This window comes from Pinus tabuliformis, chromosome Q (genome assembly GCF_031772625.1).
Source record: "Pinus tabuliformis cultivar Carrire ecotype Pingquan chromosome Q, CPIR1, whole genome shotgun sequence".
NCBI classification, from domain to species: domain Eukaryota; kingdom Viridiplantae; phylum Streptophyta; class Pinopsida; order Pinales; family Pinaceae; genus Pinus; species Pinus tabuliformis.
Genome location: NC_142296.1, coordinates 860,429,694 through 860,573,872, shown reverse-complemented (window position 1 = coordinate 860,573,872; position 144,179 = coordinate 860,429,694). Strand labels below are relative to the sequence as shown.

Genomic DNA, 144,179 nt, shown 5'->3' with positions numbered 1-144,179 from the left:
TAGTTGAATGGTTTATAAAGTCATTGTTACCCTCTATTACAGAGGATGTGGCTAAGGGAGGAGTTATCACTAAAGAGCAAGTCATTGCTCGTGCACAATATTTAGACTTGATCTATACTCATTCTGGCACGCTCTACGAAAAAATTCCTGACGCTCCTAGAGCAGAATTTTCCGTTCCTCCCCCTCCTAAATCAAACAAAGACTCTCATGTCGGCAATGGCGTGATAGGTACGACAAGCAAAAAAACCACAAAGGCTACATCTAAAAAATCTCATACGGTTTCTAGTCAAAAACCAAATGAAGAACCTCTCACCTCAGAGGTTAATGTTGTGTCAACCGACAAAGGCAAAAATCCTAAGCAACCAGGGGGCAAGAAGAAAGGGACAAACAAAAAGAAAAAACAGGAAGATTCGACTCCTGAGAAATCTTCTGGAAACCCTGATGGGCAAAAGAAACCTTTTTATCCATGTTACATATACGACGACGAGCATTTCATGAAATATTGTCCACATAAAGTTGAGGTTATGAAATTTTTAAAAACTTCAAATACCCCAGCAGTGTTGAATAATCTGTTTCCGAGCCCAGAAACAAACCTGGTTGCTATCGATCATGCTTCCCCATCCCAAGTGCTTATGCTATGCATCTCAAAACAGCAAAATGATGCTTTGATATCAACAAGGAATAAAGATTATGGGAATCCAGAGTCGTCGAATAGCAAGCCTACAGATCAACCCACTAGTTCGACAACAACTTTGCCAGAAGTTGTTCCACCCATCATTCCTGAATTAACTATAAAACCGCCAAAGGGAGTAGTACATAAATTGACATTTAATCCTCGTGCCCGAGCAGCACAGAATTATAATATAGTGGAGGATTTGGCGCAATCGCCATCGGCTATGTCAACACTTGAAGTACTGCAGAATTACCCCTCGTAGAAGCAGGCTTTTTTATCAACGATAGGTGGGATTGATCCAGTGGATTCTAATTTGGTGGCATTTAATCATAAAGGATACGAACCTCAGTTATCGTCCAGCTCGCTTTCCTCATACAGGTAAAATCCCTCAACAAAACTATCCATTGAACAATCATTGATGAGGGGGCATATACCCATATTATGTCAATGAGTTGCTGGAAAACTTTAGGCTCACCACCCTTGTCACGATCATCAACGACATTAAAATCATTCGATGGAAGAAAATACACGCCATATGGGATATTAAGTAACTTGCAAGTTGAACTGGGGGCAAGACAATAGGAATTGAAGTTGACGTCATTGATGGTAACCTTGACTACAACATCTTGCTAGGAAGGCCCTGGATTTATGCTATGGCTGTCATTGTGTCAACATATTTTAGAAAGATTTCATTTCCCTTCCAAGGTGGAATTACAATTGTTTACCAACTAACCTTTTTCCCCAATAGTTCACAAGCTACTGGAAGAATTCCATTGATCCATGGAAGTTCTCAATTGCTTCAACATGTCGGAGTAGGTCTCCTAAAAGATTCATCCTTAATGGGTACTTTTTCCCTCCCGCCTCCAAGTAATCTAGCAGAAGTGGCCACAGTGGAAACATGTCTTATGATATCTTCTACATCATCAAAGATTAATAAGGACTCTGGCCATTTTGATAGTGTCGATCATAGCGAGGTTTTCATAGTTGAAAATCCGACTGACATGACTCAATTAAGTGATGTTGTACAATATGTACTGGCGGCATTGGAACCAGATCTTTCCTTCATGACCCCTTATGAGTTGTGATCAAAGGTCGCTAGAGGATAGTTCGTTGACTGGTGTCAAACCCATTAAAAAATGAAACCAAGGATCTGAGCGGAATTCCTTGTCTTGTGTCAAGCTCATTAAAAAATGACACAAGGCTGAGTAAAGTTCCAAGTCGACTCTTTCACTTGATCTCGTAAAGGAACCTTCATTCCATCCACCTATACCACGAGTGGTCTGGTGAATGTAACGAAGCTTAAGGGGGCATGCACCCTTGTCTATTTTGCGGACAAACCCAGCTGTAGAGATAAGTTTCCCTGTAAGTTATGTGATCGGTCCAAGTGACCTTTCACCTTTGTCTGTTACACAAACAAAGTGCAGGAAGTGTTTTTTCTAAGTATTGACAGAAAATCAGCCTAGCAACCATAGTAAGTTTCCATATGGTTATTGAAGGCTTTTTTTTGCTAGGGGCATGCAAACCTTTTTATACAAGCAAAAACAACCAATTTCATTTTTTGGCTTTTTAGCATTTTTAGCTTTTTAGCCTTATAGTTTGGTCATTCCTAGCTTACATAAAAAGGAAAATGAGCAATGTTTCTACAAGGTTCAAGCTCGTTAAAAAATCAACTTGCACTGAGCATAGTTTCTCTTGATTCAAGCTCATTAAAAAATGAAACCACCTTTGGTAAATAACCTTTGTGATCACTTTGCTATCAGCCCTTTTGAAACTTGGTTGTGTTCCTACCTTCACCTCCATTGATTTGGCCGACCATATGCTTCCAATTGATTATTTACCCTTTTGAGGAACACCTGCGATGAGTGTTTCTGATTGCCACCCTCTTCACACTGCCATGTTTTGAGAAGTTCCAAACTTACCTGGAACCAGCTGCTACCCAAAAATACCACTTGTTCCTCAAAAACAAGTCTCTTTTAAACTCTTTTTAGACTCATTAAATATATAAAGATTGTCGAGCTATTGACCTTTCCAGCTCGTTAAAGTAAGGGGAACGCCATCCCTCTCATATATTTTAATATTTTTGGACTTGAGGGATTACTAAAAAAAAAGATCGAGCGCTTGCCTTTGTCGACTCGTTAAAATTATCGAAAAGTCATCCCTTTCATATTATTTTACACTTTTTCAAACTTAAGGGTTTATGCCACGAAAAAGGATTGTTGGAGTCTCCTTTTTGTCCCTTTCAAACTCTGTAAACATCAAAAGGACTGAGTTATCTTTGTCGTTAAACTAGTTAAAACAATAGCGACAAACTTGTCCACCCAAACAAGAACGAGTCTCACTGACGCTAGGCTTGCTAAACACAAAGCAACAGGTTTTCCTGAAGGGAAAATTATAGAACAAACATATGTTATCCTCCTCAAGCTTGTCAAAAATAAAGAGGTACTGGTTAGCAATGACTGGGGAAAAATGGGAAGAAAACTTGAAGAACTTTATTGGTAGTAGATCGCTCTTGAACATGACACTTTCACTCCATCACCGTGATTGAGTTGGGTTTGGTTTTTCCGTTCACTGTCACCATTGATCTGTCGTGCCATCCATGGGGTTAATGCTACTATTCCATATCAGTGTCGCCAATATGTTCAAGAGAATTCATTCAAAGAATTCACCATCCAGCAAATGCCTCATCCAATGCATTACATCCAAGCTTCATTTTTCATGACCGCCATTCCTGAACCTTATATCATTAGATCGTTTTCACCTCCACAAAAATCATTTGCTCCATTTAGTGTCGTAGATGTGGGACACATCAAGGCCCTCCTACAACAGGTCACTTCTTGTCGACATCAGCTCATTATCCAAGAAGTTGACTTAGGAACCACCCTTTCAGTACTTTGAAGCTTGCATGCCTCAATGGAAAGTTTCTCACTTCTGGCGACAAGTTTACATCAATGACCTTCGACTGAAAGTCTTTGTGTGGTGTTCGACATCGGCTCATATATTCACACCATGTGAATTGTACTGTAGTACCTTGAGGGTCATCATCATTATTGGTGACTCCTCTCATGTTTGTCAACAGCTTACATTATTGGCTGGTAATTAGGTGATGTCTTTCCATGTTCGACTTCAGAAAATCTTTTCACATGGATCAACTTGTACATCGGGAGAAGATTGTACGAGTTTTGAAGACCCCAGATCTAGTTTCATCCATCCGGGCTACGATATATTCAGGAAAATAAAGACATCAATTGTACACAGAAGCTGCACAGATAGTCATCTAGCCAGAGAAGATGACTCTTCTTGCGAAGAATCGCAAGTCTGCAACAGCAAACGATTGTCTATCCTATGTACATGAAAATGAATTTATAAAGGTGAGCATGGGAATGCCCGCCTCAGCTAGATCATGAAAATAATATGATGATGATGTCTTGTATTCTATCTTATACAGTTCACCTTCCAGTTTGAATACCTCGAATCCTCATGAATAAAGCATTTCACTCGACATCAAAAGATTTACGACCTCATGTTTTACGGGGCATCTGTTATAGACATATTTGGGCACTACAACCCCAAACTCATATGTCCATAAACTAATGACTCCTTAAGTCCCTAAAAGTGTTGCTTCATATCCTAAAGGATCATGGTCAACTGATTACATCATTTCCCAGAACTTCCACCTGAAAAACTACTCAGATTTGGCCAAAACTGGACCATACAGGCTGCTCCATGGACAAGGTGAGATGCATACTGATTGCCTAACTGGCCAGGTGCGATGCATACTGAATGGCCTTCTGTGGGGTGCGATGAATGAAAACAGATAAATGGCAGAGACAGTTTGCAAGGTGGATGATCATGGAATATTCCAGAAACTTCTCCTGTGACACTTGCCTCTCTGAATTCGCCCAGGGATGAGTAAGAGATCATGAAATCTCCAAGTGGAACCAAGAACTATCAGTGGAATGACACTAATCAAAAACCCAGAGCTGACTCACACCCTTGCAAGACATCTATATATGGATCCCTCATCTGAGAGATCTGGAGGCTGGAATTTTGTATTTTGTAAGGAAGTGTTGTTGGTTTGGAGAGAAGAGACATTACATTGTTGGGTGATTTGCTTGTTCATGAGGTGAAGAGGGCTTCTACAACTGGGAGGATGATGCTGGATCAGACAGTTGGGTTGTAATCATCTCTTACATTACTATTAATAAAATTCTTTGAGTTTTCCTCCATATGATCTTGTATTTGTGAATCTTATTGTTTATGAATGCAATTGTATGGTCAATGTGTTTCTGATTCCATATTGGTTATGATGTTTTAGATAGAGATTCTTTGATAGTTTGTTGTAACTTTGACTCTACAGGTACTCTTTGAAGCGGGACAAGTAGGAGAGGAGTGGAAAATTCTATCAAGGAAAGGATAAATCAAGCTAGGATCAAAGCGAAGGATACAGGTTGGTCCTCTATTCTTCTCTTCCATCTATCATACTTAAAGGAACTCTTGAAAAGATTTCATTGTTTGTTTCTAAGATAGCTACCCGTCTTAGTGGGACTAACAATTCAAATCGACACTAGTTTTCCCTGAAACAATGACATCATCCCAACAATGACTCTTATACCTCCCAACAATGCCTCTTCAAATCTAGGTAGATTGACTCTCTTACAATAATGACACTTTCAATGATGACTCTTTTACAAATTTACAATGATGACTCATTTACAAATTTACAAATGACCTTTTTACAAACATATAATGATGACTCTTTTACAACACTGGATTTTTGACAAGACCTAAAACTTGACTCGACAATACTTCTTGGATCACTTGTAGTTACTGAGGTATTATTGTGCTTGTTTCAAGTAATGGTACTTTAGCATTGCATTCCCTTCTAGTATGTGTCTGAGTTGTTCTAAAATGTCATCCTTCCTGAACATGCATTAACAAGAAAGACCCAAACAAATGAAAAAAAATATACTTACATTGTCCTGTAAAAACATATGTTAGAGATGATACTCAAAATTCAAATGCAAACACTAATCATACATACCTTGTTGCAGTAGGCTTACCCTTGATTATTGAGGTGTGGTCCTTACTACAGTGATACTTGAATGCATACTTTTTCTTGCCTTCTAGGATCTCGATATTGAATCTGATTTATCTATGTAATTTTGGATCTCCAAGGTTTGAAATTTATTCTTGTGGTATCCCTCTGCATCCTCTTTCCAACCCCATAGTTCTTATTGATATTGGATTCTTCAAAAATCATTATATCCAATCTCCCACGATGACTTGATTATAGACTGGTTCAGTAGAGTGAATTTGTACAAAGTTCCATGTGTCACTCTTTTGACCTTCAGCCTTGAAAATGATACCCAACAAACTAAATTCTATCCTCTTTCTATAATTGTTTACGAAATTTGAATCCAATTCTCAAAGAGAAAGTTATGACGATTTTCCCAAGGTCGCCTATTGGACATGGAATTAGGGAGTTTGCATAAATCCTAGCTTATTCAGATCATATCTCCGAAAATATAGAGGACCAAGATCTGAAATTCAGTCACAAGGTTCATCAAGATTTCGGCTCAAATGGGTTTCAATTTATTATTCTAAATCTGTGTAGAAAATAATTTATAGTGAAAATTACTCGATGGCCTGTTTGAAGTAGCGAAATCCTAGAATCCAAGGCTCTAAACTTACTTCAAAAAATACCTTCAAACTTGATCATAATTTTGTGCCCTAACCAGACCTCAACAAAACCTTAAACTCCCTACAATATATCATGCTTTAGAATCTCATGAGGGATGAAAAATTACAAAGGTCTTCTCACAATATAGTTCGTTGAAAAATGCTTACTATAGGAGGATATGAGGGTCACTATTTATATAAATGTCTTGAGTTGAAAGGGTCCTCAACAAGTGAACATTGGAGGGATTTTAGGAGCATAAAAAATTAGTAATTATTTACTATTAAATGACCATAACCAATGATGAGTGTCATGCCACAACCTCATGGGGTTTTAGCCCACTAACTGGGGTTACTTACTTCAAACACGAATAAATCTCAAACCGAGAAGTACTACGTGGTGTGCCATATATCAAAGGAAACATATCGAGGAGTAGAATCCGTCTAGAATATCCTTGACACAGAATAGGATTATTTGTGAAGTCAAAATTTCCATGCAAGATCGGGGTAGCCCCTGGTGCTGCTTGGGTTGACATCAATGACAACCACTGATCAACAATCTCCCCCTTTGGCATTGATGGAAACACAAGTACTCCCCCTACAATCATGAAACCTCTTCCTATCGTTTTCTCTCCCCCTTTGTCATCAATGGAAAAGGGTAACTCCCCCTGACAAATTATCATCCTGCGGACCTGTACACACATCCACTCCCCCTTTATACTTAGTTATATAAGAGAAAGAGTCTAATGAGAACTTGGGAGAATCAAAATCTTTTGGTGAAGATACTGAAATTCTTCACGAGGTAATGGTTTGGCATGTCAGCGATTTGTTCCTTTGTGCCAACATATTCAAGCTTGATATTCTTTTCAATGACATGATCTCTAACAAAATGATATTTGATCAAAATTTGCTTTGTTTTGGAATGCATCACAGGATTCTTGGAGATACTGATGGCACTGATGTTATTGTAAAAGATGGGAATAGGCTCATCAATCTTGACTTGAAGATCTTGCAAAGTTTGCTTCATCCAGAGAACTTGAGTACAACAAGTTGTTGTCATGATTATGCTTCCATTATGGATAACGAGATTGAATACTTCTCTTTACTTAACCATGAAACAAGGCAACCACCTAGATAGAATGTTGCTCCACTAGTACTCTTTCGATCATCAACACTTCCTGCCCAATCTGCATCTTTATAATCTTGGATAACTAGATCATTTCCTTTGGGATACCATAAACCATATTCTGATGTGCTCTTAAGATATCGAAGAATTCTTTTGATGGCAATAATATGAGATTATTTTGGTGGTGCTTGGGATATTGCTACTTGTCCAACTATCTGCATTATGTTTGGTCGAGAAGTTTTCACATATAGAATACTACCAATCATAGATCTATACAACCTCTAGTCCACATCCCTTGATGAATCTTCTAATATTAACTTGCAACTTGTTACTATTGGGGTAAGGATAGACTTGCAATCTTACATCTTGAATTTCTTGAGCATTTCCTTCATGTACTTGGTTTGATATATAGATGTTCCTTTATCCTACTGAGATATCTGAAGCCCTAAAAATTATGTCAGCTTGCCAAGTAGAGACTTTTCAAACTCACTTTTTATCTTTGTGGCAAAGTTTTTACTTAATTTGTCATCATTGATTCCAAAGATTATATCGTCCACATATACCTCGATAATTTTTAGGTTATATTGATCCATTTTCGCATAGAGATTGTTGTCGGCACTTCCTTTCTTGAATCCTTGTTGATTTATATATCCATCAAGACAATCATACGAAGCTCTAGGAGCTTGTTTGATACCATATAGTGCCTTCTTTAATTTGCAAATGTAGTCTTCCTTGTTAGAGAGCAGAAAACCTTCGGGTTATTCAACGTAAACTTCTTCTTCCAATTCACCATTTAGAAAGGTTAACTTAACATCCATTTGATACACCTTGATTTTTCTCAAGCATGCATAAGCGAGAAACATCCTGATAGCTTCCATTCTAGCAATAGGAGAAAATGTTTCTTCAAAATCAATTCCTTCTACTTGTGCATATCCTTTGTAGACTAATCTTGCCTTATTCCTAGTAACCTATCTGTCCTCATTCAATTTGTTTTTGAAGACCCATTTAGTTCCAATAACATTTTTATCCTTTGGTCATGGAACCAACTCCCAAGTGTCGTTCTTCTCAATTTGATCCAGATCTTGATTCATAGCGGCTACCCAGTGTTCATCTTGACTATCTTCCTCAAAATTGCTAGGCTCAAAAATTACTAAAAGTGAAAGGTGGGCTTATTGTGATGAATGAAGTATTCGACTTCTTCTTGTTCTAATTCCTTCATTTATGTTGCCGATGATTTGATTTGACAGATGATTCTTTTGACACCATTCTTTTAAACTTTTGAGAAGTTCATTGTACATCCTGCTGATAATTTCTTATTTCCTCTTGGTTGACTATTGTTTCCTTATTTGATTGATCTTGTTCTAGAGCTTCTTCTTCATCCTTCATGGATTCTACATCAATCCCCTCAAAGACGATCTCATTGTTATCCTTTAGAACACAGTCTTCGTCAAAAGTAACATTTATGCTTTCAAATATTTGTTTTCACCTTAGATTGTAGCATCTATAAGCCTTTCTTTTGCATGAATAACCAACGAAAATACCTTCGTCAACACGTGCCCAATTTTTGGTCTTCTATTTTGATGTTTACTTCCAAATATTTTGAAGTATTTGATGTTATCTAGTCTTCCCTTCCATAGTTCGTATGGAGTCATGTTACAATTGTTTCTGAGATGACCTTTGTTTACAATGAATACAGTTGTATTGGTTGCTTGAACCCATAATTTATCATCCAATTTTGAGTCATTTAATATGGTTCTATCCATTTCCTATAGGGTTATGTTTTTTATTTTAGAAACTCCATTCTATTGTGGTGTTCTCGCTGTTGAGAATTGCATTTTTATTCCATTTTCATCACAGTATTGCTGAAATGCTTTGGACGTGAATTATCCACCATCTAATCTCAGACATTTTATCTTGAAATCGATTTCAATTTCGGCCAATTCCTTGTAGATTTTGAAACATTTGAATGTCTCGGATTTTTTCTTTAAGAAACTGACGTTTGTCATTCTGGTGTAATCATATATCACTATCATAAAGTATAATTCACCATCTAAACCTTTTGTTGTCATATGACCACATAGATCAGTGTGTATTAATTCCAATGGACGTGGCACAAAGTGTTCCTTTGCCTTGAACTCAACTTTTGTCTGTTTGTCATGTTGACAAGATTCACATATTGTATTGGTAGGTTTAGAACTTTTAGGCATTTCTCTTACTGCTTCCTTTTTGTTGATCCTAGCCAAATTGTCGAAATTTATATGTCCCATTCATTTGTTCCATAACCAACTTTCATCTTCTTTTGCCAAAAATAACCCTTTAGGTGTTTCATCCAAAATGTATATGTCATTTGGAGCTCTGCTTGTTGTAGCCACAAATTTTCCAAATTTTCCTTTCCTGATTTCACATTTCTTAGAGTTGAATAGCATCATGTGTCCTTGATCGCACATCTGTCCAACACTGAGAAGATTGTGATTCATATTTTCAACCAACAACACATCCTTCGCTAATGCATCCTTGCTTCCAAGTGTGACCATACCTACTCCTATGATGTTTGAAGACCCATCATTTCCAAAAGACATTGTTCCATCCTTCTTTTCCTTCAAGGATATGAACTTATTTTTATCTCCAGTCATATGCATTTAGAAACCACTTTCAACATACCAAACGTCTCTATTTCTTTGAGCCTTGAGAGAGATCGCACGTTTTCCAGTCTTCTTTTTCCATACTTGTTCATTCTGATTTTGCAAGAATTCCTTTGAAGAGCTTCCAAGTTTGCAATATTTAGCCAAATGTCCAAAATTATTACATTTGTAAAATTCGGCATCATATCTCAAATGATAAAATCTGTTGATATTCTACTGAGTTCTAGAATATCCATTTCTGAGAGATCTCCTGGAACTATATTCATTCCAAACATACATGCAACATTCTATAGCTCTATGTCCAAACCTTCCACATGAATAACAATGACCATAAAAGATAGTTTGATACCTCGGAGGAAATCTTCTTCCAGGAATTGTTTTCCATGGTTCTTTCTACGAGTCTTGATCTCTTGATTTCGCTGAGAGATCTACCTGCTTGGTATATTTTTCATATCCATCTTCTTTTGTTGTCATAGAAGGACTTGGGTCCTTTTCAAATTTTTATTTGTAACCAAGACCACTCTTTTCACTGCATGATCATTTGTTTTTGATGAGTTATTCCAATTCCTTTGAGTTGTTGGCGTAGTTTTGAAGTTTTTTCCATTTTTTACTCCCTTTTGTAGAGAGACTATTTCAGCTTCTAATGCCTCTCTTTCCTTGTTGCTTTCCTTTAATTCTTTCCTGAGTTATTCTTCAATTAGTTTGTATTCTTCAACCTTGATTTTAATATTTAGGACTTGTCCACCTTCTGTCTTTAATTTGTCTTCAAGGGTGTTGACGTGCTTCTTTTCAACCTTGATCTCTTTGATAACCCTGATCACTTCGTTTTGAAATTAAACCTCAGTCATATCTTCTTCCCCTTCTTTGTCGTATGCCTCTTTCTTATTGTGCTTGGGCATAAAAAATACTCTTTCATTGATTTATTCTTCGTTATCATTGTCTTCATCAAGTGAGGAGCTATCTTCTTTGGAGAAGAAACTCTTCTTAAACCATTTCTTCTTTCCTTTCTTGTTGTACTTCCTAGGACCTTTCTTTCCCTTTGTAATAACCTCATTTTTGTGAGGACACTTGACTGAAAATTTTCCAACCTCACCACAATCAAAACATTTTAATGGAAGTTTACATTTGAATTTTCTCGTACTCTTCTTCATCTTCTTCCTTTTCTTCATCCTTGCAACTACAAGTTTTTTCTTTCAAACGTTGCTTGTCCTTACTAGTCTTCTTGGATGCATAAAATGTTGTTTCTAAGTGAGATGTGCCATCCTCTTCTTCAATCCTCATTTAATATGCCATAATAATTCCATGCAATTCATCTATGCTAAGATTGGTCATATTCAATCTATCTTCCAAGATAGATACCTTTGGGTTCAATCTTGCTGGCAAGGTTCTGAGGATCTTTCAGACAACAATTTTTGTGTCACCAAGTTCTCCCAAACCTTCCAAAGTATTTGTTGTTTCATCAACACACTGAAAGTATGCAACAATACCTTCATCTTCCTTCATTCTGAGTTGCTCAAATTTTTCCCTGAAAAATTGGAGTTTTGCTTGTTTCACCTGTGAGTCACCTACATATATATTCTCAATATTGCCCCATACCTCTTTAGCAGTTTTGAAACTCAATACCTTAAGATAGACATATTCAATAAGCCCACTAATAATAAGATATTTAGCCTTTGCATCATTTACCATGTTTTTCTTACCTTGTTCATCCAGGGTCGATGTGAATCATTTTTCAACGATTTCTCATACTTCATATCCTTCTGCCAGCAAATGAACCTGCATTCTTCCACTCCAAAGTACATAGTTATTTCCATTGAACAAAGGAACTCTATTCTTGGTGTATTCCATGATCTCCTTCCAGTTGTTACACTGTTATTGAAGGAACCAAGCTCTAATACCAATTGTTGGAAATACTGCGGGGGGTGGGGGGGTGAACAAGTATTCCTTAGAAATTAGCACTTTTAAATCTTTTCAGAGCATTAGTTAATCTTCAATTATTATTAATGTTTATCCCTTAAAAAAAGTAAACTAAAGAACACAATAGGCACGAGAATTTTAGGTGGAAAACCCCTTACGGGTCAAAAACCACCGAACGTTTTTCTAATAGATTCTTTAATATTCATCCCCAACTGAAATGAAAGTTACAATTTCCTAGAATTCTAGAAAAAACATTCTTCTCCAACTTCCATTGGAAGGATGCCCCAACGCCCTAGATTATTAAGTAGTCAACTGAATGTATGCCCCAACATCCAAGACCAACCTACCACCCTGAAGTGTTCACAAGCTCCAACCTGTAGGCAACTTCATGCACTTGCCAAGCACCTCCCTACCACCCTATAATGATTAGAAGTGAAACAAGAGTGTGGACTCTCATACCAAGGACAATGATCCATGATACAATATCATTTAAAATGATTTTCTTGTACTTAACCGAACACCCAATCACATTATGACCTACAACACAACCATGACATCATCCCAACAGTGACTCCTATACCTCCCAACAATTCCTCTTCGACTCTTGGCAAATTGACCCTTTTACAATAATCACTCTTTCAATGATGACTCTTTTACAAATTTACAATGATGACTCTTTTACAGCACTTTCTTTTTTACAATAAGTGACACTTGACTCGACATTGCTTCTTGGATCACTTGCAGTTGTTGAGGTATTATTGTGCTTGTTTCAAGTAACGGTACTTTGGCATTACATGTCCTTCTAGTATGTGTCTAATTTTTTCTAAAGTTTCATCCTTCCTACACATGCATTAACAAGCAAGACCCAAACAAATACAAAACAATATACTTACATTGTCCTGCAAAAACATATGTCAGAGATGATACTCAAAATTAAAATTCAAACACTAATGATACATACCTTGTTGTAGCAGACTTAGCCTTAATTGTTGATGTGCGGTCCTTACGATAGTGATCCTTGAATGCATATGTTTTGGTAGCCCTCAAATTCATCTTTCCAACCCCGTAGTTTCAATTGAGATTGGATTCTTCAAAGAAGAGTTATGCCCAATCTCCCACGATGACTTGATTATAGATTGGTTTAGTAGAGTGAACGTGTAGGAAGTGCCATGTGTCACTGTTTAAATATTTGGACAAGAAAATGATACCCAACAAACTACAGTTTTTCCTATTTCTTTAATTATTTATGAAATTTTAATCCAATGCTCATAGAGAAATTTATGATAATTTTCCCGAAGTCACCTATTTGACATGGAATTTGGGAGCTTGCAAAAACCCTCCTCAGATCATATCTCCAAAAATATAGGGAACAAAGATCTGAAATATGGGCACGAGGTTCATCATGAGTTCAGATCGAATGGGTTTTAGTTTCAACTTCTGAAGATTCGTATAAAAAAATTTATAGTGAAAATTCAACGATGACCTGTTTGAAGTAGCGAAATCGTAGAATCCAAGGCTCTAAACTTGCTTCAAAGCACACCTTCAAACTTGATCATAAGTTGGTGCCCTAACCAGACCTCAATGAAACCTTAAAGTCCCTACAACATATCCTACATTAGAATCTCATGAGCGCCAAAAAATTACAGATGTCTTCTCACAAGATAGTTTGTTGAAAAATGCTTGCTAGAGGAGGATATGTGGGTCACTATTTATAGAAATGTCTTGAGTTGAGAGGGTCCTCAACAAGTGACATTGGAGTGATTTTAGGAGCATAAAAAATTATTAATTATTGACTATTAAATGATCACAACCAATGATGAGTGCCATATCACAACCCCATAGGGTTTTAGCCCACTATATGGGGTTACTAACTTCAAACGTGAATTACTCTCAAACTAAGAAGAACTACATGGTGTGCCATATATCAACGAAAACATCTTGACGAGTAGAATCCGTCTGGAAGATCCTTGACTCAGAATAGGATGAGTTGTCAATTCAAAATTCCCATGCAAGATCAAGGTAGCCCCTAGTGTTGCTTGGGTTGACATTAATGACAAACACCGATCAACAAAATTTTGATAGTGTTGGACCTGCCAACATTCAAGGGGTCTCCCCGATATGGGGTCCAAACTAGACCTCACACTGTTTGGGATAGGAGGCTCATTCTGAATATGGCCCAAATGTTGTTTACTTAAATATATGCCTTGCCTTTAGCTATCAACAAGAGAGATAATCGCACATGCGTCTTCGAAAAGCAAGTAATTATGCTTGGTGAATGTTCAATTGCAAGTACATCAAGGTTCTTCTACCACAGGGAGGGGAGAAAGTGAGCCTCTAGAAGAGAGGTAATAGTACCACCCTAATAAAGACACACATACAAGAATTTTTCATCTAACATCTAGTAGAATAATCTACACGAATGCAATGAACGTTATAACCATTACAACACATTCTCAATAGAATAAGCACTAAAATAACTAAAACAGTTCAACTACCTTAGTACTGGTGAAAACAACATGAACCATGAACATTCACATAATAGTCTTACAAAGATCCATAATCCATGTATGAAAACGTGTTGGTCATCAAGGTTTCAAAATATTAATTAAAAGTCCTAAGATGCATGAGTACAAAAAACATCACCTACGCCAATAGTGGAGCGTTGGAGCCACTAATTGATCCCCAAAAATACTAACTTATCTCTCTTATGCCTTATGGGAGAAGCTAAGGTTACAAGTCCTTTACATGAGAAAAGAGGATCTATTTATAACTTGAGGAGTGGCATTTCATGTCCTCATGACTCTTGACTTTCTAACTTCTAGTGACCTTTGGACTTCTACAACCTTTGAATTTCCAAATGACTTTTGGAATTACATATGACTTTTGGTATTACATGTCCATTGGACTTATATGACTCTTGACTTCACATATGACTCTTTGACTTCTATCCATTTTTCTTATGTAATGATTTACAATGATAATCTTTGTCTTCCACATCATCATATGATGAAACTATACATGTCGCTATTATGGATGACTAGGGCATGATAGGGACTGATGACATGGATCTACTTCAGTGGTGACATGGCTTCCACTGTGTCTGTTTTTTTATCATCATCTTCTCATGGTGCATCCACCCTCCCAAGGGTATTCAAGCTTTAGAGTCTTCGTTTTTCTTTCATCACTAAGTTTCAGGTTTGTCCTTGGCTCTTCTTTCACTTCCTCTACTCATCCTCTTTGCCCGATCTTCCATGTGTGTGCTTACCATGAGGTTCCTGGAGTACATTTTTATGTAATCAGTCATGACAAGAAACTATCAGTATGAAAATAAGCTACTCTAGCACTTTTCATGCATATTTTCTTGTTCATGCCCTTCCAGTGTGCTTAAAATGGTGAACAGAGCTTCAGGGCTCAAGGGTGCACCCTGAAAGGCTGAAGGATGGAGGCGGTGGAGCTTTGAGGCTTTGGCATGTGCTAATGCGCCCTAAAGAAGAAGGTGATTGAGGCATAGTGCATGTCACAAGTCTGAAGGGCGAAGGGGAAGGCTCCGGGCTTCCCAAATGCACTATGCTCCCAAGGGAGAAAGGGAGGGTGCAGGGCGCAACCCCAAAAGATGAAGGTTGGGGCTTCGTACCTTTGGGATGCACTCATGTACCTAGGAGGCCTCAAGAAGGGTGCAGTATGCACTCTTGAAGGTTGAAGGCTAAGGCTTCGTGCCTTCAGGGTGCGACAATGCACTCAAGTCAGGTGAGGAGGGCATAGGGCGCATAAGGGAAGGCTGAAGGGCTAAGATTTCGGTCTTGGAATGTGCCAGTGTGCTCAAGGAGGGCGCACTTCTTCGAGCCAAAGGAGTGCGCTCAAGGACAACTTCATAATTTAAGGGCACAGTTCGAGACATGGAAGGGGCTTCATTCTTTTAGAGTGCACCCAACCCTCAAGGATGGCACAAGGCACACTTCTGAACAACGAATGATCACCCACCAATACTTCAGAGTGCGTACATGCGCTCTTGGACTTAATGGGCTCATTTGGAACCAAAACTTGTCTAATTCTGGATGATTGATCGAGAGGTGTCTGTTAGTGTCTGTCACTCCTATCAGTCACCAGTGATCAAATGTACTCTTTCAAAGTTTTGATAGGGTCCTAAGTCAAATTTTTATAGTTTCAATAGGTTTTTAAATAAAAAATTTATCACTAGTTATTATGTCTAGGTATGTTACTACTCCCTATGTTTCATGGTCAGGTTTCCATTTTGGTCATGTCATCACTCATTGTGATGAGTCATCAGTAACATATCTTGATCACCATCTCAGTCTCATATCATGGTCAGTCATGTTTCAAGGTCCAAATCAACAATTTCATACTCCATTAAATGTCATCATTAGGTCAAATCATCAAAAAGGTCATAAAAAGAGTCATGACATCACTTGGTCATCATTATGGGAGTACTAATTTAGGGAAAAAAATGTTCAAGGAGATTTTAGCTTGTTTCAACATCCTCATTCATACTTCATATACCTCCCTCAACCCTCCCTCATAAATCCCCTCATTTCATATAAAACCCCTTTTTCCTTGAGAAAATCCTTAAATCCTAATTCAAAACCCATTTTTCCTTGGAAAAATTCATATTTAACTCTAGCCATATTCCATATTGAAATTCCCAAATTTTGGCCCTATCCCAAATTCCCATTCCTTAAGCTGCATTTCCATTTGTTTATACATTGAAACTCTCTAGAAAAGTCTCTTTGAAGGTCAGAGCCTGCAAAACACATCACTATCGATGCATACTACATGAAACAATAAAACAGTGCATGTCTCCCCTTCTCGATTGCGATTGCGATTTCGCATATCGCATGCTCCTCCACTGATAAAGTTGCTCCATCGATATCGCTCCTTTTCCGATAAGTCTCGTTCACCGATAGTTCCTGCTGATTGCAATAAATTGCTTCCCCTCCGCAATGCGATGCGATCAAAGCCTGACCGGACCCGACGGGATTATAAATTGTATTTTGAAAGGTTTCAGGTTCGGTTTTGTGGTTAAGTCCCGGTCCAGATATGATAATTTATACGGTGAATTTAATGGGTTTTCGGGTCCCCATGGTTAAACCTCCCAAATCTCCCTGCTCCCAATCACATTCTACTTTCCATTGGACGACTCCCAAGGCTTTTCGCGCGCCCCCCCCCCCCCCCACCACAGCATGTTTCCCTTTACTGGCGTGGGGGGGGGGGGGGGGTCCAAAAAGCGGTTTCCCCACCACTACGTGTCCTCCCCTCATCATTTCTCACCCCCCCCGCTCTCAATACCGTATACCACTCCTACCCCCCTTCGAAAACTACTCATCCTCACTCTCTCTTCGCCAAACGCCTTCCCACTCCCCGATGGCGATGTGTGATTTCCTTTCGATGCGATATGTTATATATTGTGATTTTTAAATTTTCAGGTCCATCTTCTTTGTGAAACAGGAAAAAATTGTGTAAAGGATCCTCTATGTATTGAGATTGTGATACAATACATGCCTGTCCCAGATGTGATTATCATAAGGATCAACGGCCCAAATTTGATCAGACCAGATCAGACATCTCAAATCGATGGTTCATAATTCTTCTCGATGGTCAATATCAGTTCATTTTTTCACACCCCCTGCCGCGATTTCTCATTGTTTTCATATAACTTTCCATATTTTCTCAACTGAAAGACCACTACCTCTATTCACAAAGCACCAAATCACTCATTTCCTCGTCGCTCAGAGGATAATGATGACCCTTTCAGCGCATTTTAAATAACAAAAGAGGACAGCATTACACATTCATTACAACAGTTTTCAGAACCAAATGCAGTAAAAAGTGGAACGACAGTGCAATTCATTTACAGAAATGTTTATTTGAGGCCTCAGCTACACCATAATGCCTAGAATAGCACCAAAGCTCAGCCAAATGATATTTTTAGCAGTTAGAACTATTTTTATGAATTTTTATAACAAATCTTGAATTCTATTTCAACATATTTTTCTATAAACCATTGTATAAATACTTCATATTTCGAAGTATTGTAGGTTGGATGTTTGTGAATTATAGCTTCGGAGCTAGTGTACATTTTGCAGTAATATAATAGACAGTTACAGTTATTATCTTTGGATTCTTGTGGTATGTTTCTGTGGCGGTGTTTTCATTGATATTTCTTTTCCTACCATCTCTATGATTTTTTTATGATCATCTCATGAGTTTTAAATAGAATTCATAGGTCATATGCTCTATTTTGTTGAGATTTCCATGCTAGTGTTCCTTCTTCTTGATGAATGAATTCATGGTTACATGCTCATTCTAATATTCTATCTTTTCATCTATGCACCACCCCAACTATTTCTATCATTGATCATGCCTACCTTACCCCATTGTATCTCTGCAGTTGATCATTAGAAACCTTACCCTAGTTCCTAGATCTATGAGTTTCATCCAGCAAACTCTAAAATCAAACACCATTGAGCTTAATATCTAGCCTAACATCTGAATTCCCTCTCCAATCATTTCATTGGCTGTGAGATTCTTGATAGAGCCCTCTCTGATTCGGTAGGGCTAGCTGCCAAGTCTAAAGATTGGTTTGAGGTTACCTCCTTGGCTTGCTTTCTCAGCCTTAGGACACCGAGGAGTGCTAACAGTGTCCTAGACGAGTTCTAGACACAAAACCATGTGCGACACATACTAACTCATCAAGAAAACTTAGAAAAACTTAACCAACAATTAATATACATGAAAATGCTAATTTATGCATGTTCCCCAACTATAAATACTAAAGTGCTTGTGAATGCGACCCAAAAGTGTCTTTTTACAACAAGAAAGGTGTTGTGACCATGAAATGCATATGAGGATACTCAAGTCAATGTGAAGACACTTAAGAACACTCAAGAACGCCAAAAACATATGAATTAACACAAAGAAATACTTAAAGACTAAGGCGACACTTGATACATTGATGAGGCAGGCTCCAAAATTCAAATGTAGCGAAATTTTGGAGGGTGTTGCAACAGCGATGAAAGATCCCTTATATTTTATTTACAAGAACATGATTCAAAACTAATTCAATTAGAGGAGCCAGGTCAACGAAGCTTGTTACAAGCAGTGTTCTACCTTTGCCTTCATTACCATGGCCTTTTAAGGGTTAACCAATTGAAGCTTTTGTCTAACAAGCTTCGCATTTTTGTATGCCTTGATCTCATGTCGAACAATGTTGGGGTAGATTCCAAGCATATCCTTATAATACCAAGAAAATAAATTGTGAATCTCTTTAAAGAGTTTAGCATCAATACAGACCTCATGAGCAGAACAATTTTACCTAATAAAGACATTTTCTATGACCTTAAGGTTTTTTTGAATGTTGATCAACTTAGTCCTGGAAATATTTTCCATGTTCTGTTTGGCATATATGAAAGGTAATGTCAAATGGTTCACATTTTGATATTCATTTTCAAGCATGATCAAATGATTCGACATTTTCTACCCTATGCAACTATGGGAGAAAATAAGAATGATGGTGCATATCTTCACATGGTCTTTCAAGACCAATCATCGCTTCAAAGATTCCCTCATATGAGAAAAAAAATTGTATTTGGGAAATCCATTGAAAGGGTAGAATCGATAGCCTAAATGAGAAACATACCAAGATCCAAATATTCCAATGGAAGTGGAATTAGATCAGAGACTGCAATGTTTTTAATGATAGCTTGATATGAAATTTTAATTGTAGACAATGGAACAACCATTCTTGCATGCTAACCTTCTAATTCATAGAAAATTTGGGTGATTGGCATGGTACTAGAAGAAATGGTGTTTATATACACAAGGAATGAAAAGGTAAGTGTTCCCATAAGTGATGGGTACATTTTGACCCCCAAGTTATTAGAGGCCTTTTGGATTAGCCCACTAAAGTGACAATGGAATTTGACAAAGTATTGTGCTCATGTTGGAAATAAGCCATATGAATGATCTAATCATTTTCCCTTCATGAGGGAAGCATAATACGTGAAAAAGTGTGGAAACCACAACTTGAATTGCATATACCTAATTACATACCAACCAAATATTGTGCTTGAGATTTGCATCGAATAATTCCACTTCCACATTAATGAAATTCCCTCCTAACCTAATTGGAAGTGCGATAAATCCTATTATTCCACTGATAATGGTCGTTGAATATAGTCAATAACATTGGTGATGGAACCAAATCTAGAGACCCAAATCAATTTCCAACAGACATAGCCATGAATCCTATGGAAGCACCCTCATCCACTACCATTTGAAAGACATACTTCACATGGTAAGCCACTTGGACCTAAAAAATAATGTAGTAAGGAAAATGTCGTTTGACATTAGAAATGTAAAAAATAAGCATTAGCATGTCATTCAGATCAACAACTCTGACAACATTGAGTAAAATTCTCCATTGTGTAAGACACGTATTGAGCACCTGTAAGGCTAACATAACACACACCTTAGGAAAAATCCTCTACATTAGTGATTTTGAGCAGCATCAGCATTAGGGTTGTGCTTTGACCTTTTAGGGAGCCTTTTAACACGAGTTATAAACTCAAACATAGATTTCTCAACATGAAGAGGAACATATGGTTGAAAAAGATGTTTTCCTTTAGAAGGCTTGGGATCTCCATAGTCATGAGCTCAAGTTGATAAATCCACTTGAGCACTAAATATATAGATATTTGAATAAATATCCTCCATATTTGAATCTCCTTGGTTACCTCCTTGTTGAGGATCAGGGTTGGAAGCAACACTAGAAACAAGTTGTAGACCCTAATGGAAAGGATTGTTAGGAATCTTTATTATAATATTCATATTTTCATGACAAAAACTAAGTATATTGAAGCTTGGCAAACATATGGGTAAGGTGATCTTCCTTGAAAAGCTTGCAAGCAAACTTAACCTTCTTATTTTTTTCCTTCTTGCCCCCACAAATGCTTATACTGGATTTATTTGCATTATCCTTTCCCTCTACATTTTTCTTATTACCCTTGGTCTTATTTTTCCCTTCGAGCTATTGGTTTCCTTTGGGATTAGAATACTAGATTGTATTTACTATGGAAGATCACATTGGGTTAGAAAATATTGTAGGGTTTCCCAACAGATGATGATTGCAAATACATCTATTGTAATCTATGAGTAAGCAAAACCGCCATGGCTAGATCAACATAACCTACAATGTCATCGGCGTGAGGTGTTGGTTTCTGCTTCACTAAATCAATGCAAGTTCACTATGAATCAACTAGGATATTTTATAGCATTGATTTTCAAGTGCAATAGATACAACACTGATTTATGAAAGATTGATAATTACTTTTAATGATGTAGATATTCTTTTCGAACTTCGAGTTTATCATTAAGAAATTACACTTCAAAAATTCAACCATAAATGCACAAAGATAGTAGATATCACAATGCACAAAGATAACACAAGATTTATGCTGGGAAAAACCCAACAACCATTTCTTTAAATAAATTCTTCAATTCAACAACAGATACACCTAGATCTTCTAGTCAAATATGATGGTCAAACTGACCAACAATACAATGGTTAAACCTAGTCAAATTTCCCTGTTGTCAAGTCCAATTTATTCCCAATAAACTTGTCCCTCCCTGATCTATCTAGGCATAAATTCATCCTCCTAGAATCTGCCTAGAAAATCGACCCATCTACCCAAAATTTTGGACCTGTTGCCAAAATATTCCCATAATTTTCACACATGCGAAGTTGCATAGAGAGATATTCACACGTTCAAAGTCAAAGAGATAGAGAAATATATGCTTGAGGTAATTTTGTCCTTCTTTGTCATTCTTATCCCTCTTCTCCTTCGCTTGGGTGCCCACAAAATATCTTTTTGTGTGAGAGATCAAATTGTCTCTTGTGGAGGAGGTCGAGTGCCTTATATATAGTATTATGGTTGGATTGAATGGATGTCTCTTCAACTAGCTCTGAATTGACTTGAGGGAGGGACGACTTGACAACTTTGGAGCCAAAAATTCAAAATTCAAATTTCGAAATTTTATCTTATGAAGTTGACATGAACATGTATTACATTAATCATTTATATATTTCTCTTTTTGAAATTAACATGAAGAACGTCTTACATAATTCAAGGGATAAAATATTAATTATGAAGTTCGAACATAGCTACAAAATTAACCATATAGGAATCCTAATTGTGAGTAAATTGAATCAATTTGTTAATCCCTAAATATTATATGTTCTTTGGTGTATACTCCCGAATGAGATACATATTTCAATATATAACATTGTACTAAATTAAGGAACCATTACAGTACAAATTCATCATGGATCTAAGCCTGAATCATTTGCTTCCTCCTCTACCATGCTTCAATGTGGTCGAATATATGGTTTTGGTAGTGTTTTTGTAGCAATGGGGTACCAGAAGACACCTTCTTAGCAGTTGGTTTTTCCCTACAAAGAAATCACGGATATAATTGGTTGTTGTTAATGGACCAACATGAGTAAACAAAGAATTGTAAATGGTGAAGACAGTGCATATACAATAGAAACTAAAAACTGAAAAAACAAACACATAAATAATGATTAATGAAGAAAACAAGTCAACAAAGTAATGGAAAGGGGATCCCTTTATTGACTACTGAAAATAGAAGATGAATATAATAGATGAATACCAAACACTTGGAGAGAATTCTTTGAGAAAGTGTGCTCAACATCCTCAACAAGGAGGTTCCTTTCTTCATTCTCTTTGCAAGCTTCTCCTCTCTCTCAAAGAAGTATAAAGCTCTCTTAATGGTGAAATACTCTCTACACTAGAATTTTGGATTGTTGAGAAATAATTTTGCCAACACAATACTGCTTTACTTCGTCAATAATGGCATGCACGATTGTTTGAGAACAATTTTTCTAGCATAACATTTCCTTGTCTTCGGTCTTTCAATGGCCTATTTATATAGAATTTTGAACCCATTTTCCCTCTCTTGGTCCATTAATGAGAAAATGACCCATGAGTAGGACAAGAGGATCCATTATGGGTTGCATATCTCTAGGGAGACTCAAATTCAAGGGTCCTTGACTAGAACATGTCAGGGAATCTCATCTTATAAGCGTGTGAAGTGGTCCCAAATTACAGAGTCAAAATTTTCTTTTACTGCACGGCTATTGAATGAAAACTCACATGGTTGTCAATTTTGGCCTTTAAATAGGGCGTATAGCTCAATTTTATACATGAGACATTTGGAGAATTTAATTTTTTGAATTTTCATGATGTCTTCAGCTGGAAAATATTCACCTATTCTACTAGATGAATTTAGGCATCATTTGGATTATATAAATGTGTGTAATATTTTTTTATGTTATCAATTTCCCCTTGATAATATACATCATGTTTTTTTTGTTCTGGCTAAGGCTCTGTTCAACTTCTTGAGAGAAAAGATAACTTGCTGGTGAGATGTGTAGGAAAAAACACTTTGACTGAGGATAAAGATAACCATGCTTTGAAAAAAGTGTCTATACGAGGCGGGCATGTCCCATGCTCATTATGATGACTAGTGACTAAGTATTACAATCATATAGGAAATATTCCTATCAAGTCAACGTTGTAGTGGTTGACATGTTGATGGCTAATGATGATAAATGCTTACGCCCTCAAGGGCACTTCTGACAAATATACTGAATTAGGTGCCCCCATGCATAAAAAAGGTGAAGCATTGTTGAGTGAGGTGCTCATGGATGCATGGGTCTTCGACTATGGGTACCTCCCATGCATCAAAATGTAAGTACTACTGAATGAGGTGCTAAGTGATGCATGGGTCTTCAACTAAATGAGAGAACTGCAACAGCCACAAAGTACGATACCACCCTGACATGAAAGCTTATGTTGGTTTCAAATGTCAAGGGGGGCGATGACATCGATGGGAAATAACGATTCCCATTGTGCCACCTAAGGATGTCCCTTAAAGGGGGGAGCACCCAAGGTACTACCTTGATCCTGGAAGATGGGTTTTGAAGTCGACAGGAAAGAAGCATCAACCACCTGAAATGTTGATTCGAGGAATCATGATAGATGAAGATGATTGTAATATGGTGGGTCAAGAAGGCATGATAATGAAATCTGACCGTATAAATGGATATGGAAAACTCCCCAAGGTTGGAGTTGTAATACGAGTGGCAACAGTCAAAACAATTCTTCTAGGGGGGAATCCCTAGAGTCAGTAGGACATCTAAGGTATGTGTGAGCATGTTCTGACTGGCATGGTGAATGATCAATGGATAGTGTTACACATTAATTTGTCACTGCCTTCACCCCAGTCCTTCTACTGTGTCATGTTTCCAGTAAAACATGCTCATATTGAACAAATGCTCTCTTATGTTGCCAATTGACGCACTTTGCCTAAGTTTTCTACCTTGTCACAAGAATTCACTAAATATACGTGATGGACAGGGGTCATAAACAGTCCAGTCGCGCCTTCGTCGCAGGAGTACATCTGATTCCCGCGACGGTCGGATTTCATGCTCCAACACAAGGCTATTTGCTATATTTAGCGATGGTTTGACTGAATACATTACCTACTAGCGATGTCAACGCTAAAGCTTAGTTATGACCTAGTGACGATCCGGATTGGGAAAATTTGTTCCAACAGTTGGCCTTCTGCATGTCTCTGGAACTGGTTGTTGGGTCAGTTTGGGTCGCCCTCCTCCCTCTGGCATGGTAGTTCCGTCTTTTGTGCTGCTTGCCCTGAGGATAAGCTCCCTCTCCCTCATTTCATGGAAACTCCTTCTCCTATAAAATCACTCACCATTGCTATCATCTGCTAGTTCTTTTGGTTGTATAGTGTTCCTGCTGCTTTTGAGTTTGATAGATAATTGGTGTGGGTGTGACAAGTGTGGGATTTCTTTTTTGCAAGAAGGTGTGGAGTGCCCTTAACCCTATGTAAAGCTTGTGAATGAGAGAGAGAGAAAGATATATTGCTATTTTGGAGACCCATCTTTGAGAGTGAATGCTTGAAGAAACATACTGGTTGGACCCTCTAAGAAGGCTTGCGACATCAAGACTTGGTTGTAAGCTTTACTCTTGATTCATTATTAATACAATCAATGATGATTTCCTATGTCTTGTATGTAGTTTACTGGATAGCTCATGACTTCTTGAATTTATGAGTAAATAGATCATTGTTGTTTCTCGATTACGTGCTTTATTGTTTCTTTGTGGTGTTTCAGGTTGATTGCTCATTAAGGAGAAGGAAACGGAAGCTGGAGTAGCGCAACGGAACTTCATCAACCACCGGTTTGAGGTAGGCCTCCAACGATGATTATTTAAGGGAATTAATTGTTATTTTGTCCTTGTTGTGACTAGACCCACTCTAGGGCTAGAGGGGTTGCCTCTATCAGTAGAGGGAACACTTTCCTGCATCACAGATAGGGTGGTGATCAGCAACCTCCAAATAGGGGCAACTAGGGACTGTCGTCGAATAATAAACATGAAAATATGGGTTGGAACCTTTTTCCTAAAAAAATTGTACACTTGCTAAAATAATGTAAAGGTGGTTTTGGATGTACATACAAGGAGATGGGTGCCCCATGAAAACGATGTCCTGCATGATGATGGGGGTAAGGTGTTTTGTGCAGAGAGAGGGGGCCCCATTGGTTAGCCTTTGTGTTGGGTTTATGATACGGATGAAGTGATGAAAATGGGCTATGTCTTATGGAGGGATGATAGGCCATATGTAGAACACGGAAGTGCATTCGACTTGATCTGTCGTAAAAAAATGAGGTGGCCTGGGAGTGGGGTTACTAAGAAATAAGTGGAGAAGAGAAGAATGAGGATAATCTTAGAGACATGCAAGTGAGATGGATCTCGAGCTTCAGTGTATGGTCATGGATCCAATGGTGTGATGGGTCTAAAAAATGGGGTGATCCATGAATGGGAAGGTTCTATCGACCGGCATGGACGTTTACCATGTACAAGGGGAGGTGTTGGTAAATGTGGTTGAGATGATGTACCCTATGTTGCATTTCAAAGAAATGATGTCAGGATATGCAAAGCTTTGTAGGAATCCTATCATGCTGGGAGGAGAATAATACCTTCACTGTCAACGGTCATTGGGGTATTGATTCTGGTGGGAAGTTGTTGATATACTTGCAACTTCGTCAAGCAATACCCCAATTGAAAACATCTTGATAAAAACATATATAAGCTAAAATGTACTTAACAAGATGAATTGAATAACATGGGAAGCCACACCTAAAAGGTTACTCTAAGCATGTGACGGGCCCAAAAAATGAGTTTAGGGTTGAAATGGAATGGAGGGTACCATGATGGAGATGACTTGGTCCTAATCCTTATGTCTCAGATGGTTTTGAGAACAGAGATCCTAAGTTCCTATGCTAGGCTTGAGTACATGACAAAAAGGGTGATATATAAGAAAAGTGGGCCATATGTCACCTCATTTGTACTTGTTTTCCTCGAGTGCAGATTAATTCCAGGAGTTGTTTTCTCATATTGTGGTCATCTTGTGCATTCGAGAAGTGTGCGAGGAGAGACATGGACTACTGCGAGACAGTCACGTAGTCCCCACGGGCGACCAAGGATTAGGCATGACCTCCCCATGGGTTAGAGGAAGTTTCCCCATAGTCTGTGTGACTATGGGTAAAATAGTTGTGGGGTCTTTGAATTGACGACCCCGCGGGTTTGAGGGTGACAGATGTGCAATGTGTGCAAATCTCAATGAAACAGTCGCACGCTCTACGTGTCTACATATAGAAGAGACGTGTGGTCGTGGGGCCAATGTCCCCATGGCTTATGACTGACTACATGTCTGGATAATGCCATTGTATGGTGTGTCGTGCATCTATGAGAGAAACAGATGTGTAGACATGCGCTTGTTGTGGGAACAGGAGAGCGAGAGTGTAAAAAGGGTTATTTTAAGCCAATGAGGCTAATTTTTTAATTTTTGCATCATTTTTGGCATGATGGGTATGTTGTGGAGAGAGTGTAATTGGGAGCGCCTCTGCATCACAATTGTTGATGATGTTGTGGCGAGCGCTACTTTAATGTAATGGGGGTTACTGAAGTTCACTCAAAACCCATTACTGAGGTCTTAGGATGACGTCCTACACTTTTTGATATGGTGTTGGGAACCAGAGTGTGAGGTGTTCCACATCTGGGGAAGATATTTTCCCTTTTCTATTGTCGTTGACATCTATTTTTTCATAGGATTGGTGCCTCATGGAGAGGTATTGCGGATGTTGCTTCCAATTGGGCAGGTAGACATTCATGAGTGGGTGAGGGCTCATTGCAACCCCAACGTCGTTGATCATAGGTGCACCTGGATCAGGACTATCATGGATTTAGTTGAGTGAGTTTCTTTGGTGATGATCATGTGCCTTGCTCGATCAGTTGTCCTCATTGAGTGGCTGGGCCATAGATTTCCATTTTAGAGAGATTGAATGCGATCCATTTCTTCGACTAGGCTAGCTTCCTTAAAAGGGGAATGGTGTCACAACTTACTCATGTTCATTGGGGGAAGTCGTAGAATTTTTTCTATTCAAGCATCCTGCATGAGAGGTTTGTGATTCTAGGCCCATAGTAGTATTGCCACCAGGGCCTGCGAGAGACCAGCGGATATGGCGGCGGGCTCGAGGGATGCCATGAGCAGGTTGGGTTGAGTTGGGGTGTTGCTGGACCCCGACAATGGAGGGTTGGTTTAGGTCCAACCCTTAGATGATTCTATAGTACCCTTACCATGGTGTATATTTCAGGGGTGATCCAGACGTGGGACTTCCTCCAGGTGACACCTAAGGGCCAGCATGTATGTGGTTTTTGTTTTTCTGCATTTCTTTACTTTCATATATTTATGATGTATGATGATGATACTGATACCATGAATGTTTACTTGCAGATGTTTGCCCCGCAGATGAAAATTAGCCTACCTAGTGGGAAATGATCCTCGACATTTAGGTATAGATGGTGCGGAAACTGTGTCAAAGCAATGGAGGGATGACAGGGTTCAGGAGGACCCTGAGAGACCATCTCAGTGCTAGTGCATAGAGATAGGTGTTCCCTCTGAAGAGGGAGGTAGCTCTTCCACCTCGGCATAGATGAATAGATTGTAGGGGCATGCATAGATGGAAGAGGCTTGGGCGAAGGCTACAGAGGTGCAACTAAGGGGCGCGAAGGATGCTTGAGGTCAAGTGGCTACCCTATTGAGGGGGATGCTTGAGGAGGGTTGTGCGGGGTTGGGGGAGGATACGGTGGAGACAATCATGGCTCGAGATAGAGTGCGGTGTTTGGATCTTCATCATATTGCTATGGCAGTGGCGAAAACTTATCTAATCCTAGCACCATATGAGGTTGGGGGACCTCAGGCAGGGGGCACCGGGGGTGGTGGGCCTCAACCTTAGAAGTTTTTGTATGTACCAAGGAAAGCACCCATTATAAGGATGCTCTCTTGTTTGCTGACTTATCTTCCTGGCTCGTGTAAATGGATGTATCTATTTTTGTACACAAATATATATATATATGAGATGTGTATTTTTTTTGCGGCTCCCATGATGAGATATGATTTGTATGCTTCTATACATGTTGTGTGTTTCTACATTTATTTGAGAGGGAGGTAGCTCTTCCACCTTGACGGAGATGAATAGATTACAGAAGCGTGCAGAGACATCAGAGGCTCGGGTGGAGGCTGTAGAGGTGCAACTAAGGGAGGTGGAGGATGCTTGGGGTCAAGTGGCTACCCTGTTGAGGGGGATTCCTGAGGAGAGTTGTGTGGGTTTGGGAGAGGAGATGGTGGAGAGAGTCATGGCTCAAGACAGAGTGTGGTATCCGATTCTTCATCATCTTGTTATGGAAGTGGAAACTACTCGTCCAATTGTAGCACCAGATGAGGTTGGCAGACCTCAGGCGAGGGGTGCTGGGGTGGTGGGCCTCATCCCTAGATATTTTTGTATGTACCAAGGAAAGCACCCATTATGAGTATGCTCCCCTATTTGATGACTTATTTTCCTCGCTCATGCCAATTGATGTATCTATTTTTTGTACACATATATTTTGATATATTTTTACGAGATGTGTATTTTTTGCAGCTCCCATGATGATTTACGATGTGTATGCTTCTATACATGTTATGTATTTATCAATTTATTTGACGGATATGATGTCTATGATTTATGTAACTCGATGATGGTATATATGCGATACATGTCAGTCTAGTGTTTGATTAGCTATGTGATCAGCTATATGATTTCGATCTCTTGGTATATGTGAAAATTTAGTATGATCAAAACCACGAGCCAACCTTTGTGCATGCAGGTATTTCCGAAAAAGGCATGGATCACGTATTTTGAAGGTTTTGTTCAACTACGAAACAACAAGCCAGGAATCAAGGAACACATGCAGGTGACTGATACCTAGACCAGAGGCATCAACCAAAGGCCTATGATGGCATCATATCCTTCTTGATTATTTGTGGCTGACCTGATACATATCCCATTGTGGTGAAGGGGTATCATGTCATGAGATTATATGGCCCAGGTTTTTGTGGTGAGGTTTTGCAACCATCAAGACGCACCATCGGTGAACCCATTATGATAGGCTAGTGGGTGATCCATTTGCAACACAAGATGATAGAGTCATTTTAATGTACATCCATGATGAGGTGGTCATCATATAAAATAATTCATTGTGGATAAATGTTTATGGATAGAAAATATTTAGGTAGAGCAAAATGACGGGATTTTTGAGGCAAGTCTCATCCAAATCAACTAAGATGTATGCCCCCTTGAGGAGGCAATGCTTAATAATAAATTGTCCCTTCCATAATGTCTCAAACTTCCCCGATCCTAAAGCTTCCTTGGCAACATCGTGCCGAAGGAATAACTCCCCTTTGGTGAATGATGGAGGGGTGACAATGTGGTCGAAAGAGGCCTTGGTCTATTTTTTATATGCTTCATTATGCTGGAGGGACTCTCACCAACTTTCATCAACATGTTCCAGTTACACCGACCTTTTCTCTAAAGGTGTGGTGTCAGGAAGAAGCTTGATGGCCAAGTCTAAGGTAGGGATATCACACTTGATGAGTAGAACAGCTTCAACCTTGTAGACTAAATGGAATGGTGTGAATCCCGTGGATGATTTGACCACGGTGGGGTATGCGCATAAGGTTGAAAAAACCATGTGATGCTAGTTGGTTTTATGCTTGTTCACCATATGCTGTAACATTGTTTTGAGAACTTTGTTTACAGCTTCTACCTGGCTGTTGGACTAAGGTTAGTATGTGTTATCACTCAGGTTTTCCCAAAAGTTGTAAGAAAGGGAAAGGAGGCTGAGGTAACCACTAACCAATATTTTAGATACAGAATCTAGCCAATCTGTATCCAGAGAGGGCTCTCTCTTTATGATTTAGCTTTGTTTTTAAAGGTATTAGGCTAGTTATGAAGTTCAAGGGTTTTGTTTGAGTTTGGGTGGTGAGTTTCAATAGAACGGAGAGGTAAAACAGAGTAGTTCGGTCCATTGGGCTAATGGAGTCAAAGAAGATGGCTTTCTGGATTGGGTTTCTTAACAGAGGATGGTTTCACAGAGCAAGGCAGTCAAACAAGGAACAAATAAAGACTTGAAACAGATGGAATGGGCTCAAATTGGGTGAAGGGCAGTTGAATCCTTCGACCTATTTAAAGAGGGAAATTGGATGCTTACTGATAAGGAGAAGTTAAGTATTCTTTAACAAATAATCAACATGAAAGAATTAGGAAACAAGAGCAATTAAGATTTCATTGCTTACCCTAATTCTGAAGAAAAACACAGAGAACAATAATGACTGAAAACAGAGTGCAATCAAGCATATTCTGAAATTAATCCTTTCTTTATCATTCAGATTGTGAAACACAGATGATATAATAAACTAAGAAAACTTTAAAACACAAGATATAGAGGACTTATTGATCTAGTGGTTGATTCAGGAATTCGGTGACAAGTCCTCTGCTTCAATTCTTCATCTAATAGGCCATGCAACAGTTGATTCCAATAGCTCTTTATTCCAAACAATCGATATTACAGCAAAGTCTAGGAATCCACCATCAATACTCCGATAGACGGGGTATTTATGCAACAAATCATAACAAATATCTCATAACAGAGTGAGATAATATCTAGGATGACTAAAAATAGCTTTACAAGTAAATAGAAACAGCTAGCCTTGAAAATAGGGAAAAGATGAACTGATGTTGTGCTGGTCCTATTTTTGTTGAATGTGCTGGAGGTAGGCCCTAGGATTCGGCTTGCAGCTGTCTTCTTCAGTCACTCTGTGTTGGCTGCCCTATTCTTACTGATGCTCTTCAACTGCTCTGATACTCTTCGACCTGCTTTGAACCCTATTCACCTTTATTTACCTTACTGTGGTTAAATGCCCAAATTTCTCCTTTTACCCACGGTAACTGCGCAGTAAAATGAATACCTGTTGTTGGGAAATTAGAGGTTGTTCTAAGCCTTCTATTTCATAACATTTAGATCTTTCTGTGGAGATTACTGAGAATTTCCGGCAATCGGCGCACAAATTCATGGCCTCTGAGATAGCTGAAAAGGTACTCGTATTAAGGAGGAAATTGTATAATGGCGGGCTAAATGGCCGCTGCGAGCTTGTTCCGTAGTTCTTCTGGTCAAGTGGTGGTTTGAAACTGAATTGTTGGCCTTGGTCGTTGTTCTCTATGAGAACTCGGGGCGCAGGGTATAATAATGAAAAACTTGTTTTGCCCATTTATTTCAACAAAACAAAGGTTGGCAGGGTTTTTTGCATTTAATTGGGCAGATGACGTCAGCGGGCGAATGACGTCAGCAGAGGGTAGATGACGTGGCAGATGATGTCAATAGATGATGTCAGCGGACCAGACCTGAAGTCAGCGGAAGGCGGTAAGCGGTTTGATCGCACCGCTTTTGGGGCTGAGTGGTTTTAGACGGAGGGCGAGTGAGCGTGCTGAACAGGCGACGCGTGGCAGAGGTACGGCAGAAAACTTTCGAGGGATAGCGAGTTAATGCGCGGTCATGAGGGGGGTTGCGATATGGATGTCAACCGTTGGATGTAGCGACGGAGATCGGATGGCAGACGGGCAGGGAACATGGCGGGGGTTTAACTGCAGCGAGCCCGGAGTAATAAGCAGTGTTTTAATCGTTTCAGGTGCAATTTGATTGGTTGGGGAAATGGTTATTAATTAAACTGGATGGTTAATTAACTCCTTACCACACAGCAGGGAAATTACAGTTCTTAACAAGTTTCAAATAAACTTATTAATCCATGTTAATACAGCGACTATGGTCGTATTTCGATCAGGGCGGGACATGTAAAATAACAGGGTTTTTTTTTTATATATTAATACGGGAAGGGTTTAACGTTTATATGGGATTTACATAATAAATGTTAAAAATTAATATGAATTATGAAATGATAATAAGCGCCAAGTTAAATTTACAATTTAAACTTAGGTTTTGAAGTGGGAATGGGGTTTTTATGTGAGGTAGTGCATCAACCTGAGTAAAATAGGGTTTTTACTTAGGCAAAATTTATGAAATGGAAGGAGTGGTTTATGAGTGATATTAAGCACTTAGTCTTTTCACAGACTTGAATACTTAGGGGAAATTAGTGAATGATTAGGGAAAAGTATGAAGGGGAGTTAGTTATTTAACCTCGTCTTGCTTGAGCTGCATCAAGTATAATGTCTACCTTGCACTTGTGATAGAGATAAATATTAACACATTTAAAGACATAATCTATCACAAGTATCATTCTACAACACCATCTACCTACCCTGCCTACTTTGGCCTAGCATTTTTTCTTCTTTATTCGGGTGCACTTAGACTGGCAAACCCTTTTCAACTTTCCTTTTCTTTTCATGGTAAGCCTATCTAAGTCTGCACTTATTACATCCAAGGGCTCAGATTTAACTGTTGAGCTCCTTTTTATTTACTCTACCTATCTACTTATCTGCCAAGATTAAACAGTTCGGCTAGATTTTATTCTCTAACTCTAAAACAGGAAATTCAAATATGAACTAGCCAAGATTAAACTGTTTGGCCATTCATCAATTGTGGCATAAATTAACAAGCTGCACACAATGCTTATTACGTAAAATAAAAAGCAGTGGAATTTTGGACTTGCACACTTTCCTGGTCTATTTTTGTTTGGGGTTCATTTCTTTCACTTTTTTGACCATTTTATTCTTTTTTTTACCCTTTGATTTTCCTTTTAGGGCATACCCTCTTTACATTTTTACATTTTTTTATTTTTTTGTTTTTTGATAATATGGAAAACCTTTGCAACAAGGAAAGGGATGAACATATTACAGAGCTCATTAAGTCAATCATGAAATATGACACCTATTAGTATAGGAGTATAACAGTGGCTCCACTTGGGGATGGCTTTTCCTGGTGGAAAGTCAAGAACAGCAGGTCAGATGGCCTTCTGAATAACTTAGACTACGCTCTGAAATCTCCTTTTGTTGGTTGCTTTATTGCATATATGATAGCATACTTTTGAAGCTTAGGGCCTTCTCTTCAGGCTTCAACTGCAGCAAGTTACTATCCAATCCAAACTGTGACATTATTAAGGATATAGTATGTACATGTTAGAGTCAGAATACATTAAAAAACTGGATCAAAGTAATGTTTCAGCATTCGACCATTCACTGGTCCTTCTTCTGTTTCTGTACCATCTAGGCTCTTCAGCAAGTAGGTATTTTTCCCTTGCAAGGCCTAGATAATAAAAGGTCCTTTCCACACAAAGTCAAACTTTCCATGTTTTCCTTTGTCTTCTCTCCTGGAATCCCACCTTAGAACTTTGTCTCCAAGGTAGAAGTCTTCTGCTTTGGTCCTTTTATCAAATATTTTCTTGAGTTTTTCTTGTAACACTTGGGATCTTTGGTGCACTTCTTCTCTGGTCTACTGCAAATTGATGGTCTGATTTATTCTCCTTTGAATGTCATTGGATTCCACCTGAGCTTCTTGTAGTAATTTCATTATAGGAACTCCTAAATATGAAGGAAATATAGCCTCCATGCCATAAACTAACTCATAAGGGCTAGTTCCAATAGATCTCTTTGTAGTAAGTCTGTCTACCCATAGTGCATTTGTAAGTTTCTTGTGCCAGTTTTTCTTGTTCTCTTCCAACAATTTCTTAATAATATTAATCAGGCTTTTATTGGAAGATTCAGCTAGACCATTACCTTGAGGGTAATAGGTTGTGGAATGGCCTAAAGTGATATGGTATTTGTTACAGAAATTTATCATTTTCTTGGACTTGAAGGCAACAGCATTATCGGTTATGATCTTTTCAGGACAGCCAAATCTAGACAGTATGTTGGTTTCTAAGAATCCTATAATCATTATATCATTGGCTTGTCTAGAAGGAATGGCTTCTATCCATTTGGTGAAATAGTCTGTGGCAGTGAGGATCCATTTATGTTGGCCAGAAGAGGGAGGATGGATTTCTCCAATGAAGTCCAAACCCCATTGTTGAAAGGGCTTTTCAGTGGAAATTGGTCTCAAGGGTAAGGGTAACAGTTTCCTTTTGCCTTCAAAAATTTGGCATTTGTGGCAAGCAGTGACAAATTTCTTTACATCAGTGAACAAGGTTGGCCAGTAAAATCCAGCCCTTAGGATTTTGTTTGCAGTTGATTTCCAGTAAAGGTGTCCATCGCAGTCCCCTGCATGAAATTCTTTGAGAACCTTGTTAGCTTCCTCTTTTATTAAACAATTCAATAGAATACCTTCATGATTTTTCCAAAAGAAAGCATTATCTAAAATACAAAATTTTGAAGCTTTCATCTTTAAAAACTTTTTCTTTGTTCTGGATAACTGTTGAGTAACAAACTTGCATCTTCCCTATACACCTTTTTAGCCTTCTTTTCCATTTACTTGACCCACCAAGTCGTCAAATCATTTCATATTAGTTTAAAAAGAGCTTATAAAATGGTTTCCTAACTATGTTTGTGACTGTTGTTTGATTTAGATTTTTGTTCAATCAGCTGCGGAAACTTGTCACTTTCCGCAACCAGCTCAAGTTTCCGCAGCCATTTTGTTGAAGATTATGTTACAGGTGTCCAATGGAGAATCCGGCCACATGGGCAAGCTGCAAATGACATGTACATGGAGCTTGTCCCCTTGGTTCAGCCGAATCACTCACAAACAGCCATGGTCAAAGACGGTCAAAGGAGTGGTCAAACCAAGAGTTTTGCGGTGGCATGGCTCTGTTTTCCCCACGTGAAGTTTTGCGTGGCAAGTTCCTCAATCTCCAGAGGTGTGCTAACACTTGTGGATCAATCCGTGAACCAAATCGAACAGCCACCACTCCATAGATTTATTTTTCATGATTACCATACTGCTAGATCTCAGGACGTGGAGATTTACATGTCTGTTTGGCAACATAGAATTTAGTAATCAGTTATAGCATCTTCAGTTATAAATAACGCGTTATCATATGCTTGATAGTTAGCTTTTACATGTAATCTTGACTGTGTTTACGAGCCCACTGTGTCGTGCTCTATTTTCATGTTTTTACTGCACTTTAATATATGAGAAGACAGCATTCTTAAGTTCAATTTGTGACTGAGTATTGATTGGCCGAGGTTGCAGAGGGCCCATGTACACCAAGGCTCTGTATCTACTGTATAGTTTCTTACTTTCTTTCATTATGTTACTGCTTTTATAATCATTTGCTTGTACATATTGCGTTGTCCTGATATTCATGTTAACTGTTATCCATCTTTTCTTTTATGCTTTCTCATGATTGTTAGCTAATCAGTATTTTTCTTTCAGGTTCTTGTAGGCAGCCCGGGCGAATTACATAGTTTTAATGACTAATGACATGAGATCATCTTGTCCTTTCTGTTGATTCATTTTCTGAGTGTTAATTCCAACATTGTCATTTCTTTCAGTTCTGCTTTGCTTATTTACTTTTATGCAATTTAGATATCATATTATTCATTTGTTTATGATTTCCTTCCTATAGCCAAGCGACTCAAATAGTAAGGAATCAGAATATTACTTGATATAGTATGATTTAGTTTCCTTTCCTGCAAGTTAGTGATTGGATTACTTATGTCACTTTCAGGGATTGAAGTATGAATAAGTAGTTTAATCTTAGTTTCATTTTATGCAATTTCATTTCCTGCAATTTAGATATCATATTACTCAATTTGTTTATGATTACTTACTATAGCCGGAGCGAGTCGAAAGGTGAAGGGTCAGAATATGAGTTGAAGTAGTGTGATTTAGTTTGCTTTACTTACAGTCTTTGAATTGCTTTGAGTTTAGTTTTTATTTTCTTTTTATACAGCAGTAAGGATACTGGGCTTCATTGTCACTAGTTCACTGTTTTGGTACATTTTTATTTTCTTTTGAGAATTGATTTCATCACAGCCAATTTGAAACCTTCTTTTTGAGAACTTTAAAGTTTGGAAAATCATTGTAGAAATCAGCATTGCCATCCATACTTGAATTTCAATTCTGCCATCTCACATTAGGGAATCAACAGAAGATAAACCAAAAAACAAACCAAAAACTCAAAAACGACAAAGAACTAAGAAATCAGTTATCTTGCATATACAGTGCACTTCACTTTAGAACTTTATGACTCTCAGATTGACATTTTAAATAGAAATTTAAGACACACTAAATTGACCAAACATTTTGGCGTCGTTGCCGGGGAAGTGAAACTAGGTAGCCAATTTCTTAAAAAAAAAAAACAAGAAAATTTCAAGGAAGGAAAAATTGATAACTTCTCAAAGCATGCTCTCCTCTTGCACCTAGTGTGATCTGGAGGATCAGAAAAGAGAGTTATTGGTTTATTAATTTCTTGATTATGCTCTCTTCTTGCACCTAGAGTGATCTGGAAGATCAGAAAGAGGATTATTAGCCCGACTTGAAGAAAAATAAAAAAAAATGACATGCATAGAGCAAGAGATTCTAGGGGAAGGTTTTTAGCTAGGGATAAGAGTTCGATTTTTACAACTCCATCTACTTCAAGGAATAGACAAGAAACACCTCCATCATCTTCAACTCACACTCCTAGCCTTAGGATTCCTGGAATTCAAGAGGCAGTAGTTGAATTAGGAGACTCTCCCACACTATCCACCGAATCTGAATTAGGAAAAGACCCTTTCTTTACTTCTAAAGGAAAACACATTGTAATTGAAGAAGTAGAATCACCTGAAGAAGAAGAGGGAGAAATTCCTCCTCATTCGCCATTAGTAGAGGAACCAGAGGACTCTGAAGTCTCTGAAGAAACTATCATGACAGAGGAAGTAGTAAACGGATTTGGTAGAGGTAGAGGTAGAGGATGAGGAGGAAACAATGGAGGAGGTAGAGGTAATAATGGGGGAAATAGGGATGGAGATAACTCATTCGGATTTCCTATAGTTGATGAGGATTCTCGAGCAACATTGAAAAACATCTCACCATCTGTCCTCCCAAACTTTCATGGGTTAAGAAATGAGGATCCTGAAACATTTCTATTGGAGTTTGAAGTCGTGTGTCGAACTTATGATTATCTGGAAGACTCTCAAAAACTCAAATTATTTCCTTCAACATTGAAGGGAGCTGCTTTGAAATGGTTCATGGGATTAGTCACTCAATCCATTAAGACTTGGAATGATATGAAACAAACATTTTTGGATAGATGCCTGGACTATTGTATGCCCACCAATCACAAGGATGAGGTATTCAAAATGGTGCAAAGAGAAGATGAAAACTTGGAGGATTTACTTGAAATATTTCAATACAATCTGAAAAGAGCAAAAATGAATAACTTAGATGAGGAAACCTTGAAAGCCCTTCTATTAAAAGCCATTAGAGATGAATGGATAGATATTTTGAACATGATGGGAAAAGGAGATATATCTCAACTTCCACTTCATGATATAGCAGAGCTATGTGTCCATCTCTCAAGGGGAAAATCTAAAACTGGAAAAGGGCCTAGAGATCCTTCTCTCATTAGAGCAAACAAATCTGCAACTGGATCAGTAAGTAGGGCTAATATTGGCAACATGCTTGATGAATTCAAAACTAATATCTTAGGAAGTCTTAGTGAGCAACTAGACACCCTTAAGATACAAAACAAGCAGAAAGCAGAAGCTGAAGCTTTGGCCATCTTTTGCCCAAAATGTAGAAAGAAACATGCGCTAAGGGAATGTCCCTTGGATGCAAAAGTTGTAGAAACATGTGTGATTTTTTCAGAAAACCATGAGACCAAGGATTGTCCTTCAATTCCTGGGCTCAAAGCTGTCTTTCAAGAAGATCCAAATTCAATCGATTCTCTCTGTTTTGTTGTAAGGAGACCTTGGCTGGGGCAACAAAATCAAGGGTTTAATAACTCTATGAACTTTCAACCCCCACCAAATTGGAATCCTTGGCAACAACCTTGGTCCCAACCTCAAAATCCTTTTCAATCATGGGTACAAGGTATGCAAAATCCTTATGGGAGATTTGCTCAATTTTATCAATATCCTCCATCTTTTCAAAATCAACAAGCTCCACAACTTCCAAATCAAAATCCACAACTATTATTGCCATTCCCACAACAACAACAACCTTCTCAATAGAATCCAAATTCTCAACTCTTGCTTCCATTCCAACAGAAGACAAATCAACTACCTTCCTAGCCATTGCCGAACCCCAACAATAAAAACCCTCAAAATGATTACATGGTAGAAGGACAACAATTTCCTACCTATATGATTGTTCCTCTCAATGATGTACAACTCAGATCTAGTAGAGTTTTAGATAAGCCTTCTATAGATGCTCAAAAGCAAAGCATTTCTGAGGAAGATTCTCTTGAAGCCAATAAAGGTTTTGAAGCATCTCTTCAAAACCCAAGCACTCAAAAAGAAAAAGAAAAAGAGTCAACCCCCACAACTCCTATAGTTGAGAAACCTACACCTTCATCCACACCTCCTTTTCCTAAAAGATTACAAATTGACAAAGGGGTGGAAAAACAAATATTGTTGCCTGATTATGATTTTCTAGATGAATTAAAGAATGTCTGTATCAATATGCCCTTACTACAAGCCATTAGAGAGATTCCTATTCTAGCAAAAACAATAAAGGAGTTGAGTCTTAAAAGACTAGGAAGGAAACCAAGAGATACAAGAAGAATCCACCTGGTAGGAAAAATTGCAGATATCATGATGGGAAAAATTACTATGTAGAAGTATGTAGATCCCGGTAGTCCAATTGTCAAAACACATAACAATGGGGTAGAAATTCCAAATAATTTGATTGATTTAGGGGCTGCTATCAACATTATGAGTAGACAGACTATGGAACAGCTAAAACTTCCTAATCTTCTTTTTACACCTACTTTACTGCAACTTGCAAATCGATCAATTATCAAACCAGATGGTGTATTAGAAGACATTTCGGTCTCCTTAGATTCTTGGGAATATCCAGTAAATTTCATGATTTTAACTCCCAAGAGTAATTTAGGAGGACACCCTCTCATCTTAGGAAGACCTTGGCTAGCCACAGCTGATGCTTTTATCAGTTGTAGATCTGGGGATATGTATATTTCTGATGGTAATTTGACAAAGAAATTCAATCTGTATCCTCCAGTAAAAGAAATTACAGAAATAGGAGATAATGAGTGGGTTGATGATGAGGATGCTATACAACCTGTTTTTACCATTTCTGAAATCAATGAAGATAGTCAAATTATGAACACATTAGAAAACTTTGAAACATCTTCATAATATGACCACACACAATTTCAGTTAGATTCTGACATTGAGTATCTATCATCTAGACAAATGTCTCTTTTCTATATGGAAGAGTTTGGTAGTTCCTCCATTGAGATCTTTCCAGGTAAAACATTGAATATCAACAAAAACTTGGAAAAATCACAACAGGGAGAGCTAACCAAAATCTTGCAAAAACATTCTACTGCATTTGCATGGGAGTATACTGATATGAAAGGTATTGACCCTAAGACTTGCATTCATCACATCTACATCGAGGAAAACAGTAGACCAATCAGACAACCTCAGAGAAGGATGAATCCAAACCATAGGGAGATAGTGAAAGAAGAGCTCCAAAAACTACTCAATGTAAACTTCATTTATCCAATTTCAGATAGCCGATGGGTTTCTCCTTTGGTTATAGTACCTAAAAAGAATGGTAAATGGAGGGTACGCATTGATTATAGGGAATTGAACAAAGAAACTTTGAAGGATCACTTTCCTTTACCCTTTATTGATCAGGTATTAGATACTCTAGCAGGCAAAAAGTACTTTTCATTTTTGGATGGTTTTAGTGGCTATAATCAGATTCAGGTAGCACCTGAAGATCAAGATAAGACCACATTCACCTGTCCATGGGGAACTTTTGCTTACCGAGTACTTCCTTTTGGATTATGTAATGCAGCCGCAACATTTCAAAGGGCAGTACTAGGAATCTTTTCTCATCTAATCCATGATTGTGTAGAGGTTTATATGGATGATTTTACAGTTTATGGTGATTCATTTGAAGAGGCATTAGAGAATTTGGAAAAAGTCCTTATAAGGTGTAAAGAAACAAACCTTTCATTGAGTCATGAAAAATGCTTTATGATGTTTACTGAAGGTATTGTTTTGGGACATCATATTTCAGGGGATGGAATTAAAGTTGGTAGATCAAAAGTTGAAGTCATCTCCAAGTTGCCTATTCCAAATTGTCAAAAAGATGTTAGAAGTTTTCTTGGATTCACTGGATACTATAGAAGATTTATTGAAAACTTCACCAAAATAGCATCCCCACTCTTCAAATTACTTACAAAAGACTGTGAATTCAAATGGCATCCTGATTGTCAATCTGCATTTGAAACTTTAAAAACAAGAATATCTGAAGCACCCATTTTTAGAGGGCCAAATTGGAAACTTCCTTTCCATATTTCTACAGATGCTTCAGATACATCTCTAGGAGTTGTGTTGGGTCAAAAGGATTTAGTTCCTTATGCCATTTACTACACCAGTAAAAATTTGACTCCCACTGAGTTGAACTATACTGTGACTGAAAAAGAGTTCTTAGCTGTTGTTCATGCAATCAATAAGTTTAGACATTATATAACAGGCTATGAAACTTTTGTCCATACTGATCATTCTGCAATTAGATATCTAATGAAAAAACCTGTTACTAATGGCAGAGTTACAAGATGGCTCTTACTTTTACAAGAATTCAATATTACTGTGTTGGATAGACCAGGGAAACAAAATACAGTAGTTGATTTCTTGTCTAGGATCCAAAATACTAACGAAGATTCTCCTGTAGAGGATAAGTTTCCAGATGAATATTTATTTGCAGTAACTACTAAGACTCCTTGGTATGCAGATATTTCTAACTATTTGGTTACAGGGAAGCTACCTCCACATTTATTTCCTAGTGAAAAAAGAAGAATTATTCAGGAGAGTTCAAATTATTCATGGATTTCTAACGAATTGTTTAAAACAGGACTAGATTGTGTGATCAGAAGATGTGTTCAGGAAGATGAAATGCCTGACATCCTCAAGGCATGTCATGATGAACCATGCGGTGGACACTTTGCTGACAAAAGGACGGCCTATAAAATCCTTTCTTTAGGATATTATTGGCCTTCCCTCTTCAAAGATACAAAACAATATGTCAGAAGGTGTGACAGTTGCCAAAGAGTTGGGAGACCGACTCTTTCAAATGAAATGCCATTACAACCACAGGTACTCATCGAACCTTTGAAAAATGGGCTTTAGACTTCATTGGACCCATTAATCCACCATCTAAACAGAAGAAGTATATATTGGTATGCACTGATTATGTCACTAAATGGGTAGAAGCCAAAGCATTACCTTCTGCCACTGAAAATTCAGTTGTTAATTTTCTTTATGAGGATATTTTTACTCGTTTTGGTGTCCCAAGAGAAATTGTGACAGATCAGGGAAGTCAATTTACATCTAACTTGTTGGAGAAGCTGATGGAAGAATACAAAATCAAGCACAGAAAATCTACTCCTTACCATCCACAAGAAAATGGCCAAGTGGAGTCTACAAACAAAGTTCTTGAGAGTATCATCACCAAAATTGTCCATCTACATAGAAGAGATTGGGCAGAAAGGCTTCCTGAAGCCTTGTGGGCCTACAGAACTACATGGAGTAATACAACAGGACATTCTCCCTATGAACTTGTTTATGGGAAAGAAGTCCTGCTCCCCATTGAGTTTCAATCAAGACTTTCAAGATGGTAGTTCAGTTGGGGATGAATCTATCAGAAGCCCAAAAACACAGAATGGAGCAGTTGAATGAACTAGATGAGATCAGACAAGAAGCAATTTTAAGAACTGATCTAGTTCAACATCAAAGAGCTAAGTGGCATGACAGATACATCAAAGAGAAAAAGTTTCAAGAGGGAGATTGGGCACTACTGTTTGATTCCAAGTTTAAAGACTTCAAAGGTAAATTTCAAACCCATTGGCTTGGGCCATATGAAATTGAAAAAGTATTTAGCAATGGAGCGGTAAGAATCAAGACCATTGATGAATTTCAAACTCCTCTCATTGTGAATGGCCACCGATTGAAAATTTATCATAAGCCACTCTCAAAAGAGGAATTTGTCAAAATGTTTCAAGAGAATTCTGAAATAAGGCTGGTGAAGAAGAATCCTTCTTCCCCACCAGCCTAGCCTTTGTTTCTTTCAATTAAAAAAAAAAAAATTGTGTCAGCCTGAAAACCAATCACAGATTGGCGGTCTTATACATAAAATGTAGAGTGAAAATCAGGGACACATGACACTCTATATTTTCCAAAAAAAATTCTTCTCTCCTTCTTTTTCCATATTCACTCCACTTCATTTGCCATTCCACTCCATCTCCACCTCATTTTCATTTCACTTCACTCCGCTTCATCTCACTCCATTTCATTCATTTCATTCCATTTCATCAATAAATGTCCCTTTCAGGACCATTTTCACTCAGTTAGTTATTATCTAACTATCTTTGTTCAGCTAAGTGGGTGTTGTGTTAGTTTCCACAGCTGGTAGCAGTGTCCGCAGCCAGAAGCAGTTTCCGCAGCCAGAAGCAGTTTCCGCAGCCACCACTCTGTTTTTCAAATCCACAGTCAAAATGTTAGTGCAATAATCAAGAAAATGCAGATGTGATTGAGCATATGCTATGAAGACATGGAGCATCTCCAGACATCAATGAAGAGCAGTTGGTTAAAAGCTAATGAGCAACAAATGACAAGGTTTCCAAAGGTATGAGCAAAAATTTCTTTCAAATAGCAATTAAAGTCACGATTATGCATAGTTGTCAAACCATAAAAGCTCTACTATGTGCAATGATCGTCACGATAGCTCCATTACCCATTACCATCCCACGATATTACTCTTCACACCATGCATTCATTTCTTAATGGTCTCATGATTGATTTTTGGGTTTAAACTCATAGTCGACTACACTTTCATACACCACCTGTAATCATGAGATGTGACCTATCTCATTATGGCTCCCCTCCACCGCATTTTCCGCAGCCATTCATTAAAACGTGTAACATTTCGTATGCAGTCGTTTAATTCAAAATCCCGACTTCACTCCATTTCCTTACCATTCTATTAAGACCATCTTCTTCACATACGTTTGCACTTCATCTTGTGAACTCACCACGGCTGCTCATCCTCTGTTCTGCTTGTAATTCCGAAACACTCCCGTTACCTGCTATCCATCTACCAATTGCAGCCACTGTATTTTTTCCATAAACCCTGCAACCGAGCCACCTTCCCTCTACTAAACCCTCACACACAATTGAATTTTCAGTTGAATTTCAAAACAGAGGAAGGAATGGGATGATTACTAAGGGCAGAACCAGAAGGACCTAAATATTTAGAAGGTTACCCTCAAGCAAAATATTTGCTGAAGAAAGAAAAATGGTTACGCTTCATCCAAAAATTTAAGGGCCATAATAAAGAGGTACAAATGGTGGAAATTGGAGACTTAAAGCTCACGGTCACTAAAACAACAGTAGCAGCTGCCACAGGCTTACCCCAGGAAAGGGAGCGATGGTTTAAGAACAAAATCGTGGACGAACAGGCATGGAGAATTATGCTACGAAACCCAGGTATGGACATCACTGTGTTTACAAAAGGAATTCATGTTCATGCATTGAAAGAAGAAGGGGCAGCCTGCTGTTAGTTATCCAAAAGTTTATCACTTGCGAAGGACGCTTTGGTTCAATGTACATGTACCATGCTAGATTGTTGATGAACTTATTAGAGAGTCAAACTCTTAATTTGCCTTATTTCTTACGGCTGAGTTTGAAAAAGATGAGTACTACAGTCCAAAAGCACATAGAAAATATATAACCTCATCTATATCATCATGGACTTGTAAAGATTCTCATTGAAGACCAACTGAAGAAAAACAAAGATACCTGGTGTTATCACTTAGAACTAAAATTGATATATGTAACTTTTCATCCTAGCCTGATGACAAAGGTCAGTGCTAGTTTATTTTTGTTTTAATTTTCTTCCCTTAGAATCTGAAGTTTTGAAGAATTTTTGAGTCAAGTTGTTCTCAGCTCCCATTCCCCTCCATCTACCATTGTTTTATAGCCACCTGTTATCTTATGTCAGCCACCGTGTCTTTTTGTAATTTCGCAGCGCAATCATGATTAGGCAGTTTCGCAGCGCATCATTCAAATTTAAAACTGACCGCGCTGCGAAATCATGGATTCGTACCTTTCGCAGCGAATCTTTCCCGAAATGTCAAATCCGTTAGGTGAGTCATAGGCCGTGTCCTCTCATGTCAGCTCATGTACCCCTCTTATCACATTCCACCACTCATTGCCACTATCACCACCACTAGATCTGTTGATACGCATGAATCATATTTTCCAAGAAAGACCACCGTGCATAAAACTTAATGATGGTCGTAAGTCTTGCATGAAATGACAAATCTGCAAGATTACCACTTGAAAGATTTTAAACGGCAAAATTTAAAATTCAACTGCAAAGATAATCAAGCGAGGCTGAATTCAAATAGAAGCTGAATCACAATTCCAACCGGAGCTGGTAGTCATTGTTTGCGAAGATTTGGAAGAATCAATGGAGAAAAAGGAGCACAGATCTGGAAAATGTCTAAGGACTGAGCCTGAAGGCTTAGACATAACGCTGAGAAATAAAGAGGTGGAGAAAGCATTTAAAAAGGCCGGTTGCTGGAATTTTTGCAAAAAGTTACAAGGAGGGCACGCACAGGTAACTAAAGAATTTGCACTTAACTTCACAGGCTTGAATTCAAAAGTAGCCATGATAGAATTGCAGGTTTCGCCAGAAGTGATATCTACTGTGACAGAGATACCACGAGGACAAGAGCAATGGTTTAAAAATTTTAAGTTTGACATGAATCCTTGCAAGGAGTTTTTGAAGGATGAATTTGTAAATGAAGATTTAAGTAAGGCAGTGCCCAGGAGTTATGTCAAAGAATATTATGCCCATTTACTCACCTGCATACAGAAATATCTGACTTGTGAAGGAAGGTATAACAAGGTTTACTCTTACCATTTCAAACTCCTTTTGCATTTCATCGGGAATCTTTTCCGTAGTTTGAGTAAGATGTGTGATAAGGTACAGCTGAGGAAAGAGGATTGTGAAACCTCTTTGTTTCATCATGGTTTGATCAAACTACTGGTTTTAGATGGGCTCCAAAAGGTAGACAGAGATTGGAATTCATTCATTTTTATGGCTGGCTTCAAAAGCCAGACTGGCCTCACTCCTCAACCTACTAGAGATTCTAAAATAGCTGAACTCCAAGCAGAAGCAAGAGCTAAAAGAGTTCCAAATTCACAAGTAAGAAAACAAGTGAAACCACTCATCATCCAAGATCAACCTCAGCAATCAACTAAGGAAAAAGCTCATGGTAAAAAGAATGTACCTGAAACAAGCACATCTGAAGTAGTCTCAAGGATAAGAACAAGAAGCCAGATAAATAAGGAAAAAGGTAAAGCTGTAGCAGTCAAAGAAAGTCCAATGTCCAAGGGAATTTTAAATGCCTTATTACAGGCTATTGACATTGAGCAATCTCTACCAGTCCAAATTGCGTTGATATAGTCAGAACAAGTAAGCACCAAGAAAGCCAAGGCCTCAAAAAGGCTTAAATTTGATGAGCCAGCTGAAGAGTTTGTTTTTAAACCTAGAAGACCTATGACAAGGAGTTTCCAGCAAGTACAGGAAGCACTGTCAAGAACAGAGGAAACAGGGGAAGGGACACAACGTTGGCAAAAGGAAAACACAAGCAAAACAGTCATCACATCTAAAGAAGATAATATAGCAGCCATAAAGATCCAATTAGAATCAGCTAAGCATGAGATTGCCAAATTGAAGAAAGCTGCTTGAAGACATGCAGTCATACACGCAAACTATTATAAAGCTCTATGGAAAGGGAATGAAACTGTAGAAGCCCAGTTGAATTCAGTGGTTGATGGCCATTCACAATTTCACACCTGGACAGTACCAGCAATCAAAGAAGCCAAGTACATCAGAAGGATCAATATGCAACTAAGAGCTAGGAATAAGGTTATGAAGAAACAAATTGAAGATCTGAAGGCACAGCTAAGCCAGCTTAAAGGACCTGCTAAATGAGTTTTCATTTCAAGTAAGATTCCATTTCAAAATTTTGATAAGTTTGCTTGATCTTATCTTTCTGAAGAAATCTAAATCCCTATTAGGCCTTTGGAAATTCTAAAGAAGTTTTTGGCAATCAAGCACTCGGTTAATAAAGGTCTCAGGTTAAAAACAAGTTGTTTTAAATAACTCAGCAGTTTCGTAGCGCGCTACGAAACTGCTGAAAGTGATGATTTCAACATAAATTAAACAGTTTTGAACTATAAGTGGGAATTTTGAAAGGGGAATGTCTACAAGGTATGCAAGGCATCAGCTGAAGCTATTAAGATTCAACCAGGTCAAGACACGTGGAGATAATATGCATTCGAATCCAACTTTAGATTTTTGTCATAAAGTGAGCATATTTCATATTTACCACACTTCAAGATATGTGAAACAGTTTGCAAGAATTTTGGCTTTCACGCATGAAAACGGTGGACAGCACATCAAGGACGTGGCAGTCTGCTCCATTTTGGGGTAATTAAAAGATAAAGGATATACTTCGTTGGATCCGGACATGTTAAGGCAAACTAAAGACCGGTACACAGGGGTAGTTTCCTATGTTTCAGGGTATTGGAAAACATGTGACATTGAAGACAAACATGGAGCCTTGAAGACCCATTATAGCCAAACTAAAGGGGAGCAGATGTCAAAGAACGAGAACCATTGTAATCAAGGCTATTATTAGCATAACACGGTGTTAGAATCCTACTTGATTTAGATCTCTAAAAACTCCAGTCAGCACTTTGTTGTATTTATTAAGTAGTTAGAGTTTAAGAGTTGTCAGTAATAGAAGTAGTTTTAGAATTCCCCTCATGCTGGAGGAGGAATCTCGATCAGTTAGAATAAGAGCTCTATATATAGCTGAAACATCAATGTAATCAGGGTTGGAAATTTTATGAAAAGCTTGTATTTGGCCTATGTAAAGACTCATTTTCAGTAATACATGCTTGACTTTACTTCTCAGGATTCATGAAGGATTTGTTATGTTCAGAATATGTGATGTTGTCCTTTTCTTAATTCTTACAGTGGTATGGATGTATAATCACTCAGAATTCACTGAATGTGCTCTGACTTCCTGTATACATTTATAAACTGTGTGGTCCCATATGAGTTTATATTCTGAATGTTTAAATGTTGAATGCCCTGATTTCCATGTAAGGTTGAGTTCATTGTTATTTTGAGGTGTTGTTGACTCCATAAGCCCAATGGATGTTTACTAATCATGTTCAACCATTCATATTTTTCACTTGTTTCATAGAGTTAGCCATCTAATCTTTATCAAAATCATTAACCTTTGAGAGAGCCCTCTCAGGTTGAGGAGGCTAAGCCTCAGCCAAAAGTTGGTTTGAAATAGTTACTTAGAGTCAACCTGACCAGCAGCCTATCAGGATCTGATTTTGAGATAACATTTTGGTGCGTCTGCCGGGAGCCTGAAGATTATTCATTCCTGAAATCATGAAGCTGAACTCATGAAGGTAGCAGGAGCTCAGAAGGTTTTCGAGGCTGCATTCTACCTTGGTGACTCCATACAATCTTAAAGTTAAAAAGGTGGCTTCGAGAGGAAGATATACAAGGAGTAATCCTGACCCAGATCCACCTACTCCTGTGGATAATCCAAACACCATCTCAAGGAGCAGACAAAGATTTCCTGATATACCAGGTACTTCATCTTTTTTGAAATCTTTGTTCCCTGAATTTTCTAGAAGTCCTGAAGATAAAATTGTAGATGATAAAATTCATGAGGTATTGTTGAGGTCTGAGAACGAAGAAGAACTTATTGGAATTATTTTAGATTTACAAAAAAGAGGCATTGATACTTCATCCTTAGTGTCACAAAAAGATAAGGAAGAGTTTTGGGAGGTTGTTACTTCAGAATTACTGTTAGAAGAAGAAGATTTGAATCAACTCAAAGAGCTTGATCCTTTTGAAGTTTTGCTCAAATCCAAAACTGGTTTACCCCTCCCAAATTGGAGTTCCTTTGTCAGTGGTTTGCAAAGTCCAAATAGTCCTTTTCATACTAATACTTTATCCTCTGCCTCTGCTAGCCCAAATAGTCCTCAGACACTATCTCACACTAGTTCTAGTCCCACCGGTCATACAATACCTGTTATCACTGCTCCTCCATTCATTATGGCTATACCTGCTAGGTATGCTCCACTAGCTCTCCCTTCTGTTTTACATGATCTTCCTAGCAAATATGCTGCCAGAATTCCAACATGGGGAGGAGATGAAGATATTACAGCAGAGGAACATGTGGATAGGTTCAATGATTTTGTTGACAGGGAAGAAGTGGATGATGAAGATGTAAAACTAAGGTTGTTTGCTCAAACTTTCATTGGGGAAGTCAGAAAATGGTTTAAAGCCCTTAGAGTGGGAAGCATTCATAGTTGGGTAGAATTTGAAGATAGCTTTCTAAGGAAATGGGGAAACAGAACCAACCCTGTCCAAGCCCTTACTGAATACAACAATCTTAGAAGAGCTCCAGAGGAAACTGTCCAAAACTTCTCTAAGAGGTTTAATAAAATATACAATTCTATTCCAGCTCATTTGAAACCTCCTGGAGCTTTGGCACAGTTGAGATCTGCTGAATCATTTGATTCAGATTTCTCTCTTTTACTCAGAGAAAGGGAGTCTGCCTCTCTTGCTGACATGCAAAATGATGCAATTAAGGTGGAGGTAAATATGGTGGCTGCTAAGAAATCAAAGATGGAAAAGACTAAGCTGAAGGAAGAAGAGAAACCTTCTACCTCTGCTTCAGAAGACAAATTTGAAACAATGATGAAAACCATGGAAAAATTGATGGATCGACTAGCTCTTGGGAATGCTTCTGCTCCTCCAGCACAGCAGGAACCTCAATTCAGGAACCCTCAATACAGAAGACCTCAGAATCAGCAAAGGCCAAGAGACAACAGAAATCAGCAGTCAGATCCTCCAGTGAGACCTCCCTTCCAACAAAATTTGGTAGATGAAGAAGATGAGCCTGAAGTCCCTGAGGAATCAATCCATTGTTTTGATGAAGAAGTGTCAGGGATTTTCTTGACTAAGGAGGAACATGATGAGTCCAGTATGATAAAATCAGGAGAAGAGCCTTCAGATTTTTTAAAGGGCTATCAGCACGCTATCTTTGAGATGCAAAAGCAGTACAATCTTAGGAATAGAGATGTTCCTATTACAGCAAACAAAGCACAGCCCAAGAAGAATACCTCAAGGACAGTTGAAGATAAAAAGGAAAAATCAAAGGTGGTTGAAGGTAAGGATGATTCTCCTATTGTCAAAAAGGATATTCAAATTCTTTCTCCTCCTAAAGAAATTGACAAGACTACTTCTGTTTTTAATCTTGAGAACGAGATTGCAAAAATTAAGATATCAGTCCCTTTTAATGAAATTCTCAAGGTAGACAAATACAGAAGCAAATTGTTGAAATGCTTAATTCACAACCAGGAGTGGCTGATATCCTAAATGTACAAGAAGATAATCCTATTATCTGTTTGGGTCCAAGACTTGAGGATGAACAAAATGAAGAGTTTCCCCCTTTCTATATAAGCATAAGCATTCATGATATGGCTCTACATAATGCTATGTTAGATTCGGGGGCATCACATAATCTCATGCCTAAGGTAATCATGGAAAGACTGGGGTTAGAGGTAACGAGGCCATATAAGGATTTATTTTCCTTTGATTCAAAAAGATTCCAATGCATTGGTTTGATAAAAGATGTTGTTGTGGGGCTCACACAAATTCCAGCAAAAACAATTGTTATGGACATTGTTGTTGCAGACATTCCACCAAAGTTTGGGATGCTTCTTTCAAGGTCATGGGCAGCAAAAATCAAGGGCACAATGCAGATGGATCTTACATATGCTACCATCCCAGTGTTTGGTGAACAAAGGAGGTTGTATCGCGAGACAAGGATGGCCTACATGGTAAGCAGCAAAGACAAGCCTCAGAATTTTCCTATTTATTCATGTGATACTGGTCTTGGATCAGCTATTGTTATAGACATTTTTGTGCCTATCAGCATGGAGCATGAAATGTCAATAATCTGAGGGATCCAAAGTCCCTAAACATGTTGTTCTTACCCTTAGAGGAACAAGGTCTGCAAACCACAGCACTAAAAATCAGTTCTCCACCTAAAAACACTCAAAAACAGGCCATTTCTGGATCATGTCAGCTGCTCCACTGAGCATCTGCGCTGAATGTCAACTGCTCCTCCTTGTACCTGCGCTGAAGGTCAAAACTAATGAAGGCTACCTGCGCTGGGCGAGATTGGCCAAGTGGCACAGTCATTCTGCAAGGTGTCAACTGCCCAGGAAGCTTCCAAACTGACACTTGGGTCAAGGAATTCGCCTAGTGATGAGTAAGAGGGTCTTGATCTCCAAGTGGAAGCAAGATTCTCCAAGTGGACTCAAGAACTGAAGATTAACTAAAGTGGGAGAGGACACAAGTCAGCTTCAGGCCAGTCTCAAGATGACTCATCCTTTCTCCAAAAACCTATATATAGAGCTCTCTCATGAGGTCTAAGGAGGCTGGAATTTTGTGCAAGTAAGGAAGTGCTGTTGGTTTGTGATTAGAGCTATTGGGTGTTTGCTTGAAGGAGGTGAAGAGGAGATTTCTTTCAGCTGGGAGGTGTTGCTGGATTGGGCCCATTGTGGTTGTAACTCTCTCAGAACTTTACTTCTATTATCAATAAAGTATTCAAGATTCTTCTATGTGCATGTGTCTTTATGATGAATAGATGTTTGTACATTTGATTTATGCTAATCCTATAATCGATTATGGATGTATGCTTCTTGTAGTTTCCTTTTCTTGTGCTTTTACAGGATCTGTGTGTAGCTGGGCCAGTGAAAGGGAAAGGAGCTAGGAGCAAGCGGCAAGGAGTGAAGACTGGATCGACTATTAGGCGCAAGATAACGGTTAGTAGATCATCCTTTTCTTCCCTCTCTCATCTCATAAAGAAGAAACTCTGAATAGTTTTGAATTCAGTTGTTGCTGGAGTACTATCACCTTCAGAGTAAGGATAGAGGCATTCTGCATTAGATACTTTTCCCCCCAACAAAATGGCGACTCCACTGGGGAGCGTATCTTGTTAGTCTGTTGTGTTTCTTGCTATTCATTTCATAAACAAGGAGAGTACCAAATCGAACTGTATTTGAATCTATCAAACACAAAGTAGAGGGCAGCTACTCTGGCTCAGTTTCTGAGCAAGTTTATGATTTGAAGAGCTGATCCACAAGGACTCTAATAAGCTCTTAGTGATAGCTTTTCATCCTCCTTTGCATCCCTTAGTGTGTCCTTGACTGATAGCTTCTGATTTGAGCAAAAACTGTGAATTTTTGAGCAATCTGTGACCCGGAAACCAAGATGGACGAAAGTCTCGTTCTTCATTGCAGGCTGTACACTAGCAGTCTGCATTTCAGCGCAGTTCCCGAAGGGGCTACCTGCACTGAAGGTAAAACAGGCAGTGTTATACCTGCGCTGGACCAGTCTTGGCTTGAGTTCCTGGGGTTTCCTGCTGTGTCTTGATTTGTTTTCACTGTTGTTTTTGCTGTTTGCTGCCAGTCAGTAGGCCTATCTGAAACCACCCTCCTTTGTCATTATTCCGCCTCAGTTGTATAAAGAAACTGTATTTGTTCTTTTGTATTTCTTGTGTCATTTACAGTTTCCCATAACGAAAGTGAACCAGTCTTGCATTGACCTCTTAGATCTAGACCTGTGATTAAGTGTCGTTTCTGATCTTAAGAGTTAGCTTATTTGCTGTTCATAGCTGATTGAGTTTGTCGCTTTCGTTATATGGTTTGAATTTACATATTTCTAAGTGTCGAAACAAGTAAATCGTAAGGTGTCTTTCGATTTTGGACGAACTTGTTTGCTTTCGCTTGAAATTGAATTCAAAGTTATACAACAGCTTTCTTTTTGCATTTCATCAACATTAAGAAAGAGAAAAGAAATACTTGCATTGTGCATGTACATTATGACAGTTTGCATGTTGATTTAGGAAAGTGCATTAGTGTGTGCTCTATGATCTGTGTGAAAAGGTGTTATCTTCCTTCTCCCTCAGTAGTTAAGGTTTTCAAAGTTGAAAGATTGAAAAGCTTGCTTATCATCTTAGATTGCATTCAGGAGTGTTTCTATACATCTCGTGGTGATCCATAAAGGCAAACTGCTAAACAAGATCAACCTTAAAATAAATTGAATTTACATAACAACGCATTGAAACATAACGCAAACATCTAGAGGTCTAAGCTAGAGACGTGTTCCGGCGTCGTTAAACGTGATATCTTAGCGATGAGTGGTTGGGTGATTCCTCCACGGTGAAGCGATAAATATCAATACGGACTTGTGCTCCCACGTACCGTCGCGTATATATTGGGAGACCCCTATAGGATCAAAGCCTTTATCCATAGGAAACCGTGTCGGCCGCCCTACCGATCGCAATGCAGTGAACACAGCATTCACGAAGATCGACCACTCGTACCGTAAAACGTATTCTGTGGTTTTGCGAAAGGTTTGGCACACCCTCTGCCTAGAACTCCAGAGCAGTTTCTTTTGGCCTTTTTCAAACTCTATAACTGAAAAAGTCCATCCGAGCATTTGTCACTTCGGGCTCGTTAAAACATCGAAGGAGACTAGAGTCATCTTTAGCTTTTTCTCGACTCTTAAAAAGTGAAAAAGCAAGTTGTGTCTAAGCGTCGTTATAAAATTTATTTTAAACGGAACATAATCACCTCCTATTCCCGCGTTGATCTTAAAGTTGAGAACATGGAACGCCCCAACCAAGGAACTCCACATGATGGAAGTCCTAGTCCATTCTCCTCTTGGGGAGAAGTTGGTGCGCCCCACATGGCCACATTGTCGCTTCCAGGACTGACAATTGGCCTGCCTGTTTGGCTATTCTCAACTAGTGTAGTTTAGAACACCATGGTTCCTGAGCAGTCGAGTCAACAGTTAGATGAGTCTAGAGCATCCCACCAGCCTTCTACTTCTTCTAACCCTTCCTCCAATCCTTCATCTTCAAAAGGTAGGGCTGGCAAAAGCCAAGCTCCCACGGAGAAGAAGGAAAATAAGAAGAAAGAGAAGAACAAGAAGGAGCCTAAGGCGACTGGGGGCAAGCAAAAGACATCTGACAAAAACCCACACACAGCACAGACCGGGCCTAAATCGCCATGTGTCATATGTAGAGGAGACCACTTCCATAGAGATTGTCCCTGTATTCCCCGGATACTAAGGGACTGGTCACCTCGTTTGCACAATTCGGGAGCATCAACCTCTGATAGCCATGTTGATTGCTTACCGTCAACCAGCGAAAGTGAAGGTTCAAGACAAAGAGGGGGAGCAAGATTCCCCTGCAGACTGTGTGAAGGCGGTCACGCCATCCACCGTTGTCCCTTCTTAGACAAAGCAAAGAGAGTTTTGGAAGATCGCCCGGTTTCACCGGTAATACTTCCTCCTGGATACAAAAAACTCGTGCCAAGTCCTTCGTTGGTTGAAAATACAGCTGGCCCGCTCAAGTGGTCAGCTGAAGCATCAGTCATTGAAAATGAACCTACTGAATCCAGACTAGACGAAAGTCTAAAGGTTGATACGGCAGTTGACCCGGTTCTTCCTTCAGAGGTTTCATCCTCAAATGACACTGTCATTGAAGATTCATCTTCAAATGACACCCTCACGGAAGAGAATAAGGATGACACCATCCAGATTATTTTCGTCAACACAGATTCTGATGAGCATCAGGGCAATGCGCCCATTCCTTTATCGCAGGAAGGAACATCGTCAGGATCGTATCCGGCCGTGTATTCGGTCCCACCACCAAGCAACCTGGTTGTGTCCTTTGATTGGAACCAACTGGGCAGACCCCGGTTACCAGCCAATATACCATTCAGAATCATAGTCCAAATTTATAGAATGGTGATGGCTGGAACTATCATTGATGAAGGGGCATCTGTGAGTATCCTTTCCTCTGTTGCTTGGAAAGCACTGGGTTCCCCGGCGCTTTTGCCTGAGATGAGAAATCTCTCGGGCTTTGATAAAGGAACCAGTCGACCATTAGGGATCCTCCCCAATGTGCCTGTTACATTGAAAGGGAAGACCGTTAATTTGAACGTGATGGTCGTTCAAGGACCCTTGGATTATAACCTACTCCTTGGACGAGACTATATATATTGCATGGGAGCTATAGTCTCCTCACTCTTTAGAGTAATGTGTTTTCCACACGAAGGAAGGATGGTCAAGCTCGTAGACCAACTTTCATTTCCGGGATCACGCATCGCAAATAGTTAGATACCAATCCTCAATGGTCTATTCACCCAAGAAAGGTCTCCACCTCCAGTCCTCCTTCTCGATGAATGCGAGTGATTCGGAAAGATAGAACTGGAACCCAGGGGGCATGCATCCTGGTCTACTTCGGGCAGAGGAAACCTTGGGTATAAAGTAGAATTTCCGCGAAAAAGTATGAATAGTCCATACCCCGTCCGTGGATGGAAGAGGGGTTGTTCTAGAACAAGACTCTTTTGTCAAAGTTATGTGTTTGATGAGTTTTAGTCATTCACCTTTGTCTAAACAGGTAGGCTACCAAGGAAAGAGATTCTATTGCGGCAGCAAAGGGTAACCGTCTTTGGGTAAAAGGCAAGCCTCACCCATTAAAACTAATGTTTTAGAGGATAAGTAGGGGCAGCCCCCAAAGAAGGGGACTCCTTTGCTGCAACAAGTAGTAACCATCTTTGAGTAACCTAATGATAGACATCGCCGAAGAAAGAGTTTCATTTGCGGCAGCAAATAAAACCATTCTTTGGGTAACCAGAAAGAGGCAGGCCCCACCCATCAAAACAAATGTTTTGAAGGATAAGTAGGGGCAGCCTTGAAATTTTACCTTATACCTGGGGGCATGCAAACCTTTTGGAGTGCAAGCAAGGGACGACTATTGATTTTTTAAATTTTTAGGTCCTCCCTTTAAACTCGTAGGATTAGCCGTTTCCGAACTTGCATAAAGAAAGAATGTGGGGCAAAGGTCAAAATTTGCCAAAGAGCATAGCTTAGGTAAGGCGCAAGCTCTATAAAAAATGGGATCTTTCAGGAGACGTTCTTATCTTATGACTGATATATCGAGCAGTTTTAGCATAAAGTTCATGCTCGTTAAAAAATAAACGCAAGATCCGAGCAGTTTTAACGCGGTCTTCATGCTCGTTAAAAAATAAATATAAGCAGTGAGCAATGTTTCCTCCAGAGTTTAAGCTCATTTTTAAATAAAAAATGAACCTATTCCGGTAAATAACCATTGTGATCGTAAATTTATTAGCCATAAAAGCCTTGGTCGTGTTTTGCACCCGCCACCTCCATTCCATTTGGCCGATCGTTCACCTCCATATGATTGTTTACCCATTTTGAGGAACAGCTGCGAAGAGTGATTTCACTTAGCCATCCTTGTGACACTGCCGTGATTGGAAAATTCCAACTTGTACCTGGAATCTGCTGCTATCCCTGTTTATCACTCGTTCCTCAAAAGACGAGTCTTCTTTGAGCTCTTTTCATCTGACTCGTAAAATATGAAAAGTTTGCCGAGTTTTGGCCTTCCAGCTCGTTAAAAGGACCGGAAGAGCTATCCCTCTTCTAGATTTTAATCTTTTTGGACCTGAGGGATTATTGCACAAAAAGGTCGAGCGCTTGTTTTGTTCGGCTCGTTAAAGTTATCGAAAATTCATCCCTTTTGTATTGTTTTATACTTTTTCGGACTTAAGGGATTAGATGACGAAAAAGGAATTTTGGAGTTAACTTTTTGTACCTTTTCAGACTCTCTAAAAATGAAAAGGACCGAGTTGTCTTTGTCGCTAGACTCGTTAAAATGATTAATTAGCAACAAACTTGTCTTTAGACGAGAATGAGTTTCCCTATCGCTAGGCTCGTTAAAACATAGCGATAGGCTTGCCCGAAGGGCAGGTTATAGAATAAGCATATGTTATCCTCCTCAAGCTTGACAAAAATAAAGAGGTACTGGTCAGAAATGACTAGGGAAAAATTGGGAGAACCTCGAAGCTTTGATGGTAGCAAGTCGCTCTTGAACATGACACTTTGTCCTCCGTACCACATCGGGTTGGGTTGTTTCATTCACCGGTCTCATCACCATGGTCCTCGCCAAACCATCCGTATTTGGGGTAATGCTACCGATCCATCACATTAGTGTCATTATATGTTCAAGAGATGTGTTCAGAAAGAGTCAACCGTGTCCCATCCACTGCCATACATTATCCTTCATCCACCCATGATCGCCACCCTGAATCATATCTCACAGTTTGTTTTCACCTCCACTAAAGTCATTAGCTCTGTTCCGTGTCACTGATGTGGGATTCATTAAGGCCCTCCTTTGACGGATCGCTTCTTGTCGACTTCAGCTCATTATCCAAGAAGTTGATCTAGGAACACCCCCCCCAGTACTTTGAAGCTTGCATGCCTCAATGGCAAGTTTCTCACTTCCGGTGACAGGTATACATCAATGACCTTCGACCAGAAGATTTTGCGTGGTGTTCGACGCCAAGTCCTTTATTCACACCACGTGAATTGTACTGCAGTACCTTGAGGGTCATTGTCATTATTGGTGATTCCTCTCGCGCTTGTTAACGGTTTACATTATTGACCGGTAATCAAGCGATGTCTTTCCATGTTCGACTTCAACGCAATTCTCACATGGATCGACTTGTACTTAGAGTGAAGATCGAACGAGTTTTGAAGACCCCGGATCTAGTTTCATCCATCCGGGCTGCGATATATATTCAGGATATAAAGACATTTGATATGTACATTATTACAGCAGATGATCATCCTACTCAAAGGATGATAATTTCAGCAGAGGATTATCAGTCTATCATCAGACTGTCGTCTGTTATATGTACCGAAATGAATTTATAAAGCTGAGCATGGGAATGCCCGCCTCAGCTAGATCATGAAAGCAGAATGAAAAATAATGTATTGTATTGTATTTTATTGCAGGGCACCTCTCAGCTGATTGAATGAACTTCGGATCCTCCTAATAAAGCATTTCACCCGATAAATGACCTCATACTTTAGGGGGAAACTGTTATAGACATTTTTGTGCCTATCAGCATGGAGCATGAAATGTCAATAATCTTAGGGATCCAAAGTCCCTAAACATGTTGTTCTTACCCTTAGAGGAACAAGGTCTGCAAACCACAGCACTGAAAATCAGTTCTCCACCTAAAAACACTCAAAAACAGGCCATTTCTGGATAATGTCAGCTGCTCCACTGAGCATCTGCGCTGAATGTCAACTGCTCCTCCTTGTACCTGCGCTGAAGGTCAAAACTAATGAAGGATACCTGCGCTGGGCGAGATTGGCCAAGTGGCACAGTCATTCTGCAAGGTGTCAACTGCCCAGGAAGCTTCCAAACTGACACTTGGGTCAAGGAATTCGCCTAGTGATGAGTAAGAGGGTCTTGATCTCCAAGTGGAAGCAAGATTATCCAAGTGGACTCAAGAACTGAAGATTAACTAAAGTGGGAGAGGACACAAGTCAGCTTCAGGCCAGTCTCAAGATGACTCATCCTTTCTCCAAAAACCTATATATAGAGCTCTCTCATGAGGTCTAAGGAGGCTGGAATTTTGTGCAAGTAAGGAAGTGCTGTTGGTTTGTGATTAGAGCTATTGGGTGTTTGCTTGAAGGAGGTGAAGAGGAGATTTCTTTCAGCTGGGAGGTGTTGCTGGATTGGGCCCATTGTGGTTGTAACTCTCTCAGAACTTTACTTCTATTATCAATAAAGTATTCAAGATTCTTCTATGTGCATGTGTCTTTATGATGAATAGAAGTTTGTACATTTGATTTATGCTAATCCTATAATCGATTATGGATGTATGCTTCTTGTAGTTTCCTTTTCTTGTGCTTTTACAGGATCTGTGTGTAGCTGGGCCAGTGAAAGGGCAAGGAGCTAGGAGCAAGCGGCAAGGAGTGAAGACTGGATCGACTATTAAGCGCAAGATAACGGTTAGTAGATCATCCTTTTCTTCCCTCTCTCATCTCATAAAGAAGAAACTCTGAATAGTTTTGAATTCAGTTGTTTCTGGAGTACTATCACCTTCAGAGTAGGGATAGAGGCATTCTGCATTAGATACTTTTCCCCCCAACAGCTATCCTTTTCAATGAATCAGTTGGAAGAGAATCACAAGAAGAACCTGTGGAAAATCAGTGTCAAGAAGGTCAGCAAGGAGATGAAAGAGACATCATGGGCTGCTGGTCATTATACTTTGATGGATCAGCAGGAAAAGAAGGGGCAGGAGCTGGGATTTGGATCACTAGTCCAACTGAAGAAAGTAAGTTTCTCTCATACAAATTAAACTTTGATTGTACCAACAATATGGTTGAGTACGAATCTCTGATTTTAGGTTTGGAAGCCTTGATAAAATTGAAAGCTAAAAACATTGCTGTTTGTGGAGATTCTGAATTGGTAATTAAACAAGTAGAAGGTGCATATCAAACTAAGGATGCAAGGATGAGAGCATACAGAAACTTAGTGTTGGAGATGTTGGAAAAATTTCAATCCCATTCTTTTAGCATCAAAACTAGAGATCAAAACTCTATTGCAGATTCTCTTGCTGTTTCTGCCAGTCTCTTTATCATTCCTAAACACTCTTCTGAAAATTATGAAGTGGAGGTTCGCCATAGACCAGTCATACCAGATAATATCACAAATTGGCAAGTTTTTGAGGATGATCAACATATAAGGAACTTCATTGAATTAAAAGAAGAGTTTGAACACAATCAGATAGATCAGCAGAATACGTTAATAGAGTCAAAGGAAAGTTCTGAAGTCTTACAATTACAAAACAACTTAATTCCTAAAGGCCTCATTCCCCTTGAGAAATTATTTGATCAAAATGATGTGTTCAAAGCACCAAGACTACAAGCTAATGAAGAAGAAGTAGAAAGCTGCAATTTAGGAGACTCGGTTGTGCCTAAGATAGTCAAGATTTCAAAATTCCTTTCAGCTGATATGAAGACTAAATATGTTGAGATGATGAAAAGATTCATTGATGTTTTTGCATGGAGTTATGCTGACTTGAAACAATATGACTCTTCAATCATACAGCATACCATTCCTATTAAGCAGAATGAAAAGCCTTTTAAGCAGAAGTTAAGAAGAATTAATCCTCTTCCAATGCCACTGATTGAAAAAGAAGTGAAAAAGCTCTTTGATGCTAAAATTATTGTTCCAATCAGATTCTCAAATTGGCTTGCTAATTTGGTACCAATCAGAAAAAAGAATGGAGAGATCAGAATTTGTATAGACTTCAGAAACTTAAACAAAGCTTCATTGAAAGATAATTACCCCCTCCCCAAAATGGATTTCATTCTGCAGAACATTGTTGGTTCACAAAGGATGTCTATGCTTGATGGTTTCTCAGGGTACAATCAGATTCTTGTTCACCCAGATGATCAGGAGAAAACGGCTTTCACTACACCATGGGGAACATTCATGTATGTAAAAATGCCATTTGGCCTCATGAACGCGGGAGCCACTTTCCAGAGAGCAATGGATATTGCTTTTGCTGAAGAAAAGGACAAATCAGTGGTGGTTTATCTTGATGACATCACAGTTTTTTCAAAAAGGGAAGAAGACCACTTAAAGCACCTTGAAAGGATCCTACTGAAGTGTAGGAGGTTTGGTATTTCTCTAAACCCAACCAAAAGTATTTTTGCTTTAACTTCTGGCAAACTACTTGGTCATATTATTTCTGAAGAAGGAATTAGGATTGATCCTAATAGGGTTAGTTCAATTCAAAAATTAGATCTACCAAGGAGTAAGAAGGAGATTCAATCCTTTCTTGGGAAAGTTAACTTTGTTAGAAGATTCATCCCTAATTTTGCTGAAGTTGTCAAGAACATAACAAAGATGTTAAAGAAAGGAGCAGATTTTAAATGGACAGTGGAAGCAAAGAAATCATTTGAAGAGATCAAGAAGGCACTTACTCAAGCACCAGTACTTATCAGCCCAGATTTTACCAAGGAGTTCCTTATCTTCACATTCGCTTCTGAAGACACAATTGCTGGAGTTTTACTGCAAAAAGGAAGTCAAGGTACTGAACAACCCATTTCTTTCTTTAGCAAGACATTAGCCAATGCTGAATTGAAATATAATATCTTAGAGAAACAAGCCTATGCATTGGTGAAAGCAATTAAGGATTTCAGAATCTATGTTTTGCACTCTCACATTGTTGCCTACGTCCCAAATGTTGTTATAAAAGATATTCTTACACAAGCTGATCCAGATGGAAAAAGGGGAAAGTGGATAGCAAAACTGTTGGAGTATGACATTGAGATCAAACCCACAAAGTTGGTAAAGGGTCAAGGCTTAGCCCAATTGTTGACTCAGTCAAATTTGGACTGTATTGATATTAATTTAAGCACAGAAATCTCAAAAATTTCTGAAAATGAAGAGGAATTGGTCCAAATAAATGAGAAATTCTTGATCTCAGAATGGTACAAGGATATAGCATTTGTATTGCAGCATAATAGAGCTCCTGATAATCTTTCAAAATCCAAAGCTCAGTTTACCAAATTGAAATCTCTCAGATATTTTGTGTATGACCAAAATTTGTTTTGGAAAGATGCAGGAGGAATATTATTAAACTGCCTCATTGAAGAAGAAGCTGATAAAGTAATTGATGAGTTTCATAAAGGGGATTGTGGAGGACATCACTATTGGAAAGCCACTACAAACAAGGTCTTGAGAGCTGGCTATTTTTGGCCAACTATGTTTAGAGATATCTATAAAAAGATAGCCACATGTCATGAATGTCAAGTGTTTGAAGGATAGAGAAAGCTTATGCCACTGCCCTTGGTTCCTATTTATGTTGAAGCACCTTTCCAGCAGTGGGGATTAGACTTTATAGGGGAAATCCATCCTCCTTCATCAGGACAGCATCGCTGGATTCTCACAGCCACCGATTACTTTAAAAAATGGATAGAAGCAATACCCACAAGGCAAGCAAATGATTCAGTGATTATTTCTTTCTTAGAAAATAATATATTATCAAGATTTGGTTGCCCAATGAAGATCATTACAGACAATGCTCAAGCTTTCAAGTCCAAAAGGATGATTAGTTTTTGTCATCAATATCACATCTCCCTTGGACATTCCACTGCTTATTATCCACAGGGAAATGGTTTGGTTGAATCATCAAACAAGAGCCTTGTGAGAATCATTAAGAAGCTGCTGCAAGAAAATAAAAAATCTTGGCATTTGAAACTGAGATATGCTTTGTGGGCTGACCGGATTTGCACAAAGAGGTCCATTGGAACATCACCATATGAGCTAGTATATGGGGCAGAGGCTATATTTCCAACATCCCTTGGAGTACCAGTAATGAAGTTGATTCAAGGACTAGAAGAGGAACCAAATGCTATACAACGAAGGATCAATCAGCTAATAGCTTTGCAAGAGAAAAGAAATGAGGTGTTTGACAGTCATCAACAAAACCAGAACAGGATCAAGAGAGCATTTGACAAAAAGATCAAAGAAGTTACATTCCAGATCCATGATAAAGTCTTGAAATGGGAAGCTAGAATTGAAGAGAAAGGTAAACATGGTAAATTTGAAAATTTGTGGAAAGGGCCATATCAAATTTCTGCTTTCCATGGGAATAACACCTACATTCTACAAGAGATTGATGGAACACCATATGTTGGAGGACCTGTTAATGGCAGGTTCCTAAAGCATTACAATTGATTAAATCTCTGCCAAGTTTCTCACAACATTGTACATTACCGTTTTATTAGTCTTTCTTTGTTGCAAATAAATGACAAGCTAAACAGGAAGCTCAAGCCCGAGGTGAAGGCTCACAAAGCTAGAAAAGGATGCTTGTCAACTCCATCTATGTTTTCATAAATTGGACAAAGCACTGGACATACGAGTTCTTAGTGTACTACAGGAGCACACTATCCCAAGTGGAGCCACTGTTATCACTTAGAACTAAAATTGATATATGTAACTTTTCATCCTAGCCCGATGACAAAGGTCAGTGCTAGTTTATTTTTGTTTTAATTTTCTTCCCTTAGAATCTGAAGTTTTGAAGAGTTTTTGAGTCAAGTAGTTCTCAGCTCCCATTGGTTCCCCTCCATCTACCATTGTTTTATAGCCACCTGTTATCTTATGTCAGCCACCGTGTCTTTTTGTAATTTCGCAGCGCAATCATGATTAGGCAATTTCGAAGCGCAATCATGATTAGGCAGTTTCGAAGCGCAATCATGATTAGGCAGTTTCGCAGCGCATCATTCAAATTTAAAACTGACCACGCTGCGAAATCATGGATTCGTACCTTTCGCAGCGAATCTTTCCCGAAATGTCAAATCCGTTAGGTGAGTCATAGGCCGTGTCCTCTCATGTCAGCTCATGTACCCCTCTTATCACATTCCACCACTCATTGCCACTATCACCACCACTAGATCTGTTGATACGCATGAATCATCTTTTCCAAGAAAGACCACCGTGCATAAAACTTAATGATGGTCGTAAGTCTTGCATGAAATGACAAATCTGCAAGATTACCACTTGAAAGATTTTAAACGGCAAAATTTAAAATTCAACTGCAAAGATAATCAAGCGAGGCTGATAATCAAGCGAGGCTGAATTCAAATAGAAGATGAATCACAATTCCAACCGGAGCTGGTAGTCATTGTTTGCGAAGATTTGGAAGAATCAATGGAGAAAAAGGAGCACAGATCCGACAAATGTCTAAGGACTGAGCCTGAAGGCTTAGACATAACGCTGAGAAATAAAGAGGTGGAGAAAGCATTTAAAAAGGCCGGGTGCTAGAATTTTTGCAAAAAGTTACAAGGAGGGCACGCACAGGTAACTAAAGAATTTGCACTTAACTTCACAGGCTTGAATTCAAAAGTAGCCATGATAGAATTGCAGGTTTCATCAGAAGTGATATCTACTGTGACAGAGATACCACGAGGACAAGAGCAATGGTTTAAAAATTTTAAGTTTGACATGAATCCTTGCAAGGAGTTTTTTAAGGATGAATTTGTAAATGAAGATTTAAGTAAGGCAGTGCCCAGGAGTTATGTCAAAGAATATTATGCCCATTTACTCACCTGCATACAGAAATATCTGACTTGTGAAGGAAGGTATAACAAGGTTTACTCTTACCATTTCAAACTCCTTTTTCATTTCACCGGGAAGGTCTCCATAGACTTACCTTTTTATCTTTTCCGTAGTTTGAGTAAGATGTGTGATAAGGTACAGCTGAGGAAAGAGGATTGTGAAACCTCTTTGTTTCATCATGGTTTGATCAAACTACTGGTTTTAGATGGGCTCCAAAAGGTAGACAGAGATTGGAATTCATTCATTTTTATGGCTGGCTTCAAAATCCAGACTGGCCTCACTCCTCAACCTGCTAGAGATTCTACAATAGCTGAGCTCCAAGCAGAAGCAAGAGCTAAAAGAGTTCCAAATTCACAAGTAAGAAAACAAGTGAAGCCACTCATCATCCAAGATCAACCTCAGCAATCAACTAAGGAAAAAGCTCATGGTAAAAAGAATGTACCTGAAACAAGCACATCTGAAGTAGTCTCAAGGATAAGAACAAGAAGCCAGATAAATAAGGAAAAAGGTAAAGCTGTAGCAGTCGAAGAAATTCCAGTGTCCAAGGGAAGTTTAAATGCCTTATTACAAGCTATTGACATTGAGCAATCTCTACCAGTCCAAATTGAGTTGATACAGTCATAAGAAGTAAGCACCAAGAAAGCCAAGGCCTCAAAAAGGCTTAAATTTGATGAGCCAGCTGAAGAGTTTGTTTTTAAACCTAGAAGACCTATGACAAGGAGTTTCCAGCAAGTACAGGAAGCACTGTCAAGAACAGAGGAAACAGGGGAAGGGACACAACGTTGGCAAAAGGAAAACACAGGAAAAACAGTCATCACATCTAAAGAAGATAATATAGCAGCCATAAAGAGCCAATTAGAATCAGCTAAGCATGAGATCGCCAAATTGAAGAAAGTTGCTAGAAGACATGCAGTCATACACGCAAACTATTATAAAGCTCTATGGAAATGGAATGAAACTGTAGAAGCCCAGTTGAATTCAGTTGTTGATGGCCATTCACAATTTCACACCTGGACAGTACCAGCAATCAAAGAAGCCAAGTACATCAGAAGGATCAATATGCAAATAAGAGCTGGGAATAAGGTTATGAAGAAACAAATTGAAGATCTGAAGGCACAGCTAAGCCAGCTTAAAGGACCTGCTAAATGAGTTTTCATTTCAAGTAAGATTCCATTTCAAAATTTTGATAAGTTTGCTTGATCTTATCTTTCTGAAGAAATCTAAATCCCTATTAGGCCTTTGGAAAGTCTAAAGAAGTTTTTGGCAATCAAGCACTCGGTTAATAAAGGTCTCAGGTTAAAAACAAGTTGTTTTAAATAACTCAGCAGTTTCGTAGCGCGCTACGAAACTGCTGAAAGTGATGATTTCAACATAAATTAAACAGTTTTGAACTATAAGCGGGAATTTTGAAAGGGGAATGTCTACAAGGTATGCAAGGCATCAGCTGAAGCTATTAAGATTCAACCAGGTCAAGACACGTGGAGATAATATGCATTCGAATCCAACTTTAGATTTTTGTCATAAAGTGAGCATATTTCATATTTACCACACTTCAGGATATGTGAAACAGTTTGCAAGAATTCTGGCTTTCACGCATGAAAACGGTGGACAGCACATCAAGGACGTGGCAGTTTGCTTCATTTTGGGGTAATTAAAAGATACAGGATATACTTCGTTGGATCCGGACATGTTAGGGCAAACTAAAGACCGGTACACAGGGGCAGTTTCCTATGTTTCAGGGTATTGGAAAACATGTGACATTGAAGACAAACATGGAGCCTTGAAGACCCATTACAGCCAAACTAAAGGGGAGCAGATGTCAAAGAACGAGAACCATTGTAATCAAGGCTATTATTAGCATAACACGGTGTTAGAATCCTACTTGATTTAGATCTCTAAAAACTCCAGTAAGCACTTTGTTGTATTTATTAAGTAGTTAGAGTTTAAGAGTTGTCAGTAATAGAAGTAGTTTTCGAATTCCCCTCATGTTGGAGGAGGAATCTCGATCAGTTAGAATAAGAGCTCTATATATAGCTGAAACAGCAATGTAATCAGGGTTGGAAATTTTATGAAAAGCTTGTATTTGGCCTATGTAAAGACTCATTTTCAGTAATACATGCTTGACTTTACTTCTCAGGATTCATGAAGGATTTGTTATGTTCAGAATATGTGATGTTTTCCTCTTCTTAATTCTTACAGTGGTATGGATGTATAATCACTCAGAATTCACTGAATGTGCTCTGACTTCCTGTATACATTTATAAACTGTGTGGTCCCATATGATTTTATATTCTGAATGTTTAAATGTTGAATGCCCTGATTTCCATGTAAGGTTGAGTTCATTGTTATTTTGAGGTGTTGTTGACTCCATAAGCCCAATGGATGTTTACTGATCATGTTCAACCATTCATATTTTTCACTTGTTTCATAGAGTTAGCCATCTAATCTTTATCAAAATCATTAACCTTTGAGAGAGCCCTCTCAGGTTGAGGAGGCTAAGCCTCAGCCAAAAGTTGGCTTGAAATAGTTACTTAGAGTCAACCTGACCAGTAACCTATCAGGATCTGATTTTGAGATAACACCTGGGAACAATTCTTAATAAGAAATTACTTTTAAGAGCCATATAAGGCACCTGAAAGTAGTACACCAAAGACACCGAGAAGGAGTAGGAGAAAATAAAAGACTGCCATAGTCCAAGACTCTTCTACTACCAAAACTTAAGAAGTTGGTCAAAAAGAAAAAGACAACAGAACTAAGGACAAGAAACAGAGAAAATTGAAAGGCAAAAGAAACATAGAAGAAGTCTATCAATCACCTGAGCCATCTATAGAGGAGGACTATCAAAGATTGTCTGAGAGATTAGTTCATCTTCAAGAACAGGCTACTATAGCAAAGAACAAGGAAAAAGGAAAACAGAGCATAGAAGAAGGGAGTACTAGTCCACCGTATTTGAGAAGAAGCAACAGGCTTAGAGGAAGGGGGAGTAAAACACAAGTAAAAGAGCCCCACTTCATTGACTTGGGTGGGGAAACACCCGAGAAACCTCCAGCTGGCCGTAGTCCACCTCGTCCTCAGCCAAGTATTGAAACTAGTCCTCCACATGTTGATGAAAGCCCTTCTCGACCAGAGCTAGAAAGCAGTCCTCCTCCTCCACAAGACTTTGAAGTCAGTCCAAGAAAAACACCCGAAATAGATCCTAGTCAACAGGAGGTGTATGACTACCTCGAATCTTTAGAAAAGACCGTTGCAGGCCCGAGTACCACTCTGCCCCACATGACACCAGATGCACAAGTCCAATCCTTAAAGCAAGAGGCGTTTGAATTAGAAGTTCTAAACAGGTATATAAAGCAAGAAAATGAAGCACTTAAGGAGCATAGAAAAGTAGATAAAATTATTCATGATAATACTATGCTCCATTTGGGACTATGGCAAAAGAAGAACAAGAAACTAAATAAAAAGTGCAGAAAGTTAAGCAGAGAATTGATCAATCTCAAATTCAGATGTCTGATAAGGAAACCCAGGATGGTGGTAGCACCAAGAAAGAAGAAAAGAGGAATAGATGTCCTAACAGAGGCTTCATAACATATGGATTAAAGGGGAATGACTAAAATTTTGGTTGCATGAGGACATGCAACACCTTCACAGTGGGGGTATGTTGAGTCCCAAACTTGCATCTTCCCTATACACCTTTTCAGCATTCTTTTCCATTTACTTGACCCACCAAGCTGTCAAATCATTGCATATTAGTTTAAAAAGAGCTTATAAAATGGTTTCCTACCTATGTTTGTGACTGCTTTTTGATTTAGATTTTTGTTCAATCAGCTGTGGAAACTTGTCATTTTCCGCAGCCAGCTCAAGTTTTTGCAACCATTTTGTTGAAGACAATGTTACAGGTGTCCAATGGAGAATCCAGCCACATGGGAAAGCTGCAAATGACATGTACATGGAGCGTGTCCCCTTGGTTCAGCCGAATCACTCAAAAATAGCCATGGTCAAAGACAGTCAAAGGAGTGGTCAAACCAAGAGTTTTGCGGTGGCACGGCTCTGTTTTGCCCACGTGAAGTTTTGCGTGGAAAGTTCCTCAATCTCCGGAGGTGTGCTAACACCTGTGGATCAATCCATGAACCAAATCGAACAGCCACCACTCCATAGATTTATTTGTCATGATTACCATACTGCTAGATCTCAGGACGTGGAGATTTACATGTCTGTTTGGCAGCGTAGAATTTAGGAATCATTTATAGTATCTTCAGTTATAAATAACGCGTTATCATATGCTTGATAGTTAGCTTTTACATGTAATCTTGACTGTGTTTACGAGCCACTGTGTCGTGCTCTATTTTCATGTTTTGACTGCACTTTAATATATGAGAAGACAGCATTCTTAAGTTCAATTTGTGACTGAGTATTGATTGGCCGAGGTTGCAGAGGGCCCCTGTACACCAAGGCTCTGTATCTACTGTATAGTTTCTTACTTGCTTTCATTATGTTACTGCTTTTATAATCATTTTCTTGTATATATTACGTTGTCCTGATATTCATGTTAATTGTTGTCCATCTTTTCTTTTATGCTTTCTCATGATTGTTAGCTGATCAGTATTTTTCTTTCAGGTTCTTGTAGGCAGCCCAGGCAAATTACATAGTTTTAATGACTAATGACATGAGATCATCTTGTCCTTTCTGTTGATTCATTTTCTGATTTTTAATTCCATCATTGTCATTTCTTTCAGTTCTGCTTTGCTTATTTACTTTTATGCAATTTTGATATCATATTATTCATTTGTTTATGATTTCCTTCCTATAGCCAAGCGACTCAAACAGTAAGGAATCAGAATATTACTTGATGTAGTATGATTTAGTTTCCTTTCCTGCAAGTTAGTGATTGGATTACTTATGTCATTTTCAGGGATTGAAGTATGAATAAGTAGTTTAATCTTAGTTTCATTTTATGCAATTTCATTTCCTGCAATTTAGATATCATATTACTCAATTTGTTTATGATTACTTCCTATAGCCGGAGCGAGTCGAAAGGTGAAGGGTCAGAATATGAGTTGAAGTAGTGTGATTTAGTTTGCTTTGCTTACAGTCTTTGAATTGCTTTGAGTTCAGTTTTTATTTTCTTTTTATACAGCAGTAAGGATATTGGGCTTCATTGTCACTAGTTCACTGTCTTGGTACATTTTTATTTTCTTTTGAGAATTGATTTCATCACAGCCAGTTTGAAACCTTCTTTTTTAGAACTTTAAAGTTCGGAAAATCATTGTAGAAATCACCATTTCCATCCATACATGACTTTCAATTCTGCCATCTCACATTAGGGAATCAACAGAAGATAAACCCAAAAACAAACCAAAAACTCAAAAACGACAAAGAACTACGGAATCGCTTATGTTGCATATACATTGCACTTCACTTCAGCAGTTTACGACTCTCGGATTGACATTTTAAATAGCAATTTAGGACACACTAAATTGACCAAACAATAACCCTGGAGGAGCCTGCAAGTTTAATAATACATGAGTTATATCAGCATACCAAGGTGATTCTAAGAAGGCCTGGCTGATTTGTGGAGTCGCCATCTCCTGTTCATTATCCATTTCATTAATATCCATGGCTTGAAAGTTTGTTTCAATCATGAGTTTAGCCAATCCCTGTCCTTTTATAAGCTTTGTAGATTTTATTTCAATATCATACTCCAATATGCTAGCTATCCATTTACCTCGTTTGCCTTCAATTCCATCCTGAGTCAGGATGTCTTTGACAACAGCATTTGGTACATAGGCTATTACATGGGAGTACAATATATAGACTCTGAAGTCTTTAATAGCTTTCACAAGTGCAAAATCCTGTTTTTCCATGATTTTGTAATTTAGAGGTGCATCTCTAAGTGCTTTACTGAAAAAGGCTATGGGTTTTTCACATCCTTGATCATATTTTTGCAGTAAAATAGCTGTTATAGTGTGTTCTGATGCAAATGAAAAAATTATGAAGTCTCTATCGAACTTTGGACTTGTAAGGACTGGTGTTCTATTCAAAGCCATTTTAATTTCTTCAAATGCTTGTTTGGCTTCTACTGTCCATTTAACCTTTGAATACTTTTTTAACTTATTGTTCAGCAATCTACTTAATTCAGCCAAATTAGATATGGATCTTCTTAAAAAGTTAATCTTTCCTAGGAAAGCTTGAAGTTCTTTGACATTTCTGGGGTGGGGTATTTGCAGAATAGCTTCTATTCTAGCAGGATCAATTCTGATGCCATCTTTGGAGATGATATGGCCTAACAATTTGCCTTCTTCTAGACCAAACAAAGATTTTTTAGGATTTAACGAAATACCATACTTTCTGCATTTTAAAAACACTTGTTTGAGATGATCTAAATGTTGTTGATCTAATTCGGAAAATACATTCAGGCCATCTAGATATATAACCAGAAAATCATGAATTTATTTTGCAAAAGCTATGTTCATTGCTCGTTGAAAGGTTGCCCCTGCATTCTTAAGTCTGAATGGCATTTTAACATATTTGAATGTACCCCATGGTGTTGTAAATGCAATCTTTTCCTGGTCATCAGGATGAACCAGAATCTGATTATAACTTAAAAACCCATCCAAAAGTGAAATCCTAGAAGCACCTACTACCCTTTGTAAAATATGATCCATCTTAGGTAAAGGGTAATTGTCTTTCAAAGAAACCTTGTTTACATTTCTTACGTCAACACATAATCTGATTTCTCCCGTTTTCTTCCTTGTAGGCACTAAATTAGACACCCACTCTGAAAATATGATTGGAGCAATTATCCCTGCATCATGCATTCGTTTGATTTCCTTTTCAATTAAAGGAAGCAGTACAGGGTTAATTCTTCTGAGCTTTTGTTTGAATTGTTTTTTATTTTCCTTGAGGGGTATTGTATTTTGAATTACAAAGGTGTCATAAGATTTCAGGTCTTCATAGCTCTAGGCAAAAACATCCTGGAATTCTTTGATTAGTTCGACATACTTAAGTTTTTGATCAGGGGGCAAAGATTTGGATAATTTTACCATTTTTGGATTTTCTTCAGTTCCTATATTATAGTCTTCAATGTCTGCTTTTAGAGGTTCCATCTTTGGTTTCTTTGGAATATCGTTGAAATCAAAGAGATCTTCCAAAGGAGTCAATCCTTTGGGTAAATGATTGTCTTTTAAATTGATAATTTCATATTCTCCTTCAATAATCTCTTCAATGTCTGTTTCTTTAAGATCTTGTATTTCCAATTTGGTAAATTTCGTTGGATGAAGCATTTGAGTTGCCTTTTCTGCTGAAATGTTTGTTTCTATCTGATTTGTTAGATCAGACTCACTAATTGTATCTACATCTATGTTAGTGCTAGAAAATTCTTCTTCTAGGGTTAAAAAATTGTTGATCTGATTATCACTGTCAAACACTTGCCAGTTCTTTACATTGTTGGGTATGGCTGGCCTGTGTCTAATATCAGTTGTGAATTTATGATTTGGTTCAAATGGTGATTTACAGGTGCTGGCAAATGTTGTCAGACTATGAGCTTGCAAGTTATGTTTTCTCGGGATTTTGGCAAGCTGAGTTTCTAGAAATGTATTGAGGATCTCTATAGTTGTTCCTCTGTACTCTCTTAATCTGGGATCATTTGTTAAGAACTTCCCCTTTATCTGTTGAATGATTAAATCAGAATCTCCTAGGACTAATACTCTAGTTGCTCCCAATTTCTTGACCAGTTTAAGACCTAGCAATAGAGCTTCATTTTCAGCCATATTATTAGTGCACCTAAAGTTTAATATGTAGGCATGGCCTTCAGCATGATTTTTTTCAATATTGTGTACCCAAACTCTTGCTCCTGCTCCTAATTTGTTCACAGAACCATCAAATTCTAAGTACCAAAGGATTTCATGTTCATAATTAGTATCTGGAGTTTCAGGGATCTGTTTAATAGGGAGATCTGGTTTTTTAGTTTCTTCTGGTTTATCTGATGTTTCATGATTTTTAGAAATTTCTTGGATTCGGGCACTAGACCTTTCATTTGTAATTTGCTCTGGTTCATCTACTAAAACTTTTATTTCATGTGGGGGATCAATTTCATCATTGTAAAGGATTAAAGAATCCATATCTGAATGTACTGAGCAGATAGGGAAATTTTGAGGTTTCTCTTGACTACTTACTACATACTTGATTAAGGTTTCTCTGTATAGTCTCTTGGGTTGACCAAACACTGAAATAGTAGCGTAAGACATGTCTAACTGTAGAGATCATTGAAGCTTTGCACCCCAAGATCTAGACAATAACATGCCATACTTTGGTGGAATATCAGCTACTACTATGTCCATTAAGATGGTTTTGGCAAGATATTGGACTAGTGATACACATAAGTCTTTAATTAAACCTAAACATCTGACCTGACTTGAATCAAAAGAGAAAAGGTCCTTATATGGCCTGGTGATGTCAAGGTCTAGTCTCTCCATTACAGATTTAGGCATTAAGTTATGAGAAGCACCAGAATCAAACATGGCATTATGAAGTAGTTTATCATGTATGTTCAAACTTACATAGAAAGGAGGAACTTCTCCCTCTATTGTTTTTCCATTTACTCCAGGGCCAAAGATCAATTCAGGCTGGTCATCAAAAACGTTTACTGAATCTTCGTTCACAAAAATTTTGAGTAATATGTTGATTTGACTTCTGTAGACATCATGCCTAGCTAATTCTGATAATGGAACAACTATCTTTAGTTTGCCTACTTCTGTCTCAAGATTAAAAGGTTTTTTGGTCTAAGTTCTTGTATTTCGGACAGATGGATTTTCTGCGTTTCTCTCTTCTTCAGGAGTGGGATTATGGGCTGAAGTTATTTCCAAATCAAATTCTAGAGGCTCTTCTATGTTTCCTTTAGAAGGAATAGAAGTGGAAGGTTGTCTATTCTTTGGTTCATTATCTGATACATCTTCAACAATTGGGTTATTAGGGTTAGGACCTGTTCTAGAAAGAATATGTACAGGGGGGTACTGATGTTACCTTTGTTAGGCTACTTGGTATCTTTCTGTTTACTGGTTTTAGGGACATCTATTCTTTTGCTCCTCAGATTGTATTGTTTTTGGACTTCATAAATGGTTGTATCATATCCCTCCCTAAAGTCAAATGATTCACCTGACTGAGTTTGGAATTGTTTAAGAATTTGAGCTTCTTGATCCTCTTGGGTCAAGAAAACTTGTTGTTCATTATTGAGTCCCATCAAATTTATTTGAGTGTCTTCTGTTGGTTCATCAGAATTTGAGGCTTCAGCATAATTTTCTTGAAATGGGGGCCTAATATTTTGGTCAGGCCCTATCTTTCTAGTGTTAGGACTTTGGTTCTTCCTGAAATTTGGATTTCTCCCAATATTGCTTGGTTGACCATCCCAAGGAGATTTTCTCTCGATTGTTTCTACTCTATCTCCAAGTCTATCCATTCCTTTAATAATAGCATCTAATTTTTGTTCAAAGGCAGAAGGTTCTTCTTTGAAAGGTGTCCTCCTTTCAGCTCTGGCTCTAGATCGTTTAGATATCAGGTTGGCCTCGACACTGACAGCTGTACTTTGAATCTCTTCTAAGTTTCGAGGAGCTCTTTCCCTAAGTTGGTATGCCATATCAGAATCAAATGCATTAGGGAATTTGATCAAAGCCAAATCTGGAGGAGGTCTGAGGTTTTGAGGAATAGCATTGTAGACATTATTGAATCTGGTACACTAATCTTGGATAGTTTCTTGTGTGCCTCTTCTTAGGTTTTCATATTCTGATAAAATGTGGAGAGGATCTTTCTTCTTTTCCCATATGTTCAAGAAGGTATGATAAAGAGCTTGTGGGTCATTGATAATGTTTGTAGGGCGGGCCCTAAACCATGTTCTAACATCTCCAGTTAAACTTTGAACAAATACTTTCATTCGAACATCATCAGCATCAACCTCATATATTTCAAAATAGTCGGTCATTCTCTTGGTATGTTGTTGAGCTGTGTAAGTGCAAGTATCTTCAAAAGAAGTGATTTTACTTTGATATTCTTGGGGCATAGCCCCTGGATTGGCAGGGAAGTGTAGGGGAGTATATCGGTTTTCCATGGTTGCAGGAATAGATGTGACAACTGGAGGAGTAGGGATAACAATGGGAATGTGTATTGTGGAAGGAGAAGTGGAAAGGGTGGCTGGAGGTAGGGAAATTTGAGGTGCTAATGGTGAACTCGGAGAAGCTGTAGTAATCATAGGAAGGTTTGGTGTTCTTTCAGAGGTAAGCTAGGATTGAATGGAGTTCTGCAAATGTCTATCAAGGTGTGAAGTAACAACTTCAATCTGCAAATTTTCAATGAATATTGGATTTTGAACTGTGTGGGTTAACCTAGATTCTAAAAAGGTCTCAAATAAAGAGTTTTCAAAATACTCATCAAAAGGTTCGTCCTCAGGGTAGATCCACCTCATAGGATAGGATCTTGATCTGTATAGAGGCTGAGAACTAGCAGAATTTTCTTGGCTCTCTTGTCTTCTAAGAATCCTAAGAATCAAATTAGGATTTTCAAACACAGGTGGGGGATTTGGATCCAAATTCGATCTAGTGTAACGAATCCCTTCTGAAGCCAGGTTTTTAGGTGTGTTTTTGGTTTTTTTCTTGAAATGGGTTTGGAAATACAACTTTAACAGTCTCTTCTAAGAAGTTTTAGATGTGGGAATTTTGAACTTTCTTAAAGACTTATTTGAAAAGAGGAACTGATCAAGTATTTGAAACCAACTTTCCAATCTATAAGCTAGACCGAAGATAGACTGAAGTAGCATTCATTTACTTCTACAATTGCAAAGAAAAAGCATTTCAAAGGCTACCTGGCTAACTTCAGGCTTCATCTGTAGCATATACAGAAAACAGTAGTAACAAACAAATTATTCAGTTCCCCAGTGGAGTCGCCATTGATGTTATTACTCAGGTTTTCCCAAAAGTTGTAAGAAAGGGAAAGAGGCCGAGGTAACCACTAACCAATCTTTTAGATACAGAATCTAGCCAATATGTATCCAGAGAGGGCTCTCTATTTATGATTTAGCTTTGTTTTTAAAGGTATTAGGCTAGTTATGAAGTTCAAGGGTTTTGTTTGAGTTTGGGTGGTGAGTTTCAATAGAACAGAGAGGTAAAACAGAGTAGTTCAGTCCATTGGGCCAATGCAGTCAAAGAAGATGGCTTTCTGGATTGGGATTCTTAACAGAGGATGGTTTCACAGAGCAAGGTAGTCAAACAGGGAACAAATAAAGACTTGAAACAGATGGAATGGGCCCAAATGGGGTGAAGGGCAGTTGAATCCTTTAACCTATTTAAAGAGGGAAGTTGGATGATTACTGATAATGAGCAATTAAGTATTATTTAGCAAATAATCAACATGAAAGAATTAGGAAACAGAAGCAATTAAGATTTCACTGCTTACCCTAATTCTGAAGAAAAACACAGAGAACAATAATGACTAAAAATAGAGTGCAATCAAGCATATTCTGAAATTAATCCTTTCTTTATCATTCAGATTGTGAAACACGGATGATATATTAAACTAAGAAAACTTTAAAACATAAGATATAGAGGACTTATTGATCCAGAGGTTGATTCAGGAAGTCTGTGACAAGTCCTCTGCTTCAATTATTCATTTAGTAGGCCATGCAACAGTTGATTCCAACATCTCTTTATTCCAAATAATCGATATTACAGCAAATTCTAGGAATCCACCATCAATACTCCGATGGAGGGGGTATTTATGCAAAAAATTATAACAAATATCTCATAACAGAGTGAGATAATTTCTAGGATGACTAAAAATATCTTTACAAGTAAATAGAAATAGCTAGCCTTGAAAATAGGGAAAAGACAAATTGATGTTGTGCTGGTCCTGTTTTTGTTGAATGTGCTAGAGGCAGGCCCTAGGATTCGGCTTGCAGCTGTCTTCTTCAATCACTCTGTGTTGTTTGCCCTATTCTTACTTATACTCTTCAACTGCCCTGATACTCTTCGACCTTCTTTGAACCCTGTTCACCTTTATTTACTTTACTGTGGTTAAATGCCCAAATTTCTCCTTTTACCCACAATAACCGCACAATAGGATGAATACCTATTGTTGGGACATTAGAGGTTGTTCTAAGCCTTCTATTTCATAACATTTAGATCTTTCTGTGGAGATTACTAAGAAGTTCCGGCAATCGACGCACCAATTCATGGCCTCTGAGATAGCTAAAAAGGTACTCATATTAAGGAGGAAATTGTATAATGGCGGGTTAAATGGCCGGCTGCGAACTCGTTCCGTAGTTCTTCTGGTCAGGTGGCGGTTTAAAACTGAACTGCTGGCCTTGGTCGTTGTTCTATATGAGAGCTCAGGGCGCAGGGTATAACAATGAAAAAACTGTTTTGCCCATTTATTTCAACAAAACGAAGGTTGGCGGGGTTTTTTGCATTTAATTGGGCGGATAACCTCAGCGAGAAGATGACATCAGTGGAGGATGGATGACATCAGCAGAGGGCAGATGACGTGGTAGATGACATCAGCAGATGATGTCAGCAGACCAGACCTGACATCAGCGAAAGGTGGTAAGCGGTTTGATCGCACGGCTTTTGGGGCTGAGTGGTTTTGGATGGAGGGCGAGCGAGCATGCTGAACGGGCGACGCGTGGCAAAGGTACGGGGGAAAACCACCGGGCGATCGCGAGTTAACGCACGGTCGTGAGGGGGTTGTGATATGGATGTCAACCGTTGGATGTGGCGATGGAGATCGGACGGCGGACGGGCAGGGAACATGGTGGGGGTTTAACTGCAGCCCGCCCGGCGTAATAAGTAGTGTTTTAATCGTTTTAGGCGCAATTTGATTGATTGGGGAAATGGTTATTAATTAACCTAGATGGTTAATTAACTCCTTATCACACGGCGGGGAAATTACAGTTCTTAACAAGTTTCAAATAAACTTATTAATCCATGTTAATACAGCGACTATGGTCGTATTTCGACCAGGGCGGGATATGTAAAATAACGGGGGTTTTTTTTTAATATATTAATACAGGAAGGGTTTAACATTTATATGGGATTTACATAATAAATGTTAAAAATTAATATGAATTATGAAATGATAATAAGCGCCAAGTTAAATTTACAATTTAAACTTAGGTTTTGAAGTGGGAATGGGGTTTCTATGTGAGGTAGTGCATCTTCCTAAGTAAAATAGGGTTTTTACTTAGGCAAACTTTATGAAATGGAAGGAGTGGTTTATGACTGATATTAAGCATTTAGTCTTTTCACAGACTTGAATACTTAGGGGAAATTAGTGAATGATTAGGGAAAAGTATGAAGGGGAGTTAGTTATTTAACCTCGTCTTGCTTGAGCTGCATCAAGTATAATGTCTACCTTGCACTTGTGATAGAGATAAAGATTAACACATTTGGAGACATAATCTATCACAAGTATCATTCTGCAACACCATCTACCTACTCTGCCTACTTTGACCTAGCATTTTTTCTTCTTTATTCGGGTGCACTTAGACTGGCAAACCCTTTTCAACTTTCCTTTTCTTTTCATGGTAAGCCTTCCTAAGTCTGCACTTATTACATCCAAGGGCTCAGATTTAACTGTTGAGCTCCTTTTTATTTAGTCTACCTATCTACTTATCTGCCAATATTAAACAGTTTGGTCAGATTTTATTCTCTAACTCTAAAAAAGGAAATTCAAATATGAACTAGCCAAGATTAAGTTGTTTGGCCATTCATCAATTGTGGCATAAATTAACAAGCTGCACACAATGCTTATTACAGAAAATAAAAAGTAGTAGCATTTTGGACTTGCACACTTTCCTGGTCTATTTTTGTTTGGGGTTCATTTCTTTTACTTTTTTGACCATTTTATTCTTTTTTTTACCCTTTGATTTTCCTTTTAGGGCATACCCTCTTTACATTTTTTACATTTTTTTATTTTTTTGATTTTTTGATAATATGGAAAACCTTTGCAACAAGGAAATGGATGAACATATTACAGAGCTCATCAAGTCAATCATGAAATATGACACCTATTGGTATAGGAGTATAACAGTATGGAGAAGAAAACTCATGAGAGAAACCAAGTTTTTTGGATAACTCCTTAAATATTTCCTTCTCGAAGTTTTTTCCATGATATGAGACCAACTCCTTGGGAACACTGAATCATGTTATGACATGTTTAAAGACAAATCATGCAACAATGTTGGTAGTGTATTATATGTGGGCATGGCCTCTACCCATTTGGTGAAGTAGTAGACGACCACCACAATGTACTTATGGCCACCTGAATATGGAGGGTTAAAAGGCATGAAGTTTATTCCCCATTTACAGAAGGGGCCTGTGACAATGACCGGGTGTAGGGGAGCTAGTGGAGCTCATGCCTTATGAGCGTATTTTTGGCACTGCTCACATTTTCTAACTACTTGAATTAATCATGGATAGGGTGGGCAAGAAATAACTGGCACAGAGGATTTTTTGAGTGGTGGCCATCCTTGATAGGTGATCGTCGCAATATCCACTATGGAAATCATTTAAGACCTGCCCAGCTTGTTCAAGGGTAAGGAATTCATGAAGGACAATGTCTATGCCTCAACGATAAAGGATTTTTCCCATAAGGAGATAGTGGTGGGTTTGGTCACGAATGCACCTCTGATCATCATGAGTGAGATGAGTTCTAAAATTTTGAGTCCATAGAAAGGATAGGATGTCGCCACACCAAGGGTTATTTGTTGATACAAAGAACAATTGTTCATCAGGGAAGGCATCATTAAAAAGGGACCCTTGGGTCTCAGTAGGGAGATCAGTGATGAAATTTGCAAGGATAAGCACCTTCTTACTTTTGGGAGAGCAAATTGTAGGTCAAATTCTTGTTGAATAACTACCCATCAAGCATATTTATGGTTCATCATAGATGAGTGAGAAAGTATCTCATGGGATTAATATTTGCAATTACAATGGTGGTCTATAAGATGATGTAATACCGAAGTTTTTGTACGAAGTGTACTAGGGATAAGGCGGTCTTTTCTACTAACTCATACTTCAAGGCATGCCCAGAGAAGTTCTTGCCAATGTAAGAAATTATGTGCTCTCAGTTATCAGGTCCTTTTTGAACTAATACCCCAGCAATTGCAACATTTTATGTTGATAGGTAAAGATTGTAGTCCTTATTGTGGTCAGTGGGGATAATCAAAGGAGCTTGTGATAATGCATCTTTTATGGCTTCAAATGATTTTTGTGCCTACTCATTCCAGTGAAAGGGAATGTCTTGAAAAAGGAGGTGTAAGAATCCATGTGCACAAGTGGTGTAGTCAGGTACAAAGTGGCGTAAGAAGATGGCCTTACCCTGCAGGATTTGTAATTGCTTGAAATTTTTTGGAGGGCACACTTCCTGGATGGCCTAGACTTTGAGAATGTTGACGTGAATACGCTATTGGGAAATAATGAATCCTAGTAGTATTCTTGCATTGACGCAGAAGGCACATTTGGGAGGATTCAAGCATAGGTTGTATTGTTGACATCTCTGAAAGACTAGGCGAAGATCCTCTAAATAATCAATGTGCTTTTTGGATCCTATGGTAAGGTTGTCCTAATATGAAAGGATGAGATGAGCTAGATCGTGGAAGATATAATTCATGGCCCACTGGAAGGTGGTCCCAACATTTTTAAAGCCAAAGGACATGACTCGGTATGTGAATGTGCCCCATGGCGTTGTGAAGGTCAATTTATACTGATGTGTATGGCGAATCTAAATCTGAATATACCCAAATAACCCATCCATGAAGTATAGGGATTCATGACTAACACAAGTGTCTATCACTTGGTCAATGAATGGTGTAGGGTAATTGTCCTTGGGAATGGTGCCCTATTTATTCATAATGGGTACAAGGTTGGAAACTCAGGAGGTGTAAGCGATAGGATAGATGAAACCATCTTTATGTAGTTTATCAATGTGAATGGTGCCCTATTTCTTCATAATGGGTATAGGGTTGGAAACCCAAGAGGTGTAAGCGATAGGATAGATGAAACCATCTTTATGTAGTTTATCAATTTCCTACTTGATCGCTTCTTCTTTAGAAGGGTGGAGTTGACTTTGTTTTTGGCGAACAGGGTGAGCATTAGGCCATGTGTCAATATGGTGCTCCACAATGGTGGGATTATTTCCTAGCATCTCTGAGCAAGTCTGTGTGAAGATATCCCTATATTCCTGAAATAGGGCTTTGTATGAGGTTATCTCTTCTAGGGGGCATGCTTCCCCCAACGAGATCTCTTCGACAATGCCAAGTTTGATTGAAATATCAACATTAATGGTAAGTGAGATATTTGACATGTTCCCTTATTTGAATGCATTTGGTGCAGGGGTGGGATTTTTAAACAAATCTACCTATCCTGGTGGTAGGAAATCCTTTCACTCCATGGTGCAAATATCATGGGTCGACGCATCAATAGGTACAAAGGATTTTCCAAGTAGGAAGAAATAACGGTGATGCATGGCATCCCACAGACACTCAGGCTCCATCATGGCCTCAAGAATATCTTTGTTTGAGTGAAAAATGATTATATGTGTTGCACTGGGTTGCGTGAGGTTGTGAGGGAGGATTTTCATCTTTGTTGTGTTGAAGGACCAGCAATAAAATGATTTAGTGGGTTATTCTGTAGAACCTAACAAAGTTGAAAATGTGCAAATGGGATGGGTCTGCACAGTCAGTGATGGTACCGGTGTTGTGGTGGGTTTAGCAACCTTGACAACAAAAAATAATGAGCAGATAACACGAATCATGGTTCCTATGGAAGAGAAAATGAATCGTATGTGATGTTGCACGTCATCAGCATTAGGTGGTGGTATAATTTTTGTAATTTTGGGTTGATGAAGAGTGGGAGTAGGTTATCGTCATAACGTAGGCGTCCTAGAAGCCAATTTATCTTCCTCCATGTGAGGTTAATGTTGAATCCTAAGTTGTCTACATTTTTGTAACATGGGACATGTTTCAGGAGTATGAGAGTTACTGGTGCAAATAGTGCACACAGAACTAGTATTAACATGATAAATGGTGTGAGTGTCAATATCTCCCATAATGTGAGATGGTGATGCCTGGTTAGTGTCATGAGGTGGGGCATTCTTGGGTGTTGATAGCCTCTGGATCTTAGTATCAGCATGAGGTGTCTCATCAATGTTAGGTTGTCTCAATGTTGCTCTCACTTCTCGAAAACATGGAAGGTAGAGGCAATTCCACGTATGATGTGCTTGAGAATAGGTGTGACACTAATGGCATGAGAATCTAGTGTGGTTCACATTATTGGATCGTGGAATATGGACCAACAAGTGAAAGATGACTCTAATCTTGCCCAATTACCTTCATTGATTTACCATATGATTGGGTCTATCGCAAAGGGTGAAATGTGGGGTGATTTTGACAATCGTGCCTGAGGTTATTTTGTCTTCCTTTCAGATCCTGACCAATGGTGGTGGGAGGTATCATGTTGATGGGTGTTTGGTTGTGTCGCGGGAGGTGTTTTTTCCTTGAATATGCATAGGATGGTCCTATATCCATCATCCCCCACTGGCATTGTGTTATCTGGAGATTGGGTATCATTTTCGACTAACATTGAGTTCTCAATGTAGAATCGACGCATGAAATCCAATGTTTCACAAAATTGGGGATGGTGTGAGAAACTTTTAGTATGATGGTTTTGTGCACAAATGTGGCAATAATGATGTATGCACCTGGGTCTGTTGCTAGGAAAAACATGAAGGGTAGGGTAATACCTCCTAAATGCTTATAACTCGGACATTGGTTAATGAAATGATTTGGTTCATTGCATAATGCACACAAGGAGGCAAGTTGGGGTGTCACTGATTCTAGCTGCCTTCGCGTATGGTGGTAGGTTGGGTGACTAGAAGAGGAATACGAGCATGAAGCTTCTTCCCTAGCAACGTAAAAAATGCTTTTGGATCCATCATATACCATTAGCGTGGCGGGAAGTGATGGGGCCATGGTATTGGTTTGGGTGAGTGCACTTAAATCATCTCTATATTGAGGTATTTCGGGGAAATGATGTGTGTAATTCTTGTACTCCACTCACATAGTGCACGCATGGTTGGTGCACAATGTCTTATTAGTACTGGTGTGGTATTTTCTCCATTAGGTGGAGGTGGGTTCACCAGCATTATTGGGGCATGCAAAAGAGATTTTAACTCATCTAACTCGGGGCACATATTGGTAGTGTGCCTGACTACTTCACATAATGCACAGGGTGGAGTTACCCTAGAGGAGGAAGCGTTTGATGCTTCTGCCTTCATGCCTTTTTCCTTATCCCTTTTTCTAGCACTGGTCTGTGTTGATGACGACATCACTTGTTGTAGGGTGGTATCCTAAGGAGGGGCTATAAGAATGATGCCTATCAAGGTGATACCTGCATTTTTTGACATGGCTTGAGGTGCCAAATACAAAATCGGTGTCGCCATAGCCATATTTGGTAATGTAATTATTTCCATGACTTGGTGCGAGACAAAACTAGGTGGAGGATATAAGAAGGGTGTTTGGATGATAGCATATGGTAAGAATGCATAATAAACAATTGCAATGTTGTTGGGATCTGGAACTGGTTCTTTATCTTAAGGGATGTTTGATGAACTCGTCGTGCACATCGGGGCTCATGTGGTTACAAGCGTGCCCTATAACAAAGGTGGGTCTTTATGGAATGTACAGAGGAGCATTGATGGTTTAAATTTTCCAGGTTCGATTTCAGTGTAGGTTTTGATCAACTCATGAGAATATATGATGAAAGGTAACACACCATCAGGGGTGGTTAATGTCTTCTTCTCATAGTATGTGAGGTCAACTGTAACAATTTTCCCATCATGAGGGAATGTCATTATCCTGAAAAAAATGAGTCCACTACATTCATTTCATACAAGTAACTTCGGCCAAGAAGGATATTGTAATCCAACTGCGCATCGAGGACTTCCATGTCAATGAGCACCGCTTTACCAGTAATTTGTATTGGAATGCCTTGGTATAGGCTTACAGGAACAAAAGGGCACCCATCGTATGCTCTGAGAGTGATATCGAATAGTTTGAGTTCGAGAGATCCAAGTTTTTTCCAAACTATTTTGGACATCATACATGTTGATGCTCCCTCATCGACTATGTAACAGTGGATGGTGATATTCTAGACTAAGACCAGAATTTAGAAAGTGACGGCTAATGGAAGACATGGGGTGGTTTTGTCCAAGTCAAAAACCATTAAACAATAATTGGCAGGGTCAATTGCTCCTAACGTGGAAAGTAAGTCTTTTTGTTGGGTTGAGCATGTTTGCAAGAATTCCAATGCTGACATAGTTGAAGGAGATTGAGATAAGTCATCGACTATGCTATAACAGTGAGCAACCTTGGAGGTCTATCAAGTTCATGGTAAAGGTCCTTCTACCACCTTTTGGATGGGTTCTATGGGGTATCGAGGGATTTTCAAAGGTGTTGTAGGTGTTGCAGTGGTCAAGGTGAGAGGGTTTGTTTCTGGTGGAGTTCCATAATATCTATTCCGCATTTGCAGGAGAACTTATTCCCCTGCCATGAAAATGTCGTGATTTGAGGTATTCTAGGAACTTCCTCTAGGAGGATTCTAATAGTGTTTTTGGGAGGTTTCCTATTGGGTTTTTACCACTCCTTGATGGGGGAAATGATTCTGCATTACTGCAGTTTGTTGGTTTTGTCCCCCTTGCCTCCCATTGTCTTTCATCCTCTTCAACTCAAGGAGTTGAGGGAAATGATGGGTGTAATAACCATATTTCCTGCAAATGGCATAAGCATGATTACTCTGTAGACTAGGGTTATTGTTTTTCCTTTGTGGGTTATTATTGGTCTATTCCTATTTTGAGTTCCGGTTGGGTTTTCCCCCACCTAGTGCCCGCGGGGGTTGTTGTTGATTGTTTCCCCCCAGTGTGAGCTCCACCTTAAGCTTGTTCTTTCCTTTCTTCTTAGTAGCATTGGGTGGATTAGTCGTGTTTAGTTGTTCAAATGAATTTTGTTTTTGAGGAAGAGAAGGTTGCACAAAATTAACCCCTCCATTATTTTGTGTTGGTGGGTTATTCTCTTGAGGTGGTGGAAAAGGGAAATATTAGTTCCCATGTCCTTGGTTAGTATATGTGCTCTAGGAACTGGAAACCACTTCCGCAGTCCTAAGGGGATATGTGTTTCACTGTGTGGGAGGATATTTTCTACCCTATGTGGGAGGTTATTGGCTACCTTGAGTGGGAGGGTATGGGCCCACCTGCATAGCACGGTTCTACAGAGGGGTAGGTTGATTGGGATAATACCATATGTTTGGTGGTGGAGGTGTTGTAAGTGTGGCACCAAATGGTTGGGAATTGTATGTATTTACATAGTACTAGAATGTGTTTCTTGGTTGATTTTGGGTGATGGTCCCAATCAACCCGTCTGCAGCACTAAATGTTCATGGTAACTCAAGTTTAAAAGTTTGCAGGCGAGGTGCATCTGGGAGGACATGGTAGATTGCATATATATAAGATCTAATTGTTGAGATTTGGCGATGGCCCATTCCTCATTTTGTGGGGAGAAATTTGCCACATATTTAGAGTTTTCAGATGTGAGAGATCTTAAAAATAGGTTGAGGAGGAGTTTGGCCTCCAAATGAGATTTGCACAAACTACAGCATTTCTGTCACTTGTGGATGTGGTCTGATATGTGTGTAGCAGATGTTTGTATGAAATGGGTTATGAGTTCCAATCCCAAGTCTTAGCAGACTAGGAGTTGGAAGAATGTAATAAATGCAGTGACTAGGGAACTAAAGTTCCCATGCAACCCATAGGGTTGGTCTATGTACCATTTTGTTGTAGGCCCTTAAAGGGTGCATTGAAATAGTCATAGATGAATATTATATTCCATGATATTGTTGGATAAGCACCAAAGGTGAAAGGTCATAACATGGTTTCCTGGGTCTTCTCCTTATTTCCCTTCGAATTTTGGAACATTTGAAGGGAGCTTGGTTGGCATGGGTGGCCAATTCTAGCCATATTCAAGAGGGTCATTGGTTAATTGGCTTAAATCAAGGAGATTTAAGGAAGCTAAAAATGAGACTTACAAATTGTTCGTCATCACAAAATGATTTTGAACAACTATATGTAAAGGGGTTCCCTAATGAGGATAGTTGCCCTAGTGTGAACCGCATGGACTCCTGGGGGGGGGGTTGTGTGCGCTCCCCTAAGGGGTAATGTGAGGGGTCCCATGATGGGTAGCTTGTGGAGTCTTGTGAGCTGTATTGAAAGGAGATATTTAATGAGGAGGGCTCCCAATCAAATTTTCATCGATAAAGGATGATCTTATAATGATGGTTGTGTGATGTCTTCTACGCCTAAACAGTGAGAGACTTGGCATACCTCCCGGTAAAGGAGGAAGGCTTTGAAAATGTCTAGAATGATGAGGAGTCATCAGGTCCCCTATGGTGTCGCGTAGAGTGTATTTCACTTTGTATGATGATGGAAGGATATAAGTATCAAAGCAAGTAAATCACATACATAAAACAAAGTGAAAAATAAAATGATTACTTTCTCGTTAACTTATGTTATGTGATCAATAAAATACAAAACTTATTTTCATTTGTTTTTTGCGTATGATAAAATATCCTATGAAGCCATATTCATCCTTGCCACTCTCAAATTAATTGGGCCTTGTGGAGATATATTCTAATGGGTAATGTGGCAATGTCCCAAGAGAACAGACGACGCTTTCCAATAGCTGAAGAACCAACCAAGATAATGGATGAGGCTTTATTGATGCCCGCATATCCACCTATAAGGAAAGGATGCCGTAATTTTGGCCACTAAGATACCTTCATCCCATGGGATCAGTCGAGTATAAGATTCTTTGTAGTCAGTTACCAGTACCGAGCACTAGACGAGTCAGGTAGCACCAAATAGTACCACACGCACTGGAACTAAGATGAACTGCCTCTAAATCGAGTCTCTAACATGCTCGGGTAGTCTTTTTTGTGGGATGATGAAGGATTTTAAGCACCCTAAAATTCAACTTCTATGTTTCAAAGATGTAACATGACCATGGCAGCTTATGGGATGCCTACCCCCAATGGTCCTAACCTGAACTATAAATTATTTTGTGGCCCCTATGGGAAAATTTAGTTGATTCAAGTTATCATTGCTTTTAAGAGTCTTTATTTACTTAGGGTGTTAGAATGTAAGCAAAAATAATCTAGGTACAAAAAGCTCCAGAAATTGGATTCCTTCTTATACAAAGCTTATAGAAGTTTAGTATGTGATGTGTAATGTGTGTGCAAGTGGCCAAGTGAACATATACAGTGTGATAAGTTGTGGATATGTGGTGAACCTTTACAATAACCTATAATTACACTATGTTTTAATTGTTCCTTGCATGAAAAAGAAATAATGTGTCGATAATGGGACACTTACTCTTTTCCTATTACACTATGTGTGCCTAAAGGGAGATGGAAACTCAAGTGCTTTAAGAAATCTTTCATATGAAAGCCCAGGTTTGCCTAAAAGACGCAAGGGAAGCAAAGATTACTTACTTTCTGTAGTAACACTTGGTCCTAGTCCCAAAAACTAATGAAATAAAAATGCTTTGGTTAGTAACAAGATGTGTGGATAATGGGCCACTTACTCCTTTACTAATTAAGCTATGTGAGTTGTGAAAAATAGCAAAATTAGTTGAAAAATATGTGTGGAATGTGGCCTCTTACTTTTCAACCTAATTAAGCTATGTGAAAAATTAAAATTAAAAGCAAAGATAATACAATTACTCTACTAATAATTATTAGTAAAGCAGCTAGGCAATCTGAACTAACTGGAAAAAAAAAGTATAGAGGTGAAGGCACTTCACTAAAGTCTTTCAATCACCCGAAAAAGGAAAACTACAATGGTTTGTTGTTCTCTTTGTAAATCATGTGGGTTTTCCCGTGCAAAGATGTGCATGTGCATCTGTCTTAACAAAATTCGTGCGAATGACCAAAAAAGATTGAACAAACAAACTTTCTGACCAATAACAGGTCCAGAAGGTCCTCCCAAAATTCCAAAGAGATGTTGATTACACCAAACAATGATAATGCAGAGAGGAGGTCCTAAAAAAACAATCATTAGAGTAAAAAATATTGGTGGAGTCGCCAAATCTGTGATAGTTTTTTTGTAGGAATGGGGTACCAAAAGACACCTTCTTAGAAATTGGTTGTTTCCTATAAATAAACCACATATAGAAATGGTTTTTTTAGTGGAACAATATGAGTAAACAAAGCATTGTAAATGGTGAAGACAATGCATATACAATAGAAACTAAAAACTGAAAAAACAAACACATAAATAATGCTTAATGAAGCAAACAAGTCATCAAAGTAATGGAAAAGGGCTCCCTTTGTTGATTGTTGAAAGTATAAGATGAATATAATACATGAATATTAAACACTTGGAGAGAATTCTTTGAGAAACGATGCTCATAATCCTCAACAAGGAGGTTCATTTCTTCACTCTCTTTGCAAGCTTCTCCTCTCTCTCAAAGAAGTATCAAGGCTCTCTCAATGGTGAAATCCTATCTACACTAGAACGTTGGATTGTTGAGAAACAATTTAGCCAACACAATAATGCTCTACTTATTCTTCCACAATGGCATGCAAGGATGTTTGTGAATAATTTTGCCAGCATAACATTGCCTTTTCTTTGGTCTTCCAATGGCTTGGCTATATAGAATTTTGAATCCCTCTTCCCTCTCTTGGTCCATTAATGAGAAACTAACCCATGAGTAGGACAAGAGGATCCCTTGGGGCTGCATATATCTAGGGCAAAGCGAATCCAGTTATCCTTTACTGGAACATGTTAGGAATCTCATCTTCCAAGTGTGTGAAGTGGTCTCGAATCATTGAGTCAAATTTCTCTTTGACTACGTGACTATCGAAGGAAAAGTCGTGTGGTAATCAATTTTGGCCTTTAGATAGGTCACGCAACTCAACTTTATACATGAGATCTTTGGAGAATTTAAATTTTTAAATTTTCATGATGTCTTCAGCTGGAATATCTACACTTGTACGTTCTACTGTATGAATTAGGGCATCATTTGGATTGTACAAATGTGTGTATGATTTTTCGATGTTAACATGGGCAGCTTTATCCTACCTGAAATTTTCCAGGAGCTCAGTCCCAATGTCATACCTAAAAAACAATTGGAAGTGATTCAAGGAGACTGTAGCCATATTGTTAAACATAAAGAACACGTCCCACTTAATTCAATATACAATTTTGTTGCATTACCCATGGTGGTGCTTTAGAAGAGCCTCAATCTTATAAAATCATCGATTAAAGAGTTAAAGGAACACCATAAATGAATGGTTGTGATGTGATCAATAGGGTATTCAAAAAAATTCCCCTTTAACTTAGGAATGTATACATGAAGTTTAGTGGGGAGCTAGGGCTAGCTCGAGTTATAAGAGAATAGATAATTGGTCAAATTTGAAAGGTATATTAAGTTTAGAGTTTCCAAAAATGGTAACCAAGGTTATGCAACAAGGTTCCAACTCTCGGAAGGAAAACCTCTTGGTTGGCCAGAACCCGAAAAAGAATAGCTTGGATTTTGACTGGCACCAGGTTACCATAGGTTGTTCATAGAGAATATTGAGTTCAAATTATAACTTTGATTACCTAATATAAGGGAATGGAAACCTCCACTTTTGGGATTTCAAAAAACTTGAAAGGGGTTTTCCCCTACTGACATTCCATGTGGGGGAATATTCCCCTACATGGGATTCAAAAAGTTTAGAGGAGGCATGGATCTTATTGACATCCTAGCATTGGGGGATACATTACTCCCTTACTGACCAAATAGTGAAAACAATATGCTACCAATAGGACCACTAGAGGGGCAAGATGCTCCACCCATCTCACCCATAAATCCTTGAAAAGTATTTCCCCCTAAAGAAACCAATAAAAAAGAAACCCCCACTTCTAAGACAGGGGTTGGAAGGAGGAATATGTCCTCCACCAAACAGAAAACCCTAAAGAGGACTTGAAAAACTCCCATCATTAGAAATTATCAATGGAAAAACATAGAAAAAATTAGATGAGAATGTAGGAATCCCTACTAATGGAATCTCGAATGTAAAAGAACCTATTGCATGAGAGTCCATAGTTTGGGTGCCTCCACTTAGGTTAAGGGTATAAGTTGGCCCAACAATCAAGGAGTTTGTACTATTTCTCTAGGTGATAAGGATAGCAGGATTTCAAAAAACTTTAAAGGGGTTTTCCCCTACTGACATTCCATGTGAAGGAATATTCACCTGCATGGGATTCCAAAATTTTGGAGGAGGCATGAATCTTATCAACATCCTAGCATAGGGGAATACATTACTCCCCTACTAAACAAACAGTGAAAATAGGATGCTACCAATAGGACCACTAGAGGGTCGAGATGTTCCACCCATCTCACCTACAAATCCTTGAAAAGGATTTTCCCCCACAAAAAAACCAATAAAAAAGAAACCCCCACTTCTAAGACAGGGGTTTGAAGGGGTAATATGTCCTCCACCAAATAGAGAACCCTAAGGAGGACTTAAAAAATGCAAATCATTAGAAACTATTGATGGAAAAACACTGGGAAAAATAGATGAGAATGTAGGAATCCCTACTAATGGAATCTCAAAGGTAAAATCACTTATTGCATGAGAGACCATAGGTTGGGTTCCCCCACTCAAGTTAAGGGTATAAGTTGGCCCAACAATCAAGGAGTTTGTACTATTTTTCTAGGTGATAGGGATAGCAAGATTACCACCCCCCCCCCCCCTGCCCACTTTAACTAACAACAAAAATTGTGGTGTGAACATTTGTAGTCATAGTGACACTACTAGGCCCACTCATGTTGGACATATTGAAAGAATGAGAAAGAGGAGGAGCACTCTCAATAGGTGTCCCCACAAAATATAGAACTAGAATATCTAATCCTGTTAAAATATTTAAAGTGCAAGTGTTCAGGATATAATCATCCTTGACCTAATAAAGGTTATATTAGGAACCTACCAAAAAGAAGTTTTGAACAAGAAGTCCCAAAGAAACCCTTTAGATTCTAATTGTTCCTCAAGTTGTGTTCCTCCTAGTGGAGGGCTAATTTAGTAGGGTACGGTTGAATTGGTTTTGATGAACTAAGTTTATCCAGTCTATGCCTTTGAGGCAATGGCTCTACACTTTTAGTATAAAGCCCATGAGGCCTTCTAACTCAACAAATCAATCAATCAACCACTTTGAATTTTTATACTTAAAGTTGCAATGAAAACACCCTAAGGCTAAATAGGAGCAAGGAGAACACCACTAAAAAGTACATAAAGAAACAACAGTCAAACAACCCTCTAATATTCTTTCTTTGGGTTATTAGGACAATATACCATAATACATAAGAGTGGATAAGAGGGCCTTCCAAAGGTAATATTAGGATTATTAGGGCCCAATTTTTACTAATGAAGTATGAGAAATAGTTACCCTAACCTCCTGATATACCCTTGATCAATGAAAGTACCATCACTGTTTAGGGAACCCTCTAGGAGCACTATAGTGGTATAATTTATACCTCAGGTACCACAAGTATTTCCCCTTGTACGCATACATAAGGAACATAAGGAAGGAAATGAATTTTCCATCTTGTAATCGGAAGCCAAGGGGGAAGTCATCATTCGGAACCACACACATGGGAAAGGTATCTATGCTCGTAGCCTCAAAGGGGGAAAATCCAAAGTATATTGGTGCCCAAATGGAAACCATCCAATGTGTGCAATCCACAAATGAAAATATAATAAAGAAAATGGGTACCTCTTTCCACTTACATCCACAGGGACTAATTCTTAGCTCCCATTTTAGAGTACATTTCTCGGAAACCTATATGATATTGGAATTTACCACTCTTTAATCAACTTCTATATTTTTATTCAAGTGGTCTTGGAGTCTTAACTCTCCACACTTATTCCAAGGCCCTACTTTCTCATACTTAATTTTGTATCTAGACACAAAGAAAAAGCCTAGTTGGTTTTATTATTAGCACTTAATTGGTTGTTTCTTAGGGTATAGGTAATGGAAATGAGACACGTGATGTTATGAATAGACCCAATAAAATAAATATACGAAAAATGACTATATGAATGCAAGTCCTCTTTCTTCAATGAAAATTTTGATTTCTTTGGCTTTTAAATATGCAACTCTCCAAACTAAAATAAATTTTTCTTTTCCTTTATGCAAAACACAAAAATAACTATCTACACTTGTTGAAATTTAAGTTCTTTCACTAAATTACCTAACCACTACAATATGCAACTAATCAACAACAAGAAGAGAAAACACACACTACTTATGAAATTGCAATGGAAGCAAAGAAAATGTGAGGCAACCAACAAAGTCCAAAGGCAAGTAGTGTAAACAAATAGCAACCAATGCAACTTAGATGCACATAATGGAAGTACTAGGGAGGTATTCATAATTGTACACCTAGTACATGGATACTCTCAAACTGAAATATTCTCATAAGAAGAGTCAAATTGATAAGCCATCATTAAGCATCAATATCTTTGATAAAATTGTCATCATAGTAAGGCTTTAACTGACTGTTAGGAGGATTTACTTGAGACACCACACTGCCTCTTAAGGTACATACCCCATCCAGATGTTCACTAGGTATGTCATTTTAGGACTATTCTTATCTTGGATTACCCATCCTCAAAGAATTCCAATTCTCTTCGACCACTCTTATCTTGGATATGTGGAGTACTAAAAAGGTATGTTTTGATGATTATTTCAATGGCTTTTCAGTGGAACTTGTGAACCTTTTTGCATCATGAACGTGGAAAACAATAAAGAATTATAAAAAAACATGTGGGATTAGTATGCAAGACTTAACCGCTGATAGTTGTCATTCTCCTGTGCAGGAAGGGGTAAAAACGAGGAGCTGTTGTTCCAAAGAAAAAGACAAGAACAGGGTAAATGTTGTCCCTTTGACGAAGGACCGAGTGCAAACGAGGCTAAGCAGGTTGAAGCAAACCAGTCCGGAAAAGGAGGAGAAGGCACCAGCTCGGCGAAGGAGAAAAGAAGTGATTAAGGATTAACAGTTTGGCGAATCCTGAGGGATCGCTGCTTTATTTATCTTATTGCTTAGACATCTCCGCCGTCACCCTTATATAAAGGGATGGCACTGTTAGCTTTGGGGGATGATGCTTTTATGTAACTTTCTGTTAAAGATCGAACTTTGATCATCGAGTCTCGTTGAACTTGGCTCATTGTACTTTTTGTTTTATGCATTAATATAAACTTGGTGATTATCTTATCTCTGCGTCTAGATTAACTTAAAGTGGTGTACCCTTGAGGCTTAGGGCCCGGCCCCAGAGGACACTTGCTTCTGTATCACTACGATTTGATTTCTGCGTAATTTGGTTATCGTCATTATTTGGTAATCTGATATGCTTCATAAGTTACATCATATGCTCTGTTAAGATTCATTCATTAAGGTTTTTATAGACAATAACTGTTGTATTGACTCTGCATTATATCACTAATCCTTTCAGAGTTGATTGAATATTATTAGACTTAACTGAACATTGTTACTATTTTGTTACAGAGCTCTTATGTTGTATATTCGTGTTATGGAATTTATCTGAAAGTTGTGTTCTTTACGATTCAGGAGTAATGTTGTTCCATTTTGAAACACAGTTGTATTCCTGTTGATGACGATTGGTGCTAGATCAGATTACTCTTCAAGTGTGTTGTGTGTGTGTATGATTTCCAAACGTTGTTCCATAACTTATTAGTAATTAATGTTGTTCCATTAGTGTGTGCTGCTTGATTTGCCTAGAGAATGAAAGATTGATGTCTGATTACAACGAGTGCATTTGAGTTGGTAGGATAAAGCTTGATTACTGCTCGCGAGATTTAGTTGTTCGATTGTTGTTCCATTTCAGAATTATTGTTCCATTTTAGCATTGTTGTTCCATTCCATATTTGTTGTTCGATTTCTTATTTGTTGTTCCATTTTTCTGCCTGTCGTTTCATTTACTCGCATTTGTTATTTTGGTGTGAGAGACGATCTGTGGCTGTAGTGAGCCTCGGCATTTACTGCCTAGTTCCCAGACCCGTGGTCCATGCTCTAATTTCCTTTCCATCAATTTCCAAAGGGATGGGCTATTGTTGTCGAACCCTTGACTGATAAAGTTGCTTAGTTTTAGAGTGTGTGATTTATTCATTTGAAGTAACTTAGTTATAGACAAGCATCTGTTTACTCTTGTATTTTTGTTAAACGCTGTACTACTAGCATTACTCTGACAAGTGATAGCCTCAGACTGAGTCATTCTTTGAAATAAAAAAACGCTCCCGAATTGACATATTAATGTGAGATAATTAGAGGTGAAAGAGACCCTTTTTATAGCTCTACATTTTGGCGCCGTTGCCGGGGAAAGAGTGTAGCCATTTGTCTTTTTCCGCGTAGTGTATGAACCTGCTAGGGAAGAGTTGGATCTTAAAAGCGGAAGGTAAGAACCTGCTTGCAGAGCATGTAAAAGCCCTGCTCCACTGTCCGCTTTCCTACCAGATTTGTTGTTGCTTTGTTTGAATAGAATTTAGTAGTTCATTTGAGTGCATGACTAAGCAGAAAAAACCAGAAAAGAATATTAAGCTTCCATCCAAACCCGAAAAAGCTAAGGGGTCGGTGACCCTTGGCCGAACAACCTTCATAGACAGTATATAAGGAAGCAGAGGAAGAAGCAAAATCGGTGTACTTGATCAACCAGCGCTGCCAGTGGCAGCCGAGACAATATGGTATGTTTCCAAACCCAACTTCTTCTTTTCAGCCTCAACAATATAATGCTCAACAATATAGTATGTGGCAAAGTCAATCCCAACCCCCATTTTCAAACTGGTCACCACCGTCGTTTCCTTCTTCAAACCCGTGGCTGAATCAGGCAAGCCAATCTGGTTGGCCGAATTTCCCTTACACTCCACTATATTGGAAAAATGGCCCATATCCTCCACAATGGACTCCCCCTACTTCACAAAGTTCACCCTGGCAGACAAACTGGCAAAGACCGATGCACCAGCTAGTAGGAACTATTCCGCTCCCTCAACCTACTCTGCCAGCTTTACAACAAAATCCCCAGTCTAATCTGAGACCGCAACTCCCAGCCCAACCCAACCCCAATCCAAATAACAGACCGGTCCAATCTCTTCAAATCATAGAATCACTAGAAATAGGACCTGACCTGCGGGAGTGTAACGATCTTCAGTTACGATCTAGACGTATCATTGAAACTGAGGGAGATAAAACAGTTCATATTGAAGATCAGTTATCAAGAGAACATCAGTTGCAACAAGAGGATGTAAATAAGCAGCAGACTCATAATCAAGCAACCACATCCTCTCCTCTGTTCCCAGAACGATTAGTCATACCTCGACCTTTACAGTATCCTGAATTTGACATTCTGGGAGAATTACAAAATTTGTACATAAAAATCCCATTCCTCCAAGCCATTCAAGACATTCCTATATACACAAAAACTATCAAAGAATTGTGCATAAAGAAACCAAGGAGGAATATAACAACTAATCCAAGAGTCCAAGTAGTCAGTACTTTATCTGATTTATTATCCAGGAAAGAAACACCCACTAAATATGAAGACCTAGGAAATCCAATTGTAACTATTCAAATTTATGGTCAGACCCTGTCTAATGCCTTCGTTGATCTAGGAGCTGCAATCAATATTTTAACAACCACTACCTATCAAAATCTCGGCATTACATCTATAGAACCCACCTCTACTTTGTTAGAATTAGCTGACCGATCTGTGGTTAGACCAGAGGGTACTCTACATGATGTCATGGTCTCTGTATATTCCTGGGAATATCCAACCGATTTCCTGATAATTAATCCAAAAACCCAACTTGATGGACACCTGCTAATCCTAGGTAGACCTTGGCTTGCCACTGTCGATGCTTACATTGGTTGCCGGCAAGGAAATATGACCATAACGAAAGGACCTGATATCAAGAATTTATTTCTATACCCTCCAGCGCAGCCAAGTGTCACAATAATTAAAACTAACAAGTATCATGTATCATACCTTACTGATAACATTAGATCTCCATTGACTATACAAGAGGCACTTGATTTTAAAGATCAAACAGAAGATGATGCCATTAACAACTTCATTAGTCAAACTGAATCCAGATCCCTCACACAATGTCACATGATAGAAGTATCATTTGATAATGAATTAGAAGAAGATCCTCTGAAAGATACACATGATCAAACAATACCTGTTACTTCTGTCGCAAATAGTAAAATTGTGGAAATTGAACCGGGAAAAACTTTAAATATCAATTCCAACCTCACACCTGAACAAGAAACGAAGCTCATCCATCTGTTAAGAAAATATCAAGAAGCATTTGCATGGGATTACCCTGATATGAAAGGAATCGATCCACAATTGTGTGCACACCACATTTATATAGAAAAAGATGCTAGACCTGTCCGTCAACCGCAAAGAAGACTTAATCCTCATCTAAAGGATGTGGTAAAAGCTGAACTTCAGAAACTTTTAGATGTCAATTTTATTTATCCTATTTCTGACAGTAAATGGGTCTCTCCGCTTGTGGTGGTACCAAAAAAGAATGGGAAATGGAGGACTTGTGTGGATTACAGGGAACTCAATAAAGCAACACAAAAAGACCACTTTCCTCTCCCGTTCATAGACCAAGTGCTAGATACTTTGGCAGGAAATGAATTATTTTCTTTCCTGGATGGCTTCAGTGGATACAATCAGATTCAGATTGCCCATGAAGACCAGGACAAAACTACTTTTACTTGTCCTTGGGGAACATTTGCCTACCGAGTTCTACCTTTTGGCCTATGTAATGCTCTTGCCACATTCCAAAGGGCTATCCTTAGCATTTTTGCAGATTTAATAAATGATGGACTTGAAGTATATATGGATGACTTTACACCATATGGAGATGATTTTGATCCAGCACTAAACACCCTAGAAAAATTCCTACAACGCTGCATAGCTACCAGGCTTTGCTTAAGCCACGAAAAATGTTACATGATGATGACTGAAGGACTTATTCTAGGACACTATGTTTCAGCAGTCGGCATTCAGGTAGACCCAGCCAAAATCCAAATACTTTTGCTTATTCCCACTCCTACTACTCAAACAGAGGTACGCAGCTTTCTTGGATTTTCTGGTTATTATAGACAATTTATAGAACATTATTCACACATTGTTGCACCTTTATATGCACTAACTGGTAACGTTGATTTTCTTTGGACAGAAAAATGTGAATGTGCTTTCAAGGATTTAAAGAAGCTCGTATCCACAGCCCCAGTCCTTCGAGGACCAAACTAGGATTTACCATTTCAAATATCATCTGATGCCTCAGATACAGCCATTGGCGTAGTCCTTGCGCAGGAAGAGGATAAAAAACCATACGCTATCTATTACATCAGCAAAAATTTATCCCCTGCTGAATTAAATTACATTGTTACTGAAAAAGAATTCCTAGTTGTAATACATGTTGTCAATAAGTTTAGACATTATATTACAGGCTATCCTGTTATCTTGTATATGGATCATTTCGCCATAAGATATTTAGCAAATAAGCCTGTCACAAATTCCAGGATAACTAGATGGTTAATCTTATTGCAGGAATTTGATATCACAATCAAGGATCGGCCTGGCAAAGAAAACCCTGTAGCTGATTTTCTCTCAAGAATGCCAAAGCCAATTGATGCAGCAGCAGTTGAAGATCAATTTCCGGACAAACATTTGTTTGATGTTGCCGTTCAAACACCCTGGTATGCTGATGTTGCCAATTACCTTGCAGTAGGTAAACTACCAAAACACCTAACCCCTAATGAACGAAAACATATTGTTCATAAGAGTACTCGATTCTCCTGGATTGGGGGCTATTTGTTTCACATAGGGGCAGACATGCATATCAGGAGATGTGTTCGAGAAGATGAAATCTTTGACATCCTAAAAGCCTGTCATGAAGGACCATGTGGGGGACACTTCGATGAGCGTAGAACTAGACATAAAGTATTACAGACAGGATATTATTGGCCCACGATTTTCAGAGATGCAAAGAAATTTGTCCAAGCCTGTGACAGCTGCCAGCGAGCAGGACGTCATGGTCAAGCTGATGAGATGCCTCTAAAACCATAGCTAGTCATCAAACCATTTGAGCGATGGGCTCTTGATTTCGTTGGACCCATCAACCCCTCATCAAATCAGAAAAAATATATCTTGGTGGAAACAGAATATGTCACCAAATGGGTTGAAGCAGAAGCATTGCCAAGAGCCACAGAGGACTCTGTCATATAGTTCCTGTTCCATCTATTTGTACGTTATGGCCTTTCAAGGGAAATAATTACAGACGGAGGACCACAATTTGCTGGCAATAGATTAGCTGCAACACTTAATAATTATCATGTCTAGCATAAAATCACTACTCCATATCACCCACAGGCGAATGGACAAGTAGAAAGCAGCAATAAGGTAATAGAATCAATCCTAACGAAAACCAATGTGTCACATAGGCGTGATTGGGCTGCCTGACTACCTGAAGCACTCTGGGCCTATAGAACAACATGGAGAAGCACCACTGGTTACTCACCTTATCAATTAGTGTTTGGAAAACAACCCATTTTTCCTATAGAATTTGAAATCCAAACATTACGAACAGCACAGGAAGTTGGCTTAGATCTAACCGAGGCACAGATTAATCGACTACAGCAGATCAATGAATTAGACGAAATTAGGCTCTCTGCACTAGAAAATACAACATTGATTCAACAGCAGCGAGCTAAATGGCATGATGCACTCATCAAAAACAAAGTCTTCCACGAGGGAGACTAGGCTCTGTTATATGACTCTCGGTTTCAGGACTTCCCTGGGAAACTCCAGACTCGTTGGTTGGGACCATACGAAATCCAAAAGGTACATGAAAATGGGACCATCACTTTAATCACCATTGACGGTTCTGGATATGCCTTCAAAGTAAATGGCCACCGAGTTCGTCTCTATCATAAACCACTCACTCGGGAATCCTTCTGCCAGCAGCTACGCAGAGACACTGATATGGAGATTTTAGGAGAGGAAGAGAAGTCTTCCTCACCTGTAATTCATTAAGGAATTCATTTCTTTTTACAATTTGTACATAAGTTCTTTTCTTCAAGTCGTTCGTGTACATATGCTTGAACTAAATGTGTTCTTGTCATTTTTTGCTCAAAGATTTCGATTTTTGCCGTTCCGTTTCTAAAAGAATGGAATTTGCGTGTTAAAGGAACAGCATTCTTGATTTTTCTATTGTCCCTTTTCAAAAGAAACAGCATTCTTGATTTTTCTGCTATTCCTTTTCAAAAGGAACAGCATTCTTGATTTTTCTGTTGTTCCTTTTCAAAAGGAACAGCACTCTTGATTTTTCTGCTGTTCCTTTTCAAAAGGAACAGCACTCTTGATTTTTCTGCTGTTCCTTTTCAAAAGGAACAGAATTCTTGATTTTTCTGCTGTTCCTTTTCAAAAGGAACAGCACTCTTGATTTTTGCTGTTCCTTTTTCAAAGGAATGGCATTTGCTTGTTTTGCTGTTCCTTTTCTAAAAGGAACAACATTTTGATTTTTGTTGTTCCTTTTTCAAAAGGAACGGTACTGCGGTGTGTTTGCTGTCCCTTTTCCAAAGGCACAACATATTTTTGATTTCTGCTGTTCCTTTTTCAAAAGGAACGTCATTTCGAGTGTTTTCCTGTCCTTTTTTTTCAAGAAAGATAGCATTTTTTTTTATTTTCTGTTGTTCCTTTTTCAAAAGGCACGACGTTGGTGTGTTCTGCTGTCCCTTTTTCAAAAGGAATGGCATTTGCACTTTTGAGACCTATGCTCCTCTGTTGTTCCTCTTCCCAAAAGGAACACTTCTAGCATACTTTTTCTCTCCTTGTGAAACAGCTTATCCCTTTTGCTGATCTAAATTGAGGATGCTTCTTGCTCCTGTTATTTCAAAGTCTTTTAGAGACAGCTATGCACTTATGCAATGAACACAGAATCACAACATACTGAAATCAGAAAATTATAAATCGTTATCTTTATAAGGCTCTGTATTGGTAAGAGGACAGAAGGAAGGACATACTTATTCATCATCTTTTGTTGTCATTGTCTTACTAATTTTGCCTTGATTGGTTATCTTTATCATGACATTCTCTTTAATCCTCTTTGATTATTGTTTAGGAATAAGAGCAAAGGGTTTATATCTTCATATTGAGATGATAAGACTTCTTCCACCATTCCTACTCTTAAGGAGTGTTGAACCACCCTTTGTGTATAAATAAGGAAAAGTGCTTTATGAAAAAAGAAAGTAAAAAAATGAATTATAACTTGTCAAATGCAGGATAGGGGGTCTCATCAAGAGCCAGCCTACCATGATCATGAGGATGGAAGTGAAGTGGCATTCCCACTATGGCCACCACACCAGGGATATGGTCCAAAAGGTATATCAAATAAACAAACCTTGGAACAGGAGGCCTCATCACGAGTCGGCCTGCCCACTCTTCACTCCCTCCTCGTGAATGGCATTATGGCTAACTAGTTACCAAGCCAGCATAATGGCCTACACTTTGACATTACATTCCTTAACATGCACATAAAGGATCATTGTTCCAGGGGTGAAATAAAAAACTCTGCTAAGGTTATGGACATCTGTCGGTAGCAGAGCACTGTTAATGGTATTGAAGTCACATTGATTACACCAATAGGTAGGATACTAATACTCTTTTGTTTCTTATATCCTAGGCACTAATCATACATTATTTCCCGAATTATATATCACATGAACATTTATTACCACCAATCATGTCAAAGGAGGTGACAATGACCACTTGAGATTTGGCAAGTACGACAGACGTCCTATCCCCCAGCCTCGCATCATATCACAGCAGCCTCTTACATAATACGCGATCCAACTTTATTCCTCGATTTCAGTAATTTGTTGTTTTTCTAAACATGGCATATTTTCATACGCTGTTCCTTTATGACTTGGTTGCAGACCGGGTGCTGCTCCTTTCTTTGATGGCTGGGACAGCCTATCACATTGTGGGGGGGAGGTTAACCTCATTATTCCCCAGGTTATGTGTCAACTCACTATTCGGGAAAGATAGTGTAATAGGGAATGGCGCGGCTTAATGGCATGATATTTCTATTTTTTACACAAGTTGTTGTTCATAAGCCATTTCTGTTGCATACTCTGTGTTTTTTTCAAAATCTTGCGATTATTACCCCCTCTGTGTTTCAAACAGCACAAGTAGTTGTTGTTCCATTAAGAATCCACAGTGAAACCATGGGAGGCAGGGCAATTCGAAGGGAACCTCAAGAGTTGACAGTCTCCGCTGCTGCCCGGGAGATCCTAGAAAGAGCAGGGTGGCTGACTTATCTCAGTCGCTTGCAGGAGTCTAATGAAACAGTGGCGATTGAATTCCTGCAGAACCTGCAGAAGGATCACTCCATAGTAAGGGGGAAGCAGATAGCAGTCACCGATGATATAATCGCAGAAGTCTCGGGACTACCAGCCACCGGACCTGTATGGATACTAAAGAAGGAAAGATTACAGAAGATCATGGAAATTTTCCAGGACGAAGGCCAAAGCTTGACGATTAAGGGGAAGGGAGTTCTGCCAGCAACGCTAGGAGAACCCTGGGCAGAATTAGCAAGAACAGTGCAAAGCTACATCACCTACGAGGGGAGAAAAGATGTGGTAAGACCACGACATCTTAAACTCTTAGTTGTTCTAAAGCAAAAATGCTCTGTAAATCTGCCTGCACTTTTGAATTCATTACTTCATGACATTGCACGAAGCCTTAAAAAGGAACAGCATGTAGAGTCAGTTGTCAGCCACCATGGGTTAATTCGATTAATAGTTAGTCATAGCCTCACCCAGCAGCAAAGCAGCTGGGAAGAACTAATTGCAATAATTGAGGGGAGGGTGACAGCACCATCCCCAAAAAGTAAACATACTACAAGCACACCAGAACGTCCGAAAAAACGCAAAGAATTAGTAAAACAAAAACATGTTGCGAGCACATCTGAATGACCAGAAACACGCCAAGAATCAGCAAAGCGTAAGCATGACACCGGTACACCTGAATAGCCAAGGAAACGCAGAAAATCAATCTGGTTAGCCCGGATAAGAGGAAGGCTGGAAAAGCTCCAGGAAAGCACCAGCCAGCCAGTGGTAATTGAGGACGAGCAATCCTCACGGCCAGAAGTAGAAGAAGAACAAGCTGAAGGAGAAAAGAAAGGAGAGGCCGAGGAGGCCGAGCAATCCGAAGAGGAAAATGAGGAAGAAGCTGAGCATTCTGAAACAGAAGCTGAGCATCCTGAAACAGAAGTTGAGCATTCTGAGGCAGAAGCTGGACAATCCAAGCAGGAGGAGGAAATGGGACAGCAGGTAGGTAGCCCACCACAGGACCCAGTGGGAGAAGATGAATTGGCCGCAGTCTTGGCCAATATGGGTGAGTATGGCCAACCTTCCACTCCATCAGACCTCCACGGCAAACCCCAGGAAGAAGATGCATCTGAAAAACCACATGCAGAAGAGGTAGAAGAAGGAAATCTGCCCGTTCATGGTGAAGAAGATGCATCTGAAAAACCACATGCAGAAGAGGCAGAAGAAGGAAGTCTGCCTGTTTATGATGAAGAGGAGATAAGAGACACTGAACAGGAACAATCTGTTCCCAAGGCACCAGAGGAAATTCCGAAGGAAGTAGGAATAGAAAAAGAAGTCACCCAAGAAGTGACGGAACCAGTTAGGGTTCCTACCCCAGAACAGCCAACACAAAACAGCGAAGAAGCACCCCAGGAGAAATATACAGGGACTAGTCACGGCCCAAAACGCAGCAGAAATCCTGTTGTTCCTTCTAATAAAATGCTGGAAATTAGGGAATTACGAAAGGAACAGTAGAGATTATTGAGCATAATAGCCCAGCTCCACCAGCAGATCAGGATCCTGAAAGCGAGGCAGAGGGTAAGGAAGACCGCAAGGAAGAAAAATATGACCACTGCAGTAAAAATCCGCAAGATAAAAAGGCGGAGGACCAAAAATCGCCCTGCTGCTCAAAACCCTGCTGAAGATCCCGCTGTTGTTCCAAATGATGTTGAGGAACAGACTATTGTTCCATTTGAAAAGGAATAGCAGCAAGCTGATATTCGTGTTAAAAAAGAAACGGACAACAAGAAAATTCAGACGGAGGCACCACCCTCAGGGGTGACAAGGGTTCTGAACTCGAAATAATGCAATAAGAAAGTTCAAGTAAAACTCTCAGCCTCCACTGCTGCATGGAGAAGAGATCCAAAGGCAGTGACCTTGCGCAAGGGATTGAAACAGCTCAACAAGAAGCAGAAAGGCTTAGAGAGCAAACGGTCCCTCGCAAGAAGTATGAAGAACTACAACAGCAACTAAGGAACGTCAATCAATCCGAAAGCCAGGCCTTTGAAGGGTGGCGAAAGGAACAAGAGAAAGTTGCAAAGGTAACTCGTAGGCTAGATATTGTTATCAAGCAGATGGATACCTTGTGTTCTTTATACAATGACGTTTTAGCATGTAGGGCCCCTGCCAAAAACTATGCTCTATTTTTACTGGAACGGTACTTACAACTAAAAATAAAAGTTGTTAAAGTAGGTGCCCCAATACAAATTAACATTTTCAATGACTTTATAGACTGTTGTAAACATTATGGGGTGAAGGTCCAGAGATTGCTGTGTGAATTCTATTTGCATAACCTTGTGCTAGATCAGGAGACTGAACTGAACCCTGGCCCTTTTGTTGGAGACATCCAATTGCAAGCATTCATCTCATTCGGGGTTAATCAGATTAAATGGCTCAAAGCCTATAATACTTTCCAGAGGCAGGAAAATGGCCTAGACTTGTGGGTAAGGGCTGAGCCTAGGGACCCAGTACAGTTGTGGAAAGCACATAGAAACCTCATGAGAACTCCGGGTGCCATCAAAACGTTAGGACCCATGCATGAGGCACTCATTCGACAAAGTTTAGAATATTTTCTTTCTATCAAAGACCTCTCCATTGATGCAGCCAAATTTCGGTACCGAATCTCTAATCCAAACATCCAGCTCAGCGAGCCATTTAAGTATGAGAATTTTCAATTAGCTGCCAACCGTTTGAACCTCTATGGCGAAAGCATTTTGAGGGCAGGGCCATCCTGGTTAGGATATAGATTCCGCATTCCAATTATCTGGCACCCTGCACCCGGATATCAAGCCCTATATGAGATGCCTGACGGTCAAACAGGCCAGTTCTTTGACTACCTAGTCACTCACCATGGTTGTAGGCCTCTGCATGAGATTCCTTCTCCAGCCTATTATCTCGCTGCATTGCATGTCAACTACAACATTTTCATGAGGGCATGAAACAGGGTAAGCAGGGGTGTGTGTGGAGTACTAAAAAGGTATGTTTTTGATGATTATTTCAATGGCTTTTCAGTGGAACTTGTGAACCTTTTTGCATCATGAACGTGGAAAACAATAAAGAATTATAACAAAACATGTGGGATTAGTATGCAAGACTTAACCATTGATAGTTGTCATTCTCCTGTGCAGGAAGGGGTAAAAATGAGGAGCTGTTGTTCCAAAGAAAAAGACAAGAACAGGGTAACTGCTGTCCCTTTGACGAAGGGCCGAGTGCAAACGAGGCTAAGCAGGTTGAAGCAAACCGGTCCAGAAAAGGAGGAGAAGGCACCAGCTCGGCGGAGGAGAAAAGAAGTGATTAAGGATTAATAGTTTGGCGAATCCCTCAGGATCTTTGATCCTGAGGGATCGCTGCTTTATTTATCTTATTGCTTAGACATCTCCACCGTCACCCTTATATAAAGGGACGGCACTGTTAGCTTTGGGGGATGATGCTTTTATGTAACTTTCTGTTAAAGATCGAACTTTGATCATCGAGTCTCGTTGAACTTGGCTCATTGTACTTTTTGTTTTATGCATTAATATAAACTTGGTGATCATCTTATCTCTACGTCTGGATTAACTTAAAGCAGTGTACCCTTGAGGCTAAGGGCCCGGCCCCGGAGGACACTTGCTTCTGTATCACTACGATTTGATTTTTGCGTGGTTTGCTTATCGTCATTATTTGGTAATCCGATATGCTTCATAAGTTACATCATATGCTCTGTTAAGATTCATTCATTAAGGTTTTTACTGACAATAACTGTTGTATTGACTCTGCATTATATCACTAATCCGTTCAGAGTTGATTGAATATTATTAGACTTAACTGAACATTGTTACTATTTTGTTACAGAGCTATTATGATGTATATTCGTGTTATGGAATTTATCTGAAAGTTGTGTTCTTTACGATTCAGGAGTAATGCTATTCCATTTTGAAACGCAGTTGTATTCCTATTGATGACGATTGGTGCTAGATCAGATTACTCTTCAAGTGTGTTGTGTGTGTGTATGATTTCCAAACATTGTTCCATAACTTATTAGTAATTAATGTTGTTCCATTAGTGTGTGCTGCTTGATTTGCCTGGAGAATGAAAGATTGATGTTTGATTACAACGAGTGCATTTGAGTTGGTAGGATAAAGCTTGATTACTGCTTGTGAGATTTAGTTGTTCGATTGTTGTTCCATTTCAGAATTGTTGTTCCATTTTAGCATTGTTGTTCCATTCCAGATTTTCTGTTCGATTTCTTATTTGCTGTTCCATTTTTCTACCTGCCGTTTCATTTACTCGCATTTGTTATTTTGGTGTGAGAGACAATCTGTGGCTGTAGTGAGCCTCAGCATTTACTGCCTAGTTCCCAGACCCATGGTCCATGCTCTAATTTCCTTTCCATCAGTTTCTAAAGGGATGGGCTATTGCTGTCGAACCCTTGACTGATGAAGTTGCCTAGTTTTAGAGTGTGTGATTTATTCATTTGAAGTAACTTAGTTATAGACAAGCATCCGTTTACTCTTGTATTTTTGTTAAACGTTGTACTACTAGCATTACTCTGACAAGTGATAGCCTCAGACTAAGTCACTCTTTGAAATAACAAAACGCTCCTGGATTGACATATTAATGTGAGATAATTAGAGGTGAAAGAGACCCTTTTTATAGCTCTACAGGATACATGTCCAATCCTCAAAGAGTGTCAGTCCACTTCCTATCTTGGATTCTTTATCCTCAAGGAGTATCAATCTTGTATTCTTATCCAATCCTCTAGACCCCGTTCTCCCTTCATGGCCTTCACTAGACATGTGATTGTTAGTCCTAGCCTAGTTCCTGACACATGAAGAATAGAATATAATGTCCATCTCACTCTCAACAAAAGAGGAGATCCGCATTCCCTCTTGATCAGGGAATATATCCTTGCTCCTTTTAAACATTTAAGGATACTTCTTACTCCCTTAGCTCCATTGGAAACATTCATATACTTAAAAATAAAAATAAAAAATCCAAATTGGGTTTTTCTAAAAAAAAAAATTCTTTAACATAGATTCCTTATTTTTAATTAAAATAAAAAATAAAAATAAAAATCATTTAAAAAAAAATACATATTAAAGAACAAAACAAAATATAGAAATAAACCAAAATATTAACCAACTAATAAAAAAACAATAAAAGAATAAAAGAAACCATTATAGCATCCAGTGCTTTCCACAAGAAAAAAATCTGTGATGTTGAAGAATTGATCAGTATTTTTGGCTGGCTTATACAATATTGCTCCATGTTGGTTGAAGGATAGTAAGTTGATGAAGAAGTTGTATGAAGGGCTGGTATATCATCTTGGTTTGCGGTTGTCAGAAGAAGACAAGGAGTCAATAGTTGAATTAATGGAGCCATATGGCTAGTTTAAAACTCGATTGGAACTTCACTCAACATAATCCAAACAGAGTGCCATAGATGTTGAACGTAGTCAAATCCAATTTTTGGTTGTTGGGGATTCATCCTCTGACAAAACCTGCAAATAAAACATTCAATCTAAATTTCTTCAAGCTTCAAACTCTATGTCAGTTCATATCTGAGATCTCAGTTTGTAAACTGGGTTTCGGTGGACAGATGTTACCATGGGAAAAGGAATGGTTTGCGAATGTTGAAGGTTGTAAAGAAAGTTGATTTGAACCAGACATGAGCCATAACAATCTCCAGCAATTCTATTCTGGAATGCAACCATTATTTAATTTCAAGACCCAGCGGTTACCTGAGCATTTTCCAGAAATGCGTAGCAGTTTTCGACATGTCATTTTAAAACACGATTTCTAACCAACTGAAAATGAATTTCAAAAAAATAAAATGTGGATTTTTTCTCAGAACAAGGGTCAACTATAATACCTAGAAATGGTTTTCTCAAATTCGTAACCGATTGGGAGGTATTTGGGGTTCTCTGGAGCCATATTTGGCAAATTGCGTGAGAAAAAAAATTGTTTTTAATTAATGCATAGACAATTGCGGCCATGATGGAAGGAGAGGATCTGATTTCTCTGATCTTCAAGAGGAAGAAATCACGCCAAGATATTCTCCAGCATGATCAAATAATTACGATTTTGGTTTTGTTGTATAGGACTTTCTTCGCCCATCTGTATTCAATCCATCTTGATATAAGCGTAAAGGCGGCAACATCGGAATAATGGATGTCAAGACAGAACATTGTTACGGTTAAGATGCATTGAGAGTGCCAGAAGTAATAATGCCAGCATATGACAGAACAATGTATGCATCGAATGCCAGAGCGATATGATGACTAATGCCAAAGAAAAATAGGAATGAAAATGATGTTAACTAATGCTTGAAACTATAGTGGCACAATACAGAATTTTAGTGGACAAGAGAGGTGTCTTGCAGGTAATAACACTCATAAATTTATTGCAGGCTCAGAAATGAATACACAAGATTCGAAAGAGTGATGGATATCATGACATTCATACAATGGATCATGACTTCCTCTCAATCATTTCAACACTTATTTGTCTGCTTCGTGCTCTTGCACGCCCTAGTAATCTTTGCGCTAATTCTTGGCATTGTATCAACTGGTTGTAGTGTTATTTGAGCCTCTTTTCTCAGTTTTAACATAGCCGGACTTTTGTCCATGCAAAAATTTTAGCTGCAGAAATTGCTGCTCCATAGAAATGACCACAACGAGATTCGGCTTCAGCGGGCGTTGTCCCAAAAGGAGAAAGGATGACTTTAATTTCTTAAAAAAATCATAAAGTTCAATGATTAGATTAACTTCCACATTCATTACAACTTTGATGTGTCAATTGCTCATTTATGGCCACGTAAGCTCATTTTTCTGTGCATAGATTTTATTTAGCATTGGTTGACATTTGAATTTGTTTGCAGGTATGTTGCAATTGAGAAAGGGATGCACAAATATAGCTCAAGCCCACACAACAGAGGATAAATTTTACAATTATTCACAGTATTCGGCGCATACCAAATAATTTATTTATTTTTAACATTTTCTATTGAGTCTCCACATTTAATTCACAGTCTCATCATATTTATTTTATTTTCTACTTTTAATTAGTTTTATTTTTAGTTTTGTTATTTTAATTTTAGATTTGATCTTTCAATATAAATTCACTCATAGTTTGTGGGTGATCCAGTATAAGAGGACCTGATAGAGAAACTATACATGAAGCAATGGAACAGCAAAAAAAATATCTCTGCCATTGTTCAGCCATTGAAGGTTTTACAGGATTTTAGATACATAAACTACGCAATTTTACAACTGAACAACAATTCTGCAGCTGAACAGCAATTTTGCAGCTCTATATTTAATTCAATGATTTATTTTGTGGCAATGCATTCTAATCAAAAATAATGAGCAGCATGCCATCTAATTTTCCTTCTTCATCCATCACATCAGCATCATGTTCTCATACCACACTTAACCATGACAATTTTCACTATGTCACCCAAATTTAAAATCATCCTAACTTTCTCATACGACATTGGATTTCAATGATTCAAGCATCGTTGGAAATATCTCGAAGAGACATACACAATGAGAAAGCTATCATCAGATTTTGAAACAACAAAGAATGAAGAAATTGTTGAAAAGACACAACATGTAACCCGAGGCACTAGTTTCGAAACAGGGAAAAATTCATTTGAATTTCTTTCGTGAATTTGTTTTATTAGTACCAATTCTTAGTTTTTTGTGTAAATTTTATAAATAGAGATATTAATCACCTCTCTTTTGATAATCTTAATTTTCATTGCAGAAAAATTAATAAGTTTTTTCAAGTTCTAGGAAGATAAACAGATGGACACAAACAAACAGTGTCTCTCAAAGACCACATTTATTTCAAAAGAACATGATCAAAGCAACATCAAAGATGAAATAACCAAGCATTAACACATGATTTTGGATTAAAAAAATTTGAATCAGATTCATTACACCATTTGGCAGCCTTTCATATACCAGTCTTACCATTGCATTCCTACTTATTCTGTCAATAAAATCTTCAACTCATTTTCCTTCACAGTCATTTTCCTGCCTCGCTTTCACTAAACTTTAAACCCAGCAATAAAACCATTCAGATCCCCTACAAAGCTGATTCATTCCATTTTCCTTTTCACTTTTTCAAATAAACCTTGATCCACTACAAAAAAATTCATCCATATTCCTTCAAAATTATTGTTTTATGCTCGCGTTAGATGATGGAGGATTCATTAAGGCCTCCCTTCTAACAAGTCTTGGCCTATCGACATAAGCATATTATCTAGGTTCAGTGATAGATTCCTTATTAGTACCTTGAGGCTTGTATGCATCAATGAAAATTTCTCTCGCTGACAATCATGGGAATACATCAATGTCCCTTGATCGTTAGATCTTGCAAGTGGCTTGACATTAGCGCATCTATTCGCACTTTGCAAGATGTACTTAGATATTTTGGCACTCGTTGACATTAATGACGAGTTTGCCTCGCATTGGTTAATGACATTCATTAATGGTCGATAATACAATGACTTCTCTTCATGCTCGACATCAACACACTCATTCACATGACTAGAATTGTACCATCAGGTTTTGTAGCAGGTGAAGACTATATCATTGGAGAATTTTACAGAAGATACAGCAAATTTAGCAGCAATAATAAAGAAACCACTTTTACCACCTCATCCATCATTTATGCAACCAAGAAGTAGATGAAATTCTACATTCTATTACATGATCCAGCGGCAGTTAAAACTTCTCTACATATGCACAGTTTTTCCACTTCCTAGGTAAGTAAAGGTATGTTCTTTTCTAGCTTTTAATCATAGAATTCCTTGAATACTAAAATTATAATTTTTTGAAAATACTTCACCATATTTCCTTTTTCATTTCAAAAAAATTGTAAACACCTTTAGTTGGGGGGAAGGGACATCCATTTATTATCACATCCATATCACTTCATTCCATTTCACTTCATTTCATCCTAACATACTTGTCCTAATCAATTATGATTTCATTATGGTTCAAAAGTTATATGATTTGAAAATAAATGCCTAATTAATGAGCATATTATATGGTTGATTTAAAGATGCATTCTTAAATATGTTAAATGAATCTTGCTGCAATAAAAAGGAACAAGGTATTGACACAAAAGAACCAATACCAATTAAAATTTGGTTGTCACACAAGAACCAACCAAACATGTTGCAACTCAATGTATGACAAGGAATACTTTGCAAAAAGAAATGAAATTGACAAATGCAAAGTTTAAGGATAATTGATATAAGCCAAGCTCATTCAAAAGCAAACATGGCTAAGCAATGCAATAGATTGCATGAGGACATGCAATAACGTCAGTTGGGGGGTATGTTGAGTCTCCAAAATGTCTTCAAAATATCATCCACTTTCACCTTTATCACCACCAATTCACTCACATGTCACAACTCCATAGCCATATAATCTTTCATTAGCCTCCATTTTCATGATTACATGGGGTTACCTTTGTGTTTTCCAAAATTTAATGATTTCTAGTATTATAAGTGAATTAAATGATTAAGACTTAGAAAAAAATGACATATAATTGCTAATACTTAAAAGTGGCTTGAGTTTCATGACATGTGTAGGTCATTTGGAAGCTTCCAAGGCACCTTTATGTGGCCTCCAATGCTCAAATTCGAATTCTCTTCAAGGTATTGAAGAAGATTTGGATAAAGGTCAAAGAGGATATGTGTCTCATCATTACCTATTTGAGTTGTAACTCTATGATATTTTCTAGGGATCGAAGGAGAGAATAATGGACCTCCATTAATGAGGTACCTTCTTATGTTTTTGTATAAATAGGAGAGCCTCCTCCTTTCAAAGGCATGTGAAAAGTTGGGAAAATACTGATGTTTTGAATATAGAATTTGGATTTGGCACCATACTCATGAGTGATGTTCACTTTGATTTGGTTATGCTTGTATTTGGAGCTTCTCAAATTTCCATCCCTCATGCTTTTGGATTGGCCACCTATAATGTGTGAGATTTATTGTTTCTCATAGATTAAGATTTATTGTTTCTCAAAGATTAAGATTTATTGTTTTCATAGATTAAGATTTATTACTTTCATAGATTAAGATTTATTTCTTTCATATCTTTTCCTGTGTGAGAGGTTAAGGGTGATTGTTTTTTATTTGCTTTCATATCTAGAGGTTAAGAATGATTGTTTTTGTTTTCATTTTATCTCATGTGGTTTTGATTATTCATTTCATAGGATCTTGATTTGATAATGCACACATGATCCCTTAGAGTAGATTTCATTTCATGCAATTTCAATTCCTGCAAGTGTGGTAGATTAAGATTTCAATTCCTACAAGTGTGAAAGATTAAGATTTCAATTCTATGCACTGTACTATAATTCTTTTGAATCGATTGTTTAATTAGAATAGGTGAATTTGGTTTTTCATTATTTGGTTTCATAGTTAGATTGGCCTAAATTGAAAGTTAATTTCTAGCATATATAGTGCACGCATGCTTTGCAAGTTTTACGAAACCCCCGAGTTGACAATTAAATGATAGGTAATTAATTTGCCTCAACAGGACCCATGTTGCTCCCAGTTTTCCCAAAAAATGTCGTTTAGGACCTCAAAACGGCTCCGGAAGTTCAAGACCCAAAAACTGCTAAAAATAGTAAATTGTGCTACAATTAAGGAAACTGAAAAACTGAAAAAGGCAGTTGTGGGGGTCCAAGTGGGATAGGTGGGTGGCCACCAACATCCACCTGGATCATTCCTCACCCCTTAGGAAGCAATGGTCCACATTGCGTTGAGTTCCTCCCTGAGATGAGGAAACTTCTGCTGATCTGGGTCCCTGGTGAGCTGTTATGCAACCTCTGATGTGTCCAGTAATGGTGGGAAGCATGGTCGAGGGTGGTCCATGTTGAACACTTGGTGCAAGCAAAGGAATGGGGAAATGTTGTGCTCCAAAGCATTGTTTCCCATAGCCTTGGTATGGGCTCTTGTAAGGCGTTCTTTCTGCAGATGCAACCAAACTTTGTCGCCACCTGAAACTTGTGTGGTACCTGATGTTGATCATGTCACTACTTGTGCTTGGCATTTTCTAGAATCGAGCAGCGACATATCGAACCATTGGGTAGAGGTGCTCTAGGAGTCAAATCAAATAAATGCTTGACCTGATAGTGCAACGGTGTCCTTGTGGATGAGGAGAAGATGTTCCTGTATGTTTTCATGACTATATCCATCTGTTGTTACTGCTACGTGGAGGAACCCTTTGCGGGGGTCATGGTTGTGGTGACGATCTTCCCCTTACTTTGGGATCGAACCAGACAGAAAATGAATTTCCTAATCTGGGAGATGAGCTTGTTGCATTTCTTAGTAGTGATCAAAGAGGTGGCAGTAGGTGGGGCTACCTATGGTATCCTGTATAATGAATTGCACAAGGAAATAATCACAGAGTGAGGCCTTGACTCATACATAGCATGTCGCCTCCACAAGTATGGTTGGCCTAATAATACATCACAAACATCCAGAGGTGCAACATCACACAATACCTCATTTGTGAAGGGTTTGATGCTGTAGGGAAGGTGGCACTGTTGGTGAACTCGGAGATCTCGTCCTTGGTGAAGCCACCGATACTATACGGTTGCGGGTGTGGTGTAGTCAGTAGGCCCAACTGCTTCACGACCTCTATTGAACTAAGGTTCTTTTGGCTCCCACTATCAACAATGAATTATAGCGGCGAACCCTTCACCCACATCTTTGAGTGGAAAAGACGCTCCCCTTGCTCTAGATCTTCAGGCTCATTCTTTTGGACCTTGGTGGTGGCAACAGTGGCGCTAGGCTCTGCATCAATTATTTGCTTCCCTTTTCCATTCCCCTTGTTGGGTTCTGACTCAGGGTCGAAACCTGCATTTGATTCTGAAGCCTTCAACTCGGCCACCAGCGACTGCTTGGTCCAACACTCACTTGTGTTGTGAGTGGGGCTGTTATGGAACTCACACCACTTTCTTGTATCCTTCTTCGACTTCGTGGTGTTGTTCTTTTCTTGCAGCTTCGACGGGTTTTTTTTAGGTCACCTCGCCTTGGCTTTGTCCTTTGGTCTTCAAATTCGCAGATCCAAAGTCTCGCTTCTTCTATTTAAACTTCTACTCGATCTTGACAACATATTGGTACGTTGTGCCGAGCGAGGAGATGTTCAAGAACTCCATCTCATCCTGGATATATCTGTGTTGGCAGCCGTTGTATTTGAGTACCAAATGCAGCTCAGAATAATTGATACCCAACTATGTGCGAAGGGTATGAAAAATGTTTGTGAACTCTAGCACATCTTGGTCCCTTCCCTCCCTCAGCATGGTCCACTTTATGTATTTGTCCTCATAGCTTTTGACAGGGTAGTACTATTCCCTGATGGTATCCCGGAATGAATTCCAAGTGGGTGTGGCTGAAAATAGTGAGCTCGTACTTTCATCCTTTTTCTCACAGTAGGTTTCCCATCAATCCTTGACGTGGGGAGTTGCTTTGAGAAGAACGAAAATAATCTTTTCCCAACTGGAAAAATCATGAACAGAAAAATACCCTTCTAGCAAATTTAACCATTTATCTACAGCATCTTCATCTATCTAACCCTCGAATATGGGGATTTCAAAGTTAACTTGTACCTTAAAGGGTGTGGCGTTTCCAGAGTAGCTGTTGGAAGTCGATGTGTCGCCCCTAGGTAGTCGCTGAAAAATCTGGGCAAAGTTTTCCATCAGCGTGTTCCTTTGTCACTCGAGGGCTTCTTCGAGCAAGATTTTGATAGGATCTCATGCCCCCTCGTCTTTCTTTTCATCTACCATGGGAGGCCATCGGGATTTGCGAGGTTGGTCTTGCAAAGGTTCGACCAGTTTAAGCCCTAACTCCTTATATCCCGACCTCATTGGGGAAATTCAAAGAAAAATAGAGAAAGAGCAGACTGATCTGATACCATTGATCCATATTTAAATAGGAACACAGAAAATTACAGAGATAACCATATAGAGATGCAGCAGAAATAATACTTCATTTCATTAATGTAAAATACTTAAATATGCTTACAAACATAAATGGAAATAAACTAGCTAGGGCGATGGTAGCTTATCTCTAAGAAGAGATGTGGCGGCTACATGCCTCTGAATTGTGTTACAATGAGGCTCGAAGGCCTATTTATTGTTGAGAAACAATGGAAAACCCTAAACTTCCAAAAACATAACCCTAGGAGATGAAGCGCCACACTATGGGCCCTGTTTCGGGTAAATTGGTACATCAACTTCCTAGGGTCGTAACTTTGGCATACAATCTCCGTTTGACGCGCACCATAGCTCGTTACAAAGATATATCCAAGGACTACAACTTTGGGAAGGGAAACATTGGTCCATAGCCCCATGTTGCTCTCAATTTTCCTAAATATCGTCGTTTAGGGCCTCAAAACGGCTCTGCAAGTTCAAGACCTGAAAAACTGCTAAAAATAGTAAATTGTGCTACAATTAAGGAAACTGAAAAACTGAAAGAGATAGTTGTGGGGGTCCAAGTAGGATAGGTGGGTGGCCACCAACATCCACCTGGATCATGATGCAAGAAGAATATCTATCCATCAAAAAGAATGGGATTTGGGCAATCGTTCCTAGACCAAGTGACAAATCAGTTGTCACCTAAAATGATTTACAAAATCAAACATGTTATTGATGGACACATAGACAAATAAAAAGCTAGATTCATTACAAGGGTTTTCTCATAAAATGAATGCATAGAATATGAATAAACTTTTGCTCCTACTGCCAGGTATACTACTATAAGATCTTTGGTTTCGCTAGCTACTACTATGGGATGGAATATCTATCAAATGGATGTCAAAACAACATTTCTGAATGGAACCATTGATGAAGAAGTATACCTTGAACAACCAAAAGGTTTTGAAATAAATAGCAGAGATACACATGTTTTCAGACTCAAGAAATCCCTATATGGCTTAAAGCAAGCTCCTAGGGAATGGTATGCAAGAATGAATGCATGTCTCTTAAGAATTGGGTTCGTCAAAATCCCTGCAGATGTAAATCTATACATCAAGGTGGTGAAGAATGAACCAATTATTATACTACTATATGTGGATGTTTTTTAATACAGGTGTGGAGTGTAGAATGCAAGAAAATGTTGGCACCCAAATTCTAAATGAAAGATATGGGACATATGCACTATAACTTGGGTTTGGAAGTTTGGCAGAAACCTCGAGAGATATTTTTGGGTCAAGGTAAATACATAATCGAGATATTGTAGAGATTCGATATGATGGATTCCAATCCTATGACTATTCCCATAATCATTAATCTCAAGAAGTTGAGAAGCTTTGAATTTAGTCTCGTCAATCCTAATATCTATTGGAAGTTGGTGGGTTCTCGGATCTACATGGTAAATAAGAGACCTGATATATGTTTTGTTGTAAATGTTCTTAGTCAATTTCAGCTGGAGCGTCATCATGACCATTGGATAGCTGCCAAGCATATTTTGGGATATTTATGTGGCACTATACATCACTTTCTGAAGTATGATGGAAAGGAAGTTAAGTTAACATGTTTTATAGACTCCGATTGGGGTGGTAGTGAGACTGATGGAAGAAGAACTATCAGTAGATGTTTTATTTTTGGATTTGCGATGATTTCATGGATGAGTAGAAAACAAGATCTTATTGCGTTTAGTGATGCCGAAGAAGAATATGTTGCTACATGTGAAGTAGGAAAGGAAGTAGTTTGGTTAAGAAAACTCTTGTCAAATTTGTTTGGAAATCCTCTAGATCCTACAATGATATTGTGATAATAAAAGAAGCATCAAGATGTCTGAATACCTTGTATTTCATGCAAGACAAAACATATCAACAATAAGTACCACTACATTAGGATCTTGGTACAAGATGGGGTCGTGAAGCTACAATATGTTCTGACAGATGAACAAGTAGAGTATGTGATGATGAAGTCTCTTCCGAATAAGAAGTTTGAATATTTTGAAAAGCATGCTTGGGTTAGTTGATATTGCAGATTTATTTGATAGGGACAGATGAAGCATCTAATGGTGGATGCTTGGAAGGACATCTGGTCGGCCTATTTGTTGATGTCTAGATCCCAAAGAGGGAAGGTGGTGTTGGTCATGGAGCTCCGGACTTGGATACACACCTATATCCTTGGGTTGGTGGTATAGAATAAAATCCTGATGGTACTTAGAGATGGCTAAAGCTTGAGTTCCCTTCATCCCACTCAGATAGATTACCCTGGTCAAGTATCTAGTCCAAAACGCCGAGTGTTCTAGAACTCTTTATATTTCATTTCATTTTGAAATATTCCATGTACTCGTATATGTATATAATTATGAATACCTCCCTAGTTAAGAGGGAGTATTGAAGAATGTAACTAGATTTGGTCTTCATAATTGTACAAGTCGAATATTTATTATTAAAGAAAATAACTTGTTAAAGCATGGGTTTCATGCTTGGGTTAAATTTTTCTAGGTCAAAGCCTCCATTGAAGGCTTCATGGTTTTGTCTTAATTCATTAGAGTCATTGTCATTTTTATTACACCCTTCTTGGGCTTTTGTATCATGTAAAAAGAATTATTTTTCAATCAAAAATGTAATTTGTAACCTCCATACCAAGTCAGCTATATCCAGAAGAAGTCGGCCTACATGAGGGAAATTCGACCCAGCAAAAAGGCTATATAAGGATAGGAAATTCTAAATATTTCACTCACTCACTCAACAAGTTCGATCTACAAGAAAGAGAAACAGAAAAAGAGAGTGAAGAAGCCGGAGAAGGATGAAGTTTGCTGGGAATACCTAAATCTAGTTTTGGGATATCTTTCTTTCACACGTGCAAAGATGTTTGGGTTGTTGCTAGGGTCAAAAACCTGTGTCTATTGTAGGTCCGAAATTCTGAACCTGGAGGTCAAAGTTCTGCTGCTGGGGTGCCGAAATTCTACTGAAGTATTTGTTGGGAAGTTTACACTTGGAGTATTTTTTCAAGATCATCTGTTGCAGGGAAGGACTTACTTGATGGTTAGAGGAGGTCTTTTTCTAGGTCTAAGAAGTCTAGAAACTGTCTCATCTTGATTTGAATCTACTGAAGAAAGAGTTTGTGACTGGGTTTTCCCCTTATAGGGGTTTTTCCCTGGTTGAACACCTACATCTTGTGTCTCTTGTTCTTATGATCTTAATACACATATAATTTGATAATTTCTTGATGAGAGATAAACTAATTAAGTAAAATAATCCAACATAATTCACAAGTAATTATCAAGAAAAAGGAATCAAACCCTAAATTCTACTAGCATTGATTTCTCAACACAATCTATCATTATAATAATCAATAATTCTACTAGGACTATAATATATTTCAATGATAAAAATCCTATGTCTGATTAGGAAAGTCGTCATAGATATATATATATATATATATATATATATATATATATATATATATATATATATAATCTATGACGACTTTCCTAATCAGACATAGGATTTTTATCATTGAAATATATTATAGTCCTTTCAGCAAGGCCACTCCAGGATGCCATTTTTTTCCAATTATTGTTTATCCTTTCAAGTTCAATTTCATTACATCCCATAATCGAGCCAAATATTAGCAAAAGATGCATTATATGCCATTCCAAAGTATGTCTACATTATTATAGGGATAACATAACCAGAGACATTTATTGATCCACCGTCGAGCATATGTAGTGATGCTAGACAGCCACTCAGAATTGTGAATTCCATTGAAAATATGAATCTATAGGCCTTGATATTTTTGTCATATTATGGTGGAACAAATGCAATCCATACTTCAATCATATATGTGTGCTACTACGAGCCATTGTGGTGTTCTATCATGATCAAACCCTTATAATATGCCATCAACCACTATAATATATTATTTTTAAATTCCATTGATGTGATCTCCAAAGAGTCATCGGTATAGGTATTATACTACTAATCATATTACAATGTCAATCATTTGTCATTGTATGGATGCAAGAGATTATGAGACATAGTGCGAACAATGACATGGTAACATTCACAGGTGTGCAAGCCTCAGCATGGAAATGTGATCCATTAATATGATCCTCAGAATTTTTTATACGACCCATCGAGCCAAAGATATGAGCTCCATCTGAAATCTAAGATCTAGTATAGTGTGATCTTTGAGCCACGGGATTATGGGGTGATCTATGAACAAAAAGTGATCAATTCATAATATTTTGTATAGTGATGCCACAAAATGCAAACTTTTGTACACTGATGCCATCATAAGATCAATGTTGAGCCACAATCCCATAGATAAAACAATAGAGCCATTGAATATATATGAATAGCGAGTCACATAATAACTCAAATTGTTATAAAGCTTTATAAGAAGAATTCGGGAACTTTAGAAACTTGAATAGATCATATATTTCCTCGAAAGATGAATTAACTCATAGTATTTTCCAACCAGAATGATCTTCAGCCTTCTACTCCAAACCTTAGCTCTGATACCATGTTGGAAACCAAGAGGTTTTTCATTTTTTTTCATTGTATTTTCATTACATGATAATTACTTGTGAGACTGTTAGAATTTTTATTATTATTTTTTCTCTCTTCATCAAGCAATTACAATAAAACATGAAGATCACAGGAAAAAAAATAGCACACAAGATATAGGCTCCAAGCTAGGGAAAAACTTCTCCAAGGGGAAAACCCAGAAAAATATATTCTTATAGAATCAAATCAAATGAGATATCCAAGATCCATAACCACATAAACTTCCACCTCTAGATGTCAACTCAAACCTTCCTTCCTTCCAACAAATTCATCAACAAGAGACTAGCAACAAGAGATGAAACAAGACAAGTCTTCCACAAATTCTAGCACAAGAAGATATCCTCTTTTTCAAATTTTGGCTCTCCACTTCTTCTTTGCCCTCTTTGTGATATTTCAAACCAAGAACATCCAAGTATGTGTGCCCAAATGAGCTCCATATTCCCTTTATTTATATAGTTTAGAGGGTGTGAATAGACATATTCTTTGGGGCAAGGTTGACTCGACATGTAGGCTGACTTGGCATCCAGATGGGGTTTTGTCCCAAAATTATATTAAAACTTTATTTTTGTCTTTCTTTTACAATAGGTACAAAATAGGACTTTGACTCATTGACTCAAAACCTAGAAGCATGAAGGACATGCTTGTATAAAAAAATAATAATAATTTTCCCTTTTATTTTCTTTTCTTTTCTTTTGATTTTTACATAATGGTACAAATTATGAAGATCAAAACTAGTTACATTCTCCAACAAGTAAACCACTTCAACACGGAGATGAAAAACCATAAAATACCTAGAAATTTCTCAAAAAAATATTTGGACAAGTCTGAGGCTAAAAAAAATTTAACTCTGAGGACTTATACGTGACTTCTACTAAATCAATTTGTGTGCATACACAACTATTCTTAAAACAAAGCGTGTATATACACGATTGTATTCAAAAGGACTCGCATCTAGAAATCACTCAAAGGAAATTCAAAGAGAAATGAAGAAGATCAACAAGATCCAACTTTGCAAAAGGTAGAAATTAATTAAAGCGCATGGGAAAGCCTAAAGAGAAGCCTACTACTGAAAATTAACCGTGAGAGAGAAACTAGAAGAATCTTCTCCCTAGTGGAATCTCCATTTTTATTATGGGAAATTCTTTCCTAAGGCCATGGTTATAAGCCTCAACAAATTGGATAAAATAAAAATAAGAACTCAACCCAAAAAATCAAGCAACAAATACAAACTACCATTTAAAGGTTGTAATATTTACCAAGAGATTCAACATTGAAGATGATCCCCTTGTCCAATATGTGTCTCTCACTTCTCATGTCAGGACCTGAAATTAACACATCAAACAAGAGTATAAATCAGAAAAATCAAAGTAATTTGAACATATAATGTTATAGAAATCCAAATATTATTACAAAAACATAAACTATGTTATACTAACACTAAAATGGAGACAGAAAACATGAGCTTCACATTGATTGAATAAGGATCACCTGACTATTTCCATGGGCACGGAATGTAACTATCCTCTAGGTCCATCCTTCTTGGGTCACTTAAGGACTCCTCCTCTAATATTTGCTTAGAAATAACACGAGAGGTAAGATGGGATCAGCATGAGAGTGAGAAGATAAGGAAGTTATAGTTTCCTTGTTGAAGGGATGATTTAAAAGCTCAAGGAAGTAGACTTGAATCAAGAATAAATTTTCCACCATTAATGTATGAATCTTCCACAAGTAGGAATGCATGAATCTTTCACCCAAGCCATCAATTTATACTCCCAAAAATTAGATATGGATATTGGGGCATGTGTTGCAATGGGTAGCTCCCAGTAAAACCTATAAACCCTACCTAAAAACACACAATTATGTGCAAATTAAAAAATAAATAGGGCATTTTGAAGGCATATGCAATTTTATTTTAAGAGATTCAATGACATATGTGTTTTTCTTTTGTGAGAGTCATGTATATACGTGTTATGTTAGAATATAAAGGGTGTATGGAAACTCAAATTTATTTTTTGAAGAATTTTCTGAGAGAATAGGAATATGATGTCAAGGCTCAAAAAGAATTATCATAACAAGTGTGACAAAAGATGCTATAATAGACTCAAAGGAATAAAGAGTAATAAAGGAGACATTGGAGGGTCCTAAAAAAGAAAGATATTGGAAACCCTTAAAAACTAAGCAACATTGGAACAAGGCATCAACCTTGGTTGGCATTTATTAGAGAATATTGAGGTGATAAAGTAATATTGAATGTTGTGGCCTTGCTTAAAGAATACAGTGACCTATTCTCATAGAGTTTCACATCAATAGAAGGGATAATCATGGGACTTGGTTAGATGGGGTTAGAGCTTAAGCCAAGAGTTATGCTTATTAAGGAGAGGCCCTATAGGTTCAACTTGAGAATGAAAGAAAGGGTAAAAGAGGATATCAACAAAATAATTATGGTTTAGTTCATCTTTCCAGTAGAAGAGTTAAAATATATTAGTCCATTTGTCATTCAAGACAAGGAGGCATGGAGAAGCATAAGGGTCTATGTGTATTTTTGGGGATTGAATGCAACTTGTCTTCATTATCCTTTCCTTACCCCTTTTAGTAACGAGGCATTAGACCAGGTGGTGGGAAAGGATACCTACTTTTCATTAATGGCTTCCTAGCATATAATCAGGAGTGAATTATTGAAGAAGATAAGAAGAAGAAAAAATGTCAAAGAGGGGATTCTATGCTTACAATGTAATGCCATTCAAACTAAAGGATGCCCCAACAATGTTTTTCAAGATAGTGGTCATAAGCTTGAGAGTGTACATACACAAGTTTTTGGAAGTGTACTTAGATGTATGGATTATATACATTGTGGCCTTTCTCAAAGCATACAGTGACCTATTCTCATAGAGTTTCACATAAAAAAAGGGATAATCATAGGACTTGGTGAGATGGGGATTGAGCTTAAGAAAAATGTTATGATTCTTAAGGAGAGGACGTATAGGTTCAACTTGAGAATGAAAGAAAGGGTAAAATAGGATATCAACAAAATACTTATGGTTTAGTTCATCTTTCAAGTAGAAGAGTTAAACTAGCTTAGTCCAGTTGTCATTCAAGACAAGGGGGCACGGAGAAGCATAAGGGTATATGTGTATTTTTGGGTATTGAATGTAACTTGTATTCATTATCCTTTCCTTGCCCCTTTTAGTAATGAGGCATTAGACCAGGTGGTGGGAAATGATACCTACTTTTCATTAATGACTTCCTAGGATATAATCATGATTGAATTATTGAAGAAGATAAGAAGAAGAAAAAATGTCGAAGAGGGGATTCTATGCTTACAATGTAATGTTATTCAAACTAAAGAATGCCCCAACAATTTTTTTCAAGATAGTGGTCATAAGCTTGAGAGAGTACATACACAAGTTTTTGGAAGTGTACTTAGATGTCTGGATTATGTACATTTTTTTGAAGGATCTCATCATAACCTTGTAATTGTTATTTGAAAAGTGTTGATGCCTATAAATCTCTCTAAACTTGAATAAGTGCATATTTTATATGTTGTTTGAAAAATTTTCAGGTCATTTTCTTTGTAAAGATGAGGTAATAGTGGATATAATAAAGATAGTGACCATTGTCAACCTAAATTCCCCAAATATTATCCATACATATGGTTGACTATGGCTAACACCAAATACTACTAAATATTTATCAAGGGTTGTGCATCTTTCAAAACATTGATTTGGAATTTTCCCAGAAGGTTAACAAGCTTGTATGGACTATAGAATGTTGTGTGTCCTTGGACACTCTAAGAGAAAAGTTGACAAGTGCATTGATCCTAATTTCTCCCAACCCGATCCTTGAATTTCATGTGCATGTTGAAGCCTTGGCCATTGTCTTAGGAATAATTATGGTATAACCTAAGGAAAAATTAACACCCATTAGAGGAAATTTCAGCTTAAAAGTGGCCTCCTAACTAAAAATCAAGAAATTAATTAAAAATGCCATGTAGACAAATTTTTAATATTAATTTACTTTTATCTACGTTCCACAATATTTATTAGCAGGCAATTTAATAATTTTTTAATATATTATTTTTAATCTTTTACTTTTATCAGAATAACTCAATATATGACACATTTATTAAAATAACTATCTATTTATTTTATATTTAAATTTAACTGTCTATATATATTTTATATTTCACTGCCCATATAAATTTTATATTTAATTATTTTTATGGTGTTTGTTAACGACATTGTCCTTTCTAGAATACATTTTTTAACTATTTAACTACTTTTTAACTATTTATATATTTTATATTTAAATATATATTTTATATTTTTGGCCAAATCCGGTAATTTATCTTTTTCTAGACTTTTTTTAACTATTTAATTCTTTTATAACTATTTTATATTTAACCATATGTTTTATATTTTTAGTTGTCCTCTCTAGAATATTCTTTTTAACTATTTTATATTTAGCAATTTTTTAACAATTTAACTATTTTATATTAAACATTTTTTTAACTATTTAACTATTTTATATTTAATTAATTTAATATTAAATTATATTTAACTATTTTTGTATTTAATTATATTTAACTATTTTTAACTATGTTACATCTAAGACTTTTGTGATCCATAATGTAGAAATCAATCTTTCCAATTAATCACATCGTTAGGATTGGGTCGACGTTTCGAACCAACTAATGTGGTTCATCTGAGAGAATAAATAGCAGGGATGCATCATTGTTCACGGTTAGCCGTTTAACATTAGTCGTTGGTCAAATTATTACTTCGGGGGAGTTAGTTAAATTATTTAATAATTAAGTTGGAACCTAGCCATTATGAAATAATTCATAACAATATTTATATAAAATTATTTGTTAGGGTTGATCTATTTAATATAAAATAGGTTAAAAACTAGCTGTTATTTTGATATAATAAAACAATCTATAAAATAATATTAAAAATAATAAATTTAAATAGAATCAAATGATAGGGGTTGACCTATTGAATGTAAATTGGGTTAAAAATAATATAAAATAATCAATTCAATATTATAAATTAATTATCAATCTTTACAATGGTATTACATCAAAATAATTAATTCTTTATAATATTATTAGTTAGGAGGGACTAATTCAATATTTCTTAGGTTGAAAACTCACTAAAAAGGAATGATTTCAAAATAAAATATTTAAATTCAATAAATTTTACAATACCTTTAAAAAGATTATTGACCAAAATAGGAAAGAGGAAAGCTTATCCTCTTTGAAAAAGAGGAAAGTAAATCTAACCAAAAAAGTTTCAAATGAAATAATGGAAGGCTGATAACAAAAGAAGAGGAAGAGAATAAAAAGGGGAACGGGTAAAGAAGAAAAATAAAAATAAAAAATGAAGGCGAGGAAAAGGAAGGAGGAGTTAAGAAGAAAGAGCTGGAATCCAACTTTTACTTAGTTTCAAGCCATCATCCCTATTGAGGTTTCTGGCACGCCTCTCAATCTCAATTGCTTCCCTCAGTTTCCTGTGGTGGAAACGATCTATTTTAGCGATGACTTTGGATTCTTCAATGCGGACATGGCGTTTTGATTTCTCAGCATGTTCAGCAAGGGCTGACATGTGGGAGCGACTATGTCTAATGTCAGTTGCATGTTCATTGATCATTTGTCTAAGAGACCTATAAGGACCATTTCTATACTATATATTTTTATTCTATTTTTGTTATAAATCACAATAAATTGCAACCAGAAGAGAAAAACATTGGGAATTCAAATTTATTCAACACTGTCTAACACATTCCTAAATTTCATTTCACTGAACATATCATAAAATTTACATCTATTTAACTAAGGCCATAAGGAAATCATACAAAATAATATTGCAACACATATGTACCGTTCACCAGAAGATGAGACTCCACTTGATTTGTTGTTACTTGTCTTCCCTTGTTGCTGGTCACCTCCGAGAGTGAATGACGACGTACTTGATCCGAATGCGATGACCCACCGATTAACCTCCCAGCCTACTCCTTGGGTACTCTTCTTCCCCGCGGACCCCCGAGCTGCAATGGGGTTGTACAATGGAGGAATGACATAGCTGGTAGAGGAGAGCACTCCTTGGCTCAAGAGTCCCCTCTCTAAAATCATCTACCTCACCAAACTCACTATAGTTTCGTAATCACTGCTCTGACATAGTCTCTTTCATCCAACCATAGGATTCCAAAAGTCCCTTCTCCCATGGCTTGCCCCTTCTTTTATAGGAGTCCTCATAGGTGACACTTGGCATGTCATGCATAATTAATTATTTTTTATAATTCAATAGTTTGATTATTCACTCACCCATGTGTCACTCTCTCATCAAGGGTCTCCCAAAATTATTTTCTTAAATTTTAATTTAAAACTAATATTTTCATCACCTCAACAAGATTCCTATTTCTTCTCCTAGTTGCCTCTTGATCCCCCCTTTTATTCCTTAATTTATGTTCATTACTAAAGTCAATTAATGATTCAAGATTGGATCCCCTATCTACTCCCTAATTTAATTCAAGTTATCTCTTAGATGGATATTCTTATGTTGGTTTTTGCCACATGGAGGTTCTCTACATTTCTCTAAATTTAATTTATTATTCTTATTTTAATTCACCTTCCTCTTCTCTTAATTAAGTTTAACTAGTTTAGGATTAATCTTTGTCCTTACAATTATGTCCCTCTTTCCCCTTTTTCCTAATTAAACTACATAATATACCTAATATTTTCCAACATGGGAAGGGTAGAGTTTTTAAGGTAATCTACTTTATTTCTTCCTATGATCCTCTTAACCCAAGTTTTATTTTGATTTAATTACCTCGGTTTCTAACATCATTTACCCTTGATGTAAATTTACCTAGTTTTCATTTCTTGATTATATTTATCAATTAATTTATTTTTAATGATTCCAAGGGTGCCAAGTTTGGTCATGCCCTTCAAGAACTTCCCTTGCAGTTCCAAGGGTGCCACACCTAATAGTTTATTTATGATGCCAAGCGTGCCAAGTTGGTCATGCCCTTCAAGAAATTCTCTTGAAGTTCCAAGGGTGCCACACCACTTGCCCTTCAAGCATTCAGTGACTACGAGGGGAAAGCATAGGTGCAACGTCATAGACCACTATCATCTCTTATGTTGCCTGCTATAGTGAGACTAATGGTGTTGGGGATCAAGGAATCCGCCTTGATGCGCGCCCACCGGTAAAATCCTCATGAGCAACCCAACTCTGGGACCTGCCCCCATGGCATCGTGATTTTCAAAGCTAAGGTGTTTCAACCTTTCCAGCCCAAGTCACGGCAGGAGTGCTAATGGGTGAGATCAGGGACACAGTCCCACCCCTCTCAGGTAGTTCCATCCACTTGTACAACCTCATCACCCATATGTGAGTCATTCAGTCAAGCAACTAATTTGTGCCTGCGACCATTAGAATATAGATAAACATATATAGTAGGTTTCAAAATCGACTTAGAATTTCAAAGATAAAATAATATAAACTTTCATCAAACCAGGTGTCCTCAATTTGTCATATGCGAGTACCTCTGATGGTTTCCTGCCAAACTCAATAATCATCAGTACAAGGTTTCTCAGTGTTAGTCATTGTCATAATAGCATCATTAACATCACCTAGTTATTCGCACCATTGCTCATTGTGAACCAAATCTAATGCAAGTAGGTAACATGGGGGCACATCCATTATGGCTATCATCATCATAAAATCAATAGAGAACATTAATAACCATAAATGCTAGAATCATCATAATACTAATAGATGCATACATAACCATTAATGATATCTTCATCATAATATCAATGGAGAACATACATAAACATCACAACCACTAATAATAGAGTCATATGTCTGGATCCTCAACCTGAGGTCCTCGAAGAATAAAGTATGGACCTTAGGGATAAGTAAATGTTACTAACATATCATTGCCAGTCAACTATAGCGGGGCACTACATACACCCCTCTCAATAATGGACTTCGTCTCGAAGTCCTTGGAATAGGTAAGGAAAATGGTGACACATCTCCTCTGTGTCCTCCAAAGTAGCTCAATTGGGACTATAGTTGTCCCACTAGACCTTAACATGGTCCACTAACAGTCGTCTAAGCTGCAAAGTTCATTGATCCAGTATGTGAACTGGTTCGGCCATCACTGTTCCCTCGTCCGAAACCTGAAATGACCAAAGTCAATAACATGCGAAGGATCTTGAAATATAATGACGCAAAACAGAAACATGAAACACATCATGCATACGCACTAAAGATGAAGGTAAGGCAAGCTTATATGCCACCGGCCCTTTCCTTTCTAAGATTTCAAAAGGTCTCACAATGAAGTCCATTGATGTAACTTCCCATTTAGAATTTGGTAGCTCATGGGGTTTTAATAACCCTGTTGGATGTACATGTTCAACTTTTACTCATTGACACTCTAAGCACCTTACTACCTAGTTCATGATGTCCTTCTCCATCCCTTTCCATAAGACGAGTGGTTTCAGGTCTGCACTCATCCTCTTAACACCAGGGTGTGCCATGTATACTACGTGATGTGCTTCATTCAAGATTAATTGGTGTATATCTTCATTCGGTGGTACATATATTTTTCCCAAAAATCGTAGTAGCCCATCATTATCAAGGGATCATTCTTCATATTTTGGGACCCTCATTGCATCCTCCCTTAAACTTTTGTTAATCTCCTAATACCAGGTGTCTTTAAATTGCAAATCAAGTAGTTTCTCCCTCAAATTTGTCTTTAAGGGAATCACTGAAAATATCTTAGACCTCCTACTTAAAGCATAAACTACCCTATTTATCGTTCATTTTATGTAAGTGATATCAAAATAATATTTACTAATTGGCTCAGGCCATCGTCTTTATCTTGCATTTAAGTGGTCTTGAGGGAATTTGTTTTGTAGCCCACCATGGTCAGTCCTAAGATCAAACTTCCTTCCTAGAAGGTAGTGTCTCCAAATATTTAGTACATAAACAATTGTTGCCATTTCTAGATCATGGGTTGCATAGTATTCTTCGTGGTTTCTAAGTTTCCTTGATGCATAAGCTATTACTCTTCCTTTTTGCATCAACACACAACCCAGCCCTTCCTTGGAGGCATCAGTAAAAACCAAAATTTTCTTATTCCATATCCGACACCTTCAAAATTGGTGTTGTCGTTAATAACACCTTTAACCTTTGAAAAATCTCTTCACATTTTTCAGTCCAAAAGATTTTTTTTTTATTTGGCATAATTTAACTTTGAGTAAAAATGTCAATATGTGGATTTACTAGCACAAAAATGCAAATAACAAAGCACAAATGAAGGGAATAACACGCCTTAGTTTTCACTAGATCAAAACATATTAGACTGTCTTATCTTCAGGAAACATGATATCAAGGTCCACACAAACTAATTGGTTTGAATTTACAAACTAACTGAATTATCTTAGCATTACACCTCTTGCTTACTATACAAGTCCATGCTGACACTGATTATTTCAAAAGAAGCACGTGTTACTAAAACATCTCAAGGAAAATAACTTAAAGCAATGTTTTTTCAGCCTATAAAAACTTAAGGCACATTGATCTTGCCATTGGTAGCAATAACATATTCTTGATCAAAGAGACTAGTTGAGGATTTTGAAATTAGTGAACCAAAATGCCCATTCCAAGTTCCAATTCATCATACTTACAAAAGCTTTGATATGAATTTTCATTCTGCAATAACCACTCCCAATGACTACTTTGTTGTTTGAACAATAATATGTTTACTTTATTTTTCATTTATCATCTAACAACCCAAAAACTTGTACAAGGAACAACCAAAAATAGATTGCTTCAGTTGATAACTTTAAAGCACTGGTGTAAATAATTGAAGCAAGAAAATATAGATTCAGACTGTAATAGTTAAAAGCGTAGAAAGGATTTTTAATGATTAAGGGTGTTATTTAATACTAACATTGTTTTATTCCCAAAAACAAGATTCATTTCAAAGCTTTATCTAGAGAGGAAACGAATAGACCCATAAATACCACAACTCCCTAATGAAAGTAAGACTCGTCAGTATTAAAAATTTGTGTTCTAAATCTAAGGATCACCATAGCAGATTGAAATAGGGAATATAATAGATAGTTTGGGATTTATTTTCAACAATAATAAGAGGCATTAACAATTAGGGTTCATAAGTTATGTTCAAAGCCACTGCGTTATTCTAGGTACCAAAAATAGGCTCTTCTAGTAGTTAATGGAAAATGGCAGCTGTAAGCATCACAAGTAATGAGAGATGGGGACAGAATGTAAATGCAATGGGCCACATAACATCAGAATAGAAAGAAAATTCTAGCTTAGAGAATCAACCATGGTGCCATTCAACTCACAAGCCTTCAATTATTTCCATTTAAATTCAAGTAGACCCTTTGAACAATATTTAATTCAATAACCGTGTGTTAAGAACTTTGAAGGAAACTAATCAAGGAAAATCCCTAGTGACTTACGGTAGAAACTTTAAGCCATATTCAAAATTGCTTCTTTTAAAAACAAATCATTTTGCATATAAAACCATACCAGTTGTTCACAAATACTCCAAGAAAACAAAGTTCAAATCAATGAAAGGGCCCATGTTTCTGGATATTTAATTATTGATCCATCTGAACTGTCAGACTTCAGAAATGAAGAGAAGGAATCATAGAGAAAAGCAGCCTGGATATGAAAAAGAGAGAAGGAAATTTCATTAAAATCTATGAAATAAATTAAGTGATGAACATACTTTTAGCAGAAAGATGCATAAGAATTATTTAGAACTGGGGAGACATAAATTGATCATGGAAATAGATTAGGAAATGTACAGAATTATTTGCCGAATAATTCACGCTACATGAGAAAGTTAAAAATGATGCTCACATGCTTCATATTTTTATGTGATATATAAGTTTAATGGAAGCTTGTCATCATGTTGTTTATCTAAATAAAATTCCTATCCAGTCAAATTGATATCTGACACTGAGGTATTTAGGCCGGAATTCCAAGAAAATACCAAATGAAGATTTGTCACCCTAACTTATGTTCAGTTGTGATTGAGAAGGCAGCAAAGTTTGAACTGTGCAGAGTCCTCAAAGAATTTGAATTTGAAGTTGTTCCAAGAAAATCAAATCTGGGCACTGTTTCTTAATTAAAGAACAAATAGAAACATGGTGCAAAATGGCTATACGTGTCAATTCAATGTGGGTTATACTAGAGGAAACCTGGGTTTACGTTGTGCCTATCCACGTATCTATAAATGTGCTCTGGCAATGTTGAAAATTCCAGCATTGACCGCCAAACTACCATTTCACCTACCTTTACACTATTGTGGATTTCTCCTATATTTCTTAATTTATCATCTTCCATTTTTATTTTTATTTTGAGATTAATCATCTTTTCATTATCCTCAAAATATGGCATGTATAGTAATCTAAGTGCTGGTTTGAAATACTTAGCATCTAATCTTGCAAACATTTTAATTTATTTATGTTAAACTGACTTTTATATACAAAATGGATCCATTAAATCATGGAACGACATGCTTAAAGAGGTTAATGTGTGACCTTGATTAACAATATTTCTCACCGGAAATTGTTGTGGTATTAACAATGTTTCCCGCTGGAAGATTTTCTGTGGCACAAACAACAAACTAAACATGTTGGGTATAATCAGTGATTTGTTTACCTCAAGATTTATTCATTTTTATTTACTGCACTTGTTTTTCCTCATTAAAATATTTTAAACATTCCAAACTGGTCAAACGTGGAAGTTTCTATTGTACTGCATTTGAGAGAAATTTACTTGAATTTCACAAATTTACTTTATTTCCTGCCATTATTAATTTAATTTCCCCAATTTCCCCATCTAGTATGTCAAATTAGATGTCAAAAATGAATTTCTGTTATAATCAGAGCATATTCACTACACTGTTCACCAAATTAATTCCAATCTCTACCCTGTTTTGGCATGAGGAAAATGAAAGAATCGACTGCAGGAATTAATGCACTCATGGAGGCCTTCCTCTGGCTAATCAGCGATAGGAATTCTTTCTTTTCTTGTTTTCGCGGATGCACAGGCAGTGTAAGGCGATGTGATAAATTTGCATTTAAGACAAAATCGATGGATCCATCGGAGAAATTTCTGTTAACTCGGATGTATAGCTCGCGGATTCACTGGAGGGTTCATTTCACTACATTATTTATTTATTTTATTTTTATTTTTTTCACCAGTATTTATTATCTTTTGGTTTTGTCAGACAATGGACAATGATATACTTTTCTGTAACAATAGTGACTGCTAGATTTGTGGGATAACCCCAGGATTGTGGTACGATATTAGATATTTTTATACCGATTTTTTTTTCTCACCAAAAACTTTGCATGCACGATTGATTTATACATTATAGACTTCGGCCCACACGCAATTCCGGGCTTGATTTTAAATAACTTTGGCCAACAGCAATTTAGGGTTTGATTTTAAAGAACTTTAGCCAACACGCAATTCAGGGTTTAATTTTGCAATCTAGGGTTCGATTTTCGTAATTAAAAAAAATTAAGTATGCCAAGTATCAACTCCAACACCCCTGATAATTTCAACGGAGATATTTGTACATATAGGCACCATAGGCCTTGACTAAAGCGTCCGACATGCCGCATGCGGTTTAGTCGGTAGACACTTTGGGCTTTCCCATGCGTCTGGGAACTCTACCACTCATGCTGCTAGGGATGATCAACTGCCTTCTATGCTTTTGCCTTTGTAGTTTTCCCCATCGCTGTTTAATCGGGTACAAATAATGCAGGAAACCGGGTTCCAATTTTGATGGCTTCCTTATATGAAAACCCCATTCTCTGTATATATTCAAGATTTGGAATGAGCTTCCCTTCAACGCTAGAGGCCAGGAGGAATGAATTTTGACAAGTGGGAAAATGCAGATCCTTAAACCCTAGCCTTGTTACCAGGTAGTAGAAAGTGGGTCGAAGTTGATCCTTCACTCTGCATCTCAATAACTTGGGACAGCTGCTGATAAAGCTAGGTATGTCCGAGGCCGCAACCATCACATCTCTTAGCAGAAAAATGAATATCGGCCTCAAGTCGTCTTCCGGATTCGAAGTCATGACCTCAGGACACATGAAAAATATCCTCTGCACGTCCCTCTTCGTCAAGCCCATGTGTTGTAGATAGAACACAACGCTCTGTATGTTGTGTAAACTCGTGGATTCAATTGTCGCAGAGTCTAACAATGTTGTGTATTCAACTCCTATACTTTGCAGGTACATGACTTTACGCTTGAGGGATTGTTGTATGCTAAAACTACTGAATGGCGCTTTAGCAGAGTTGGGCTTACAGGCCAAGGTGAGTGTATCAGAGTCGGTGCACTTTGTAGCACTTAGCACAGGACATGTAATTGTGGTGTTACTTGGACAAAATTTCAACACAATTGGAAGTTTGGGCGACAGAGAGGAAAATGGAAATGGCCAACGATGGATTGGATACAGATATCCAATATCCAAAATCATCTTCCATGGAATTAATCAAAAAAATGTTGCCACTGAAAGACACCTAAAACCTGCATTCATTCGTTTAAAGATAAATTGGTATCAGTATCAAACTGATATTCATCCCATTTTCTAGTAACGACAGTGAGAGGAGAACAATTTATTTAGTAGTAAGTCGGTGGTTTATTTGCTTCATCAATTAGATCAAGGTCACGGTGCTTTTACATTCAGTCCCACATTGTTATGAAACCAGCTCAAGAAAAGATAGAAAAGATAGATCAACGCCTTAGAATTCAACCTCTTCGAGGGGGAAACCTCCTTTACATTACATAAATGAACAATTCTTGGATGATTCAAATGACAAAACCTCCTTTCTATATATAGGAGTCTAAGGAGTCACAATATAATCCAGCCGGCCAAACAATAATAATATAAAGCCACAAAAATAACAATAGAGGGATTCTATGGGGCACAGTAGTAACAATATGGGGGCAATAGGGGCACAACAATATTAATAAGGGGTATAACTACAATAGTAATGGGGTAATCACTAGTATTATAGGGACCCAACATGCCCCTCTCCTTCAAAAAAGTTTTGTCCTCAACGCTTGAGTAGTTCTGGATACTTCTGCATAAAATTTTCATCCTCCCATGTGGAATCTTTAGCAGATAAGTTCTTCCACTTGATAAGATACTCTGAAATTGAACGATTTCGTAGCTGTCGAGTTCTTGTTTCTGTGACTGCTTCCGGTTCCAATATAATCTTTCCTTCCTTGTCAAGTTCTGGCAATATTGTTTGAACTGGGAGCTTGTCGCCTATAACCTTCTTTAAACATGAAACATGGAAAACTGGGTGCAATCGAGAAGCTGCAGGAAGCTCCAATTTGTATGCCATAGTACCAATCTTTTGCAACACCTTGTATGGACCATAATATTTTGGTGATAATTTATTATCCTTCTTAGCTTGCTTGAGGGACATTTGCTTATATGGTTGTAGCCGTAGGAATACCCAATCACCTACATCAAAACATCTTTCACTACGATGTTGATCTTCCTGTTGTTTCATTCTATTCTGTGCCAACACGAGGTTATCCTTTAAGAGTTGGAGGACTTGTTGTTGATGTTCGATGTGATGTTCCACTGCCTGAACCTTAGAATTTTCTCTTAAATATGATGTGATGGATGGTGGTTGATACCCATAAAGTGCCATAAATGGGGTCATTTTTGTTGCTATATGGAAGGAAGTGTTATACCACCATTCAGCCAGAGGCAACCATTTGACCCATTGTGTTTGTTTATCAGATACAAAGCAACGAAGATATCCTTCCAAACATTTGTTTACTATCTCAGTTTTCCCATCAGATTGAGGATGATAAGATGAGCTATGATCTAACTGAGTACCAAGACAAGAAAATAATTATGTCCAAAAATTTCCAGTGAAAATGGGATCTCTGTCACTTACAATAATCTTTGGGTTTCCATGTAACTTTTGAATTGTTTCCATAAATGCAGTAGAAACTGTACTGGCTTTAAATGGATGTGATAATGCACAAAAGTGTGCATACTTGGTAAGTCTGTCAACTACCACCATGATGACACTCTTTCCCTCAGACTTGGGTAAACCTGTGATAAAATCCATTGAAACCTCCTCCCAACGTTGGCTTGGAATGGATAAAGGTTGTAATAGACCCGGTGTCTTAATTGTTTCAACTTTATTTTGTTGGCAAACCAAACATTCAGCCGCAAACTTTTGAATATCCGATTTAAGCCCATCCCAAAAAAATTCCTTCTTAACCCTGTGGTAAGTTTTTAAAAATCCTGATTGCCCTCCTAAGGGAGAAGTGTGCAATTCCATAAGAACATTTTGTTTTAGCTGGGAATTCTTACAGAGGTATAAGCGATCTTTGTACCATAACGAATCATTTTGCCAGCTAAATGTACTAGACGTACTGGAATCTTGTTGTAACTTTCGAATAAGTGCCCACACTTCTTCATCATTCTTCCATTCCTCCCTTGCTTCGTTTATCCAATCTGGTTGGATAATAGAAATGGCACAAAACAATGCTTCCACATCCTCATCCTTTCTTGAGAGTGCATCTGCCACCACATTTTGCTTCCCTTTTTTGTAGATGATTTCAAAGTCATAACCCAACATCTTTGTGACCCACTTTTGTTGCTCTTCAGAGGATAATCTTTGTTGTAAAAAGTATTTAAGGCTATCATGATCCGTTTTTACCTTGAAGTGTCTACCCATTAGTAGGGTCGCCATTTCTTAAGTGCATGGAGTATTGCCAACATTTCCTTCTCATAAATAGCTTTGCTTAAAAACTTTCCCTTGATTGGACGACTTTCAAAAGCAATGGGTCTTTCATCTTGCATTAGAACAGCACCAATTCCATTTCCTGAAGCATCACATTCCACAATAAAGGTTTTTGTGAAGTCCGGTGTAGCTAAGACCGATGCTTGGCACATTGCCTCTTTAAGATGTTCAAAGGCCTTTGTTGCTTTCGGAGTCCATGAAAATGCATCTTTCTTCAATAATGTTGTTAGAGGTGCTGCTATTCTCCCATAATTCTTAACAAACTTGTGATAATACCTGTCAACCCGAGAAATCCTCGCAGATGCTTTATGGATGTGGGGATTTTCCATTCCTTAATGGCTTTAATTTTGCTAGGGTCTACCTTAACTCCTTCATGAGATACAATATGACCCAAATATTCCACCTCCTGGACTCCAAAGAAACATTTGGATCTTTTTGCATATAATTGTTTCTCCTTCAATAGTTGTAGCACCTTGTCAACATGTTCAACATGATCCTTCCAAGACTTGTTGTAGATTAGTATATCATCAAAAAATACTAACACAAATTTTCTAAGGAATGGTTTGAAAATTGAATTCATCAAACCTTGAAATGTTGAAGGTGCATTGGTAAGGCCAAAAGGCATGACCAAAAATTCATAATGACCCTCATGAGTTCTAAATGCTGTTTTTGGAATGTCTTCAGTCTTCATTCTGATTTGATGATATCCTGAACGAAGATCCAACTTGGTGAAGTAAATTGATCCATGCAATTCATCCAGTAATTCATCAATGACAGGAATGGGAAACTTATCTTTAATAGTGAGCTTGTTGAGCTCCCTATAATCCGGACACATGCGCCATGATCCATCCTTCTTGTGCACCAATACTACTGGAGCAGAGAAAGAACTTTGACTCGGTTGAATTATACCAGCCTCTAGCATTTCTGCAACCATACGTTCAATTTCACTCTTTTGGACATAGGGATATCTGTACAGCCTAATGTTTGGAGGAACACTTCCTGGAATCAGATGAATAGCATGATCATGATCATGCATAGGTGGGAGACCTTTGGGAGTCTCAAATACCTTGGAATGATTGTCCAGGACTTTTTGGAGATCTGGAGAAATAGATGATTCCGATGTGGAAACATCTAGCGAGCATAATTGTGCAATTACACCTCTTTGCTCCTTTTTTAGAAGCTTTGTCATACCATTAGAGCTTATTATCTTTCCTGGTTTCCCTGCAATACCCCTTAATTCAACTTCCTTTCCTTCCATAGAAAATTTGATGAAAAGTTCTTGAAAATTAAAAGCTATTGTACCTAAGGATTGTAGCCATTGGACTCCTAGTACAACATCAGCACCTCCCATTGGAATGGAAAGCATTGGGCTAGTCAATACATATTCTCCCATTGATAGCTTGATATTATGGCACTTTCCAGAGCAATTTATTGTTCCTCCATTTGCAATCATCACTTGACACTCTGGTGCTGGATATAGGAAGCAATTCAATTCTTTTGCTACCTTACAATGAATAAAATTGTGGGTGCTTCCTGAATCAATCAACACTATTACCTTTTTCTTCTTGATTTGTCCTTCTATCTTGATGGTTTGAGGAGTGGTAATTCCCGCCAATGCATTACAAGATATGGTCGGATTTATTTGTTCTTCATCTAGGCTTTGTTCTTGGAGAATATCCTCTTCTTTTGACCTTTCTTGCTCCTTTTCTTCTTCCTCTTCACAATCTATGTAGAATAATTTCTTCTCAGCACACTTATGACCTTTAGTGTATTTGCTATCACAACTGTAACAAAGCCCTTTTGCTCTTTTTTCTTCCAATTGTTGTGGTGTCAACCTTATAGGTTGTGGAAGACTAGGGGCAAAAACACTTCCATATTTATAGTTGTGAGTGGTATGCTTCCTGGTTGCCATAATTTTTCTTTCCATTTTTCTTGCTAACCTGAATGCCTTCTCTAATGAATCAGGTTCCCAAAGGTGAACATCATGTTGGATATTATCCTTTAAAGACCCTATGAACACATCAATCCTATGCTCCTCTGGAATATCTTTTACCCTTATGTTCAATTTTTGGAACTCCTCAATGTGCTCCATTATTGAACCCTTTTGTTTGAGACTTATCAATTGGCTAAAAAAAGTGTTGTTTTTTGTATCCTCATAATGTGCTATCAATTCTTCTGTAAAAATTGCCCAAGTGATAAATGGTTTACGAGAGCAAAGCCATTGATACCATACAAACTGATTTGGTTCCAAATATAAAGTTGCCATACGTACCTTTTGTGTGTTTTGCACATTATTGAGATCGAATAATTGCTCCATATGTAATATCCATGTGGCAGGATCCTTGCCATCAAACTTCCTCATATAGATTTTTGGAATATGGTGAGTCTTCGATCCAATATTAGCATCTATGGAATCATGATTAACATTTCTTTTGTTCTCATCATGAGTTTCCTTTAGTACCCTTTCACCCTTAGGGACCATTTCTTGTAGCAACTTATTCATATTTATCTTCAATTCGTCCATGTCTGTCTTCAAATCTATCTTCAAATCATCCATCTTAGCTTCCACGTCAATCATCTTAGCTTCTACACCTTTCTTTAAACAGTCCATCTTAGCTTCTACACCTTTCTTTAAACCATCCATCTTAGCTTCTACATCTTTCTTTAAACCATCCATCTTAGATTCTGTTTCTTTTTGTGCAAGTGACAGTTGTTGCACTTGGTCTTGTAATTTTGAAATATCATGTTGCATTTCTTCCTCTTCTTCATGAGTCATGCTAGAGCTTTCAGGTTCCTTACTAGGTGTTTGAATTTTCTTTCCTCGGGGCATCAATTACCGATAATAATGCTCTACTATTCCCTTTGAATTCCTTCAAAATAAATTTTCAAACCAAGCTTAAGCAAAAATTTAAGAAAATCTACACACCTTTTTTCACTTTGTAGGAGCTCGATATTGCCTCTGATTTATCTTTGTACTTTCCAATCATCTAATTCTGAATTTTTGAGTTGAAGTAGCCCTCTGTGTCCTCTTTCCAATGCCACAAATACGACCCAAATTGGATTCTCCAAGGAAGAGTTATGTGAAATCTCCCACAGTGACTTTCTTATAGACTAGTTCAGTAGAGCAAACTTGTACAACATGCCACGAGTCACTGTTTCAACCTTTGGATCTGAAACATGCATACAAGAAACTACATTCCGTCCTTTTTCCGTACCTTCTTACGAAATTTCAATCTGATCCCCAGAGAGAAAGTTATGACGATTTTCTCCAGGTCACCTGTTTTGAATGTAATTCAGGAGTCTGCAAAAAGACCAACTTCCTCAGATCATATCTCCGCAAATATCATGCGAAAAGCTCTGAAATTTGGACCCAAGGTTCAGCGCGATTTCTTCTCAAATGGGTTTTTTTTTAGACTTCTGAAACATCACAAAAAAAAAGAGTTATAGCAAAAATTCCACGATGACTTGTTTGGAGCAGCGAAACCCTAGAATCCAAAGCTCTGATACCAAATGTTATGAAACCAACTCAAGAAAAGATAGAAAAGATAGATCAACGCCTTAGAATTCAGCCTCTTCGAGGGGGCAACCTCCTTTACATTACATAAATGAACAATTCTTGGATGATTCAAATGACAAAACCTCCTTTCTATATATAGGAGTCTAAGGAGTCACAATATAATCCAGCCGGCCTAACAATAATAATATAAAGCCACAAAAATAACAATAGAGGGATTCTATGGGGCACAGTAGTAACAATATGGGGGCAATAGGGGCACAACAATATCAATAAGGGGTATAACTACAATAGTAATGGGGTAATCACTAGTATTATAGGGACCCAACACACATAAAGCATAAGGAGATTGAATTCAGAAAGAATAAGATATTGATTTTAAGGAATGGAACCTGTTCCCTTCTATTTCCCTATCGAATTCCCTATAGAACCGATATCTTTCCAATTGGTGCACTTGAAAAGTTCGGCAGAATTGGAAATGCCTGTGTATGAACAGGCAGCCAACTTACCGTAAACGTGGGGTAAGCTTTAGCCACGGCTAGTCAGGCACACAGTTTTGACGGTCGACGTTTTCGTTGGACAAAAAATTAGTAGCTCTGGCGCCGACCTGAGTCTTAATCGTTGGTTGGTTTTGGTAGGCCCATAGGTCTCAAGGGTTCAACATAGCTCTGATACCAAGTGTAAGGACCAGTTCTATACTATATATTTTTATTCTATTTTTGTTATAAATCACAATAAAATACAACCCGAAGAGAAAAACATTGGGAATTCAAATTTATTCAGCACTGTCTAAACATTCCAAATTTCATTTCACTAAACATATCATGAAATTTACATATATTTAACTAAGGCCATAAATAAATATTGCAACACATATGTACCATTCACCAGAAGACGAGACTCCACTTGATTTGTCGTTACTTGTCTTCCCTTGTTGCTGGTCACCTCCGAGAGTGAATGACGACGTACTTGATCCGAATGTGATGACCCACCAGTTAACCTCCCGGCCTACTCCTTGGGTACTCTTCTTCCCCGCGGACCCCCGAGCTGCAATGGGGTTGTATAATGGAGGAATGACATAGCTAGTACAGGAGAGCACTCCTTGGCTCAAGATTCCCCTCTCTAAAATCCTCTACCTCACCAAACTCACTATAGTTTCTTAATCATTGCTCTAACATAGTCTCTTCCATCCAACCATAGGATTCCAAAAGTCCCTTCTCCCATGGCTTGCCCCTTCTTTTATAGGAGTCCTCATAGGTGACACTTGGCATGTCATGCATAATTAATTATTTTTTATAATTCAATAGTTTGATTATTCACTCACCCATGTGTCACTCTCTCATCAAGGATCTCCCAAAATTATTTACTTAAATTTTAATTTAAAACTAATATTTTCCTCACCTCAACAAGATTCCTATTTCTTCTCCTAGTTGCCTCTTGATCCCCCTTTTTATTCCTTAATTTGTGTTCATTACTAAAGTCAATTAATGAGTCAAGATTGGATCCCCTATCTACCCCCTAATTTAACTCAAGTTATCTCTTAGATGGATATTCTTATGTTGGTTGTTTCCACATGGAGGTTCTCTACATTTCTCTAAATTTAATTTATTATTCTTATTTTAATTCACCTTCCTCTTCTCTTAATTAGGTTTAACTAGTTTAGGATTAATCTTTATCCTTACAATTATGTCCCTCTTTCCCCTTTTTCTTAATTAAACTACATAATCTGCCTAATATTTTCCAACATGGGAAGGGTAGAGTTGTAAAGGTAATCTATTTTATTTCTTCTTATGATCCTCTTAACCCAAGTTTTATTTTTGATTTAATTACCTCGGTTTCTAACATCATTTACCCTTGATGTAAATTTACCTAGTTTTCATTTATTGATTATATTTATCAATTAATTTATTTTTAATGACTCCAGGGGTTCCATGTTTGGTTGTGCCCTTCAAGAACTTCCCTTTCAATTCCAAGGGTGCCATGCCTAATAGTTTATTTTTGATGCCAAGGGTGCCAAGTTGGTCGTGCCCTTCCAGAAATTCCCTTAAATTTCCAAGGGTGCCACACCACTTGTCCTTCAAGCATTCAGTGACTACGAGGGGAAAGTATAGGTGCAACGTCATAGACCACTATCATCTCTTATGTTGCCTGCTATAGTGAGACTAATGGTGTCGAGGATCAAGGAATCTGCCTTGATGCGCGCCCCCAGTAAAATCCTCATGAGCGACCCAACTTTGGGACCTGCCCTCATGGCATCGTGATCTTCAAGGCGAAGGTGTTTCAACCTTTCCAACCCAAGTCACGGCGTGAGTGCTAGTGGGTGAGATCAGGGACACTGTCCCACCCCTCCTAAGTAGTTCCATCCACTTGTACAACACCATCACCCATATGTGATTCATTCAGTCAAGCAACTAATCTGTGACTGTGACCATCAAAATATAGATAAACATATATAGCAGGTTTCAAAATCGACTTAGAATTTCAAAGATAAAATAATATAAATTTTTATCAAACCAGGTGTCCTCAATTCGTCATATGTGAGTGCCTCTGATGGTTTCCTACCATACTCAATAATCATCAGTATAAGGTTTCTCAGTGTTAGTCATTGTCATAATAACATCATTAACATCACCTAGTTATTCACATCATTGCTCATTGTGAATCAGAACTAATGCAAGTAGGTAACATGGGGGCACATCCATCATGGCTATCATCATCATAACATCAATAGAGAACATTCATAACCATAAATGCTACAATCATCATAATACCAATAGATGCATACATAACCATTAATGTTATCTTCATCATAATATCAATGGAGAAAATACATAAACATCACAACCACTAATAATAGAGTCATATGTCTGGATCCTCAACCTGAGGTCCTTGAAGAATAAAGTGTGGACCTTAGGGCTAAGTAAATGTTACTGACATATCATTTCCAGTCAACTAGAGCGGGGCACTACAATACCTTCCTATTTCTCCAATGTATGGAATACCACAGGAGCAAGGAACGAGGTAGACCCCTTTTGAGTCTTTAGGGTCAATAGGGTCCTTAACGGACCTGAGAGAATTTTTAATGGTATTGAGAGGTTTTAAGGAAGAAGAGACATTACAATTTTTAAGAATATGGGCAATCCTATCCGTGGTACCTTGGATATACGAGAGATGAACCTTAGAGCGAGGATCAGCCTAAGCGAGTTTAACCCTAGGTTATTTACTTGCTTTGAGAAAGGCCTTGAGGCTTTGGGGTCTACTATATCAATTAATTTCAAAAACCTCAAGAAGATGAGAATTATCCTGATTAAGTTGGTCATCATCAGAGATTCTTAGAGCACGGGTAGCAAGAGTGCTGAGAACCCCGAATTCCTGAGCAGAGAAATGGTAAGAACTAGCATGGAGATATTGTTCCGTGTGAGTTTTCTTTCGAAAAACTTGGTGACAGATGGAACCATCCTCCTTTCTAGAAAGGAGAATGTTGAGAAAGGGAAGGCGACCATTCTCCTCAACTTCCATAGTGAACTTGATGGAGTCTGATTGAGAATTAAGGTGGTTGAGAAACAGATCTAGTTTCTCTCGACCATGAGGCCAGATGACACAAGTGTCATCGACAAACCTCTTCCATTTTTTAGGATGAAATTTAGCAAAGGCTAGGGCCTTGGTCTCAAAATATTCCATAAACAAGTTTGCAACGATAGGGGAGAGAGGGGAACCCATTGCAACACCGCAAGTTTGCTCATAGAACTCACCTTGGAAACTAAAGAAAGTTGAGGTGAGGCAAAGGCCAACTAACTTGGCAGTGTCTTTATCAGTGATGTGATTAATGACATCAATGGCTTCTTGGATGGGGATTTTGGTGTATAAGGAAACGACATCAAAACTCAGCAATAAATCTTCAGGATCTAATTTGATATCTCTCCACTCTTGAACAAAGGAGGTAGAGTCTTTCACAAAAGAGTCAGTGCATCCAACAAGAGGTTTGAGCTTTTGGGCTACGAATTTATCAAGAGAATAGGTAGGCCCGCCGATGGTGTTAACGATAGGTCTTAAGGGGGCCCATATTTATGAATCTTTGGTAGGCCATAGATTCTAGGGGTAAGGGGATTTCTCTCAATGAGCTTTAGGGAAAGGGGATTAAGAGACGGATTTTCTTTAATAGAAGATGCCACCACCTTAGAAATGGCTTTAAGGGGATTCTTTTTGAGCTTGACGTAACTCCCACTATGATAAATATGGTCAACCATTTTATTGACATAATCAGACTTATCAAGGATGACAATAGCTCCACCTTTGTTAGCCCTGAGGACGACAATGTCGGGGTCATCCCTTAGGGACTTAAGGGCAACAAATTTAGCCCTGCTTAGGTTTTTCTTAGGAGGTATAGCCTTTCTAAGAACAACAGTGCAATCTTGTCTAATAGTCTCCTCAACATTGTCTAGAAGGTCTTTGATCCTATATTCGATGCTACAGATAATATCATCAGTAGGAATCTTATTCGGGGCAAGGGAAAAATTGAGACCTCTATTAAGAAGACTAAAGACTGAGGGATCAAAACTCTTGCTCGAGATATTAATAACATTCTTAAAACCTAACAAAGATCTTCTACCACCACCACCACCACCCCCACGCTCCTCCTCCTTCCACTTATTCATATTATTGTTATTATTATTATTAAGGGAAAAAAAGAAAAAGTTATTGTTAATAAGTGAAAAGGATATTCAATAGCGGAATTATTTTTAGGTTTATTAGGAATGGAGAAAGAGTAAAAATCTACAACCAGAGGAGCGGAACAGGTATATTCAGAAGAAGGAGATGATCTAGAGTTGGGAGCGTCCACTTGGAGAGGGGGAGGGTTGATGCAGGGAAGGGACGAAGGGAGAAGATCGCAAGAGGGTATGGACGTTGAACAATGAGCCGAGGATTGGTTGGACGCAGAGACAGGAGTAGGCATTGAGGGCGATGCTATGGTCGACGAGGAGAGAGAACTAGGCAATGTGATGACGCGAGAGATGGAGGAATCGGAGGGTTGGTTAATAGAATCAGGGCACCAGGGTTCGATGGTCATTAAATACACCTTGTCTATCAATAGATCCATCAACAGATCTGTTGGAAATAATACTGAGAGGGGGGGTGAATCAGTATTATTAAGTCAAATATTCCTTTTTCAAAATCAAATGCTATACGCTACTTCAGTTAATTAAACCCGCATATATACGCAACTATGTAGAAGAAAACCCGCGTATATAATGCAAACTTTTAATTTACTTTATCTTTCTGATGTTGATTGTTAATCTGTGATTCAGAAGCAAATAACCAGTAACCAGAAACAGTAAAACAGAGCAGAAAGACAATCGCACACAAGAACACAAGATATAAGGTGGAAACCCAATGTGGGTGAAAACCACCTGTTGCAATTCATCTCTATCTTTTCTTTAATTAGAAACTTCTTTTTACAAATGTACTGGTGCAGTCCTTTACCAGTACGCAGGCTGCAAACTGTAGAGAGCTACAACCCTCTCTCGTTTTCCAGCTTCTCCTGGAAGGGAGCTACAACCCCCTTAGCTCTTGCACTAGCCAAGATACTAGTACGTAGGTGTTGGCCTACAGAAGGCTACAACCTTCTCTTTCTTTCAGGGACCATGTTTCATAAATTTTCAGACTGGATCCACAAATAAAATCAATCAACCATCAAGAATTTCTGCATCAACCAATCACCTTTTCACCAATCAAAATTGAATCAACATAAACACTTCTCTGACGACTGTACCCAGATCACAATAAGAGTACCACACACCAAATCTGAACCCAGAACACTACAGCAATAAACAAAAGCAGCGAAAACACAACTCAAAATGTATACGCTACTTTAATAGCCTGAAACCTACGTGCATACGCTTCTGCGTATGGAACAACCTGCATATACGTTGTTTTCCTTCATTGAACCTGTGTATATACGCACCTTAGCTGAACTGAACCTGCGTACAAATCTACAAAAGATAATTCACTCTTTCAAATATTCAGGCACTGATTAACCCAGATTATCAGATTTATAGATCACGCATGCACCAGATATAACAGATCAAAATCATGCAAAGATATTATCATTCAAGCCAAGAGATTATGACCCATCAATATAACTTATCCTTCTTTTCGCTAAGGTTCCTCCTTCATTCAGATCCAGATCTGCTCCATAATGCTAATCACCAATATTTCAGATCTCGTACATTATCAGATATTCAATAATAATTCAGATGATACCTTGCCACATGATCTCCTTCCTCTTTTATAGTCTTAGGCCTTCCACAATACCATGGTCCAAAACCATAATAAACCAAAACCACGGACCCAATACTTGGGATCAACACGTTTGACGAGGTACCATGGTCCGAAACCATAGGTTCAAATACCAAGGACTAACTACCACAGACCAAAGGTAATTTCTCCAACATATACGTGCTTTTCCTTATACGCACACGTGCCTTTGAAACGACTCACCCGCGTGTATACGCGACTTCGCCTGGATGTACCTGCGTATATGTCTTTTCCTTCATTCTGAAAGCCTGAACAGAGATCTGTTACCAAAGAGAGTTGCCATCAAGGACAACACATGTGCCATAGCTCCAAACATGTGCCATAATGCCAACAATCTCCCCCTTTGGACTTGATGGCAGCACAACATACTCAAAGTCATTCTCCCCCTTTGTCATCAAGGGCAAAGCGTTGTGCTCCCCCTGAGTACCTGCTGAAATTTCTGCCCTGCTGTGCTGACCATGCTCCCCCTGACTGTAGGCAAGATCTGCAAAAGATGTTCTTCAAGAAGAACCAGGACTTATACATCATAAAAGACCTTCCTATCACCAAAAGACTCAATACATACATCCATCACCCATCAAGTGGGGATCATCCACCCAACCAAGCGGGGATACATCAGAAGTTTACATATGACAACCAATTTCATTACATATTCATCCCAG

At 38.1% G+C, this 144,179-nt stretch overlaps 1 protein-coding gene across 1 annotated transcript; it reads right to left on the bottom strand.

Moving 5' to 3' along the window:
* Positions 1 to 130,648: 130,648 nt before the first annotated feature.
* LOC149222261 (transcription termination factor MTEF1, chloroplastic-like) lies at positions 130,649 to 131,404 on the bottom strand. Its single transcript, XM_089387552.1, has one exon. The coding sequence runs from the start codon at positions 131,387 to 131,389 to the stop codon at positions 130,649 to 130,651; it is 741 nt and encodes a 246-aa protein (XP_089243678.1). The 5' UTR covers positions 131,390 to 131,404.
* Positions 131,405 to 144,179: the final 12,775 nt, after the last annotated feature.

What these genes read in the sequence shown, in the direction of transcription:
- LOC149222261 (XM_089387552.1), bottom strand. Translation starts at nt 131,389, where the DNA reads ATGATTTTGGATATTGGATATCTGTATCCAATCCATCGTTGGCCATTT.